Below are 141669 nucleotides of genomic sequence, written 5' to 3'. Positions count from 1 at the left end.
TTGCTTAAAAAAATACTTGAATATGACATAAAATATAAAGAAACGACTTCTTCACAAGTGACTGTAAAGCCACTCTATTGAGCGGTTAAACGTATTCAGTAAATTTTTAAACGTCTATATTCATTTCTTAGATTCTTAAATTCTATTATGACATTATATTATGATATGGATGACTGATCTTTGTAGTCTCAGTTGGTCTGCTGTTTTATTTATCTTAATATGATGGATAAGTATTGTTGGTTTGTAGTTTTCAACTTGTCATTCCCAACTCTCAAAGGTTAAATTCAATCAGGGTGCTTTTTAGATGTAAATGTTAATTTATTTAAATGATTTGCTTTTTATGCCAGGTGCCTTGTGATTTATTTTCTGACATTACAGACTTTCTTTCCACTTTGGCTTGGTAAAGCAAACTGATGTTATTTTAACCAATGGACTTTTTCTGTTCTTGTTGTCGTCAGCTGACTTGACGTCAATAAAAGCTCGTTTATTTAAAGCGAATTATTTTTGAAATAAATATCTCACTGGCATAGAGGACAGACAAAACTGAAGCAGTTCATCATGATGACCCCAATGTGATTGATGCATTCTGGTGCTGTTTTACTCTTCCACTGTAATTTATTATTTTAGTGTCTTACATTGATCATAGTTATGTATAGTGTCTTTAAAATCTCATTAAAACCAAGACCTTGCATAAGTTGTTTTGTGGTGTACTTTACTTTTGGCTGCACTAAAAAAAGGACCTTGCTTTATATTGTGTTTTATTTTATTTATTCTAGTAAAATCATACTATACTAAAGCCATTTAGGTGGACATTATTGAGTGCACTTATTCAATCTCACATTCAATCCCACACTACTGGAACTGTGTTAGAAATAAATTTGATTGTGATATGAGGGTAGGCAGGCATAGATTCAGAGACATAAGGTACTGTAAGTATTACACACAACAATGGAACAATAATAAAACAGTTAATGCATTGACTTTTACTTTTGATACTTAAGTAGCCCTACTTTTAAAAACGAGTAATTCTGTACTTTTACTTAAGTAAAAATCGGTCTTTACAACTTCTCATGGAGTATATTTGACCAGTAGTATCTGTACTTTCACTCAAGTTGTGTACTTTGTCCACCTCTGGTAAAATCATGTTAAATCATGATATATGTTTGGGCAGGAGCATTGCCTTGTTGAAAAATAACATCTCATCATTTCTCTTTAGATAACAACTTTTCATTTGAGCGAGCCGTTCTGCAATATTCTTCTGACCTCCAAAGCATTAAATGACTTTTCACAGTGAAGCATCATCAATACCAGCACCTAAAAAGGCTTCCAACACAATACCCCTTTCACACAGAGATTCCGGAAAATACACGGATAAAGTGACCCAGGATTTGACCCGGGTTCATTTGATTTTGGTTCATTCACACTGCCAGTGGCAATGTTACTAGGTCCCCAACCCAGCATCGCAGCATCAATCCAGTAGCACCTCACTGCAGTACATGAGATCCAGGGGGCGGAGTTGGATCCAGATCTAAGGTGTGGAGATTGGTAGGTTTAGGGATCAGGGGGCGGAGTTGGATCCAGATCGAAGGGGTGGAGATTGGTAGGTTTAGGGGTGGGTTTAGGGATCAGGGGGTGGAGTTGAATCCAGATCTAAGGGGTGGAGATTGGTAGGTTTAGGGGTGGGTTTAGGGATCAGGGGGTGGAGTTGAATCCAGATCTAAGGGGTGGAGATTGGTAGGTTTAGGGGTGGGTTTAGGGATCAGGGGGTGGAGATTGGTAGGTTTAGGGATCAGGGGGTGGAGTTGAATCCAGATCTAAGGTGTGGAGATTGGTAGGTTTAGGGATCAGGGGGCGGAGTTGGATCCAGATCGAAGGGGTGGAGATTGGTAGGTTTAGGGGTGGGTTTAGGGATCAGGGGGTGGAGTTGAATCCAGATCTAAGGGGTGGAGATTGGTAGGTTTAGGGATCAGGGGGTGGAGTTGAATCCAGATCTAAGGGGTGGAGATTGGTAGGTTTAGGGGTGGGTTTAGGGATCAGGGGGTGGAGATTGGTAGGTTTAGGGATCAGGGGGTGGAGTTGAATCCAGATCTAAGGGGTGGAGATTGGTAGGTTTAGGGGTGGGTTTAGGGATCAGGGGGTGGAGTTGAATCCAGATCTAAGGGGTGGAGATTGGTAGGTTTAGGGGTGGGTTTAGGGATCAGGGGGTGGAGATTGGTAGGTTTAGGGATCAGGGGGCGGAGTTGGATCCAGATCGAAGGGGTGGAGATTGGTAGGTTTAGGGGTGGGTTTAGGGATCAGGGGGTGGAGTTGAATCCAGATCTAAGGGGTGGAGATTGGTAGGTTTAGGGGTGGGTTTAGGGATCAGGGGGTGGAGATTGGTAGGTTTAGGGATCAGGGGGCGGAGTTGGATCCAGATCGAAGGGGTGGAGATTGGTAGGTTTAGGGGTGGGTTTAGGGATCAGGGGGTGGAGATTGGTAGGTTTAGGGATCAGGGGGCGGAGTTGGATCAAGATCGAAGGGGTGGAGATTGGTAGGTTTAGGGGTGGGTCTAGGGATCAGGGGGTGGAGTTGGATCCAGATCTAAGGGGTGGAGATTGGTAGGTTTAGGGGTGGGTTTAGGGATCAGGGGGTGGAGATGGGAAGGTTTAGGTATATGCAAGGTGGGAGGAGTCAACTCGTCCCCCTGGATTTCGTGCTCTGCAGTGAGGACCATCCCGGGTCGTGTTTGCGTTCTGGCAATTTCCCGGCAATTTGCCGGGATCATTGCGCTGTGTGAAAGGGGCGACACTCTTCCTCCATACTTCACGGTTGAGATGCATTTATTATTATATTTCTCAGATGCTTTCTTTGGAAGACACCGCTCGAGAGCATCACCAAGCAACTCGTGTTTCATTGTGATTCATCACTCCACATATTCTGCCAAAAACTTCATTCTGTGTTTGATGTTTTTCATGGCTTTTTAAGTAGGCCTAGTAGGCTACATTTGCTTAAATTTAGCTAATTTCCTGACCAATAGTTCGTGGTTAAGAAAATTAAAAAGCTTATGTTTAGCCATTTTAGGTATGGCCCATTTATTTTGTGTAAAATAAATATATAGTGTAATATTACAGTCTCCTGTACGCTGTTGCTTTAGGAGAACACCAGAGGGCGCCGTTCCCAACATTTTACATGTAGACGCCCGACAACAAAAAGCTTAGCGGTGCCAACCAACCGGTCATACCAGTTTATGAAAGACCTTATTCTTCACAGTATGTGTTCTTTGCCGGAGTATATTTAAATAGTTTTAACCGAATAAACTGTATGAGAGCACAACATGTTTCTATTATCCCTCCACTTTACAATCATGCACACAAACAGCTAAAACAAAGATAAAAACACATTTAGACAACCTTAAGTTAGGCGCGTTCTGAATAGCAAAATATGCAAATTAGACTAATATTTTGTTATAAGAGGAATGACCTATTTAGTATGCTTTCAAGGCTTTAAAATAATAATAGTAAAAAAAACTTTCTGGTAATATTGAGGGTTCGAATGTGAAATTTGTGAATAGTATCTGTTTACGGTTTTAGACGCCAGAAATAACTTCTTAGTGAAGTTAGACTGTTAATATTTCCTCTACCTACGAGAAAATAGCTCGAGTTCATAAGTTAGACGGTGAATGTTTTGTTTTAGCTTCAGAACTTAGTAAAAAAGATCCCAGTTTCTACATCTGAATAAGAGGGTTCGTCCACACCCCTGACGCTCATTACAGGTTTTCTATTCAGTGGGCGGTGGAGAATCAAAACACTAACTTACTTCGCCAGCCCGTTTGAAACACTTGTGCCGCCAAAGGTATACGGATTCCACCTGAGGAATGAATGCACGGATCTGACCTCATAAACGGAATAACTACTGATTGTACCTGTAAGAAGAAACGTCTAACAGTAGGCTACTTTGTCTATACGGGTGAGCAACTTTTTTTCTTCTATGACTTCTGGAAAGTGTTGTACGAAGGGGTGAGAGATTTCAGATCAATTTAGAACAAGTTAAAGCAATTTATAACCATTCAGATGAAAAAGTAACACTTAAAAATGTCCATAACTTCCTCTCCCCACTGCCTGATTATCTCCAAATCACAGTGTTTTTTATATCAACATAGACGCATAGGTGTGTGCACATATCTGTTGATCAAGGTTATTATTTTGCTTTTAAAAGTTAAAAGTTTTACAGTCATTTCATGCGCTCAACTATGGTTGGACTGTCAGCAAAACCAGCCCTGGACGCTCTTTGAATCACGTTCATTTTCCCCACAACCTCATCTCTAGTTAGATCACAGACACAGGCACAGCTGTTTGGCTCTTTGGAGACCTTGTGACATGGAAAAGGAAGTCTAGATCTTCCTCTGAGGCCATGGAGATGGATTCTGTCATTTCCAGCTGTTATCTAATGCTATGTTGATAGGCTTGACTTTTTCTCCATCTGTTGCATTTCTTATTAGGTCTCCTACTTAGTTTGATGCACCACCAGTGCTTCCTCCAATTCCCAAAACACAGTAAAATGACATAGGCCATCATGCTCCCATGTTATCAGAGCTTATCAAAACCTTTCCACTGTTCTGCTTACACTCTTTGTGGTGATAATGGACTGTATTGGACTCGGGTCAGAGTAGAGGTACTGCTGTAGACAGTATTTGGATAGCGCTTGCCAGGCCAGAGGCAGTAACTGTGGGGGTTTGTGTTAGATTTTCCATCATCCGCTTAAGCAAACATGAGGGGCAGATGAAAACTTAGCTTGGGGAACAGCTCGGTGGTGTACTACACTACACGACTTTTGAAATCTGAACAGATTGTAAAACACTTGGCGACTGAGGATCACACTCTACCAGACTTTAGATTAATTCCAAACACAACAATATCACTCAGAAACATGCAGCTTGTTGCGAAGAGACTCATGACAAATGAAAACCATGGCTGCTTCCGAAATCGCATATTCTCTTGAGTAGGTAGGCTACTTATTTTAAATAAGTAATTACTTTGCAAACGCTAAAAAAGTATGTTTAATATTATCTGGACGTACTACATTAGCCATATTGTCATTATCATGTGACCTAACAGTGGCAGGTGTGTTTCTTCACTGCAATTCACAAATCCTCTTCCGTGGCCTCATGGGATAGTAAAGTGTCCATATGCACACTTCAGAATCTCTCCAGAAATAGTAGGTCATCAGGGTACTTTATGCCTACTCTTTTATGAGTACTGTGAATTTAGACATACTTATTTTGTCACATACTGTTTTTCACCTTCAATATAGTAGGGAAGTTTCAGACAGTCAATGGCTGCGTCCGAAAATTGATAAATGCTGCCTTCGGAGGACACATTTCAAGGTTGGAAGGCATCAAGACACGTCTTAAACGTCCTCAGACTGCCCTCTCAGAGCAGTTGTGGAGCGTCTCAGACATGCCTGAACAGGACCAGTGGTTGTTCTTGTGGTGATGAGCTCATAGACAATCAGAAAAACAGAAACCTGGAAGCTGACACTGTCTCAGATTGCCAAAATATGAGCTGTGGGCTTGTGTATAAAATATTATAAATTAAAAATCGTCGTCTCTGCCATAGCTCTTAAATCGTATTAATTCTTCTGCATGTTTAAACTTAGCAGTCACACTTGGTCATGGCGTTTAGTCGGCCATTAAACCTGGAACAATGTGTCTTCATGAGTAAAAAATGTATTGCTTGGCCATTTTTAATTTTCTTAAAATTATTTTAAATTATTTTAATAATTTAAAAATATTTTTGACTGATTACCTTTATCTATCAGTATTGCAACACCACCAGGTTTTTTTTTCTTCTTGGTTTAACCACGACGGTTGTCTTTTTGTCATGGTCCACAACAAATGTTGGTGCATGACAGCCCCTTGTTACTTTATACTTTAGTTGAATGGGAAAGAGCAGTTTGAATGTTCTGTAAAATTTCTTCTTTTGTATTCCAAGAAAGCAAGAAACTCAAGTTTTGAAAAACTATGACTAAGAAAACGATGACTGACTTTTGGATAAACTGTTCGTTTAAACAGCACTGGAATTAAATGCAACGTCAGCAACGGTGGTTCTTTGATGAAGTCATCGTTCATTGACTTAATTTGATGCAATAGTAGACTTCCCTCTTGAACTGGGAAGAGAATAGGACAGAGGGAGTGTGAGTCATGCCTGTTCTGGGAAATGAGAGAATCAGTTTAGGACTGAGATGAATCCCACAATAGATTGTGACATGCGGACAAAGGTTTTGGAGTGGGAGTGGAGTGTGTATGTGTGTATGAAAAAAAAAAAAGATGAATAGGGGCATCATTTCCCCCAGCTGTGAGAAAGTGTCTTGGATTAAAACAGTACATGACATCGGCACCAAAATATATCACATTTGTGCCTAAATGTTAATATGAAATGTTAACTACCGTTCAAAAGCAAGTCAGTCAGATTAGTTTTTTTAAAGAAATTAGTACTTTTATTCATCAAGGATACATTAAATTTGTCATGACATTACTGCAAATTCTATTTTAAATAAATGCTGTTGCTTTTCAGCACAATAGTTTTCAACATTGATGATAATAAGAAATGTTTCGTGAGCACCAAATCGACGTCATATTATTTATTTAAAGAGAGAGAGAATATATATATATATACTGTATATATATATATATTTATTTATTTATTAGCATAAAGGGACTTTGTTGCAAGCAGAGAATCAGAACCAAATACATGTTGTGCACAAGTTTTATTAACTAAATCACAAACATAACTAAACTAAACAAACATACATACATTACATACATACATACATGCATAGGTAAAATGGTGAGTGATATGGAACCTGAAGCAGGAAATGGAACTATGGAAAATATCTATTTAACTATGAAAAGAACCATCAGTTTATCATTTATAATTTTTATCACAGTTTATATATATATATATATATATATATATATATATATATATATATATATATATATATATATATAATAGCTGGCATTGGCATCAGTATACAGATGATACAAATTGTCATCATATGATATCAAATTACATCACGTATGTTGATTCAGGTACTGAAGTAGGATAGAGAATAAAAACAAACACAATTCAAAGTACAATGTAAGTTCAAACCAATAAGACCAGACGATCAAACTCCCAGAGGCCAAAGGCACTTCAGAACACATGCAACAAATCTAAAGCAAAATCCCAAACTACAAGAGGGTGGGGCAGAAAACCAAGATGGACAAAACCACAGTAGACAAATGAACTCCCAGAACTGCATGTGGGCTTGCCAAGATTTCATAATGTGTATATGTGCTAACTGAGTATTTATACATAAACAGGAAATATGAGCCAGGTGTAAATGATTGAGTGGTTTCAGAAGCCTTGGGAATATTGTGGGGATGTGGGACAGTAGACAGCAGCAGCATGTTTCTTGTCGAGCTTCAGTTTGACTGTTGTGTTCTGACTTTTTTTTTTTTTAGCTTTGTTTGGGCCCCTGCAGACCCCCTGACACTTTCCAGCTCCCCCTTGGAGTACAGAAGACATTGACATTTGGGAAGTGCACATAGTATACAAGCAATGACTGAAGTAAGTAGCATATGCATTTCTATGTAGTTATGTCTATAGATTCAGAGTATTGAAGCTATTGGACACTTCCAATACCAGTGAGGTATTCTGTAGTACATTCATGTTGTTTTTCTTGTCGAAAGAATGGTATGATTGATATGTCATTGTTAAAGAAACAAAGAATAGAATGTATAAATAAATGGTTTATAAAACAAGTCTGACTTAAAGCTTTATTTAAGCCATCTTTACTCTGCAAAAGTTTCTTCCTAAATTATTTAAGGCTTTCATAAGAAATGCTTTTGATTAACAGCCCAAAGTTACAGCAGAAGTTTGGTAAGAAATCTCAACACAGATGCCAACTCTTGTGTACAAAAACCGTAAGAAAGAAGAAAAAGAAAAAGCTATTTGGAGTGTTTGCAATCAATGTCATGAAAACATCCTTCAGCTAGTTCTTCGCTGCAATTTAAAGGGGCGTCATATACAAAACAAATATATTAAAGTGCCCCTATAATGCTATTTTAAAGGTTCATAATTTTGTTTTGGAGCTCTCCTACAATAGGTTTACATGCATCCAAGGTCAAAAAGTACTTTAATTTTCTCATAATATACATTTCATATCACTCATTTCTCAAAGAATCTGAAACCGTTAATTCAGTCTCTCTAAACCCCTCCTTTCTACAAGCCTACTCTGATCTGATTGGTCAGATGGCCCATTCTTTTGGGATTGGTCTACCACTTACAGCATCCCTGAAACAAAACACCTATTACCATATCTGAATTTCAGCTGCGGAGGCTTCCTCACCACTTGAACACAGAGTGATACGAACAGTAACGATGGTGTCATTTATTCCATCTCAGTTTGTGCCTGAGACGGAGTCCTCATCCTTTTGAAGGGCACACAAAGTGGAAAAGTGAGCAGCCATGACTCAGCTCGAGCGGTTAACCTACCTGGGAGAGATCTCTTCAGAAACAAAAGAAGCACACCTTGTTGAACTAATTAAATAATTACTATCTCTGCTAACATCCCACACTGTTAGGAGAGAGGGAGAGAGGAAGGTAAAGGCTCATAAGGTGTTCTGGTAGTACCTACAGGGTCAAATGATTCCAGGAGCCTTATTTCTGGAATGCATGTTCATATTTCTTGTGCATTCAGGAATAAAATATTTCCTTGATTTCACAGTCCAGTGCAGATTTATTCCAGGAATGTTTTTCTTTCTTTCTTCAATGCATCTCTTCTGCAATGTTTTCAGTATTGGGTTTTGTTCGTGCTGAAGTGGATTTGCCTAAGGTGAACTGAGAGACCTAAGCTGTATCCTATCTCCTTACGTTCAGAGTTTTCTAACACTGGTTATAACCAACATTTAATGGAAGCAGCAATGCCTTTTCCTACCGATGCTGAATAATACAATTTATATGTATTGACAACAAATGATCAAGTTTCAAGTAGGCTATACTAATTGACCTGCAGTTGGTGAAATGAACTTTGACCACTAGTTCACATTCAAGTAATAGTATAATTTTAGATTGTTTCCAAAGCTCAATTATTAAATTATGGCATACTGGTTGAGATAGTTGCCTAACAGCTATTTTAATTATTTTCCATTTAAATGATCAACTTACAGAGGTTCTGATGTAGAGATCATGCACTAGCACACGTTCCAGAGTAATTGCTTTGTCTTGTGTTTAAAGTCCACTCCATTTTTGACTTTACAGCAGGGTTTCTCCGCTTCCACTCTACTAAAGCGCTATCGTCTGGCCATGACCGAGTCAAACTCTGTTTCCTCACCGTCCGGGACTGCTGCTGAGGACTCGTCAGAGGGTAAGGACATTTTGGCGGATGGGGATCCCAACTTCCCTATGTCTTCACTGGCAGAACTACTGGAAAATGATGATGGATCACAGCCAACCCAAGACTCGCCCCAGGATTCAACTCGACCTGGACAACAGAACGACAACAAGCAGAACACGCGGATTAGGTTCCCAGGGGCCTTTAAAAAGGGAGTTCCTAACCCCATGGACCTTCTTGAGTCCACCATGTCTGAATATCCAGGGGCACCGGGGCCTAAGAAAGCACCTATGGACTCCCTGTTTGACTACGGCACATATAGGGAGATCAACAACCACAAAAAACGCAGGAAGAAGCTTCCACGGGGGTGAGAGACAGTAGCTTTTACCATTTTTGCCACTTTTATTGATACAATAATGCAAAGGGTACAGGAAATTATTGGAAGATAGGGGAAAAGAGATGAGAAAGATGTTGGAATCAATCTCTTATTAACCAAGCACATGCACTAACCGAACCACAGCGAAAATGCTTCTTGGATAATATACAATCTCTTGCCCTTTCAGATTTTTATCTTTTTACATTTTAAATCAGTCATTCACATGTGTAAACTTCAGTCGTCTGTCCGATTAAGTTGCAGCTTCTGCAGATCATTTGCATTCTACTCATTAAAAGTTGCTGTTTCCCTTACAATAAATGCATGGTGAGTTCAGTTTAGTGTTTTAAAAAACAAATTAAAACCAAATGACTATATAATATAATGTAATAATACAATAACATTTTACATTTATATAAATAACTAAACTGTGAAGTAAAGTGTTTATTCTTTGTACATGTTCCTTGTGCATGTGCAAGTGAGCAGGAATGCCACTGCCATAAACAGAGTGGACACATTGTTTACTGGGTGACAGAGTGCAGACTGAGGATTGAGTAGTGCTTAATATGAAATAACAACTCTTTGCAATGTGTTAAATCTTAAATTAAGAAAAGCCAGAGAGGGATCATCCTCTTCTTGCTTTGTAATTGAGGTGAGACTATGATCAGATCTGAATGGTTTACGGATTGTGTAGTGTCACTTTTGGACAGTCTACTCATGGTTTTACACTCTTGATCATGCACAGTGGGGCAACTGAATGTCTGTTGGTGTTTCCATCAACGCTTATGGAGTAATGTTTATGTTGAGGTCGGTTAGGCAGTCAATTTTTCCTGAGCACAGAGACTTATTTATGGAAGTTTTTTCTTAGTCCACTGTGACTTAAGAAGTAGTATGAAGTTTAAGCCAGGTAGGGTGGTACTGCAAGTTTTTGTGAATGCACATGTGCAATTTTGTATTTGTAATATACATTGCATGTTTAAAAGTGCACCAAGTAATGTTTCTGCTAACAAATCGTAATAATGCTTTTGACAGATCGCTTCACAGATAAACCTAGTCAGTTGCCTAAAAAAGTCACCCCTTCATAAAGGAAGCCATATTACATCATGATCAGCCATGTCTTGCAATTCAATAAATGTCAGATTGACGGTTTAGGATACAAATAAGAGACTTAACATACTTTTGACTGGAGCACGTTTAACTGGAGTCATAATTTTAAAAGCGCATATTTCCCCCTGCAGGAAGGCCGAGATTGAGATGTCATGTGACGAGGGATCCCCAGAGCCCCCTGTTTTTAAAGTCTTCAACCGCTGGCTGTTGTTTGAAGCTGTATCTCGAGCAGATCCAAGAGCTCTGGATGGTCTCCTGCAGTATCTTCAGTCAAGTGAAAAGAGGCTGACAGATGAGGAGTTCAAAGGTGCATTCTGGGAATGGATTAGTCTATAGCTCCTTTCACACAGAGCGTTGATCACAGAAAGTTGTCATATAATTGCATTAAATAATTATGAATCTTCTTTATTGAATCAAAGACACAGAGAGTGATACTGATCAGGGACCAAGAATGACGCAGACACAGAAGTGTAGTTCACTCAAGACAAATCTTTATTGAAGGCCTTCAGCTTATGTGCATACGAGAAAAGGTGTAAATGAACCGCATCCTTGATTTAGATGAATTGTGACAAAAAGTACAATATTGAGTACAATAAGTTCAAACACTTCTTTTAACAATGGCCACTTTAAGTCATTTATGACTTACCAGGTGTTTGCATCACGTTTGTATTTTAATGCTAAGGCTGTTTTTTTTACAGGTGTAGGACCTGGAAATATAATGCAAGCAAATTCAATGTCAAACATTTCATTCTAATTTACTGCTGTGTATCATCTTGTTGCTCCAACGTTGGTCTTCACAGCCTCTTGGACTTCTGACATGATACATGGCCAAAGGCAAAGCAAAATGAATGCAAACAAAACAATCACTATTACCATGATCACGTAATGTTCTACCTTCGCAAACATTGCGGTCATCCCTTCCCACCAGCCTTCTTCACCTACTTCCCTACTTTCTAATCTCTTCATTATTCTCATGATATTGTTGGTGCAGGTGGTTCCAACTATTGTACAGACTCCACCCTGTGCTGCAGTCAGTTGGTCTAATGCCAGTCTATTCTGCAAAGTAGTCAACTTACAGTGGTGGTCAAAATTGATGGCACCCCTGATAAATATGATAAAAAATGGCTGTAAAAAATAAATCTGCATTGTTTATCCTTTTGATCTTTCCTTCAAAAAAATCGCAAAAATCTAACCTTTCATTGAAGTAAAAGAATTGAAATTGGGGGGTAAATCACATTATGAAATAAATGTTTTTCTCCAAACCACACTGGCCATAATTGTTGGCACCCCTAGAATTTTTTATGAGAAAAATATCTCTGAAGTATATTCCCATTAATATTTACCTTTTTTAGCACACCAGGGTGACTAGGAACATGAAATTGTCCAGCTATGACTTCTTGTTTCACAGGAGTTTAAATATGAGGAAACACAAAGGCCAAATTCCCTTAATCATCCATCACAATGAGTAAAACCAAAGAATATAGTTCTGATGTGCAGCAAAAGATTGTTGAGCTTCACAAAATAGAAAGTGGCTGTAAGAGAATAGCTAAAGAATTGAAAATCCCCATTTTGACCATCAGGGCAATAATTAAGAAGTTATAATCAACTAAAGATGTTACGAATCTGCCTGGAAGAGGACGTGTGTCTATATTGTCTTAATGGACGGTGAGGAGGAAAGTTTGAGTGGCCAAAGACTCTTCAAGATGGAGAATTGCAGAGATTAGTTGAGTCTTGGGGGTCCGAAAGCCTAAAAAAAATTATCAACCCCTACATCCCCACATGTTGTTTGGGAGGGTTTCAAGAAAAATCCTCCTCGCTCCTCCAAAAATAAACTCCAGAATGTTCAGTTGTCAGACACGACTGGATCTTCAAAAGGGACCGGATTCTATGGTCAGATGAAACAAAAAAAGGGCTTTTTGGCAGCAAACCCAGCAGATGTGTTTGGTGCAAACAGGGATGAAGAGTACCCCATGCCTACGGTTAAATATACTGCTGGATCTTATATGTTGTGGGCCTATTTATTTGCTGGAGGTCCTGGACATCTTGTTCAGATACATGGTATTATGGATTCTAGCAAATACAAATAGATAAAAAATCAAAACCTGACGTCCTCTGCTAGAAATCTGATAATGGGCCATGGTTGGATCTTCCATCAGGACAACGATCCAAAACAAACATCAAAATCAACACAAAAATGGGTAACTGAGCACAAAATGAAGCTTCTGCCGTGACCATCCCATTCCCCTGACCTGATGAGTGGAGTGAACTGAAGAGAAGAAGCACCAACATGCATCTGGGAATCTGAAGGATCTGGAGAGATTCTGTATGGAGGAATGGTCTCTGATCTCTTGTCAGGTGTTCTCCAAACTCCAAACGCATTATAGAAGAAAACTCAGATCTGTTATCTTGGCAAAAGGAGGCTTCAAAAAGTATTTAATAACAGGGTGCCAACAATTATGGCCAGCGTGTTTTGGAGAAAAACATTTATTTTATAATGTGATTTACCCCCCACTTTCAATTCTTTTACTTCAATGAAAGGTTAGATTTTTGTGAATTTTTGGAATGAAAGATCAAAAGGATAAACAATGCAGATTTATTTTTTACAGCCATTTTTTATCATATTTATAAAGGGGGGCCATCAATTTTGACCACCACTGTAAGTCCTCAATGTTCTTCCTTGATACCTTCAAAAGTTTGGCTTGTTGAATTCATAAAATGAAGTAGTTCATACCTTGTTACTTCTACTTCCTCCATTACGTCTAATAGACTCAAAGAATCTCTGTGCCCCCATCATTGGATTTGTGAAGCTATTGGGTGTGCACAAATTATATATATTTATTATGGGGACCTAGTAACATTGCCTGGACCAGCCCTGTGTGAACAAAAGGCAGGACCAATGCCATAAGGGTCGTGTCATAGATGACTTGTGTGTTGGCACAATGACGTAGTTATCATGCAACTATTTGACCAGGATTTTTAAATGCAGATCAACATTCACATTGCATGTTAACAAAGATGAATGTTTGTTCATCAAGGAACAAAGGAAGGACAAAAAAAATGTCTGCAAACATGTCACATCTTGATTCACACTGGCAGTGTGAATGAACCAAAATCACACGATCCCGGGTCACATTATCAATTTATTTTCCGAAATCTCTGTGTGAAAGGGGCTTATGAGTGAAGAGCAATGGGTGTATTGTTTAGGTTTGCTGTCTAGAATACAAACTGAAAAATTATTAAACACTTGTACACTGTTCTTGACTGTTTTATGTGAGTAATAATCTATTATTAGGACTTGCTTTAATAATGATCTCACTTTTTTATTAAAAAGACAAAGCCCTGATTTATTATACATAAGAAATCAACAGGGTTGTGTCTCTAGATATCGAATGTTGTCGCAACCCCTTTCCCTCATGGTTCAGTTGTTAGGCTATTATAAAAGTTGAAGTGGTCCTCTGTTTACTTCCTGCCTCAAAGTGGCAAGCAAACTCAACAGAAGAGTAGTGAGAAATCACAGCAAACTGTCACAAATTGAATGAAGGATTCTGTTTGAGGGGATCAAAAAGACAACTCTGGCTAAATTTAAACTGACCCATGAGTGAAGCAAATCAGGTTTTGGAAACTAGAGGAAAATTTGATGCCTTGATGAAAGAAAGGAAAACATTGACATTATTTTCATGTCTTGGATTAGCAATTAGAACAAACCCCTAATGTTAATTATTAAACCCTGACGTGTAAGTTGTCCCCTACTACGTACTTTTCTAAGGGCCAGTCCTAAAATGTGCACTTTCTGGATGATACCTTAGGGACACTGAGCCAGAATATCATACAGACTTGGTGCAAACTTAGATTTTCTAAATAAAATGTAAAACTCTTCTTCTCTCTACTTTCTCTAGAACCTTCTACAGGGAAGACGTGTCTACCAAAAGCACTTCTGAACCTGCACAATGGTCACAATGACACGATTCCTGTGTTGTTGGACATTGCTGAACAGACAGGAAGCCTCCGAGAGTTCATCAACACACCCTTTAGAGATGTGTATTATAGGGGTGAGTCCTCCAACCACTAAAAACTGACCAGATTCAACACTCATACAAATAAAAATCAGCCGTTAGGACCAGTTTCAAGCATAATTTGTCTGTCAAGTTTCCAAAATCTTTAGTGTGGCATGAGCTAACATTTACTCTGAGCAGCTTCCAGCACCACCCTGAGCAGGTTAATGAAATATGAGCACAACGGTGGAGTTTCACATGCGCTTCTGACTGAGCTCAATGTTAGAGAATTTACCCAGAGTTGACGATGGGTTTCCTGCAGTCTCCACCCTGTTCAGTACAAAGAGTCCTCACAAACTACTGAATTTAACGTTGTTCCTCTGTTACCTCTCTAGGTTTAGGGCATTTGAATTTGCCAGTGCCACTCCCGATACAGTACATAAACTTTCCTTTCCCTCTGATACAAAAAAGATTAATGTTTACATTTCCAGCACTGTGGTCTAGCAGCTGAGATGCATTGAACTTGTGTTCATGCGGGTGACTGTCCAGTTCATGTCATTTTTTTTTCCTTCTATATCAATTAAAATGACAAAAGGCCATAATATTAAAAATATTTATATATTATACATTTATAGAAATTAATTATTTTATTCAGCAAGGACACATTCAGTTGATTACAAGTGATTCAGATGGATTTAATGACTTTTGCATTGTTACAAATATATTTCTATTTCAAGTGCTGTTCTTTTAAACTTTCTGTTCATCAGAGAATCCTTTAAAAAATGTATCATGGTTTCCACTAAAAATTAAGGTGCACAACTGTTTTCAACATTGATAATAATACATTTTTCTTGAGCAGCAAATTTGCATATTAGAATGATTTCTGAAGGATCATGTGACACTGAAAATGTAATGATGCTACAAATTCAGCTTTGTCATCACAGGAATAAATTACATTTGAAAATAATATCAAATAGAAAATACTATTTTTAATACTATTTCACAATATTACTGTTTTGGTGTATTTTGATCAAATAAATGCAGTCTTTGTGAGCAGAAGAGACTTCTTTTAAAACATTTTCAACCGTTTGAATGCTAGTGTATTATAAACACTGTGCATATTAAAATCATTTCATTTTTATTTATATGTTCTGGCTGTAGACTTGTATTTAAACCTAATTTCCATTCTTATTTAATTTTAATCCTTCAAATGCTATAAATGGCAGGTTTGTGATGGCGGCATTAGTAGTACCGGGAATTTGCACTTCTCAAAATACACAATAATGTACTTAAAGCAGACATTGTTTAGTCTGCCTCTCATTTCCTCAGGAAACAATCACTCACACATTGGTTCAGTTTGTTTGCTAGATTTAATTCCAGTCCTCGAGGCAGTGTCAGATAGCCTAATTCTGAATGTCAACAGATTTTCTTTTGTAGACCCACTGCCAAAACCCTGAGAGATGCACTGAACTACTAAAATCAGTTATTTAAGGTTATTCCATTCTTAGTTTAGCCAAGTGTATGATAAAATACTTCCTTAAACTTAGACTTTAAGTCAATAATCCTTTATTAGTTGATTAAATCTAAGTACAATAAAAATAAATATAGTTAACTCTAGTCCCCACTGAAAATATAAGAGTTTTTATTATGTCATTTAGAGCTCTCACACAAACACTCAATACAAAACTACAGGCTCTGCACATAACATAGGCTGTATTATCTTATTTTCATATTACAGTACTTCCTCTTGTGTAAAATAAGTTGACAGTATCTAATAATATCATACTGCTTCCTGTTGCTCTGTCTGATAAGATGTATCATAGATATCAGTTTTCCTGTAATGTCACAGAGTGCTTTGGTTTCGACTTTATGGTCAATTCATTATCATATGATGAACTTCTGATTATTTACAATAAAAATGTGGCGTGTCTGTAGGTCAGATGGCGCTGCATATCGCCATAGAGCGACGATGCAAACAGTATGTGGAGCTTCTGGTGGAGAAGGGGGCTGATGTTCATGCCCAGGCCAGGGGCCGATTCTTCCAGCCCAGAGAGGAGGGTGGATACTTCTACTTTGGTGAGTTTGTTGATTCTGATTTTGTTCTGTAGTTTTAAACCGTCTTCAATGGTTAATTCTGTCATTAAAGGGGTCATATAATGCCATTTTTGTTCAAGTTATTATGATTCTTTAGGGTCTAAATGAAAAGTTTGTAATACACTTTAATTAAAAATTTGTATTAGTATTGTAAGAAAACACTAATTTTACCTGGTCAAAAACAGCTCTGTTTTCAGCATGCCGTTTAAGTGCATATGTCTTTAAATGATAATGAGCTTAGCTCACCCCGCCCCTCTGTTCTGTGCGTACACCGTTTGTAATAACACAATAACCATAACGCGTTGTTCATTATAAACTTGGGATTATGAATTATATTGAGAACGTTGTACATAGAAAACATGCTGTAATGTACCCTGAGTGTAAACCTTAGCCGCATTCATCGTGAAGCGTGCAAGCGATTTGCAGAGATTAATATAAAGGTTAATAAAACGTTACACTCACTTCTTCTTCTGGAGGTGCAGCAGGAATACGAATAGTTGGTACCGATCCTTTTTTCAGGAGCAGCTTCTTAACAAAACCAGCTTTATACTGACCCTCCTTTATAAAGCAGTCTGGTGTGAAATGATTCGCGCAAACATGAAAGCATTGACGTTGATCGTGCGGAATATTCCCTTCGAAAACAAAACTCAGCCACTGCGTCTTCAGCGGTTCGGATTTAGGAACATCAATATGACTGCTGTGATCCTTAATGCACCCAAGAACAGAACACCACAATCGCTTAGACGCCATTCTGCTCCAGTGTATCAACAATGGCGGACTATGACAGCTCGCTCACGAGCGAGGGCGGATCTGCGTTGAAATGCTGCTGTCAATTAACAATCGTGGGAGGGGCGTCGGACCGTGTGACGGATTTTTATCATTATATGATGGTTGTGTACAGGCACTGCCAACACACATTTCAGTACAATCAACTTGCAAAAGTGCATGTGCCATTATATGACCCCTTTAATTACTCACCCTCATGTAGTTCCAAACCAGTAAGACTTTCGTTCATATTCAGAACACAAATAAAGATCTTTTTGATGAAATCTGAGAGCTTCCTGTCGCTCTGTTGACATCTACGGCTATGCAACTACCACTTTGATGCTTCAAAAAATTAATAAAGAGATCATAAAACTAATCCATATGAATCGAGCGGTTTAGTCCAAATTTCCTGAAGAGAGACAATCGCTTTATATGATGAACAGATTTAATTTAGGCTTTTATTCACAAATTTTATTTAGGCTTTTATTCACATATAAACATTGATCAGCAAACATAAACAGAAGAAGAATCACAGAATTTTCATTTTTGGGTGAACTAAACTTTTAAAAGTGAGAGGTAAGGAATATAGTTTAATATTGTTAAATATATTTGCAATCTGAGTGTATTTTCAGAGTATTGTGCAGGATATATCAAGAGCATATCCAGACCACTCTGCTCTATCATACTGTATATTACATGCTTTTAATGCTCTGTTCTGAAACATTTGGTCCAATGATAAACTACTAACCTTATTACAACATGCTGGAGCGTTTACTCCCAACGTTATGTGTGGGAAGCTCCATTTCCTGTTTTATCAGTCACTCGCTCATACTGTTCAATACTGTTCAAAAGAACTTATACTTACTCAAATTTAGAATTTAGATTAAAATAGTAATAGTAATTGTTGTAATAATATTTCACAATATTACTGTTTTTACTATATTTTTGATTAAATAAATTCAGCGTTGTTGAGTAAAAGGTACAGTATGTCCACATTTTTAAAGAAATTGAAAGGAGATTAAAGCGATTTCCTAGAGGTCTTGACCTGTAATTCTTCTCTATGAGACAGTTAGCATCAGCAGCCTAGCCTTCATGACTTTGCCGATAAATAAACAATACGTTTATATAGTACCTATATATACAATACATATACAATACATTTATATAGTACTTTTGCTACTGATTTGATGTTTATATTAGTATTATTAGTATTATTTTTTCACTTTTATACTGTATTATTTCTTTCCTTGTATTTTACAGTGTTTTATCTAATCCGTTTGAAATTGTACAGCAGTTTGGTACACACTGCGTTTTTAAGGTGCTTTATAAATACACTTTGATTTGATTTGAACTTTGAATAAATGTTTAGCTGTGAGTAAGACGGTTTCTGGAGCTTAGAAGAAAACCAACAAGACATTATGTCACAAATAAAACAAGTGCTGGATGTACTAAGGATGTAAGAGAGTGAAAGGAGCCTCTGTGTTTGCAATGGAAAATACAGTAAAAAGGTCTTATATTTAGGAGGCCTGATGATGTTCTGAAGTATATATAAAAATAGCCTGAACACATTCTGCCTCCTGTTGACCAGAGTGTGTTACTACAGGTCTGTCAAAATTGACCCTATTTACTTTAATTTATGTTCCTGGTCTTATTGTGCTCGTCTTTGTAAACTTTGTAATGACTTCCTGAGGTATAAAATCCGATGTCCCGCCGTTTCTTTTGTCATGATAAATATTCTGATCTAAACTATTCTAGTTTATCCTCCCAGGACGTCAGTGGTTACAAAACTGGGATTTTGTAATAAAATCAGGCTGAGAATTTGAATTCCCTTTTCATGAACCTCATTTACATCTCACAATTTTCAAACCACAAAACAAGACGTCTGCTTTGGAACTGATTGAAAGGTGCAAAACTATTTTAAAATAATCCAAGGATGACAGAATAGGATTATCTTTTCTGGTGCCCTGCCAGGAGTCTCCATCTCTCTTTTATTCACCTGTAAATTATTTTCATTTGTATTAGACACGGCTGTCAGTGTTTAATCCCCCCTGATCTGAGCACGAAGGGAGTCATTCGCCGCGGAGCTTCCCGGTGACGTGAGCGCCAACCTGAGAGCACTGACAGCTAATGTGATTTAGCAGTCACACTAACCGCTCTCTGAGCGCGTGCAAATCAATGAGAGGGAAGCGTTTCTATAAGAAGTGACATGAAAATAATCTGTCACCCCTGGCAACAGCTCTCTCTCAAGTCTCTCGGTTTGGTTTTCCTATTTGAGATGGGTTCTCATGAGACGAGCACTAATTGAGCACTGGATATCAATGGTGACATTTAGATCAAAGCCCTGCAAATGGCTGATTGACTTTAGAGGCTAATTGTATTTCTTCATCGGGGTGTTTAATAAAGGAAAATGATAAATGGAACATCTGGAAGTTGTAGTCTAATAGCTGGGCAGGCGGGAAATATCCCTGGCTCCATAGGACCTTGGTCGACAGTGTTTTTTATGTTGGGGATGCTGGTATTCTGGTCCCCATCAAGGCTTTTAACTAGCTTAACCAGCAAGACTTCCTTTTGCAACCAGATTTATCAGATCATAACGGTCAACGACCAGGATAACCCATAATTCTAGTCTAAACTGATCTTTTTAGTTTTTCAGGGAAAATACTAAAATTATGCATTCGATAAAAGTGTCTGCTAAATACAGTAGCATTCAAAACTTTAAAAAACGTCAAAGTCTGTAATGCTCACCAAGGCTGCATTTATTTGATAAAGCAATATTGTGAAATATTATTCCAATTAAAGATAACTGTATTTTAAAATGTAATTTATTCTGTGATGGCAAAGCTGAATTAATTAATGTTCAGTGTCACGTGATCCTTCAGAAATCACTCTAATGTGCTGATTTGGTGCTCAAAAAAACATTTCTTATTATTATTATCAATGTTGAAAGCAGTTATGCTGCTTAATATTATTCTGGAAATCTTGAAGCCTTTTTTCAGGATTCTTTGATGAATAGAAAGTTCAAAGGAACAGAATTTATTTAAAATATACAGTAAAAGTCCTTTAATCAATTGAATGTGTCCTTGTTGAAGAAAATGAATTATGATTATAAAACAGCATGTATTTAAAATATAACATTATAAATGTCTTTACTTTCACTGTTGATAAATTTAATGTGTCCTTCCTTGTTGAAAGACAGTATTATATGTATATATATGTACATGTAAAAATGTATTAGGATATAGAAAAATTGACAACTGAAAGTGTTTGTGTTGTCTCTTTCTCATTGTACAGGTGAGCTGCCTCTCTCACTCGCAGCTTGTACCAACCAACCAGACATGGTGCGTTACCTGACCGAGAATAGCCACAAGAAGGCAGATATGCGGAGACAGGACTCGAGGGGAAACACAGTTCTGCACGCCCTGGTCCATATTGCTGACAACACTCGGGACAACACACGCTTTGTCACAAAGATGTACGACCTTTTGCTCATTAATTGTGCCAAACTCTACCCAGACTGCAACCTGGAGAATGTGCTCAACAATGACGGCATGTCGCCTCTCATGATGGCCGCCAAGCTGGGCAAAATTGGGGTAGGAGACTGCTTTATACCAGCAATTCAGCGCTAGGGACTTGCATTGGGAAAGCATGGTAGGAAATGGCAAAGCAAACCAAAAGTGTTTTCTCCACAGGTGTTCCAGCACATCATCCGGAGAGAGATAAAAGATGAGGAGGCTCGGCATTTCTCCCGGAAATTTAAGGACTGGGCTTATGGACCCGTTTACTCCAACCTGTATGATCTGTCTTCCCTGGATACCTGCGGAGAGGAAGTCTCTGTTCTGGAGATACTCGTCTATAACAGCAAGATTGAGGTGAATATGTGGATAGACAAAAGATGTGAAAGATAGACTGTGTGCGCACTGTATGGTGCTCCATATTTTGTGATGTTATCAGGGGTGAGATTTAGAGGCCTTGCAGGTAAACAGCGGAAGTTGGATGATAAACTTGTGCAAGTCATAATGAATGTATAGAATAGCATACATGTATAGCATTTATGGAAATTGTATAAAAATACAGACAAATAACAATCATCAAGAAACTGTCCTCCTCCTCATGATGTTGGTGGCTATTTCTGTGTTTATCTTTCTGACATGCTTTATTGGTTGGACCCTCAGAATCGCCATGAGATGTTGGCGGTGGAACCGATAAATGAGCTGCTGAGGGCCAAGTGGCAGAAGTTTGCTGCTGTGACCTTCTACATCAGTGTGGTTTCCTACCTTGTCACCATGATCATCTTCACTCTTGTGGCCTATTATCGCCCATCAGTGGGAAAAGTGAGTACAGTCTAAGTCCCTTTAAGACAAGTCTGTTCACTCAGTCAGCGGCCATCATGGCCTTTTCCCCCCAGTCTCCCGTCATATTAGTAGTTCTTCCGTTTGCTCAATTCGCCAGTCAAATCACAAAAACAATGGGATTATAAATTCAGCTTCGTTAGCTCAAATCAAGCTAAAAACCAGTGGCTATATTAATCTTTCTTCTATTTATTTTTCTATGAGTAGTCCATCTTCTCCATATATTATCTGTACAGGATGTACACCACTGTTCAAAAGTTGGGTGTTAGTTCGATTTTTTTTTTTTTTTTTTTTTTTTTAAGAATTAATACTTTTATTCAGCAAGGATGCATTAAATTGAACAAAAGCGACAGTAAAGACATTTATAACGTTACAAAATAATTCTATTTCAAATAAATGCTGTTATTTTGTACTTTCTATCGATCAAAGAATCCTGGTTTCCACAAAAATAATTAAGCAGCGCAATAATAATAATAAATGTGTTTGAGTACCAAATCAGCATATTAAAATGATATCTTAAGGGTTAGGCTTATGTAACACTTTTATTGGTTTCACTTTATTTTAAGGTGTCCGTGTTACAGTGTAATTATATATTTAAGTACTGAGAAATAATTAATACCTACATGTACTTATTATAGGGTAAGAATTGGGGTGTGGTTAAGGTTAGTTGCATGAAATTATATTTATAGTAATTGCATGTAATGTGTAACAAGGACACTGTAAAATAAAGTGTTAACATTTTTTTTTTTTTTTTTTGCATTGATGATAGACTATCTTTATTTTTATTGTGATATCGCACAACGCCTAATTGTACCACAGGTCAGTCACCATCTGATTTATTTTATTTTTTTATTAAATTTTTTAATAAAACAACAGTGGTACTGGTATCTCATAACAACAAGTACAGCAATTTTTGTAAGACATTCAAATGCATACAAATGCTTAGAAACAAAGACATAAATAAAAGGAAATTATAAACCAAATTTAGAAAGACAGTCACTGAGTACCCTCAAGAAAGTTCCAGAGGGAGGACCAAATGCGCCAGAACACCTCGGATCTTTGATGTAAATCATAAGTTAGTTTTTCCAGTGGTAAAAGTGTTGCCGCCTGACTCAGCCACATATTGATTGAAGGTATCTGAGCAGTTGACCATAATAATAGTATACATTTTTTGGCTAAATATATACAAAAATTCAATACACATTCTTTATCACGATCAAGACACAGTTCCACTGTACAATTCAGAAGATATACTTTTGGTGTGTTACCATTTTTTGATCAAATAAATGCAGCCTTAGTGACCATAAGAGACTTCTTTCAAAAACAGAGATTTTTTATTTTTTTTGAACGATAGTGTACGTGTGGATGTTCATGTTTTTGTTTGAATAGAGACGAATTGCTTTTTTACCACATGGGTCCTCCTGTGTGAAAGAGAGTCCATGTGGTGGAGATGCATTCTGGGAATGAACAGGTCTGTAGTTGATTCCTAAATCTTATTCCTCCACAGCCCCCTTACCCCTACAACACCACTACAGACAAGGTGCGTTTGGCAGGGGAGATCATAACAGTGGCATCTGGAGTCTTTTTCTTCGTAACAAATGTAAGCTTTACATACGCAATAACATACTATTTGTAATACAGTTTTTTTCATTTTTAAGATCCATCTCAGCTTGCTGAAAGAACACCGGTGTGTATGTTTCTTACAGTGTGTTGTGCTACCCAAATTCACTCTTAACGTTCTTTCTGTTTTCTTTTGGTTGCCGTATCTTTCCTCTTTAGCTAGCACTAAATATCTTGAGCAGCATTTCTTGGTTTTCTCTCCTGATTTAGATTAAGGACCTTTTCCTGAAGAAATGCCCGGGGGTGAATTCTTTATTTATTGATGGATCCTTTCAACTTCTCTAGTAAGACACTCGGTCCCGTTCTTTGTGTCTTCCTTTACTCTCAATGTCTTTCCCTAAGGCGATTTTCTCCCTCTTTTTAATTGAGCTGTCTAATTAATTCCAAAAGCCCTTTCTTGGCATGTTTTAATAGTTAATCTTCTTGCATAAAAACAGCACAATCTCAGCAAAGATGACTGCAGTTCAACGATATGTTTATGTTAATTATAATTAATATGTGGCATTGCTAAACCAGTGAGGCATTTTACATTTGAAAAGCAAATCTTACATAATGAAACTCAGCAACAGAGGCAAATAAGGATTCAAAGACGTTCTGTAACCTTCAAAGTAACAAAATATGAAAGTAGCCAGAGGCCACAACATGTTTAGTTATCAGTTTTGAGCTGCTAATTTGTCGCCAGTAAACTTAAAGCAAATGGTAACCTTATTAGTTGAAGTATGTTGATGACAAGTACTGTACATTCCTTGCTGACCAGTCCTTTGTGTTTCCTTGTGTCAGCTTCATCTACTCCGTGTTGGTGCTGGTGAGCGCAGCGCTGTACCTGTCAGGGATTGAAGCCTACGTGTCTGTGATGGTGTTTGCTCTAGTTCTAGGTTGGATGAACACCCTCTATTTTACCAGAGGTCTTAAACTCACTGGAACGTACAGTATCATGATTCAGAAGGTATGAATTAAGCACAGTATACATTTAATTCAATGATTGTAAATTGTGAAATCAGTGTCTCTTCAAATATCTTTGTGAACTGTCAAGTCTTGAAACAAATCAGTTTATTTAGCCACCACCCCCCCACAAAAAAATATTGTATTTATATTTAATATACTACTGTTCAAAGTTAGTAAAAAAAAATCGTTTTTGAAAGAAATCTCTTGTACTCACCAAGGCTGCATTTATTTAATCAAACATACAGTAAAAACAGTAACATTGTGCAATATTATTACTGTTTAAAATAACTGTTTTCTATTTTAATATACCTTAAAATGTAATTAATCCTGTGATAACAAAGCTGTCCAGTCTCCAGTCACATGATCCTTCAGAAATCATTCTAATATTCTGATTTGGAGCTCAAGAAACATTTCTTATTATTATCAATGTTGAAAACAGTTGTGCTGCTTTATTTTAGAGGAAACTATTATACAGTATTCTTTAATGAGCAGAAAGATGAAAAGAACAGAATTTATTTGAAATGGAATTTTTGTATGATTATAAATGTCTTTACTATCACTTTTGATCAGTTTAATGCATGTTTGCTGAAAAAAAAAAAAAATCTTAATGAAATTAAATCTAAATCTGTCCCCAAGCTTGTATATACCGTGTGTGTGTGTGTATGTGTATATATATATATATATATATATATATATATATATATATATATATATATATATATATATATACAGTTTTTCTCAGTCGCTTTGGTGCATTTCTCACATCACTATTTACATTTGCACAACAGTTAGTTCAACCTCCACAACATTTAGTCATTTGTGCACATCATAGTAGCAGTTTCTCCTTCCTTCCAACAAATTGCAAATGCTTTTGGACATGCATCAATTGCTTTCATACAACTCTCTGCTGTTTTATAACATTATCATTTGCTTATGTCATGTCAGTCAAAATTAACTATACTTGTGAATGCTGAATAGTCATTCCATATAAAACTAATAGTCCTCATTTCATTGCTTGAGTCATTACATACAAAAATGTTGAACTAGTTGTCAAAATCTGTCATTTAAAAAAATAAAAATAAAAAAAAAATCCTGAAAAAGTCTCCTAAATTGAACAATTTGCAATTGAGCAAGAGATGATATTCGCTGGGATGTAGATGAAATTATGTGACCAGACAGAGAGGAACGTCTGGATGTGCATGAATGATTACAGTCCTATGTATGTTGTATGTTCAGTTCCAATACAGTATATAGGCCAACTGCAATATTGTGTACAGTTGTGCACAGCTCTACCCAAAGGGAGTTTATGTTTGTTGAAAATAATGGTGTATTTTTTCTTTTGCACAATGCTGTGAACAAATTAGAATTGCAAAGAGCATATGCAGTAAAAATGTGAAACATACATATTCAGTGTCTTGTACTCAGTTACCTCATACATACAGTAATGTGTAATTTTACTGTATTTTTTCAAATGGCTGTGCAAATAGTATTTAGTGCTGTATTGAGCATTTTCAGGTAGTGTCACCAAGATCTGACTTTTATCATTGGAAAACATTCACAGAGTAAACTGTCATAATGAAAACATGACAAAGCCATTTGACTATCTTGTTCATAAACGATGGTGTCAGGACTTTTCATTTTGATGACACTGACACTTTCATTGACATGAATACTTGCTTTTGAGGAATGAGCTATCCATTTTGAGCAAGTGACACGCTTTTGCAGGTTATCAACTAGGTTTTGCAGTTTGTACTAATTGTTTTGAGAACTGCATTAACTGTTGTGCAAATGTAAATAGTGTTATGAGAAATGCACCAAAGCGACTGAGAAAAACTGTAACACATACACGGTATATACAAGCTTGGGGACAGATTTAGATTTAATTTCATTAAGATTTTTAATTATATATATATATTTTTTTTGTTTTATATATATATATTTTTTATTATATATAAACACACATAATGTGTGTATATATATATAGAGAGAGAGAGAGAGAGAGGGAGAGAGATATGAGAGAGAGAGATTTTTTTTTTGTTAATTCTTAGTAAGGTCCAATGAAAATGTCAAAATAAATATAGTGCAAGTTACCAATAGTGTGGTATGATGATGAAACGTATTCATATGTCTTTATATAGTTAATGTTATATTATCCCCCAACATTCACTTTTTTTAAGGCTAAGATGTTATTTGTAAATCCTGTCCTCTTGAATTAGACAACATTGGCCTGCTTGTTAAGTTCAGCAGCAAGTATCCATAGTATATAAGCATATAAGCTGTTGTTTCCAGTAATGACTACATCACAGCTGGGAACCACATACAACCCTTGGAATAATTAGCATGCTTGCCGGTCTACTGTCCTCTCATATTTTTAGTGTAATTATGCTTACTCATCATGTCTTCAATTTTGATATTTTGTTCAGATTCTCATCAAAGATTTGTTCCGGTTCCTGCTGGTCTATGTGCTTTTCATGATTGGCTATGCATCAGGTATTCTAGTAATAACACTTCAATTATTGGTATTTTATGGTATATTCGCTGAAATTAGGGACTGACATTTTCTTTTTGTATTCCGCACCAGCATTAGTCTCACTTCTGACCATCTGCCCTGATGAGGAGACATGCAAGGATAACTGCCTCAAATACCCAGAATGCCGAGATACAAACACCTTCAGCGACTTCCTATTGGACCTGTTTAAGCTGACCATAGGCATTGGAGACCTGGACAACATGTTGAAAGGCGCACAGTATCCCGTTGTCTTCCTCATTCTCCTGGTCACTTACATTATTCTCACCTTCGTCCTGTTACTCAACATGTTAATCGCTTTGATGGGGGAGACAGTGGGACAGGTGTCCAAAGAGAGCAAGAAGATCTGGAAACTGCAGGTGAGAGGTACACAAAAGGTCGAATGCGGCAGGCTGTTGCATTGTGGTCATTTGACCCAAAATGGAAATCAATTACTCACCTTCACATCATTCCAATCCCATATTATTTTAATGCCTCTTTGGAACACAAGAAATGTAAGACAAAATGTCTGAGATTTTAAATGGCAAAGCACATAAAAGTATCATAAAAGCGTATCAATATGAGTCATCATACACTTTCATTACAAATCTCCTTTTGTTTTTTTCTTGGAAGAAAAAAAAAATCCTAGGTTGGAATGACAGATAGTGTAAATAATGATAGTTTTTGGGTGAACTATTCCTTCAAGTTGCCATGGTTTGTTTTGATGCCCATCAGACAGGAAGTCACTTACATTTTTTGTTATCTTCAGTCTAAGGACTTTTACCTCAGCATTCAGTGGGTATAAATGCCTTTCATCTCCAACATGTAATTTTCCTTCTGTTTGCGTCAGTGGGCCACTACTATCCTAGATATTGAGCGGTCCTTCCCAGTGTGTCTGCGGAGGTCTTTCCGGGTTGGAGAGATGGTTACTGTCGGCAAGGGCTTGGATGGAACGCCGGACAAACGCTGGTGCTTCAGGTACAACTACAAGATATCCACTACTCATTCATTAAATTACAGCATAACCCTTCAAGTCATTAACCAGAGTTATGGGCCTTCATTTTCCATGCTATAGGGTGGACGAGGTTAAGTGGTCCCATTGGAATCAAAATCTAGGGATCATAAATGAGGATCCGGGCCAGAAAGACTATTACGAACAAACGCAGGGTGGACGGGGCCTTCGAAGAGGTCGGTAAATGAGCTGGCAGGATTTTTCACATCCACAATCACATCAACACGTTATGCTTCTTTAGAATTTTATTTTATGACTTCTGGGCACAATTTGTTCCCAAATTAGTAAAAAAACAATACAATTTCTCTCCACTGCACCAACAGATCGCTGGTTCACAGTGACTTCTGGGCACAATTTTTTCCCAATTTGTTAGAGAGAAAAAAAATACAAAGAAAATTGTTTCAAGAATCAACTAACAAACACAATTTCTCTCCACTGCACCAACAGATCGCTGGTCCACGGTCATCCCGAGAGTGGTTGACCTGAACAGGAACTCCAGAGATCACACTGTAGAGATGGAGCCTCTCACTGGCAGACACAGACATTAGTCTGAAAGCTAAAGCTGAACGCTAAAGGACTTCAAAGGGCGACAATCCATTGAAACTTTTTTTACCGGCCAGATAATTATGTATTTTATTAAAGCTGACAATAGTTCTAGAGTTTTTAATCACTATTGGGAGAACAGCTCTATATATTATGAGGTATGAAAATATCCTCTCTCTTTTTTTGGATGATGATGGCATTTTACATGTATATGTGGGACCCATGAGACACTCAGGAACACTTTTGATTTGTTGGTCAATCCATATTGTTGCTAGAGAGATATGTTAGAAAATATAGTTAATAACATTATAGTGTTTTTCATGGTGTGTGCAATAGATTCTCTAAACAGATTTTATCATTTTTATTTTACAAACAAAAAGTTGATATATTGATCCAGAAAAAAACAAAACACTCCACAGGGTCTTGGATGTCTCTGTTGATTTTTGCTGACATATTTTTTTTGTGTGTGTGTGTGGATTACATGGAAAAGGTTATATTTGAATCAATAAGATTACAACAGTGTTATATGTGCCTTGTGATAAAGTATGGTCTTTTTAATGAAAAATCTTATTGTTATTCTTTTGTTATATTGCCCAACAATAATGGAAAGACAAAAAATGCTGCTCTGTTTTGGCCTTTGGCTTTGTTTTGTAATAAAGGTCATGCAGAAAACAGATGTGGCACCCACACCAGGAGTGTGCACAATGCCAGACAGCAGCAGTATGCTATTTTCACCTCAGTATGCTGGCAATAGTGTGACTTCATTGGTGTGATACTGGTAATGACTGGTTCAGTTTCTTATTTCACTGGTAAACCCATGCCAAGAGACAAAATGGCAAATTTTGTAGGGTAACTTCATTTTTCTGTTGGCACGTATTTTTAATATATTGTATATACTGTTTTTTACAGAGAACAAAATGCATTGTCCATATGCTGTAGTTTATTGCACATGACTGATCTTTTTTTTTTTTTTAAGAAACTGACCATTTCAATGCTTTTAGGTCTTTTTGCATTATTTCTGAAGTCCATGAACTGGAATAGGATTCTGTGTGTTGTTTTTGTTTAAAGGCCTGATTTCCACACTCTGGTCATTTTAAATATCCTTTATTCATATAGTAGACACTAAGTATAGATTAGGTATCAGAAGAATGTACAGAAATACATGCTAATATATTCTTGATAGCTGGTATTGTGAGTATGTTAGATGTTTGATGCTGCTGTTCATAAACACATTATTTTATGTCCTAAATTGGATGTGCTAATACTTCCAACAGTCAGAGATTTTTGTTCATCAGCAATAAAGAGATTTTGATTCGCCCGATCTTACTCTGCAAATAAGACAACGCTGCTCCTTCAGATGATTATTTTAATTTCTAGGCTATTTATTGTATATTTAAATCATTTAATTGGTTTCCTTAATATATATATATATATATTTTTTTTCTGTTTAAAGTATATATTTTTTGCCTTTTATTATGATAAAAAAAAAAAAGTATTGTCAGGGTTCTGAGGACTAGGCAATTAAGGCTACTAATTTGCTGCAATTTGATAAATCTCAGAACCTCATTGTGTAAGAAACATAGGGGGAACAGAATCCGACGGCAAATAGTTCAGCTGTCGAAATCCGTTCCCCCACCCCAGTGATGAGAGATATTGATGTATCGGCTTAAAATATGCTTATTCTATTCTGTGTGTGGATGGAGCTTAAACAGAATCAATTTGATAAATATTAGAACCTCAGTGTGTCAGAAATATGGGGGGAACAGAATCCGACGGCAAAAAACAAAGGTGTTGATGTAATGGCTTAAAAAATGACCTCAAATATGTAATGGAAAGAACTGAAATTCATTACTTCACATTACTTTATAAGCAACCAGCCTTGTCTTAATCTGAGGAATCTGTAGCATACTTGGCTTGACATTAGAAAAACAATATGCTCTAGTTCTGCTTTAGTGATGAGAAGTCTGATTCAATTCGCTGAATCGGTTCTTTCGATACAACCTATATTTGTAATGAAGTCTGTTTCAGCAGTTCTTTTGCATCATGTCGTCATAGCTCTAAAACGTTTTCAACAGGCTAAAATATATTGGTCTTTTCTTAATGTGTTTGAAATTTAATGTGTGCCAAGTCAGCTTCAGCTCATAAAAAGTGATATAAAATCTAAATATAAGCATTTACTGTAGACTACTGACATTTACAAGTCTTAAAGTTTTTCTCGAATAAATAGCAATTTTAACAGTTTTGTATATGTGTTCATAAAACTGCACATATAATCAAGTCATAGACATTTCTGGCTTTCAGTTTTTACACTTTTTTTTCACCATTAACAAGTCCAACTGAAACGGTTCTCGGTTCAGTGAATCAGAAATGAGTTGTTGATTCCAAGAACCGTTTGAACCGATTTCATTGAAGGAATTCAAAAAACGATTCGTTCAACAAAAAAATAAAAATAAAAATTAAATCCTACTATTGTATTAAATTATTATTATTATTATTATTATTATTATTATTATTATTATTATTATTATTTTGTTCAATGGTCAAAGTATACAAAAGTCTTCAACTCAAGACTAGCTTCTAGATGTTTGGTAGTGTTTTTCTGTTGACCACTAGATGGCCATAGAGTGCCATATGTTTACTGCTGCTGTGCTAACACATCAAATGAAAATCATTTTTCACCTGTGCACACAAATCTGTTTTTCAGTGTTATCTATAACATTTAAAAAAAGTTGTTAAGACTTATATTATCGGTCATGTTTGGGCTAAGGAAATCAAGCAAAGTTTGTAATATGTATTAACATGATACCCCATTTAATGCTACATACTTTTTTTGTTCACATCTTCAGACCAGACCAATATTATACAACAGAATTTATAACCTTCATGCACAGATATCCACTCATACATGAACAGCCACGACTGCTGAAGATGGTCCAGTGCACAGTCGTCTGCTGCTAATCAAATCACTGCTGGAGTCACGATATGCTAGAACACCTGCTACACTCCCAACTGTCTTTGCCATCATTTTCCACCACCTTTGGTGATAGGCGACATTTTGACCAATATTTTTTTTTGCATGCTCAGTATCAACCAGCGAATTCCCCCCTCTCCCTCTTCATCCTTCTCCTCCTCTGCCTCCACCGCTGAAGGACATGCTGGATCTATTGCCACCTCTCCGAGGAGGCTAATCCTCTTTAGCTCCAACTTTAACTAGGCCATTAATCCCACAGGAGTTTATCTAAGCACTGAGCACCTCGCACTGCTGACACTTTAGCCTACCCACCCTCCTTCTTTCCCTTCTCTCTCTCTCTCTCAGTCTCTGTAAGTAGGGCACGGTCTGGGCCGGCAAGTGTCACCGTCAGCACCTCTGTAACCACAGCAGAACCTAAGCGGCTCAGCACCCGACCGACAGCGAGAATGACAGACCACAGGTGAGAGCTGCAGGAAAGAGAAAATGCGATAGAAAGACGCAGGAAGGAAATGAATAAGAGAGATAAATGAGATGAAGGAGAAAGATGAATGTTTGGCCTCAGAATTATGAGGCAATAGCTGTGCGTTGTTTGCCAGCGCTGGACTAACGTTGATTTAACTCTGCCCCCCAGGCCCGAGCAGATGGCTTATTCGCCAGTGCACTGATACTGTGAATATAAGTGTGAGATTGTGCTCAGAACCTTTTTCAATAAACTGCAAAAAGATAAATCCTCTTTTTAACCAATATCTTTGTCTTGGTTTTCAGCAGGGGTTGACTGGGTCTAAAAAGTGGCCCTGGACTTTCTGGCACAGAGCGGCCCACGGTACCCAGTCTGCAAAACACCAAACATAACACAGCGGCTTATTTACACCACTTACTAACTTAAAAATATAACAATGAAGAAATATAAATGATATTTACCATTTTTAATGGAAATTATGTTTTGTGCTCATTAAAATTAATCAATGAATAATAAATAAATAAATGCAATTAGAATAATAAGACAATATTTACCAATCAAATGAAATCAGACAAAATCCATATTTGCACTGCAGAAGTGGCACAGAAGCTGCATCTGAAGTGGCATTTAGATGTATTTACACAGACTGTTTATAAATGTATAAAAAATGTAAAAAGATTAAACGTACAGTATGTCATTTTTTTTCACCGCTAGGGGTCGTTAACCTTTTACAATAACAAAGGCGTAGTTTGCTGACGCAACACTTGCTAAGAACTATGGATCTTGTCGTCAACGTCAAGCCGACCGATCTAATAATGTTTATGGATGACTGAATACATCGATGCTTTTATCATGACTGTGATATTCGCTGTTCAGGATTGCTAAGAGACAGCTATCAGCTCCATACGCGACGCGAGCTCCCGCGGATATAAGAGGAATATGGACATTTCATTCTACCGAACTACACGCGAGTGCAGAATTACAACTCACAGGTCAGTTTATTCGAGAAATTGAACTTGTGAGGTTACGCAGCGCTGTTTCACCTGGTCTAACATTACACTATCACACTAAACTGCATTTCAATATGTTGAAATTTATGTGTTAGTTTGTCTGTATGAGACTAGCAGTAAGCTAGATCAACATTAGAATAACATACAGATCATATTCTAACATTTTATCATTGTTGAACTATATAACATTGATTAGTTTAATGTAAATGTGCTCACCTGTTTAATAAAGTACATGTAGGAGCGGTCGAATTCTCGGCACGTGGAGCTCTCGTTTATATACTGTCTATGGGAGCTCTCGGCATCTCAAAAAACACCGCGCTGATATTGATTCTCGTTTTAGTTCTCATTTTTTATCCAAAGTCTGCTTGCCATGGTCCATAATGTTTGAACGAAACAACAACAGCGTGGAACTAGCCATTGCGAACTACATTGTCCACATCTGTCGCTTTGGTTACTATCAGAGGGCTCTGCTCATAGCTCTGGTTACTATGGAGCAGTGGCGTAGGCAGAAATTGTATTTTGGGCGGGCCAGTGAAAAAGTGAGTGGGCCAATAGTTTTTCCTAGAAAAAAAATTACTTAAATAATAATTAATAAGTAAATAATAATAATATATCAATAAGCATGGTTTGAAATGAATAACAACACACTCCCCAATTTCTGTTAAATCAACCATATACAATGCAGCCTGGTGGAAATTAAGCTTTTGTGCCAAAAAAATTGCAACTAATTTAAACTAAACAATGTACAGTAGGATAGCCTATAAGGCATTCAGCTATACAGTACACAACACACCAGTAACTTAAGGCGAGACAGGTGAATAGGGTAACATTTTAAAATAATAGATATTACCATAAAACTTCCTCAGTTATTCTGGAGAATGACAAACAACTAATTTTGAGAAAACAGCATTTAAAGATTTGTAATGTAAAAAATCATACTTTTTAGCAGAAACAACTATTTACAGACACAATATCTTATCAAATCATCAGCAACAACAATACAAACCACCTAAAACACATCAAAACTTATAACACAGCATTTATGGCCAACAACTGAACAGAACCCCAGTCAAAAACAGTCAAAAACACACATCAAAATGTCAGAGCACGTCACGTGATGCATCTGAACGAATCACATTGTCAGAAATTGATATCAGCCAATGAGATTTCGCTTTTAGAGTTAAATGCCCCATTGTACTTTCACGATTGGTTGCTGATTAAAGGAATTTACCATATTTGGTTCCGACAGCATTGTGTACAGGAGAAAGTAGAGAGCTTTTCAACGGTGTTTGTGTTATGACAGGTGCAGAAAGCGATCGCGGTGCAGCATATTGATTAACAACGCCAACTTTTGTTGAATTTAGGAGAAATATACAGACGCAAATAGACAAAATGTAGTAAAATAAAGACCTAAATGTGTATTTTGGATTTTTTTTTTTCACCACAAGTCTGAAATAATGCATTGAAGAAGACAAATAGCCCAAAATCTTAAAATTGACCAGTGAAAAAAAAACCCGATGTTTTTGCCGTGTCTCGCCTTAAATCACTTCACGGGCAAAAATTAAGGAAATTAGTTAAACAACTGGCCTACCTTTGTTGTTTTCATTCTACAAAACAAGATGCAAGTGCCTGGGTTTAGTATTAAAAACAGAAATGATCTCATCATAGTCCAAACAGTCACAGAGTTATTTTTCAAAGAACTAAAGGCCGCCAGAGCCCGCCGCCTAGAGAGTCTGCCTGTCGGACTCGGAACCCCTAGCAACCATAGCAACCAATTACGTTCCGGAGGGAGGCTTTCACGCATTTTATTCGGAAACAGAATTAAACACACACACCAGTCAACAATAAATCAGGTTTATATTAATATATTTTCTTAAATACATTTGAATAATAAAAATAAACTAAAAATGTATTTTGATCAAACTTGCCTGGGCGGGCCAGTGAGTTATGTGGGTGGGCCAGTGCCGCCCTGGCCCATTACTGGCTACGCGCCTGCTATGGAGCACGAGCGGAAACCAGGGAGAACGCGGATATGACGCCATTGACTGCGACAAAACGGAAATAAAGAAACGTGCCGTGTCTTCGAATTAAATAAAAATTTCTCCTGGTTTGAAAGTTGTTGGAAACAGTCGGGATAATAAGTACACAACTAAAAAATATATATAACATAGATATAGTGATTTTTGCTATTTTTAAAGCAAAAAAGTTCCATATTGTGCATTTAATGTTTTAAATAAAAATGTATTGAATTCAATTCAATATGAAACTAAAACTGCCAGTAGGTGGCAACAAGTCACTGTCTTAATAAATGAGTCATTGGCTGCATTCGAAATCGCATACTTACTGTAGTAGGCAAAAAACAGTATGTGACAAAAGAAGTATGTCATACTTCAGTATTACACTCATAAAAGAGTAAACAAAAAGTACCCGGATGACCTACTTCTTCTACTGAAGTGTGCATATGATTGACACTTTACTATCCCATGAGGCCACAGGAGAGGATTTGCGAATGGCAGTGAATCGCCGCAACTGATGCTGTTAGGTCACGTGATTCGTGACAGCATGGTGAATGTAGACCATCCAGATTACATTCATACTACACACACTCATACATACTAGCCTATATACAACATACTTTTTAGCAGTTGTGAAGTAATTACTTTAAAATTAGTACCTACTTAAGAGAGTATGTGATTTCGGACGCAGCCATAGATTAATTCAATTGATTCAACCAATAGGTTCAAAACGGCTGATTCATTCAGGAAGAAGCAAGTGACTGGCTGCCCGAAAATGTATGAGGCAATGACTTTGCAGGATGCGCCTATGCACGAAGGTTCCTCGCGTTCCTCGGACAGACTTCTGAGGCACCGTAACAGTTTAATGATCTACAGCAAATAGAGCGAGCTTTGGTGAAAACTAAGTGAATGACTACAATAGTAATTTATCACTAGAAATGACATCATAAGTGGAAAACGTTGATCAGAAATATACATTTACGCACAAACTGACGGAGCCACTATCTTTATGAATGGGCCATTGAATCATTGACTCAGAGACTCAAACATTCTGCTGTGACTCTGTTTGGAACTATTTTAGAGCAAAACAATACACGTCACATACAGTAGGCTACTATTAGCTTAAACTTAGCCAATGTTTTAATTTATTAACTATTTATTAATTATAGCCTACATCATCTTAAACGAGGACAAATGAGCGTCCGGCTCAAAGCTGTGCCGGTAGACCACCCTATTTAGCATTTTTATTTTGAACAGCCTTGTCATGTTCAACTCTTTACATCTTACCTCACATTAGCGTTAAAAAGCGCCACACTGAATTACAGCTTGGACTCGACTTCTGTGAACAGTAAACACTGCCTTCTTTGATCTGATTGAAAAATACATAAATACATACATAAAAAGCATTTATATTCAACAAATTCTCTAAAAATTTCTAAGCCATCATGTCCTGCTGAGTTTGACAGTTTTGGGTCTCTGATAAGGCGCCCCCTAAAGGGACATGGTGATGGTAAAACATTTTTTAAATGGGAAGAAACTTTGTTTGCAAAACTCTTGAGATAGAAATAAGTTAAGGTGGGAGGAAAAACTATATTTCAGTGCTTTTGTGAACAAAAAAAAAAAAAAAAACTCTTGGGGAAACAAATTTTCTTGGGGGAACACAATACTTTTGTAAGTGAATGCTAAAGCATTTAAGTATAATTTTTTCTCTCATATTATCATTTTTCCATCACCATGTCCCCTTAGGGGCCCCATGCTCAGAACCCCCCCAAAAAATATATATTAAAAGTCATTTCAAATTCTTATTCTTATTCAAGTTCCTTTGACTAATTTAAGTCCCAGTATAGACATATTATTGAAGCTTTAACATTTTACCATAAGCTTTTTTTGCACCGTAGAGCACTGTAGAACAATGCAATAAAATAAATCAAAAACTTGCCCCAGTGTGTAATTTTGCAGAGAATGAAAGGATCTGGAAATCCATTGCATTTAATCATGTTTTATAGCTGGAGACACAAAGATACTGATTAAGAACAGAATAATCTTTTGCAGTGAATGTGTGTAATGCATTATAAAACATTGCACAATGAGATATTTTTCCATCAGAATGAACCATCCAGTGTCAGTCCTATTGAAACGTCAGATCTAACTGGGTGTATTATTGGATCCATGACTTATCTGAGCTCTCATTTGCTCCAACATATGGGCGAATGGCAGGGCTAATGCCTAACATCGGCTGGCGTTCGCCCTGCTGACCTAAAGGCAGCAGATAAAGAAGGCTCTGGTATTGACACCGTTTAACCCCTCTCTGTTCTTTATTGGTTCAGACATTCCCCTTCCTCCAAGTAAATGTGTCCTTTCTTTGAAGAAGGAGGACGGCATAGATTTCAGACACAGCAGTGAGATTTGTCGCCAAAGTGAGACATTTCTGAATGAATGAGATTTGCAATATGAGACAACAGAGATGGGGGAGAGGTGGGAGTTTCCTTGTTTGGAAACAGATTTTTGTGTTCTTACATCACCTCACTGAAAACTGTGATGCTTGAAGCCTTAATAAAAAAAAAAAAAAACTTTATATTTATTGATACAAATTTAACACTGAAGTTCACAAATTTATTGCTGTTTTCATCGATTAGTTTAGTGCTGAGGTCCACCGAAATGTAACTATATATAATACATATATTACAATTTTCTACCTTTTTTAACCTTCAGATCCAAGATGACAACTGGGTGCCATGTGGCAATCATAGTGAAGTCATGTGTCAGTATAGTAAAAATTAGTAAATAAATAGCTGGATGACCTACTGCCATCTGATGGACAATTTACTGTAACATGAGGACATGGAGGAGGCATTAATAGCAAGCAACAGCAACATGGCTGACGTCATTGGTAACATCAACATGGAGGATTAGTATGTCCAGATTGTATTTATACTACACGGTTTTGATGTTTACAATTATGCACTTTATTGATGGTCAAGTTCTTCATCAAATGCAACACATACTCTAAAAGTATGCGATTTCAGGGCTGAATTTGGAAACTATTTATACAATGAATATGCAGAAATGAATATTTATATGCAGAAGTATGCTAGTATGCTATTCCAAATTAGCCATTACCTTTTTTTACTGAGGAGGAAGTTTTAGTAATAAGAGTTACAAGTACGCTTTTCTCAGTCGCTTTGGTACATTTCTCAGATCACAACTTTTACAGTCTTGTCTTTTTCTGTATATCACTATGATATAGTACTGTAATTTGTTGACAGACCAACAGTAAAAGTGTTACTGCGAATCCTGTCCGGTCTCTAGCAATCAATATCCCACATAATGTGTACGTTTTTACTGTTGAAATGTATATATGCCATACACATAAAGTGCAGTCTTGTGTATTTTCAATCATTGACATCAAAATCGTAGCCATACAGTAGTTTACATATGAAAATACTGACAGAATACACTGTTATATTGACAACCCGACTAAGCATTTTGTCTATTTTGTTTGTGAACAATGACACAAGGATTTGTCATTATGATGGCACTGATATGTTCATTGACATAATTTTGAGAAGGATTTTGAGCAAGTTACAGGCTTTTGATGGTAATCCATTGTGTGGAGCTGTTTGTATGAATTCTTTTGAGAAATGCTAAGGATGATTTGAGAAATGTACCAAAGAAAAACGACTGAGAAAAACAGTAATAGTACATTGGGAAAAAAAAAAAAAATCCTTGTGATGCCTTTAAAACAACTAATATGCTAACTACTAAATAAATCCCTTCAAGTGGTAAATCTAGTCTAAACTAAGCAAATACAGAAAAATGTATTTAGTATACCAGCCTAGACTTCATCTTGTAAATGTAGTTCAATTATTCATTTTTGACAGCCGTCGGTTTGCTAATTTGCTGCTGGCTAAAAGGCAGGAAGATGTGCAGGTGAGTGAGTCTGGCTGATAAAAGGCTTCCTGCTCACTGAATTTGTTCTTCTGACTGATTAAGTCAGAAATCATTGCAGAGTTAATCAAACACACTCATGTGCAGCTGCACCTTCGCTTGCGAGCCTTAATGAAGTCAGACACCGCTCGGCTTATGGGCGGAGTGCTGATGGCACAATTTTGGGTGCTTGAAGTTTGATTTGTGAGAAATTTCTGCACAGTTGAATTTTCACGCTGTTATTTTTCCACGTTCACGGTTATTTGCATTTCTCCCTCCAAACCACAAACACTCTCCTCCATCCCCCCTTAAAGCTTTCTCGCTCTCTCTCTTTTCTAATAGTCTTCTCGCACATGGAATCATAAACCATTTATTTGTTCACCCACCAGCATCGGGAAAGCCACTTTAAAATTGTAGCTTCTCTTTATTAGAATCGTTTTAAGTACATTGCTATCAGATATTTTTTTCTTTAGCATTTGAACTAGGGTTTACAGAGAATGGTCCAAAAAAGAAAATATCCTGTGAGCGGCAGTTCTGTGGGAGAAAGATCATTTGATGAGGCCAGAGGTCAGAGGAGAATAGCCAAACTAGTTCGAACTGATAGAAAGACAACAGTAACTCAAATAACCGCTCGTTACAACTGAAGCATGCAGAAGAAATTGTTTATCTCTGAATGCAGATGGGTTACAGCAGCAGAAGACACACCAGGTGCCACTCATGTCAGCTAAGAACCGGAAACTGAGGCTGTAATTTGCACGGGCTCAGTAAAATTGGACAATAGAAGATTGGAAAAAGTTGCCTGGTCTGATAAATCTCGATTTCTGCAGCAACATTCAGATGGTAGGGTCAGAATTTGGCATAAAAAACATGAAAGCATGAATCCTTAACGGCTGCTGGTGGTGTGGAGGAAATTTTTTGCCACTTTGGGACCTTAGTACCAACTGAGTATCGTTTAAACGCCGCAGCCTGAGTATTGTTGCTGACCATGTCCATCCCTTTATGACCCGTCTTCTGATGGCTACTTCCAGCAGGATAACACGCCATGTCACAAAGCTCAAATCATCTCAAACTGGTTTCTTGAACATGACATACAGAGAGCTTGATAAAGGTAAAAGTGTGAAGAAAGCCTATTTCACCTTTATTAAAGTGATGTTGAATCAGATCTGATGTTGAACCTCTTCTGTGTGGCTCTTTCCATCCTCGTTTGACTATTACGCAGAGAAAACCAACTAAAAGCTTACAACGAATCATCCATAAGAACAATAAAACACTTGAGACACTCAAATGAAAACAATTAGCCTGAAATATAACAGAAAAACACAGACATTTACAATTTATGCAGTAGTCAGACGCTCTCAGAGAGGAGAGCAAGTTATCAGCATATCGTTCATGTCCGCTTTGTCTACATCTTTCAAAAAGTCAGATTAACAAGGTACATCTCTTTCGAAGTAAATACGGCGTCTTTGTCAAGCATTAAACTGCATGTATGACACGCAAAGCCGATTCTCTGAATGTCTGGATTCATTGTCTAAAGCTTTTGATCGGTTCTCTCTGGTTTTTATCACCCGTTCTTCATTTGTGCGTGCTGAAAACATCGCGGAGCTGCTTCTGCTCGATCACAGATGTATTCTCAGTGTGAGCCTGACAAAACAATACAGCAATTAATGGGAAATAAAACTGCTGAACTAATCTCCAGACTGTCTAGTGCTCTTCTTATATTAGACAGTGAGAGAAACAGTGGCGTTTTGAACATTTTTCAAAGGGTGGGAAATTTGCCAAAAGTGCAGTGAAGTGTAGTTATGGTAACATTAAAAGGAAACTGCTCATCCCATGGAGATTGTGTTCAGCGTGGCTGAATGCACTTTGTTCGGTTTCAGTATTAAAGCTCTTTGAGTGAGAGAGGCTTCTGAGCAGCGTTTAACTCTGCATACATTACTACAAATGATGCCAGCTAAATCTTTAATCCAATTTAGTGACAAATACAAAGCTCTTTCACCCTCCCTCGCGCTCTCTTTTCTGTGTCTCTTTCATCTGTGGCTCAGCTATCTTCAGTTTCACTGCAATTCCTCCGAGGAAAGGCCAGTGAAGTCCACGCTGAAATCTTCTGGCTTGCAACTTAGCAAACAATGCAATTGTTCATTTTGTCTTTTAGTTTTGCTGACTGTCTGATTAAAAAGAGACTGCGACTTTCACTTGCCTTTCGCTAAAGATACCAGTACAAGAAGTGAAAAAAAGAGACTTTCAGAGCATGTACCTAATTCAACGATCTTCCCCAGCAAGCAATAGCCATCATTTTAGCATCTAGGTTAACTATAGACCCGATATAGTCTGGCTGTGAGTAACCCACTTCTAGCCAAAATAACCTTGAATTTGGTTACATGTTGTTTTTGCCAAAATAATGTATGATATTCCATCATGTAAGCAAAGTCAACAGTGACAAGGTGTTTGGTTTCATTTCTTTGACATGTCCTATGCATAGCCCGTGTGTCTATTCTTGAGCTATGGTTAGACATCTATTACATTTTCAGCCCAAATTTGGCCTTGTTTTAGCCTAGATGTCTGGGCTGTGTTTAGACAGCTATTAGGCGTCTTTTAAATGCAAAATTGCTCGCTGTGTCTCGTCCATTTATGAAGCACGTCTGTAGTAGGTGTAAATACATTCCTGCACCTACTATATCTGCCATGTTTGATCCGTGTGTTCAGCAATTTACTTGTTAAATTTACAATTTTACCACGAAGAACATCTTTCTTGATACTTAAAGAACTTAAAAAGAGTTGCTCGGCTCACAGTACACCGCTTTGCATTGGTTCCTCAATCCCTTATGAGTAAAAAAAGTGTTCTCTAGTAGCACACTTCAGAATGTATTTATTCATATGACATTCTACTCATTTCGCATAATTTGTGACAGTGAATGAGGCATATTTGGATGCAGAAAGAGGACACAAATAACTGATATGACTCTCATTAAAGTGTGTCACATGACACTAGCACTGCATCCTAAATAGTACGCAAGATTAACATTAGTGCATCCCAATTTTAAGTATGTTGAAAATACAAAGCCAAACTATAATAGTTATCTGTACACATTCGGCTAATGTTGCTCACAATTTTAGCTGAAAAACTGCTTGTATTGTCGATCTTTTTCTTATCATTAAGTTATGAAAACATTATTTCTGAATTTTCTCTTAACTTTCGAAATGTCCAGTTTTTATATAACGTTTTAAGAAATGTATAAAAGGCCAGATAACTGAGCAAACTTTTTAATAACTTGCTGTTCAAAACTTTGAGAGAACCTTGCTAGAACATTAGCCAAAGCTGAGCTATTAAATCAGTTGGGCTGTACGAGTTTCGTTAGGCTATTGATTTGTCGTGATTTTTTTTTTTTTTTTTTTTTTTCATACAATGAAATTCAGTTGGGTCCAGTATTGTTTTGTTCTTCAAAATATATCCTTTTGTGTTCCACATAAAAAAGAAAGTCATACAGATTTGGAACAACATGAGGGCAGGTAAACAAATACTGGCAAACTCTTTTGCAGTCCGTACTTCCCCCCTCACCAGTGAAGTGCATACTTACAGTGCATACTATTAGTAGGCGTATTGGGATGCAGCCCAGTGAACTCCTGACAGAACATTAAAACATCTAAAAATGTTATACCATCAAAGGAGCGTTACGTTCGGATTGGCCGAGTTACCCAGGATGCATTGAGCCCCCGGCATCGATCGGTTGGATGAACGTCGGGCCTGTATCTCTTGTTTATATGCGTAGTATGTGTGCTGGAGTGCAGCCAGATCACAAGCAAAGCTCTCCATCAGAGTACATACATTCTGCACTTGAGGCAATGCTCTTTTAAAAGCAATGTTTTGGTTTACATGCACCTCACTGAGTTTGAGCCACAATGGGGGCAAGACCTACAGTTTGTGTGTTTATGTGTTTGTTTGTGTGTGTGCCATGCTGGAAACGCAGTGCCAGAGATCTGCGGTGAGAGCAGCTGCCCTTATTTTTATTTCTGTTTTCTGAGCGAGATGGATAAGGAGGAAGGCAGAGGGATGCTTTTATCAGCACGCCTTGTTTTTTGGCCTTGCATGCACACGCACACAGAAGGTTTAGACCCTGCACACTGGGGAAAGAGCGCACTGTGTTTTGAACCAGTGGGATTATGGGCTTTAGCTCTCTATCAAGCTCACTGTGTTGCCATATCTCTCCCCCTGTTACTGGCTCCTGTCTCTCTCCCACAGGGCCTGTGCCCTTCAAATACTTGGCTGTGTAACAATGGCCTGCTGTGCACAACGCCACCAGTGTTGCCTAGACGTAGACATGAATCTAGATCTAGATAACGCTGATATAGACAGGCGGGGCAGAAATGCCACTCAATTCATTCCACTGGGGGGGAAAAAAAGAATTATTTTGATGCATAGTTGTTTGGTGTGCACATATGATTTCAACCGAGTCACATTCACAGATAATATAAAGCAGAGGTATTCAATTAAAGTTCCAAGAGGCTCAATCTCTACATTCTTCTTCCCAGCAGGGACGGTCCAAACGATCACAGCCTACACTGTAAAAGGAGCCAATATATAGTATGGCTATGAAAAAAAAAACAAGCAGTGTAAACCATCATAACTTCCCATTCATCAAAGAATCCTGGAACAAAAAGAAAAATGTATCACGGTTACCTTCGAAAATATTAAGCAGCACAACTGTTTCAACATTGATAATAATACGAAATATTTCTCAAGCACCAGATCAGCATATTAGAATGATTTCTGAAGGATCATGTGACACTGAAGACTGGAGTAATGATGCTGAAAATTCAGCTTTACCATAACAGAAATAAATGACTTATTTACGAACACAAATGAAGATTTTTTTGTCCCTCCATTGACAACTTACACAACTACCACTTTAAAAGATCCAAAAAGGGTTTGAGTGCTTTGTTTGCGTAAAAAAACATTATTTATTATAACTTTATGTACAGAATGTTAATCTCCAACATGCGTTCACGAAAGCACCACGACGCATTCACTGGGTCTCTGAATGTTGTTTGAGGGTTAATAATCTCTTGAATGATGTCAAATCGTCTTAAATCAACTGTCCTCAGAGGGCAAGGCTGTGGAAAAAGATGAGGCTGTCCATGACCAGGATGCAAGGGCACGCCAATCATCATGTTCAGGAAATACTAAGGCAACAAACTTTTTTGTGTTGCCAGTAATTGATTTGAAATATTTTGCAGAGTGTGGAATTAGACGAATGACAGATTTGCTAATAAGGCAAAAATTATAAAATGCAGTTCCCTTAATGAATGTTTTTACGCACAGTTGCTTTACTCTATTAAACATAACCAATTAATAATATTTTCCTATGAGTTTTGGTACCCTAATTGCTCAAAGTAGCCTTGAGGCAGCAAAATAATTCATAAAGATATTGATATGAAATTAGACATGATATAGTTTTTTCCATGGAAAATAAATGTGTGCTTTTAAGGTTAAACCTCAAACAGAGCATTAGAAATGCTGCATCAGCCATCCCGTACACTGTGTAGAGATGCAGCTTCACTTCTGCAGTGTAAAACAAAACAAAACAGTGTTAATAATAGTGGAGTGGCTGTTTATATCAATATGAAAAATGATTCACGGCCTAAGTGGAACCAATACTGGGTTCAGATGTGGAGCATATACACTAATTGGTGACTTCTGGTAAATAGGATGGATACATACAGGCTGTAAGTCCTCTAAAATCATGTTTATCTTATAATGGGAGAGAAGAAATGTTTCATATAGTAAAGTCAGTGAGCTAAACCTCAAGCTTTTGTGGCTGACAGCTGAACAGAACCAAAGATGAACTAATTAATGACTGTAGCACTGAACCAGCAGAGAAGAACAGGAGCGCTGCTTTAGCCATTTAAATTACAATGAGAGGGTGAGAGAGACAGAAAGAGATTGCGACAGACAGAGAGAGAATAGAATAAAGACCCCTCAAGAGAGACCGGGTATTGAATGAAAGCCCACATATGGATCTGTTAATGGGATGCTCTGACCCCCTCAGCTACTTCAATGGTTAAGTGACAACAAAATCCGCTCAAAGTGGCAGAGCATGTCAAGGTATGTGAGCATAAGAAGGAAAGTGAAGCAGTGAGGCTGAAAGACAAAAACTTCTACAGTGAATTCAAATGAAGACAGAATGCAAAATCTGCCTCTCCAGCAAAGCCACCTCAAAGTCAACATGAAACGGCCTTCACAGCCCATTCTACTTTCGTATGCCATGCATTTCATAGTCTATTTCTGAATATTTAGCAAGATAAAAGTAGGCCAGGGCTTGATTTTTTTTAGTGTGGAATTGACTGGATCATGAAAATATGAAGAAGAGACGCGAAGGTTAAAGTTTAAGGTCACCCTCCACCAGAGCAACTCAATATATCCAAATGGTAGTGCCACATTTGCATGTACAGCACATTCGTGCATTTTTTATCCAAAGCACCTTACAATGTTTAATCAGTTTACGCATTCCCTGGGAATGGAACTCATGTTGCATTATGCATGTTGCCTTTTCAAAACATCGTTATTATCTTTATCTTTATTACGTTAAATGACTGTCAACTGCAAGATTTGAAAAAGGCTACATTACAACAGAAGCCTAAAATGCAAAAATGTCCTTTAAAATGGAAAGTTGTTACAGAAGTTATTACATTTAGGAACAATAACACTTTTTTCTTCTGAATAGTGCCCACTTAAGAATTGTGCACAATAAGACTAGAAATAAGCATTACGAATGTGAATAGGGTCTAATTTTGAATAATGTCACAATGGTGAATTTTTTTTAATCTGTTTTACGAACCTCATTAAATGAATCTGATAAGTATGTCTAAAAAGACAGGCCTGAGGTGTCTCTGCAGAAGGGAATTGCAGTGGCCCGGTTCACGGTGCCTGAGGGGCCAATCTGCACACGGGGCCACAGAGGCACACACTCAGAGACTGGAGACTAGAGCACTAGCAACGCTGCAATTATCCTGATTACCAACCAGGACGACTTCACGCTCCGGGGCTGCTCTGAACCCCCCGCCTGTTCGGTCTCTTTCTTTCTCCAAAGTCTACCTTCCTGTAACACCGCAACAGCACATCTGAGCGCTAGTCAGCGGAAAGTATAATCCTTCTGAAAACAAGTGATCGCTCAAAGAGATGGTGCTTCAAAGGACAGGTGCAGCTGGTGATGGTCCATATGTCTTCTTAAAGCCAAAGAAGATGAGAGGAGTCGCCTCTCAGAAATCCTATACTGGCTCTAATGCTATTATTCGTATGGACGCTAAGAGGTATATTGTTCCTGACACCAATCTGTCTCTCTGTTTGCATTAGGGCTTGGGCCAAATCAGCAATATGTCTCTCTGTGGTGCTTTCAAAACATTGTTCTGCTTGACTGGTCCGACAGGTCAACCTATGGCATGAGTTTGAGGCGGGACAAAGTATTTGTCCAAACAATGGAGTGGTAAAAAAAAAAAAAAAAAACTGTTTGGAAAAGATAATCATTTTTGCAATTACATCGAGTGCTGCTAAATGTTTGACAGTAGGTATATTAATCTGTTTCATGATATTTCAAACTATTTAATGTAGACTACATCAACTTTTTTATTAAAATAAATAATAATACAAAACAATAAGTTAAATTATTTTAATGCCTTGATTGAAATTAAATTAACAGTATAAAAAATATATTGAATGAACTGAAAAATTGTTAAATAACAAATTAATAAAATCTCTTTGTTACCTTTATAATATACTTCAGCCTTGAAAACACAGGTGGTAAAGAGAAAGCCACAAAGGTTTGTTACAAGAAGCTTTTTCTGTATATAAAACTCAGCATCTTGAACAATTCCTGAAATATATGTGCAAAACCGGATTCTTCGGACCAGGCGACCTTTTTCCACTGCTCCAGGTCCAGTTCTGACACGCATGTGCCCATTGCAGGTGCTTTCGACAGTGGACAGGGGTCATCATAGGCACTCTGATTGTTCTGCTGCTATGCAGTCCTCATACACAGCAGAGACCTTAATATGCGGCCTTGTTTGGAGATGATCAGCAGTATTTGCTTCACCTGTGACTGGTCATAATGTAATAGGCTGAATCCGAAATCGCCCCCTATACCCTCAAATAGGGCGTTATTTTAATAAATAGGGTTGTTGATGCCAGACGGGCTGATATGAGTATTTCAGAAACTGCTGATCAACTGGGATTTACTGGAAAATACCAAAGTGAAAATATCCAGAGAGCGGCAGTTCTGTGGGAGAAAATGCCTTGTTGATGCCAGAGATCAGAGGAGAATGGCCAGACTGGTTCGAGCTGATAGAAAGGCAACAGTAACTCAAATAACCTCAACCGAGGTCAGCAGTAGATCATCTCTGAACGCAGATGCACTACAGCAGCAGAAGACACACCGAGTGTCACTCCTGTCAGCTAAGAACAGGAAACTGAGGCTATAATTCACATAGCCTCACCAAAAGTGGACAATAGAAGATTGTAAAAATGTTGCCTGGTCTGAGTATTGTTGCTGACCATGTCCATCCCTTTATGACCAGTCTTCTGATGGCTACTTCCAGCAGGATAGCACGCCATGTCATAAAGCTCAAATCATCTCAAACTGGTTTCTTGAACATGAAAATGAGTCAAACATGACATACAGAGAGCTTGATGAAGGTAAAAGTGTGAAGAAAGAAAGGAAGAAAGCCTATTTCACCTTTATAAAAGTGATGTTGAATCAGATCTGATGTTGAAGCTCTTCTGTGTTGCTCTTTCCGTCCTCGTTTGACTATTACGCAGAGAAAACCAACTGCAGTCTGGAGATTCGCATCATGGATGTACAGCCAACAAAACTACAGCAACTGTGAGATGCTATCATGCCAATAGTATGTATATCCGAATATACATAAAACAGTATGAGAAAAGTACCCACTTTTCATGGATAGACACTTTACTATCCTTTGAGGCCATGGGAGACTGATGCTGGTAGATCACATGACAAATGTAGTATGTCCATGTTACTTTCATACTAAACGATTTTTAAGAGGTTGTAAAGTAACTACTTATTTAAAAGAAGTACCTAACTAAGAGAGTATGCAGTTTTGGATGCAACCTGAATGCAGCGAACAACCAACCAGAAGCAATAATTCTAGAGAGCTTTGTGATAAAATAGAATACATTTTTAAAAAACTGCCTTGAGTTTTAAACTGTTTAAAAAGGTTTGTTGAATGGCTACAAAGCTTCTTATCAATATATTAAATTTGACTTTTTTCAGATCAAGTCTGTACGCTATTAAAAGAGAGAATGACTGTTAGAAGTTGAACAATGTACAGTACAACAGCACCATCAGCATCCACATGAATAAAGCAATTGTACGTCTATAAATATTACCGGTAAAGGCTGCACTCTGAATTGTAGAGGGCAGAACACGAGAAAAGAGATTGAAAGAGAGTCCTTTGCTGCAGCGGACTCCTCAAATCCATTAACACAGCAGAGATAGAACATCAAGGATGACAGCAGCAGGGAGGCAGAGAGGAAAACCCCCAGGGATGTCATCAGATGCACATCTTTCAAGCTGACAAAAACTACACACGGAAAAAAGACAGCGTGCACTCTGAGATGTTTATAGACTGTTACAACTCTGGTTTCTCTTAACCAACATGAGCTCACATACTTCAGAGCATATTTATCTAGGATATCACCCCTTATCTAGCACAAACACAGCATTGATTGACTAAAAAAAATAAAAATCTGCTTGAAGACTTCAGTATTTGGGAAACAGAATGTAGGCATGGGCTGACTTCAGGTGTACTGCCTGTATTCCCTGCAGGTCCCCTTGTTTGTCTTCAAAGCAAGCGGTGCGTTATTATGAGCTAATCTACAGCAGATCAATACGGCACACTCCAAGCATGCTCAGCCTGACTAACACAATCACTTCTTACATGGGTTCTCTGCAGAGACACAATGGATCTCCGAGGACATACACAGTAGCGTATTTGCCGATTTCTGAGAAGAAGGATTTCGGCTGCTCTGCGACATCATGTTTTTGCATTAGTCTTTCAAACTGAGAAACATAGGAAGAAACATATTTGACGAAGCAGTAAGAATATTATTGAGGACTATGTTTTGGAATGTGACTAAAGTCAAGATGAGCGACAGACGAGGTGAAAGATTGTATATTTATGCATTTGACAAACACCTAGGTACTCACTCTCCAATACTTTCTTTCTTCTGTGGAACAAAAAAAGTAGATATTTTAAAGAACGTCGGGGTCCAAACAACAAATCAAGTCATACTTTTTTGGAACGACATGCTGACAGTAACCAGTTTGGCTTGAACTCTCTCTTTGCAATGTTTTTCACATGTGGTTAGCACCACTCTTAACCATTTTAAAACTTTTCACTATTTATATGAAGTTTTGCTCCACTGTTTTTAGTGGCAAAAGATTGTGAAATTCAATGGCACTTTAGTGGTTTACTAATCCCAATTATAAATCATATTGCATACCTCTTAAATATTCGTGCATAAAAGTCTCACATGCTGTGCATCTTTTCAGTGTTTGAGGGAAAATGTTGAACAGTGACTTGGAGTAAAATTGGACTGACAAGCAGTGATTACAACAGGTTGCATGCTGTACTTGTCAAATCAATGTTGTTAACCTCATAAATATGCAAATAAGAATCTTAAACCAGGTTTTGCAGTATGAAGTCTCAAAAATGGACTATTCAAGACTAATTACAAACCCGGGGTAAAGGATTAAGTTAATCTAGGGTTAAAAAATTACTTTGGGTTCAATTGTGAGAAACTCATTAGCAGATGCGCATTTAGTAGATGTATTGTATCCATTCAGTTACAAGCAGTGTACAAGCAGCATTGTCCAAGCAGTTACAAGCAAAGTTACTTTTAAAAGTAATGCATTACAATATTGCGTTACTCCCTAAAAAAGTAACTACTGCCGTTACTTTTTATCGAATGTAATGCATTATGTTACTTTTGTTACTTTTTCTCACCTGGGCTGGGCTTGCTTGTTTTTTGCTAACAAAAAAGTTATATTTTTTGGCAAATGTAAAGGCTCTTTCACACAAAAAAAATATAAATTAAAATGAATAAGCCTCAGGCTGAAGGAAATGCAAATCCACACCTGTACAGTGGAGGGCGCAGTTCAAACAAACCTTTCAGCTGTGCTGCCGTTCTGGATTGCAGAAGAATAGGACACAGGAGATCGCAGCAAGAAAAAAAAAGAAACACAAATGTTTTTCAAATTATTTTTGCTTATTGGTATGGTTGAATTGGACCATCGAGGGTCAGCAGAAAAGACATTGGTTAATAAAATGAGATAAAATAAAGTATATTTGTGTAATTTAACATTTCACTACTGCATTACTACATTTTATTACTGAATTTCACTCTTTTTATTCATTTTAGGGAATACTGAATCTGTTTTTGTGCAAGTGAGATGAGTAAATGCCTGCTCACATTTAGTCTAGACTCTAGAACTACAATAACCAGCATATTTACACAGCGCACACAACGCCTCGGCACTTACAGTACTTCTGATTTCTTTAAACGTGGACAGGAGAGGTGTCAGTCGATAAATGGGAAAACAAAGTAACTTGCATTACTTATTTGAAAAAGTAACCCAGATATTTTGTTGGAAATTTAAAAGTAACACATTACTAGTTACCTTTAAAAATGAATCTGATTACGTAACTCCTGTTACTTATAATGCGTTACCCCCCAACACTGATTACAAGGAAATTCCTTTTTCAGCTCACAAACTGCTTCAGTTTGTACATGACAATTTCAATGTTGTCACACAGACAAGGTCGAAGCAAAGACATGGGTTTCTCAATAAATTCTTGAAATCATTTTATTTTGCACCTCAAAACAAGAAGGGAATGAGTATGTGGTACATTGGGAATGTAGACACAGCTGTAGTTTTACATTTTCTTTTTTTTTGGTGTAAGCTCAGAGAAAACAAAATTGTTAATACAGTCATAATAATTGCACTTCATAAATCTAGACTGTAGCCAGTTTTTTTGCCTCCGCCAGAAACACCCCTGCCTCTCTCGAGTTTCTAAATTCAATTTACCAATGAAATTTGACTGACAAAAGAAATGCTAATTTAACGCCAGGGACCGCTGTGCCCATCCAATTTTTCTTTATTTTCCCCCTCTCTGTCCCACAAGGCATTAGTCTTCTCAGTAATCTAAGTGCAGTACATTCACAGGAAAGTCACAGTCGGAATAAATATTTCAGTGTTGAGACAAAGCTTACGAGCGGCCTCAACCTGGCTCGAAACCGCTAGCACAGAGCTGAGAAAAACACTCGTCCCCTCTCCTTCTACCTCTGTTCGAGAGAGGCACCACAATGATTGTTTTTATCGTTTCAAAAAGAGGAATGGTCAAGCGACACCTCTGATAGGTTAACTCCCCTCAGGTCTTCGTTTAATGGAGTCACTTGTACTTCTAAACTTCAAAGCCATGAGGGAAAAGTAATTTGATCCCTAACCAATCAAGAACAACATTACCAACAACAGACAGCTCATTCTCACAATTCCAAATCAGATTCATTTTGGCATGTCAGAATGTGTTTATTTGATGTTTCTTTTCAACAAGACCTGATCGGTCTAAACTTGTTAATGAGGGTGGCCTCATTTCAGAGCTTTCCAACAACCGATTCCTTTTATATCTGCTTATTTGGAGATTTGATTCCAGTGTAGGTAAATAAATGAGCGTTCTGTTGTATAGTTCTCGAGGTGAATGCACCGTGAGAACAGTAGAAACTTAAACTGCAGCCAAAGGAGAATAAAATCAAAAGAAATGACCCTTAACGAAACATTAAAAAACCTAAGCATTTTACACTCTTACTCCCTTAGCAGCCAATGCATATTATATACTACAAATATATATAAAATAAAACAACAAAAATAGGTTCAAGTCTTCAAGTTCTTTAAATACATTATATTCAAATGTCTAATTTCCAACCTGCCAAGACTTTCACACATTTTTACACCCCAAGCAGTGCAATTTCTATGAAAAATTTCCATTTTCTCGATTAACGTCACCTAAAAGCACTCATCTAGTTGCCTTTTTGGTCTTTGAAATGTTGTAATGTGCGAATACCGTTACCTCTTACAGTGTTTTGTCAGCACAGGTTCAACCGTATATTTTATAGACAACCGTGGTGCTTAAAGACCATCATTCTTCATCAAGTTAATCCAATCGGTTACTTGCAGTGTGTGGAGGAGAAGAGGCCATATTTACTTCATTTAAACCATTGACTCTCACCAAAAAAATTATTATTAGTCTGATAAAATAATTCAAAAAGAAAAAAAGATAAGCAATTGGAAAACAACCAAAAAAAATCCCTCTTAGTAAAAAAGAGAGAAAAGAAAAGAATCACAGAATCCACATTTAGGAACATTCCAATTCCCAGCCAGCAATTCTCTCCCAGCTCTGAGCTGAGGCGCACCGATTAGCTTTCCAGCATTCACCCAACCATGTTTGGATCCAGATCTCCCCCAGTCTGCTTTGAGCAGAATCACAAAACTGAAAACTCCACTGCAAATCTAGGCAATGGCAACAACTGCAGTTTGTGATTAAAGATTTTCCAGTCGCTCTTTATATTGGTCAACCCGGCTCTTCTTATCTGTAAACAGGGAGGCGGATATGTGCATGCTGGTGGTCCAATAGTCTCGGCACAGACACAGTCTCATATCCCTTCCCCAACATCTGCTCCTTGATGCAGGGAGGATGGATGTCATTGATCAGGTATTCCAGGGACTGCAGACTGCTGCTCAACACTGATGTATTACATAGACTCTTACTGGGCAAACTGCAACACAGACCACCCGTGCTGTCTATGGGGTGGTGGTGGTGGGGATGATGATGGTGGTGGTGGTGATGATGATGAGGGTGTTGGTGATGGTGGGGGAAACCCAGTTCCCTGTGCCCTGTCACCGGTCCAGCTGTGGTGGTAGCTCCCGGGAGCTCTTGTGGGTTGTAGCAGTCGCTGTCTGGCGTCACCAGAACGCTGTTCCACGGAGGCGCAAAATACTGGCCGACAGAAAAATTCCCATGCATCCCCACACAGTTCAAAGGGGAAGAGCTGACCTTGTCCAGTCCACCACTCGTACTGGCTGTCATCGGATAACCTCTGGAGGAGGATACCTGTGCCCCTCCGAGCATGATGGACCCTCCCAGGGCACAGGTTTCGGGTGACTTGCTAATGGCACCTCCTCCTCCACTCCCCCCGCTGTACATCCTCAAAACAGCCTGCTGCTGCTGCTGTTGTTTCTGCCACAACAGGTAGTCTATACCTTCGGGATACACCCCAGCCTTCATCGCCTCCCCATTCTGCCCTGGTAGCACCGTCCCTGAATAGGCCATGTTTCCCTGCGGAGCCACACTAGTGACGTAAGTCCCCCCTGAGGAGTTAGCGGTGCCCTGTTTGGATGGGCTGGGGTTCAGAGATCCTGTAGATGCCCCATTCTGACACACCTGCTGCAGAGCCTGGGCTTGGCAGTGCTGGTTAATCTGGTAAATGATGCTCTGGATGGAGGGAAGATTTGACTGAGGAGGGAGGTTCAGTCCTCGGCCCCCTGCCACAGGGATCACAGAACTAGCCACAGTGACATTAGGCGGGACAGACAGAGTGGTGGCCTCTGTCGGTTTGGGAGGCCCTGTGTGGTACACAATCTGTCCATGGCAATGACCTAAAGTGCTGCTGTTGGGAGGCGGATAAGGAGCCACTGCTATCTGCGCCGGAGACAACTTAGTCCTCCTGCCTTCTGAGTTTTTGAGGACGCCCTTTGTGGAGGGTAAGAAAGATGATGAGGATGATGAGGATGAGACTTTGACGATCGCTAACAGACCATGGTAGCCCCCAGTGTGGAGTTGGGGATAGGGGCTGTAGCGCTGTCCAGTGGTGTCATATCCATTCACAGTCCGGTTAAGGTGCTTGTGTTGGGGGACCCTGATGTTGGTGGGGAATATCTTGATAGACAGAGGGTTGTTGGCTGTCTTCTGTGCGTAGGCATCCAGCTCTGCTGCGCTGGGGTAGCGCGGGGAAGGCATGGGGACAGTCAGCTCACCTGGAAGACAAAAATAAAAGAATATCTTTAGTCAGACTTTGAAAGACTTGGAACACGAGTGTAGACTATATAGCAACTTTATGTAATGTTTGATAATAATGGAGCTATCAGTCAGAAAGCAGCAGCCTGGACATGCTTTTAAAGGAAGTCTTTGGCACTCTGTAATACTGTACTTCTGTGCAAATCCCAATCCATTTTAGTAGGGACAAGTATGCCAAGCTTCCAGTAAAGACCTCCATCCCTGGTTGAAGGTCACACAGTCGTTGCCTTCAGGTGTGTAACAACTTTTGGCATCAACCTAAATGGCCTGCTCTTTTTGGTGGATCACATTACAACAGCAGTTCTGCCTTTTCCACAACAAAGAAAATAAGGCCCTTCCTCAACTTACATACATGATTTGTATGTTCTCAGCTACCCATCTAGTATTTGCCATTGACATTATATGTGTACTTTCTTAATTATAATCTTCATTGGTAAGAAAATGTCTGCTAAGAACAAAAAATATGTAATTGTACAAGCCACAGATACATAATTCACAAATTATGCGAATACGGAATGTTTTAAGTTCAGCCTCTCTATAGAAACTATATTTTTTTTCCTCACCCAGTTCTCTCTCACTCTATATTCCAGTAGAGGTTTATCCCTGGATAAATAGCTTTTTAACTTGAAATCAGGCACCTAAGGCATTATTAAACCAGTGCTTTGTGAAATTAATTTGGCCTTTCTATTGTTCAAAATTGGGTTACCCTTGGAGACGGAAAGGAGAGCGAGCAGGGAGTAAGGAGGATAAAAGACTTGTTTAATTGCACTGACACATTTGAGATTTATAAGTAGCACCAGTAGGTCTTAGCCTTGGCCAGGCCAATTTCTCAATTATTCAATCAGACCATCTCCAAATGAAGAGACAGACCTACATTACCCCTCCCACGAACCCCAGAAAACTCTACCCACTGGGAACTCGTAACCGGGTTTTTTTCAGCCTGTACAGAAAAACTGTGAGACAAAATGTACTGCCCGAGCTTCGTCATAAAACATGATTGAAATATCCATTAAAAGCTGTGCTGCAAAACTCACTGACTCACTCCTATTAAAACACGAAGACCCACATGTTGGGCAGGGCAGGGCAGGAAATGATAAAAAACCCCAATAAGCCTTAATGTCTAATAGTACTCAGACAGTAAGACAAAGTGTCCTTGTAGTTGGACTCGGTTTTGGCTTGATCAGGGTTTTGAATCAGGCGTTTTCAGAGAAACCTCTGCCTTTTGGGATTCTGAGAAAAACGAGTTGGGGAAACAAGGAAAAAGAGCTGCGAGAGGCAGTGCAGAGGATGAGCGGAGGTGAAGGGCCGTGGTGAGATTGGATTTAAACGACATTATTCAGGCAATTTCATGGCTACTTAGTTCAGTGCTACAAAAAGGCAGAGCAGGAGCAGGCAAAGCACTCAATTTACAAGTGATAAATCAACTGCCACAAATGACTACCAACCCTCTCAAAAATGATATTTTTAAGAAAAGTGTGCACATTTATTGGTTGTTTTTATCATTCTGACTAAAATTAAACTGCCACAAATGACAGCGTCAGCAAATGTCAGAGTGTTTTTTCCAGAACTCTAGGGATCCAGCTGTGAGAAAGTTGTCACATTTCTGATTGTCACACTTTAAACATCCTTTACGCTCTCGCTTCCATTAAGCTGGCACAAGTCAATCACTCAAGAAGCTAAATCTACACCATCCATGTGCTCTAAGCCCTAAAAATCTAATAGCACATGGTAAAAGTAATTCCCAGGAGATAAGTGATGAAGTTGCATATCTAGGCAGAGTCGGTTTATATTTTATAATTACATTATATATTACATATGAAATACTGTTTTAAATTATAATCATATACTGTATAAAAACCTATACTGTATAGAATATTTTGCACTGTAAGATTAAAATATTGTCTCATAAACAATTTCATCTTTACATAACTTTTTGTTTACATCTAAAAAAAACATTAAACAATTAGGCTAATATGATACATGGAAAAAGGATTTCAAAAGAAATGTGAACAATTTTCAAATAAACACTTTCTTTAGCTGCTGCTCAATCTTTTCCAGTGGATAGGACAAATCTGGTCCATTCCTCTACCCAAAACAGTTTTATTTCATGTATATTTATAAGATGTCTTGCTTGAGTGGCCTGCCTCAGACCACAGCATCTCAAATGGAATTGGAACCAAGACTCCAGAGAAGGCCAAAAAATGCAAAATTGCATCTGTTTGTGCTGCTACTGTTGTTGTTGATATACATCACCCTACTTCTTTTGGGTTTTAGATAGACAGACAGACAGACAGACAGACAGACAGACAGAGACACCTCCATAAATATATTCACAATATAGCATGGCCTTTCATACATTATTGATTTTTAAAAAATTACTTTATTGCTGCTTTTATATCAGAGTCACTGTCTGAACTGATCTATACATTTTGTTTTATTTATGACCACCTTTTATGGATATGGATTTAAAAAAAATAAATTGCACACATTGTTTATTAAAACTATCATTATTTATTTTCAGGCTATTTACTTAAGAATGAAAGTTAGGTCATATTTTAGGCCACATCCAAACAAAAAACCTCAAACATTCACCGTCTCAGCCTAGCTCTTTTAGATCTAATAAGTCTTTTTAAAGCATTCCTGAGGCTCCAGAGGTCTGCAGAGTGTTTAAAGCGCGTATGTTAGCTGGAATCTTCTTGGGCAGCGGATGAAAGGATGCTCGTCTCTGCGCTGTCACAGTCTAATTGGAGGTGTTCTAAATGGGTCAGATGAAATGGGGGGCTGTCGAGCATCTGTCCAGCCCATGCAGGGCCAGCACATGGGCCGACACTTTCAACCCCCTCGGTGACAGCAGCGCCACGGTGCTTTGATGTTTCCCCGACAGCCAGCACAGAAGGGTGGGTGGGGAGGGTTTGTGCGTGTGTGTATGTGATACAACTAGACTGACAGTTTCCTCACTTCATTGGATCCAAAGAGAGAGAAAAAAAAAACTATGGATTTCAAAGAGGCGTCGCTGGTCCATATGCAAATAGACGAGCCAATTTTCTGATCTCCTTTACGTAAGGGGGGGTTGGATCGGGTGACTATCTTTGATCATCACATGGTTTAATTAAGGAGCCATGCTTTGCCATGTCACTCTCCCTTAGCCTTCTATCTCTCTCCTCCCTTCGCTTCATCTCACTTCGTGATGGGTCCAAAATGTGCTAATTATCATTAAAGCGCAGCTAATGCTGTTGCTGCAATGTGTTTTTGGGTGACAGGTCCATATTTTCCATTCCTAAACTGCTCCGTTGAATCCTCTAGCACAATGGATAAAGCTGCTGTTGCTGTCTTTCTCTCTGTGGCCTGCTCTTGTTTGTCAACAGGCAAAAGCCTCCAGCACCCGACCTGCCATCAAAGGGTTTCACACTTCACAGGCCACGGGGATTAGATGCCTTTCAGACCCATAGAGAGCTGCTCCAACCCACAAAGGCCTCTGGCCATTACTGCAGCTATGAGCACAACTGAGGAGAGAGAAAGAGGAGTTTGAGGTAGCCATCACTGCTTTTCTCTGCTGATTCTTTACTAAACGATTCTAAATTATAATTAAATCCATGTCAAGGTTATAAACAGGCCCATGCGGCGTGGGTGATTCAAATCAAAAGACATGCATATTGTCTTCTAAAGAAAACATCTGTTGCAATTAGCACATTCTCTAACAACTTTTTCCTCCGTGGAAATCAAGGATGCTAGAACTGCATGTGGTGACACACCAAAATGAAAAGAAGGATCAAAATCACAATATGTTTTCATATTTTTATACAGATGCAGTTTACAAAGATACTGAGACTGGCTCTAAATTACTTGCGCTGTTTGTCACAACTGTGCTTTAAAAAAATAACTGAATAATTTCACTGTCATTGAAAGAAAGCATATCTAAAAGAATATATTAAAAGTTTTATATATATTTTTATCTTTTGCTGTAGTGTGTCAGTAGGAAATATCAGTTTACATTTCCAAACGTTCTTTTTGCCATTAATTGTAATAATCTAGTGAGATTTGTGTATTCACAAGGAGTCTGACAACAGCCGGTATGATCTGATCTCACCATCATCGAGTTCGTCTGTGATTACATGAAGAAACAGAAAAAACTGAGACAGACTAAATCCAGAAGAACTGCGGGAACGTCTCCAAGATGCTTGAAGAAACCTTTCTGCAAAGCTACCTGAAAAACTATGCGCAAGTGTGGACAAAGGACAAAGGACAAAGTAACGCAAAGGGTCGTTACACCATATATTAATTTGAATTAGTTAATAGAAGTTAAATCATAAATAAATTCAATTTGTAATTTTATTTTTGAAAGCATTCTTACTTTACAGCATTTTATCACAAGTGTCAGTACTTTTCACAGTACTGTAGCTTTGCAGAAAGGTTTCTTCAAGCATCTTGGAGACGTTTCCAGTTCTTCTGGATTTAGTTTGTCTCAGTTTTTACTGTTTCTTCATGTAATCACAGACGGACTCAATGATGGTGAGATCAGACACCATCATATATTAACATGCCTAAGACTTTTGCACAGTACTATATATATATATAAAATGTGCCTAGTACCCTTAGTTCCATTTAACACATATTACAAATTAGAATATATACAGTTGCAATCGAAATTATTCAACCCTCATTGCAAATCAGGTTTATTGCCAAAATGCACAGACTTTCAGCTGTTTGCAATGAACAAATCAAACAAAAGTAATTCAAATAGCTCAACACAACAAATGTTTCAAGTGGTTTCCCCAAATTTAACTGAAAATGCAACTTTTAATGACTTCTGCAGTTTCAAAATTATTCAACTGCCTGAACAGAATCCCTCACAACAGCACAAATCTGCAAAAAAAAAAAAAAAAAGCGTTGTCTCAAGCACACCTGATGCAACTAATCAAGGGCTTCATTAGTTGCACTAGGTGTGCTTGAGCTAGAACACACAAAATATCTGAACTGGCTATGTTTTTTGAGTGCCACGTTTGACTGCAAGTTAGAAATATGGCTAAGTCAAAAGAATGGTCCAAAAAGTTAAGAGAAGATTTCATCGCCCTTCACGAACAAGGAACAGGATTCAAAAAGATAGCGAAGGCACTAAGTGTTCCTAGAGACACCATTGGAAGCATAGCTTGCAAGTTGAAAGTTAAAGGAACAGTGGTTACACTGCCTGGACAGGGCAGAAAAAGGAAGCTATCAACAGCTGCAACCAGATTTCTGAGAAGGCAGGTTCAGAAAAACCCCAGAGTGACTGCAAAAGACCTGCAGCAAGACTTGGTGGCAACAGGCAGTGAGGTTTCACTCCACTCCACGTCATAAACCACTACTGACCCACAAGCACAAGAAAAGTTGGCTCCAATTTCCTCAAAATCATACAAATAAGCCACAGAAGTTTTGGGATTCTGTTCTTTGGAGCGATGAAACAAAACTAGAACATTTCGGCCCAAAGAATCTACAGTATGTCTGGAGGAAGAAGAATGAAGCATATGCTGAAAAGAACCTCTGTCTACAGTTAAGCATGGTGGGGCTCGGTGATGCTCTGCGGCTGCTTTGGATCCTCTGGCAATGGAAACCTGTGGAAGGCAAGATGGTTTTATTGAAGTATCAGGGAATCCTAGGAGAAACGTCATGCTGTCAGTGAGGTAGCTGAAGCATGGTCGTCATTGGACCTTAGCATACCTCAAATTCCACCAAGGCTTGGTTTAAGAAAAAGTCCTGGAAGATTCTACAGTGGCCATCACAGTCACCTGACTTGAACCCCAAAGAAAATCTCTGGTGGCATTTGAAGAAGGCGGTTGCAGCAGCAAACCCAAGAATATTACTGAACTGGAGGCCATTGCTCATGAGGACTGGGCTAAGATTTCTCAGAAGCGCTAACAGAAGCTGGTGTCTGGTTATACATCTTGTTTGCAGCAGGTCATAATAGCAAAAGGATGTTCTACTTAGTACTAACGATGCTTGCCATGAAGGGGTTGAATAATTTTGAGACTGCAGAAGTCATTAAAAGGTGCATTTTCTGTTGAATTTGGGGAAACCACTTGAAACATTTGTTGTGTTGAGCTATTTCAAATTCTTTTGTTTGATTTGTTCATTGCAAAGAGTTGAAAGTCTGTAAATTTTGCCAATAGACCTGATTTGCAATGGGGGTTGAATAATTTCGATTGCAACTGTATATACACAGTATATATACAATTTTAAAAAATACATAATTTAAGTTTTAATTTCAAATTTACAAATTTAGATTTTAACCTTAAATATATAAATTATGCAAAATACAGTTTCATGGCTGGCAAAAATTATTTGTGTTTATGTTTATTATTACATTTATCTGAATAAATCTCAATGTACTCACTACTGGCAGGCTAGTCAGTTCTAAGTGATTAACATCATGTTTGTTATCATGATAAAACTTGCTTATAAGAGAGCACCAGATGGGCAAACGTTGAACCTAAAAACATGACTTGTTTGACTTGTTTCCTCACACTTCCACCTGCCCAGATATTACACTAACATTATCCGACACGTAGGCCATCCCCCGAGTGAGTGCGAGTGTGAGATCTTTCATCAGCTCAGACCTGCGTGACTTATTGGTGCTCAATGTCTCTGATCACGCTTGCTAGCACAGCGCAGATGGCGTCCTGTGATAAACACAGACAATCACACCTAAACACACGCACCCACACGATAAACTCAATAACAAATCCACACAAGAGACACGTTCGCAGCGTGAACATGCTACAAATGCAAACAAAACATACTCCAGTAAATAGGTAGTCATGAAACCACACACGCTATCACACACACCGGCTCAGTGGAGTGAAGCGTGTTGTGGTTGCTCCTGTTTGCAGTATGTATGTGTGTGTTGCGTATGCTAATGTGGGGCAGGAGTTCTAACAGGTGTCTGCATGGGCGACAGTCTGCAATGCCTCCTGGGCAAAATGCTTCACACTTGCTTCATCTCGACATGCGACAGCCTTGTACGGATTAATTATTTCCCTTGAGGAAGGAAGCAATCCGTTCTTCGCTAGCTCACTGAACAGGAGCTACCGTGTATGTGTGTGTGTCTGTACTCAATCCCACAAATACAGCAAGAGCAAGAGAGAGCAAACCGAATTACACAAGCCCTGTCCTGTCCATTTAATGCTGATTATTCCTCTTCACTTTACAGAAATGATCCATCGCGTTTGCTGGCTGTTTTGATGCCGCACTTTTACCAGCAATCTAATATCAGTGCTGTCCTCAGCGAGCATATTCGGTCATGCATTGTGCCTTTTCCCTCTTCTGGCATATGGACAAATGATCCCATCCTGCCAGGCACAAAGCGCTCTGGGAGGACGGGAGGGGAAGATTGCGGGAAACGGGAAGGCAGGGGGATAATTAGCGGAATGACCTCTGTCCTTAATCACTCGCGGCTGGCACTGAGTGCCCGTGTGTCAGAGCGCTAGTTCTCTAAATGCCATCTCTCATTACTGCCGACGCACTCCAACCAGAGAAGCCCTGCGCACACACACACAAACACACAAAAAGACAACAGGGCCTGATCTCCGCAATCTCCCTGCCATCCCGCTGCAGTCTCCCATGGCAAACGGACACCTGCAGGCTGAACACTGATGTCCTGTCATGGAGTAGATGGGTCAGGGTGAGCGAGGCTAGGAAAGGCCTGGGTCAGCTTTGGATGTGGGTGGAACGGAAGCCATACGGAGAGCACACGTCCTTCACGGAGCCTGGACCGCCCTTGAGCGAGCAGGCAGTGTGGAGGAGGCATAATCCTAAATACTCAATTAACACTACTCTAATTAGCAGCAAGAGTGTGTGTGTGTGCTGGAGGGGGGCATCAGAGGGATATGAGTGAGCGTGAGGGGGAAGAAACTACAATTGGAGATTCTAAAAAATGGGAATTGTCTATGTAGGCTGTCTATTTGCTCTTTAAAGCAATGCATCAAGTAAACGGAAGAGAGAAAAAGAGAGCTAGAGGGGCCAGATGTGTGCATGCATCCTCAGGGAGGCGTCTGCAGGAAATGATGCAGAGATGAAAGAGAAGTGGTGACACAAAATAACTGAATATTTTCAGAGTCGCATTTACAATTAACTTCACACGAAGAACAGCACTCTACAGGAGCACAGATGACGTTGAACACTTCAGCCCTATGAATATGTGAAGCATCTTTAACAGTCGAGAAGTGAAAGAATAAATAAAAGGTTTGAAATGTCCAACCGCGTCGATCATGTCTTCAGAAGTGGGAGAAAAGGGTTTAACAGCCGCTGGGTTTCAACAGAACAAAGAACACAAAACCACATCAACTTTGGCTCAACATATATGGGTTGTGGCAAGGCACAGATAAACAGGAACTGATTCTGAGAAAAACACACACATACACATACACTGTCAGACGCAATACAACATCCAGCAGGTTTACAGCGTTCCCCCCCTCCTCTCAAAGCCTGACTTGTTACAGCGTAGAAGCGGTCAGACACTTAGACAGGCTTAGACAGGCACAGCCATCATCTTTATGTGCCAGCATGTGAGCGTGTGAGACATCTGACCCTGGAAATTTTGGGCCAAGCCCAGTTTCTCTTCCACTGTAGTGGATTTACAATAAATCACACAATTGAGCCCCAGAGGGGCCGAATCCCAATTCACATAGGCTACTTCTAAGTGTGAAAACTGGTGATAGGACAGTTTTTCGCTTGAGTCTGTAGCAAAAAGGTATATACTTGGACAGACTACAGTAGTAGTATCGAATTTTAATATTAGCCCTTTATTGGGAATCAGCCATAACATCGGTTTATCAGCCAAGATTTTAATATTGGTGCATCTCATGCATTGCTACACTATAGGCATTGGACCTAATTTCCCCTCAAAATTTTGCAGAAGTTTTGCTAATGTGACAGCGACTTTAGCCAGTAAACTGTCGCAAACTAAAACTCTTGCGTACACAAAGGATTGTGGGAAATATTACAGTAAAAAAAACATGTGTGGATAAATAATAGTAAATCAAAGGTTCTATGAATTTTCAGTGTCTTGGAACGTAGTATTCCAAATATTGCATACTATGTAGGATGGATAGTATGCAAACTGGGATTCAGATCTGGCTTGGTTAAACACACAAAACTCCAGCATGCACTTCCCAACACAAGCAGGTCTCTCTCTGTCACCCTCTCAGCAAAAAGGTTTCATAAAAGTGGGACAGTGAGAGAGCGAGCGAGCATGAGGGGCTTCTGGTGTCGTTGTATTCTAAACAATACCTGCCTGTTGTTAATGGACGTGTCATCTGCTCTTCTCTCACACTGATTACTCAGCGATTACTAACCCAGGCCCCCAGTCACCGTAACAACCGTTGCCGGCACAATGGAACCCTGAATGTGGCAGCTGTTTGAAGCTCTACAATTAACCCAGCATGCCTCTGTGTGCCTCTCCGGCTCTAATTGAGTGGAGAGCTGAAAGAACGCGGCTGTCCTCCCCCAGACCTCCTGCACCGCAGGCTCGGGTTCAGATCTCTACCCCTCTCAAACACACACGCTAATGACAATAATAGAGCAGGACTGTGAACCTGTCTGTCCAGACCAAGAGTCCTAGAGAGAGAGACATCTGAATTTGCATACACTGATAAAAATAGGTATGCTAATGATTCACACTAATTGCTAAACGGGTAGCACACGTAAGGGGGGGGGGGGGGCAAACAATACCAAGATAGGCTGAACAGAAATGTGGGCAATACTTACAGAATTATGGATAATAATAACTGATATGATGCAAGCAATGATGTGCTATGCAAGGAAATCTTGGTTTCTTCTGTCACTAAAATCAACAAATACGAGACGGCGGGGTAAGCTGCGCCACTTTCTACTTAAGTTGTCCTCCATGCAATGAGAAATGGTTTAAAGAGGTAAAACTAATACACTTATTAACATTTCAGGATGTCTGTTACGAACTGAAATAGTGATAGAAATATTACTTGTGAAAAAATATGAAGAAAATGTGGTACATTGACATAGGGATATAAAGAATTAAAAACAAGTGTTGAGCAGACTAGGTCGGTTAAAATGGAAAAGCTGTCCAAAATAAAATCTAATATTTACTTAAGGCCACACTTGGCTCTGATTTGAATCTATTAATTTCCTGCTCCGCTCAGGGTGAACTGGCAAAACATATTCGGGTTACTTAGCTAATTCCCCATAGATACAAGCGAGTACCCAATCAAAGGTGAATCTCAGAGCTAATAAGTGCAGGGGCTCCGAATCAAATTAAAATGCACATGAATAATACGCATGATACTTGAGACCTTCTCAGAGGAAATAACATTTTAGGCAATATCCACCCGAAGACAGCGCGTGAAGTTTTAATTTGCATTACTCTTCAGCGTGACACCATTTAAAAGCCAATTCCAACATTTTAATTCAATGAAACGACACACATTGGAGATGCTCTCTCTGTTTGGTTTCGAGCTCACACTCACACACAACCCATGTCGTTTTAAATGTCTGGAAAGCTTTTTTCCTCACTCACCGCGATGTACTTGCACTCTGCCTTTCTTTCCATCCGTCCTTCCTCTCCTCTGCTCTTGCACTCTCATCTATCTCTCCATCTCCCTCTCTCTCTTTTTGAGTAAGCGAGTTTCATTGGGGTGCTTGCCGACTGGAATCACCTCAGGGCGAACACTTTATTATCTGCGGTCAAAGCGTCACTACAAATACCATTCTACACACACAAGTGTCACTTTGCATTTGTCTGCTTTCTGCCTGCATCGGTCCAGCAGGGCCAGGCTGCCTGTACACACACACTCCAGATCACACACACAGCGTGGGAAAATAGACAACACTGATTCCTCTTCCTACTAGTACAAGTCCTGTCCACATTAATATAATCTAATTATATTATATAATTGTAATATTAAAAGAATGAAAATATTTTAAGATAAAACAGGAAGTAAGTTTTTAATGCTTTAAACTGTATTAAATGCAACATCTAAATGTGGACCTTTTTTAATCCTTTGTGGGTTTTGTGGTGAATTTGGGCTTTTTGTGCTGCTGTTGTTGTTATTCAGCACATAACAGCTTTTCTCTGCCCTCCATACCGAGACGTAGAGCACAAGGTACGAGAGATTATAAAGAAAGATGAATAAGAAATTCTCTAAGCTTGTGGCAGCGAGGGGAAGATAACAACCGTTCCTCTCCCAGAGGAGAACCCCACAGACCCCCATCCACTCGCTCTCCTCCTAACGCCTCCGAGAGCCCCTCTTCATCATCCACAACAACGGAGACAGCAGGCAGCGAGCGCTGTCCTCTCCGTGCCTGTGTGGAATGCTAACCGTCAGCAGACATGTCAGGGGCATTGTGGGATGAGAACTGGGCGACTTTGTTTTCTCTCACACTTCATGCCACACGGCTCGCTGGCGAATGAAAACAAAGCACAAACAGAAGAACAGAGCAAACTGCAATGGAAAATCGCATACTGCACTTTTGTGTCTTCTAGTGTTTGTCAAAACCAAAGAAATTCTAATTCAAAGAACTTGTAGAAAGACTCAACAATTCGAAAAGTGTTTCTACTTTTTTTTTATATATAATTATCTCTTTGCCAAATAAACTCACAAGATTTATTGGATGCATTTTCCCATTGGATCATTTAGAGATCAAAAAGGTCCAACAAAGAATCTTCCCAAAAAACAAACAGAGAAGTCGTAGTTACCATGCAAATAGTTCCCATAAAACATTGCCAGTGGCTTTAAAAGCAATGACTCTTAACAAATAGTACATTTTGATATTTTCTACAGTTTCAGATTCAATTGTTATCAGGGGATGAATAGTTCCTTCAATCAGTGCCCATAATTTTGTCTGCAAAGAGCTTTGAAACGGTACCAAATATTTCAGATTTTCAAAATACTTTTTTGCTTTAAATGAAATGTTTAAATATTTTAAATCATTCAGATTCAAATTTCTGAAAGGAAAAAAATACTTTCGAAACCAAGGCCACTGAAAAATGAAAAGTCATTACTGATCAACTAATTCTTGATACCATTTGTTTTGCTGGTATTTGTGTTAACATGCTTCATCTTCATATTTTTTCGTCGACACCTGCCTTAAGACAAATTCCTTGTATATCAAAGTTACTTTTTATCTCATAGTCCTGCTCCTTTCTCTCTAATGTCCTTGGTTCTTATCCTTCCCGCCAACACACATCACGCCCTACTCCTCTCAGTCTCTTCAAATGCTGTTTTGTAGGAGTTTCTCTATGCTGAGGTCTACTGTTAGCCACCCACGAAAAAACAAAACATGAAGCGGTCCATTTCACTTTTAAACATCAGACTCGTCTGACTTGAATAAATCCCTCATGTGCGTTAGAATTTCTGGGGTCACAAAGTCGGCATTGAGGACAGGCTACTGCTCTATCTGAAGATCTTCCTGGGAGAACGAGAGTGAAAGGAGAGTTGTAACGGCAAGTGGCGGATAAAATATTAGGGGGAAAGTAGTAGGGGATTTTTTTTTTTTAAAAGTAATATCCATTTTAAATATAACTTAAGCCATATTCATTGCATTTGTGGTAGGTATAATTTCAGTTTTTTTTTTTTGACATTTTGTTCTTATGTTGACATGTAATACACTTACAGTGGAGGTCTATGGAGCAATTGGTGTAGACACAGATGCTGTTGATAGAGCTTTACTGGTATGTAACCTAGAATATTCCTTTTCTCATCGTGTGGTGATAAAAATGTTCTCCGAGTGATAATTAAAAAGAACTGAAAGAACTGAGGAGCAGGACAGGAGCACACGCTCCTCTGTCAAATACAATCTTGGAGAACATCACAAGCGGCTTGATGGAGCTAAAGATAATGAAGTGATAACTCATAATGCGAGCGAGGAAATGAAGAAAAAAAAAAAAGGTTCATTTTCGCTTGTCTCTGATAAGATGACCTCTTTTCAACTGCAAGATTCGTATCAGGAAAACTTTCAGAAACAATCATTCACACATACACACACACTTTCAAAGATACACGCACAAATGCGCAATGTGTGGTACTCAATAATAGAATATAGAATTCAATTGAGATTAGAAAGAAATAAGATCTCAAAGGAACAGATAAAAAGAACTAAGGGTGTACAGTATGTGTGTGTGTCCTGACAGGCCGAGGGAGATCTCACAGTGCGAGTCTGCAGGTAAATAGAAAAAGAGGGCTGCCTGCAGCTAGCCTGGAGCAAGTCTCAACCCTTCTGCTCTCTCATTTAGGAAACAAGGTCTCCACAGCTTTAAAATGAATATTAAACACCATACACACACGAGTGCTGGTAAAACCATACTAAGCCATTGACCATTAAGCCACAAATCAGTGTACTAGTAAAAATTTCACAAGACGGCCAAATCACAAAAGGGATCTCATTGGCACGCTACAAACAAGATCTATTTTCATCTCTAACACTTGTTTATTTATATCTAAACACGTCTTTGTTTGCTTTTTGACAATGTGTCTGAGAATATTAGACCACAGAGACGTGTAAGGACAGGAAACAAGAAACCCAATCAAGCACACCGAGTCTTTCATATTAATGCTTGTGATACTAATTTGCAAGAGAGACTGTTAGTGCACATACACTCTTTACCCAGAGGAGAGCGAGTGTGTCAGGCAGGCTATTCTAATTGATGTTAAAGGTCCCAAAGGACCAACAATGTTAGTTTAGCACGTCATGTACTGTCTTGACTCTCTCTCTCTCATACACACACACACACACACACAAACCATGTGAATATGATCTGTTCATCTTTCTTCACTAATCTCCTCTTTCAAAACACATTACATGGCTGCTTTTCAACAAGCAAGACAGATAGATGGACAGACAGACAGGGAGACAGAAAGAGAAATGGACAAGATAGAGAAATATCTTCTTCATATTCTCTATTTATAAAAGAAAGAGAAACGGATAAATTGATAGACAGAGAGAAACAGAGATTAGACAGAGAAATATGTATAGAACAGACAGACAGATAGATAGATAGATAGATAGATAGATAGATAGATAGATAGATAGATAGATAGATAGATAGATAGATAGATAGATAGATAGATAGATAGATAGATAGATAGATAGATAGATAGATAGATAGATACACACTTAGTGTGTGTGTGCGCGTTCATGTTCTGCAACAGAGGGTCAGTTTCCGAGTGTGATCTCATTTCCTCAACTGCTCTAGAAGTCTTGGACCCCCTCCACCTCTTCCTCCCCTTCTCCTGCCCTCCCTACCTCTTTACAACCCATACGTACACCTGGGAGGCCCACGCGCCAGCTTAAAGGGCATCTCGCTTACGTCTGCCAAATCCATGGCAACAGCCGCTAGCATTCCAGGCCCCCTTCTCCACCCTGCTCTGCCCTCTGTGCCAATGGCACCCAAAGCCCTAGGATGGGCACCAAATGAGCAGCAAGGCTAGTGGGTCCCCAGCAGTGCCCGGAAATGAGCCTCTGGGTGTGTCTGCAGGTTGCTGGCAGGGCGATCAGCCAATCGTAACCCTGAGAGGCAAAGAAGACTGCAGGATTGAATACAAACAGCACTAAAAATCCTTTGATTGCCACTGCCTAGTCAGTTATAGATGTTAATATGAATGCTAATTGAGCATCATGGGTAATATAAGCTCTAAAAGGGCACCAACTGAAATAAACATCTCTTACACACCTCAGAATCATGAAACAGAGGAAAAGTTCACTCAGGATAAATACAAATCCCGGCAAACAGTGGGATCCTTTACCTGCACCTTGCGGTAAATGTGATTTGTTTCTTGTACGGTGAACCCTGCTGGACTGGAGGAACATTGCACTTCTGGAAGCAAATACATTCTGGCAGAGATCAACATCTCATAACCCTTCCACAAGCCTTTAGCTATTAATGTGAAAACTGAAGGCTCAGTCCAATTCTGATGTCTTATCAGTATGATGCTGACTTCTGCTTCTCACATGGTTCAAATCTTTCCCATCAGGCCTTCGGAGGTGATAATCTCTCTCTACCGGATTGGATGTTGTGACCCTGCAAATGATGTCACAGTGCCATATGTGCATCTGATTGGCTGCCAAAGCCTGCTGTGGCTCAGGGCAGAGGGAGAAGAATGTTGTGATTGGACCTGAATCTCTCACAGACACCTTACACAGGTGAGCGTGTGTAACAGACCACTTGCAGCATAAGCATGCACACATAACACTATGGAGAAAATTAAACTGCAGAGGGAAGAAAGGAAAAAAGAAATGAAAACGCAAGATAGGAAGAGTGCAAAAAATAAAAATGAGTGAAACAGCCCAGTAAGGAATTTTGCGTTTAAAAGACGTCTAATAGCCGTCCAAACACAGCCCTGACGTCTAGGCTAAAACAAGGAAAAATGTGGGCTGAGAGTGAAAATTTAATAGACGTCTAAACCACAGCCCAATAATAGACTAGTCATCAATTAGATAACAAAGAAATGAAATGAGTGAATAAATGAAACCAAACACTTTGTAATCATGATGGAATATCATACAGTACATCTCGCAGGTTATTTTGGCAAAAACGACATGTAACCAAATTCAAGGTTATTTTGTCTAGAAGTGGGTTGCTCATAGCCGGACTATATCGGGTCTATAGTTAACCTAGAAATGATGAAATGATGGCTATTGCTTGCTGGGAGAGTGAAAATGAGCAGGAAAAACAATGAAACGGCAAAGGAAAAAAAGCAAACAAGAGTGAACAAAAGAAAGTGAGCAAAAGGAAAAGAGCAAAAGAGAAAACAAAAGTGCATGACTGAAAGAGAATGAAGGAAAGAGTGAGAGAGAACAATGAAAAACAAAGAAAGGGCAAGGGATAGAAAGAGAAAGCGGGAGAAAAAGAAAGACTGAGATAAAAAGGGAAGGAGAAATATTGGAAGAGAAAAATAGCGTAACAGTAAAAGAAAGAAAGAGAATGAATGAAAAACAAAGGAAAGTAAAAGAGTTGAAAGAAAGAGTGAGGGAAAGAAAGTGTGAAAGAACGAGCTATGAAAGGAAAGTGGGCAGAAAATCCCCCAGAATGCATTGCAGAGGTCAGTGTCGGAGTGTGTGTGATGTGTCCGGCCCCGGTGCTCCAGTCCCCAGGGCGCTCCGTGATGAAGGGGGATCGGCCCTCCGCTCAGACTTTCATGTCTCCATCTAAGCTACTGGCAGACAGACACTGGCGGGGGGCTGGACGACAGCTACAAATGTCACCCAAACAGGGAGATTTAATTAGGAATGACAAGCCCTGACGTGTGAGAGTGCCGCCACATACCCGGAGAATTTAGGCATGCTGAAAGCGAGCGGCTGTGATTTATAATTTAACTAATGCCTGCCGTTTCTTTTTCATTTCTTGGCTAGAAGGGGGGAAACTCAAAAGGCCTCCTCACTGAAGCTAATCTAATACGATATTTTTAAGGGCAGGCGGTCAACGGGCTTCTTAAAAAGCATGTTGCTCGCTCACTCTTTCTCGGTCTCTCGCTACCTCCACTTTGCAACTCGCCCAGCTTTCTCTCTCGTTTTTTTTGCAAGCTTTTTTTTCTGCTCAGACAGGGAAAGAGGTGTGATAATGAAAACAACCTTTCCTATCTCCCACCTCTCTCTCTCTCTCTCTCTCTCTCTCTCTCTCTCTCTCTCTCTCTCTCTCGCCCGCTAAGCTCCATGCACTCTGGGGAAATTGATTGTCTGGCGGGCCGATCTGAGCGCTTGCAGCTGATTCTGGAGCCAGTTAAGTCCTTTTTTTTATTGAGAGTATGAGGTATTTTTAATGGGAGTTGCATCAATGAACTGTGCAGGCGCTCAGCATCTGCATGCAGAGGGGGGCTTTTACTTTATAGTTATTTGAATACCCTTTCAAATCCTTTTTCTCATGCTGGATCTGAGAAGAACCACCTCATCATCTTTCAGACATCAGCCCAGAATGTGCCTCAGTCCAAAGCCTGATGACACCTGTCCGCAGCCCCAGACCAGACGTTGTGGTCCATGTGTACTGAAACCACAGCGCAGACACAGATTCTCCAATCAATGACACACACAAAGGTCTTTTACTTATTGTTATGAGCTTGTGCTTTACTGCAGCAATCTCTCAATCAAAAGCAAACTGATGCCAGGAAGAGTGCCTGTGTGTGTGTGAGACAGAGAGAAAGAAACTGTTCTTTCCCATTGATTTCAGCCTCAGACCCCCACTGACTGCTTCTCAATAAGAAGTCTAGAAAGGAAGTGGCTAAATCCTGCTGAAATTGGAGGGAGGGAATCAATTTAAATCAAGCATGGCGGTCTCCATCTCTTCTGCCCTCTCATTCTTCTTTTCTTTTTCTCTCAAACATGCTTTTTTCCCTTTCTTTTCCATGCAAAATCATTGATCTTTGAAACTTCTTATTCATCAGTTCATCCATTTGTCAGTCTACTCATTCATCCTGCCATCCATCCATTTGCTCATTCATTCATTACCATCTGCTTCTTCATCCATCCATCCATCCTTCTGCTCATTCATTCATCCACCCATCCGTTCATTTATTCGTTCATTATCTTCTCATTCATTCATTCATTCATCCATCCATCATCCGCACATTCTAGAGTTCTCAACGGGCCTGAAAATTACAACCCGACCCGACCCGGCCCGTGGCTTTTAAAGCCCGGACCCGATGTAACCCGACACATAAAAATGAATCATCTGCCCGAACCCGGCCCGCGGCCCGACGCCGCGTCGGATTTTTTATTTTTTTTTCTCATAAAGGTATTATCATGACCAGCAGTTTACTTCTCACCAACTCCATCTTCTTCTCCAGGCTAAAGGCATGCACGCATCGGCATCAGGTCTGCCCCCGCCCCTCTCATGATGAACGTTACAAGCAGCAGCAAGACTTTCTTTATGGTGAACAGCAGCGATGATTAATAAATGTTTTTTTGTTTTTTGAGCGGAAAAGATTAAGCCCGAGGTCCGACCCGACCCGAGTCATTTGATTATATTTTCGACCCGAACCCAGCCCGAACCCGCGGGTCCCGTCGGGTTTGTCGGGCCGACCCGACCCGTTGAGAACTCTAGCACATTCATTCATCCATGACTGGATCCGGAAAGGAACTTGAGACGGGATTCAAACCACAAACCTGAAGCGCAATCACGTTACATGTCAGAGCGCTGCCCACGAGGCCATCAGCTCCGACCACTCATTCATTTCAATTATACCAGTGAAGCTCTTTCACTTCTTGTTCTCAAACTTCGCTCTCTCACAAGACATAGACACTTCTTAAAACACGAAGAAATGCAGCAGGCGCCCATGCTTTCCCAAAAAAGCTTCCCTTTTAACCTTTTCCTGTTTGCCAAGAAGGAGAAAGCAGAACGATGCTACGCTGATCAGTGAGCAGCAGGAGGACAATGCCATCCTATTACCTTTAAGCTGCTCTGAGCTTAGAGCTGAACCTAAGGGATAGTGGTTAGAAGTTGCATGTTCCTCTGCTCATCTCCTGTCCTCACAGTAATCAGCTTGTGCATATGGAATACTGCCACGCCAACAAAACAGAACTGAATGCATATGGACCGTTCTAAAAGAAGGACAACCCCCTCTTCCTCTCTATTCTTTCCTTTCTTCTCTCCTTCACATTACAGCAAGTGCCCCCTCAGTTTAAGTCTAATCTGAAGCTTTAAGCAGAGCCCTGGGATCTTCTGTCGGAAAAAAAAAAACCAGTAGGCTGTGCTTTACTTTCTTTAATCTCGGAGCTTGCCAGAACGAGATTTGTTGGTCTGAACCTTGAACAAACATGGAGATACACATACTAATATACACAATTGTACAGTGTGGCAACCAGAGGACCTGTTCAACATGGGTTACTCGTGCATATGTGTGAAACCGACTTATGGAAAATGAGCAGATTTGTTTCAGCATGTGTATATTTGCATATGGGTAGGTCTGTAAGGACATCCACCACTGCAAATGTTTAGCTAACCTGAAGGCCAGGGTTGAGTAACAAGCCTTGAAGCCATGCCAGGGAATCTCAGCAGTAAAGTCTTTAAATTCTTGTTGATCCAATGGCTATTGAACAACAAAGACAAGACACTACAAATGTTTCATATAGTCCCAGACATTTCTCAGAGAGCAGCACGTAGAGAAGTAGAGGTTATGTAGAGTATAATGGAGTAGGGTAGAGTTAGAGTTGATTAGGTTGATTAGTTTAGTATAGTAGGGGATTTTAAACTAGGGCCTGAGGGTCTGCTATGATACCTGCAAAACATTTGAGAATTTATGTTTTTTTTTAGTTTTTTTTTTTTTTTCACAAAGATTCAACACAAAGTGCGCACATCCAAAGGGCAAAAAGCTCAATGAGGGTGCTCAACCACAAAAAGGAAGAATAGTTTGGAACACCACAGCTCCAAAAATAGAAAAAATATTTATTTATGTTCTTGGCACAGGTTTCTTTTTAGGGCTGTCAAAGTTAATGTATGCAGTTAAGATATTTATTATTTCTTTTACAACACATTTGACAATATTACTATTTAAAATAAAAATATTACTGGTAAAAATAAAATTAATAAAATGAATTGGTAAAAATTGTACATGTATTGCTATTATTTTATTCTACTAAGAGCAATAGTATTTAACAGTTAGAAAAATATCTGCATAGTTAAGTAAATATGTATTTTTTCAGATAATGTTTTAACAATTTGCTTAGCACAATGATAATATAAAAGTCAATTATTCAATCTGTTTGTTTTTATAATAAATGACACATATTTTTCTCACACAGTATACATCAAAATACCACTACAGTAGAATGGAGTGTAAAATACTAAAAGAGAAGAGACTTAAGTACAAGGACCAAAGCCAATAGGACTAGAATCAAGGTTGCGAAAAACAAGATGTTAACTATTCATGTCTACACAATGCCACTGTGAGCAGAGTGAAGCTTCTTGGTGCATGAAATGAATGTGATGTGATTTCAGGGCTCATGAATGTGCTTCATCATACTGACATAAAAAAAGCTCTCTTAATAGAAGAGTGTGAAAGAAAAGTCTATCATCAAAGTTAATTTAACTCATCCTCACTGTCGTCAGTGCCTAAATACACAGTCACATTTAATTATTCAATCTGAGTGTTCGGTCTCATCATAAGGAAGTAAATCTAATATACTGTGTCAGCAACCAGCAAGCCAAACCAGTTTGCTGTCAACCATTTGTATTTGCCATTTATGATAAATGTAATCTAAAAAAAACAAAAAACAGAAATGTAAACTCTGAAACACAGGCTGCTCACATTTGCGGTGGATGTGTTGCGTTGGCTCAAGACTCTTGCTGCTGCTGCAGACGGCCGTGGCGTGCTGGGGTGCAGGGTTCTGCCTCCTCTGCAGACAGGCCAGCATGACTGCGCAAACGCAGGTACGATTCTACAGACACCGGTTTGCCGAGGCCGACCTGTAAAATAAAATTGTTCAAATGCTTAATAATGTAGTCAGAAGATTAAGCAAGGCATAAAGGAATTACACTTGGGAAAATGGGAAAAAACAGCATTATAAAGTGTCACCTGGGAACATGCTTCTAGCCACATGTATTGTAAATAAAAGTCATAATGTTTTTTATGTAAATATTAGTGTAAATATTACAAATGTGAATATTTTTCAAAAGAACAAATCATCTAAAAGTGTAAATATTAAAAGTATGAATAAAATAAATATTTATATTTGTTAAGTATTAAAAAATAGGGTAATATAATATAATACATAAAAATAGGAAAAATATCAGGAAATGCAGCGAGCCAGATTCATACTTGCAAGCACTAGGCCATGGCTCCAACATACCGCGTATGTATTTTTAATTTAGTTCTTTAACTCACAACTGTGATACACAGGAGAAGGACACACAGACGGAAGTGCTGCATCTCATGGGAATCTAGCAGCACCGTCCTTCCTGGCCATCCCAAAGCACCCATCCATCAGCAGCCTATCACTTCCCTCAGCCACAAGAGGAATAAAGCACCCATCACTGCTCACAACACACACGGTAGGAACAAAACCCTGCACTGACCTGCTGCTGACAACACTTTCTAGGTGGGTTTTTTTTTTTTAAATGATGGGGATGTCGAAAAAGAGAGTCTGTCTGCAGATCAGATGGTGACTGAGACGGTATTTTGTCCAAAAAGATCTCGAGGCGATTTCCTGGATTTTCTGCTTGGAGTGTAAATGTCCATATTGTGTGTGGGTGTATGTGTAACATGCTGATGAGTCGGGTGGGGGGCAAATGCCAAGCGCACATCAGGGCCAGTGATGGGCGTAATCAATCTCCCCCCGGGCCATAAATCTCTGGATGCATTCCTGCTCTGCCTCCCTCCATCTTCAGCTCTTTCGCTCCAGAGGAAGAAGAGAAAACAGGGGCGCGCTGCCAGACAGCCGACACAGGAAACAGCAGCTCTGTTGGAGAATGCGTAATAGGACCATCTGACTAAGTTTCAGGCAGCACTGCCGCCCACCAACCGACAACCAGACTAGCAAAGAAAGTGTAATAGTAAGTTACAGGAACAATCCTGCTGGAGTAACTTTAAGTGAAGTGCCTTGCTCAAGGGCACAATGAAGGGTTCAAACCTTCAACCTTTTGGCACAAGCACAGATCTAACCACAAGGCTACCTAGAACAGGACTTTGATTTCAGCACAAATGTGCAAGCATATCGAATATTGAAAATGCTTAACGACTGACAGTCAATAAAGAACAATGACCTCCTGAACTTAATACAGACATTAAGGTTAATTTTCACCTCTGTTTGTAATATGGAATATCACGGCTCATATGATTGTGTTTGTTCCAAAACACCTAACTGTGAGGCACATAAAAAATAAAAAAATATCAAGAATTAATTAATCATGTTGTGTTAATGTCAAGTGAACTATACAAAAACTAAATGAAAACATTTTTTAACTGAAAAAAAAAAAACTTCATAAATGCATAAAATAAAAATGGCCACAAAGTTTTTTGATTTGATATATTATAATTCTTGAAACCTTTACAACCCACCTACATTAAACATGTAAACACTTCTATAGCAATAATAATTGCAGAAATCGAAACAAATTTTTAAATTATACCATTTAGCGCATTAACTTTGGCAGCCCTAAAATACTACAACCAAAATAAAAACTAAAACTAGAAAACTACGAAACAATTAAATAAATTAAAACTTAACATTGATTGATTGATTGAAGACTAACAATGACTAAAGTAAAAAAATATATCTAAAGACCAATAAAATGGAAATAAAAACTTCTTATAAAAATCAAAATATTCAAAGCCATAATAACCCTGGTGAAACGCTTAACATGGTTTGCCTAAGTAGGTACGACATGTTCCTGGCTGGATCAATATCCTTGTTTGGAACAGCATTCCTGTCGACCAATCAGGTTTTAGGATTAGGCTTATGGCTGGGGTTAGGGGCTTGAACTACGTTCTTAATCTATTATCCCTGTGATTGGTTAGGGTCAGGGGTACAACTAGGGCTATAATTTATAGGTATTTTGTTCCAGCACCAACCAAAGATCTAGGAACATGTCCTCCTTGGCTAAATCGAGCCATGCCAGAGGGCAACTGTGTAAATTACAGCTCTTTAGATGGCAACATGATTAAACTGATGCAGAAACATCTTGAAGCTTAGTAAGAACGCCTGACAACCCTTTACCACCCATCTTGTCAGTCAGAATTTCTGAGGGAACAAATCCTCAAACTGTGAACAACAACCGAAAACATGCAATCCAAGAGTGTGCTGAATCGCTCTATTTTATTGACATGTGAAATCTGTGTTATTTAAAGACCCAGGCTCATCGGTAAACATCTCTATCTCTCTCTCGCTTTCTGTCTCCTCAATGGCTTTCTGTCACAGCGGGGAAATGGATTAGCCCTTCCTGAGACTGTTTCCGAAAATCTGCATGTGAATGCGAGCAGATGATGAGGAACTGAGCAGAGAATGAGAGTGAGATCGACAAGCGACTCAGGCCTGCCTGTATGTCTGTCAATATTTATTTATACGCATGCACTTTGAAATTGTGTAGCTATGTCAGATAACATATGCTTATCGATGTATTTGAGCAAATCAGCTGCAACACCAATAAAATCCCCACCACCATAGACTCATCATTGTCTCCCTTCAGTCAAAAGCAGTCCCAGCTCAACACGACGAACAGCAAACGCTGGAAGATTTCTGCAATTGCACTTGTGTGTCTGCTTCCTGAGATACGAGCCACATTACAAATTTGCAAATTCTCTTATCACTGTTTTTTCATAAAACTAGAGGGTTTATAAGCTGTCATTGGGAACAAACTTCACGCATTCCTGAAAATAGTGAGACATTTTCTAGGAGATATGATTGAACTCTTGCACCACTTTAAGATTAAGAAACAAGTCATGCTTGTATAGCTAAAACCAAGACAGCATGGATTTGGTTTGTTGTTATTTAGCATGAGATTTTCATCTTAAGCCCTACAGCCACACCGAATTCATAGATGTCCCTCTAACATCCATCATCTAACCTCCTAACAAAGAGCAGAAGGTTTCAGTGCAATAAGATTTTAAAACTAATGCACTTTACAATGAAAGAGAAATTTCACACAATTTTAAAAGTTTATATTTAACATATTAGACATATATTTAAATTCTGACAGATACAGATAATTATTTTAATGCAAAAGCAATATCAGATAAATGTTAAACGCATGGAACACACTTTTGTGTGTGAAGTTAAAATTCAAACCCTAAAAACTAAACTCACTTGTTTAATTTTGAGATTTACTAAACTATGGCAAGTGTTATTAACTCTTTCCCAGCCAGCGTTTATGAGAAAAGTTGCCAGCTACCGCCAAGCATTTTTGATCACAAAGATGTCATGGCCCCCAGAATATTTTGTTGTATGAATATCTGGACATGCAATATACCAAAGAACGAACAGACCCTCTGCTTAAAAAAAAAAAAAAAAAAAAAAACTTTTATTCTAGCTTCATGCATCCCTTTTTATCAATACCTGAATGTGGGTAAGTTTCATAAAAAAGCAACATTTTGAGCAAAAAGTTGAGAAGATACGTCTGGATTCAGAACGAGATCCTGGGTCGACATTTCAGACGGTAACCTTAGGCAGTTTTGATTTATATGCTGTTTAATGTTGATGAACTATGACATCGCTTGTTTCTGCTTCTTCATCTCCTGTGTTTTGATTAGGAGATTCAGTAATCTTTCAGAATATGAGTTAAGCCTGGTTCACACGGGACGATTTTAAAATTGTCGGCCGATTTTCCAAACCTGAGAGACCCCACACACGGCGATAAAAAAATCACGGGTCTAACAGTTTTGGTCGTACAGTGTGTGGTGCGCAGCCACACGGCAAAATCAACACATCACACACGAACCGATTTGACTCCCGAGCATTCCCATGTCAGACGGGAAATCTCGCAAAATCCCTCGAGATCAAACGTAATTTAATACTGTGCTTACGAGGATACTTGACAAAGAGAAATTTTTTTACGATATCGGAGCATCCTTAAGATTGTCGGAAGGGGTGAATCGGGACTAAAATCGGCCTAATTATCCTGCCGTGTGAACCAGGCTTAATTCTGCCCCCTACTGTATAAAAGTGAAAAAACAGAAAGCCAGAAATTTCCGTCAATAGCGGGGAAGAGTTGTCTCATAAAAGACGAAAAATTCCATCAATGGTGTTAATTAAATTATCACTGTTTTTTTTTTTTTTACTGGAAAATTAGGTTCAAAACTTTGTGCGTTAGATGATGGCAAAAGTCATCTGAATCTATTAATAAAAGAACATATAAAAAAAATCCTATAAAGACAAATAAGCTGGTAACTAGCGCAGTGTGAATCGTATTTTTTTTTTTATATGTGTATTACATGTATATAAAAAAATCGATGATTCACACTGCGCTAGTTGCCAGTTTATGTCCTGGCTGCGACTGGGTGATGCTACGCAGCATTTTTTGCTTTTAATGTGGATAGACAAATTACACTTACAAATTTTTAGAATGAAAACACTCCAACTGAGACATGTAGCTTAAGTCAAAGTAGTCTGTGCAAAAAATCAGTCACTGTAATTAAAGTGGTTTTGTATCTGTAACAATATACAGTTTCAGGTAGACACGCACTTAGTTTGTCTGATGCATGCCGAGATCTCTGGCGGGCGAATTAACCTCACGCTGGCCTGAGCCCCCTGAATTCTCTGAAGTGCACTTCTGTGGGGGAGCCGAAAAGATCGATAGGACCGAAAGTGAGGGGAAGGTGAAACGAAAAGGTGTTAGTGAGGATAAAAGAACCTAAGACAAAAACATGTTGGGTAAAAGTTGATTTACCGTCTATAAAATCCTCCATTATGACCAATATAGACTCGGCCTGTAGGGATTCTATGTTTATTGATGTTAAGGAGGGAGAGAGGAAGGAGCGTTTGCGTTTGTCTGCGATATCTGAAGGCTGAGGGGACGGATAGGAGGGGGGATTCTTTTCCTAATTGAATGGTGACCTGCCAGCTCGGTGTGAGTGTGTGTGTGAATGTCTGTGTGTATGAGACAGAGAGCCCCATGCAGTGCTTTTAAAAGGCCTGTGCGTCTCCCCTCTTAATAAGCCCAAACAAGTTAATCCAATCGACACACCCAGACCCTTTTCTTCAGCTTTAACAAGCAGCCACTACAGTCCCCCATAATCCCTCACACACACCGCACCGCTGAATGGAAAGCAATGAAAGAGCCCATTAGAGGGACAGACAGAGTCCCCGACCCCTTAACTTCACTACAGAGCACACACACACACACACACACAATCTTAGACACTCAAACACTACTATATAACAACCCCACAGACATGCTGCTGAACACGCTGAGCAGGCGACATTAGAAACAATCAGAATAACTCAGTCACACACACACACACAAATAATGCAACAGGACAAGGACAAACGAGAAAGCAAAACACTCACAAACAAACAAACAATCCTTCAGAGGGGACATCTGCAGACGGGCACACACAAAGGGACATAAATCCGATGAATGTTAACAAGACACGCACGCATAGGAGACCCGGCGCTTCCTAACAACACATGAATGCAGGAGAGGATGTAAAAGCCATAGAGCGAAAACAGTCCTGCTGACAGCAAACAAACAAGCAATATATGCACGTTTTTCCACTATACATACAGTCTCACTCAATAGCTAACAATATTCGCACACAATATCCACATCTGCTAAAGAGTCCGCCTCCATTCCAGGGTTAAACACAGGTCAGCCATTGTTGCAAGCATAAGCAGATGGAAGATGGTTTATTTTGCAGCTCGAAGAATGAACATAAACATATTGCAGCGGTAAATTCTTGCTTTTTTTTTTAGCTCTCCGCACGGCCTGTAAATGTGAGCTGGATGATAATACGATGAAGTCTATCTCTGTCACAGCACGTGAAACCACACGCCTGTTATCTTGAATCACGCTACAATAGCTCACATTAACGCCGTCACGTCGGTGGCTGAAGCACCAGCTAATTGACCGCTGAGACGAGACGCTGACGTGTGTGCATGTGAGGTCACATGGAAGAACTTCCTGTCTAAAGCAGTGCTGATGCATTCACAAAATACATGCATTCACAATAACACAATAAAATGACATTTGGACGTCATTTTCAGAGTAGCTTATCCATCAATAGTGCAATAGGGTGACAATCAATAAACCTGTCGTCGCATCATACTTAGGAAACAATGTTAGACTTTTTTTGTAGTTTGATGCCAAACAAAAATGTCGAGCATTCAAAGTTGCCAATGACAAACCAATATCTTTGCGGTTTAAATAAATGGCATCCTTCTGTCTGAAAACGACAGATAATATACAGATGTAGATTGATAATTATTTCCACATAACTGATAAATGACCGATATTAAATTTCCACTTTGTCTAAATCAATTAACGATAAAGAAAAACTGAAATCGCGCATTTTAAATGCTAGGCTACACGGGAATTTAGGCATCACATGAATATAACGTACAGTATGAAAAATGAATATTCAGCCTTATGATTTCATAAAACTTTTACATCTACATGCCTAAATGCAAAAATAGTAGCAATATAACAGTGAGCATGGACAATTAAATATTTAAAACTGGAATAAATAAATAAATAAATAAATATTATAAAAAAGTGCAAGCTACAGCAATGTGCAGGACTTATTCTCTCTTTACAAAGCATTTAAATACAATGAATTGTAAAAGAAAGATTGCACAGCTCAAGTGTAAAGGTCCCACATCTAAATAAAGCCGCATCGGAGCAGTTGGTTGAACGTAAAACTGCAACAATCAATAGAAAAGAACAACTAAACTAAAAAAAAAAAAAAAGCACAGTGCTGGCCATCACACTGTTTGTCACACATCTGAACTCATTCACATAACACAAGAACACTGTTTAGGATTAACACAAAATGAAAACAATGGCCTATTCTATGCACAACACCCCCACCTCCTGAAGGCATTCATTTGTTAGTGTGAATATTCAAGTGTCTTCTCTTGCTGTATTTTGTTCATTGTTTGTGCTGTTTAAACAACAGCCTGAGGGGCTGAAGTCTGAAAGATGAGCCGTTGTCATTTGAGGGAGGGCGAAAAAGATAAATAATTAAATCATACACGCTGATGTAAAAATGTAATGTACCATCAATAGTTCAAATCGATAGAAAATAATTGAAGTCAAAAAGTTTACACATCCATGTACGGTATCAGTGTTCTCTGAGGACACACTCCAATATCCCAGAATGCACCTGCAGGCCTGCTGACCTCAATTTCCATTACCACTGAGTGAGGAACAATCAATTACTGGGAAAAATACATTTTGCAAGCACAAATAAGTATGCAGTTGGGACTTTTTATTCTCACCATAACAAAACTATAAATGATAAACCAGACTGATGTGAGCGATAAAGATAAAAACGTATATAAAATATAAAACACAATGTCATTCAGTCATGTGGCCCAGCCACCATAAAATCCACTGCCACTTAACCTTCAAAACATAGGCTAAACATATATGTATGTGCAGGGATGTACACACACACACACACACACATTCATGCTTTATCAGACATCTTTTCCTCTAAGATTATCAGTTTTCTGTCCAATAATCAGAGAGAGAGTGAGAGAGAGAGCGTGAATAACGGCCCTGCCTGGCCCTTGTGGCAGGAAATATCCGGCACCTTCCATATCACACAGCTGTCCTGATAAAGACCCGCTTTATCATTCCCCTTCCGAGGGACATGAGGTAGTGAAGGTGAGGTGTGTGTAATTCACATGCGCACGTGTATCTATGTGAAGGTGGCCACTAAAGAAGGAAATGTGTGTGGAATGGTAATCTTTTGATAAGTCTCAGATATGTGTATACGCTCACAGGAGCCGTCAAAGAAAGGCATCCAAGTTCATCGCTGCGGAGACATTTGGGCGGCTGTAGTCGGCTGACAAAGCTGCTTTGCAAAATGATATACAAAGCAGATCGCATCCAAACACACGCCAACTCTACCTGACACGCTCGTGTAATCGCCAGCACTTTTTAAACTGAGTCACTGGTGGATGCTTGGGAGTTCACTTAGGTTATTATAAAAAAATATAATTTAAAAATACACTAAAATAAAAACATTGTATTAAAATAAAAAAATATTTCGGTGTAGTAAAATAAAAAATAAAAAATGGCATAATGGGTTCATTAAAAAAAATTTACTGTATACATTTATACTGTCAAATTATAACACATTTATTGACAATATAAATAAAAAAATAAGTGATTCAGAATTTTTTTTTGAAAAAGTACAAATTGACAGCATAAATGAAAAATAAACACAGTTAAAAAATAAAATGTTAAAAACAAGTTTAGAATTTTTTTTATAAAAAATGATTTTTTTGTGTGTGCAAAATGTCACAAAGCAGATCACTTCCAAACACACGCCAACTCTACGCTTGTGTAAATCGCACGACCAGTGACTTCCACATGTGTCTGTCATTTTCTCAAAGAGGGTTTCGTTAAGTCTCCTCTGCTAGTTTGAAAAACGCTCTAGACAGCATGACAATCATAAGGTCAAGTGAGGCTTGGGAGATTCATCCGAGACTGAGTTTATGATCCGATGAGGCCAAGAACACTGTTTATCCTGAGGACCATGTCATAAAATCCTAGCACAAAACAAACACCAGGCCTGAAACCCCTCATGCAGGCATTCGAGAATAGGTGCAGTCATGCAAAACCCTGCTTATGATGAGACGTGCCCTCTGACCTCTCTCTCTCTCTCTCTGGCGTGGCACACACACACACACACACACACACACACACACACACACACACACACACACACACACACACACACACACACACACACACACACACACACACACACACACACACACACACACACACACACACACACACACACACACACACACACACACACACACGTCCCTAAGCAGAGTTCAGCATCTTAAATTACTGCCTGCCCTTTCCCTCTGTGTGTTGCCCTCCTCTCCTGACCCCTCCGCTTCACTGACGGGGAACTGTTCATAATTAAATGTTAATCTAAAAAATAAAAAAAACCTTCCTTCTTCCTATCTCTCGCTTTCTCTCCTCCACATTTTTGAGAAGAGATCTAGTTAGAGATTGCATTAGCATGAAAAAGCAGGCTGGTAATTGTCTTCACCCAGCGGAGTGATCTGTAGCTCGGTGAGCAGAGAAATCTGAGGATTAGTTTAAAAAAAAAAAAAAAGCCAGCAGCAGCAGCAGCAGCTCTATCTCTGCTCAGAGCGCAGATGCTGCCCACAGCCACAGAGTCTCCGATTAAATTACACTGCGAAGAGGATGTGACCATTGACTTAAAAAATTAAATAAAATAGACCAGTGGGAGACTAAAGCTCGACCTCCGTTTTAACTGCCAAGCTTATCCACAAACCCCTCGTCTCGCTAATCTATTAATATGCATTTCTGCTGAAAACGAGGGAAGAGATTGGGTCGGTGGTTAAATGTGGTTTCGAGATATGGCATGGTGTATTAAAGGGGTAAGATATCCTAAAATCACGCCTGTAGGCCCTACTGCCCTCCTTTAATCCCGGGTGTCACATTTTAGCTTCTCTGCTTGCCAGATCCACACTTCAAACACACAGATACCTAAAGGGAAAAAAATATTGCTCAGAGGTTGCTCTTTCAAAGCTCAGGAGACTTAATGTTCTCAGTTGTTTTATTCAAAGAAATAGTTCATCCAAAAATGAAAATCATGCCCTCCAGAAGCTCACAAATCTCATTTGCGTATGCGCATATTTCAAACTTGGAAGGACTGTTGCGGCATGTTTGATGTGAATGATAGCAAATGACGCTGGTTGTCACGTGTATTGAGCATGTATGCGGAACCGCAAATTAGATTTGATCACACTTGACTTTTATGCTTTTATTAAAATGTGTTAAAATATTTTAGTATAAGCCTTGTAATTGAAAATAAACAAATGGGTTCAAAAAATAGAATAAAAAAATATTTCACAGTATAAATGTGTCTTTCTAAATGAAAATATATAGCTGGAGGAACCTTCCAACTGGATAATGTTTAGTGGTCCGTGGCATCAAAAAGTTTGAAAACACCTGATCTAGATAATAGACCTAATTATTGGAAGAATTTGGTATGAAATACTTGCGTACATATTTAAATCACTGACTTCTGACTGCAGACAGGTTTCTTGGCGAATCTAAGCAAAGTGTATGATACCGTTAACTACAGTTCTTTTAATGGCATTGCTGTTTCCGGAGAAACAGCTGAGCTGTTAAAAAGATGTTTCAGTCTTCGGAACCATCCATTCATTTTGGCCTTGCGCCACATGCACATCAGGGATGAGAAAAAGCACTTCCACCTCCAAGGCAAAACTTCAGCCGCCCAATAATCTAATATTTCATAAACTCCTTTATTCCTCCTCACAGACTTCCTTGAGATGAAACATTTGCCCTGCGAGCAGTGCAGAGAGGAGTCTGACTCGCTGCGGGATTAATGGCGTTCTCAGGGTGGAAGTTAAGGACCGACAACTGACCTTCTCCTCTGCCCAGAACTCAACGCGCAATTAGCTACATTCACTGCACCGTGCAAGCCCACAACAGAGCGTCTCGGTTTACAGTTTACATAGGAAATAACAGGGCAAAAGGGCGGTTCACACGTGTCTCGAGCACTTCTGAAGACCTTGAAAAGCGTTTTTCCTTGGCTGCTCCTTTGAATTTACCGTAAATAGACCAAAAGAAAGGATCTGTTTGTATGGCAAGCACAGCGTGTGTCCCGTCGGTGGGGTAAGCGGAGCTGACGAGAGATTGACAGATAGAGTGTACAGGATACGGGTGAGGAGACTTTGTGTGGAGATATACGACTCCCTCTCTGATCGGCAGTCCCTGACCTTCCGATGCACGCTCCTTAACTTCCTCATTAAGCTGTCACACAGCATGCCAAAAACAAACCAGAGCTCAATACATATCTTCCTCCCATTCAACCACACAACCTTCCTCCTAAAAAAAGAAGAAGAGACAATCGAACCAGTGGACGACTGGATCGCCTTTCAGCATCTCAGCTTGCCCGGCCTGAGTAAATGTGCTCAATACTTGCAACGATTAAACTGGCCGTCCCGTCTAGCCGTAGACAGTCTGCCTCTGTCCACGGCAATCATACCCTATTAGAATAATGATAAGATATCCCGTCTCCATCTCCTTTCCCTTCCTCTATGCTTTCCTGGTCGGGTCTCTGATAGACATTAATTCTAGTTTCATCTATAAAGCCAAGCTCATGCATATTTAACAGAATCTATTACTTTAGGATTCAATTATAAAAGACTGTCCCTCTTAAATTTTTTATAGTCCGCATAATTGGTTGCAGGGCCCAAACAGGACTTGAAAAACCAGAGTTTATTCATAAAAATAAAACCGGGCAGGACATAAAAAACAACAACAAACCTTCAGAAGTCTGTATAAGGGTACACACAGTGCAAGTATGTGCTTGGTATCTCTCACAGATACAAACTGACAAACAAACAATTAAACCGCCCAGACCCGACAGAAAGAGATTTTCCTTTTAATTGGTCCCCAGGGCTGGAGGGACCTCTCGTCAAGAAAGGACACCTCCACAGAGTCTGGACTTTGGATTTCTGACAGCCTTCAGTCTGAATGGAGATTTAGATGACAAGTGAGAAATTTAGCCTAAGAAATTATAAAAGCCTGGGAGCATGACGTTTCGTCATGTCCTTAACAGCATGAAGGGGCTTTCATTTCACACTGACAGAGATTTGCAGTGACAAAGCCACCGGAAGTCATTTGTTTTCAATAAAAGTTGGTGTTTTGCGCTGACTTGAGCGACAGCAAACGTTGCCAATGTGACAAAGTTGAACAAAGTTCTACTCTATGCAAATCATCAATGGTGGGATGTGTGACTTCTAATGGCAGTAGGGAAGGGTAGGGTTATCTATCTATTGTGTGTATGTGTATGTGTGTGTGTGTGGGTGTGTGTGTGCACTGTGCAGTGACGGAAATTAGGGCTGTCACTTTTTATTCGATATTCGAATATGCATTCGAACATGACGTGAAATATCCGAAACCGAACTATAAATAAACTATCCGGTTTTTAAAGTGCCATGTTTTGCGCATTTTTTACAGTCTATGATTAGACCGTTTGCTTTTTATTTTATTGTTTGCCATCTCATCCAGTAGCGGCTGCTCTAAACGTATTGTAGCGTAGGCCCATGACCAAATCAAGCGAATAATAGCCAATAGCCAGCTTGTTTTGAAAATGGAAGATAACGACAAGACAAATGAGTCCGCGCTGTAATTCCTGCCTATTACACACACACACACACGACCCACAGAAAAGACACGTGTCAGTATCGAGTTCTCTTTCGGGCTTGAACAAACCATAACACACAAATTATGCCAAATGTCCGTTTTGTCGAGTGTCCTCATAAGAGCAGTCTTAAATTATTTAAATAAAGTCTTAAATGAACGTAGAGATTTGTGAGAAAATGCGACGCATGTCAGATCGCGTCTCTGTCCGCAGCGGCTGGTCTTAAAGTGTCATTAATGTTAATAACAAAGGTAAGAGAGTACATTACTCACTCAGACCCGGCGCCAGAAGGATTATTATACCGGTAGCCTAATCATGAATGCACTCCGCTATCTTTTAACACATCTCCGGCGAACGGCTTTTTCACGCAAAAGAAAAACTCTTCATGAAGCACAGTGAAATTCAGCGACCATGTGGCGTTTCCTGATGGATCGAGGTTGTTCGTTAACTTCATTTTACTCGTAGATATTCGAATATATTCGAATACATTTCTTGATATTCGATATCCGTTCGAATTTGATTTTTCTCAAAAGTGACAGCCCTAACGGAAATGGCTGAGATTCACTAGGCGAAAAGTAGTTGGGGACTTTTTTTTTTTTTTTTTTTTTAACCACAGAAGCAGAAAATCCCACTATATTTTTATGTATGAAATTTGCATAGCATTTGGAGGCTATTACATGTATAAAAGATGGAAATCCTCTTCATTTTAAAATGGATGCCCATCAAAAATGATATAATTGCATCATATTTAATATTTCAAACACTTCATTTCCAAGAATGCATTACCTGCGTTGAATTTCATTTCAGCAAATTCCTCATTCCAATTCCTAAATTGCAATTTTGGAATTGGAACGAGGCACAGTCTATCAAGGGCATTTCCCAACAAAAAGAGGAAAAAAGAGGGAGAAAGCTCTAGATGTCATCGTCCCCCAAATTAGCACTGAAGGGACATTCCCAGAGCTTGTCCCCACCGCCTGCCAACACTCGGGCGTATCTGCGCAGGGGGAAATATTTCACAGCATATAAATTAAGCGTGTGAGCGAGGCCGGTGTGCTAAGCAGCACGCAGATAGGCCAGTTATTCACAGCTCTGCTGGGACGGCGGCGTCTGCAGCCTCCGCACGCTCCTATCAGATCGTTTGTCACCAGCGATAGACAATTTACTACACAAGCCTTTTTCAATTTATTCATTGTGCTGTCACTGCAGTTTTCTCCCCCGCGCTGAAAGACGCCATACTCTCAAACGAACCCCGTCTGATGGAGACAGCCTCTGAGCCGTGTCTATTTGGACACGCAGATGCATACACCTGCTGAGCCTCCCTCTTTACTGTGGACAAAAACAAACACTGTCTGTTTAAATCTTCTTAATTGAGAGTAAAGGAGAAGAACCCAGGAGACACAAAAGGTAGATGTCCCTTTCCACTCTCTTCCTCTCCCTCCCTGCCAAACCTCGGCTTCTAAAACAGTGTGATAAAAGCATGCGAGGTGGGAAGAGCACATAGAGACAGCAAACATCCATCCGCCTTGTCTCAAATTAGCTCCAGGCTGGCTTGAGGAGATAGCCAGTGAGTGCTTCCATTAAGGGCAAACGAACCCCTCTGTGACCACCACAACCTTCTCTCCACCAATCTCTCTGAGGCTCAGAGGTACCCACAGCTCTTCTGGGAACACCAGAAAGATAGCAGGGCTGTGCTGGAAAAAGCAGAATTGTAGTATTTTTGCAGGTAAAACCTTGTCATCTGTAAGACTGAAATCCTCAAAAAAAAAAAAAAAAACACTATTACAGAATTTTTTTAACTGTATTACAGTACAAAATTACTGTATAAAGAATCAATGTTGAGAATAATGGACAAAAAACTGACACATGTAATATGTAAAAATGTCATTAATCAGCATAAAAAATTTAAAAAATCAGAAAAAGCCCCCAAAACTAAAACTAACAACTAATATATAAAAAGTCCTACAAACTTAAATTGTCATTATGCAAAACATGCTATTTTTAATAATAGTATAGCAGTAGTAGTAGTAGTAGTAGTAATGACAACAACAATACTATTATTATAAATAAAAAGCCTGTACTACTATTATTCACATAGGAACAGTAAAAAGCACATTTACTAAAAGACTTCAAAATAATAATAATAATAATAAGATCTGGGTATATTTTTGTGAGATTCCCCAGGGATTGTGAACCTGGTTGGGCATAGGGCCAGAGATAGGTTAAAGTCCCTCTGGAACATTTTTCTTCAAGACACTACTAGGACAAAAAAGTTTGGAGAGCTACAGAGTTGCTGTCAAGCTATTCATTTGAAAGATTTCAGCATCTCCGAGTTCAGCACCACATAACCTTGCTGCTGGATATGTGAGTCTCTTTGATTAGCGGCTTTAATGAGCCACACAATTAGATATGAGGCAATAAAGGGCTCGTTTAGAAGCGGTGTGGTCTCTGACGGCTGAACCGGAGTTAATTGAGATTTACGTGACAAGATGCTGCTGCAGCAAACAGCCTTGGAGAACGGTCAGCCTAAACTGTGAGCTATTCGGGATCAAAGAAATGACCAAGCAGATAAGAGAGCAAAAGATAAGCCTGCTGACATGCGCTTGGCATCGTATTTTGTATTTTGATACTAACTTGATGAAAAAAAAAAGGCTGAGCACTTTGTTTTCATGGGTCTTTTAGCATTGAAAAAAAAAAGGCATCAGTGGCCATGAGAGTCTGAGCAAGAGAGGTTAGGGCCGCTGTATTCATCCTTCATGTGAAGCCAATGCCATTAAATAACAGCAGAGAGGGCCTCCCCAAGGACCACAGTCCTCGTCATAGTACACTGATCAAGGCAAAGCAGCTGTCACAACAGCCGAAGTTTTAGAACATATAATCACACAGAAATAGGCAGGTCTTTAAAAAAAAAAAAAAAAACTATTCAAACGTATTTGAAAGAAGTCTCTCATACTCAGCAAGGCTGCATTTATTTGATCAAAAATACAGTAAAAACAGTAATATTGTGAAATATTATTACAACTTAACTGTTTTAATATATTTTTAAAATGTATTATATGTAATATTCCTGTGATGACAAAGCTGAATTTTCAGCATCATTACTCCAGTCTACAGTGTCACATGGTCCTTCAGAAATCATTCTAATTTGCTGATTTGGTGCTCAAGAAATATATCTTATGATCAATGCTGAAAACAATTGTGCTCCTTAATATTTATATGGAAACCGCAATATATTTCTTTTCAGGATTCCTTGATTAACAGAATTTCAAAAGAACAGCATTCATATGAAACAGATATCTTTTGGAACATTATAAATGTCTTTACAGTCACTTTTGATCAATTTAATGTATCCTTGCTGAATAAACTTGTTCATTTCTTCAAATAAATAAATAAATAAAATCTTGACCTCAAACTTTTGAGGATCATGATGTACATGAAATGGCATTCAAAATACATTACTGAATTGAATGGAATAAACAGCAGGAATAAAATGATAATACGGTGGGACTTATATTTATTTTTGACTGGATTGTGAAAAGTGACACCTACACTATGATATTACTTGTGGCTTTATATGACCAGAAAAGTTGTTTCAAAGGAGAAAGTTGAAAAGATTATGAAAGCAAACATAGAATAATGTGCAGTTAAACAACTAAATAGGGCCCATTTTGATTTCATGTAAACAGAAGTATTATGTCTTAAATGGGCAGCACAGTTTTTCCGCAATCCAAACACAAATACAGACCTCAGTGTCCTAAAAGGCCAGTTTATGGAGATTTCAGCTGCGCAGACAGATCCAGAGCTTCTCCAGTGTCTCGCAGGAAGAATGATGTCAACTGTGCAACTATCTCAGATGTCCCCTTTGAAAGCCCTGTTCCAGACTTTCTCTCTCTCAATAGGGGGAATCTGAAAAGGGCTGAGATGAGAGATAGATGTGCTCAGAGCCTGGGTGTCTGGCCCTCGTATAAAACACACAGCCAAAATATCCAGAGAGGGCACCGTTTGTACGAGGGACAAGGTGACCCTGTCTCCCGGGAGCCTGTGAAATGACACAATAGACGCCTCTCATCTCTACACACACACACAGACACACATATCCACAAACGCCAGCCACTATCACTCTGCCGAGGAGGGAGTCGGCACAAAAATGAAGAATGGATGGGGGACACCGCCCCACTCCACTCCACCCCACCCCACCCCAGCGCCACAGCCCTTGAGCCCCTATTCAGGCAGAATCCGGTGACAAGCCCCCTGCATACACCCCACAGACGGTGCCGAATTCCACCCTCCGCCCTGAGCCTCTGCCACAGGCCCGACAGATGGAGCGGCTATTGATCGAACAGCTCGCACCCTCCCCGCTCGCTGCATCCATCCCCTGAGGAAACAAAGGGCTGGAGAAGTCAAGAGAGACGCCTGAATACGGGGAGCAGGGCCGGGGCAGCCGCAAGAGTGGGCGGGGGGAGAGGGGCGGGGGTGGGCAAAATGCTTCCACACAGCTGAGTTATGCAGCAAGTGTCTGGGGCTTGGGAGAGCGGAGGCATTTCAAAGCTTTGAATGCACTTTTATGATCCAGACTCGGAGGAGACAGGTTGTGTGGAGAGCACACAAGATCAGCGGCGGCTGTGTTTGCACGGACATAATGGACAGTAAACACTGCCGGCGGAGATGATACGGTTGCTGACGGACAGAGCATCATCAAAACAAACAGCTCTTTTTATCAGCAAGCTGGGAAACTTCACAAATATTTAGACGGATAAATTGTTTGGCTTAACGAAACGGAAGAACATGATATCATGACAAAAAGAAAACTCTTTTAAGCACTTTTAAAGGGATAGTTCACCCAAAAATGAAAATTCTGTCATCATTTCTTTCGAAAACTTTTTCTTCTGCGAAACATAAAAGAAGATATTTGATGTTTGATGTACAAGATGTTTTTTGTCCATACAATGTCAATTGTCATCAAAACAATTTTTTTTTTACATAATTTTTGTACTTAAAAAAATAAGTACACGTGGAACGTAAAAATAAATGAATAAAATAAATAAATAATACTATCATATCCTTTATGCTGGTCCTTTTCACAATTCAAATCCTGTCTACAACATCCAGCTGAATATGTTTTGACTAGGAAATACATCATATTAAGAAAGCGAAATGAGTTTTGGAATGTTGTTATGCTGTCTTTAAACATTTTATAAGCCATATAAAAAGCTCACTCTGTCTAGACTATCTGATTTAAGTTCCTTTTTCACTTTTTCCACTTCTGAATTAAATAAAGATATACATATTAACTGGTCTGAATCTGTGGTAACCAATGGAGTCTCCACATGAGAAGTTCTGCACCCCCTTTTCTGCCTTGGTTGGGAGTCCTGCATGGCGAAAACATGTTTTTCTGGAGAAGGAAATTCAATGGAGCTTCATCCCTGAGCGGTCCTTGGGAGAAACCCCTATCGAGTAGCACCGCTCTGTGCATCACTGCGCCCAGCCAACCCTGTCTGGAGCTCTCAGCCCGCTGGATCGAGTTTCCTCAGGTGGGGACCCGAACACCTCATCCTAATTGGGAGAAGGGGGCCAAGGGGAGGCGAGGGCATCAGCACAAAACAGAGCGATTCAATATGGGGTGAAACCATAAAGTTCCTGAGAACCGATTACCATTTTGTCTTTGAGTAAGACGCCTGACCTCGTTTTGCTCCAGGGGGATTGTTCTTGCAATTAGTGTACCGTGAGTCACTTTGAATTAAAAATGTCTGCTTAATGCCAAATAAGCAATTAAAAGAAGCATGTTTGAACTAATATTAAGTACCTCGCTTCATCGTAAAAATGTTTAGAGGCTCTGCACTTTTTTCCTCAACTCACTAGTTTTATACTTCTTAATGCCTCCAACAAGGCAGCACTTCATTAACAGCGAGAGTCTTTTCGGCAGAAATGCCTGCTGGTTTTGTGATAAAATGAATCCGTGGCCTTGTTTTAAAAGCTCACATGAAAGGTTTGCATTGGTTTCTGAACTGTCTGCTGTTTGACATGAAAAAATAATCTCTCCACATAATTAGCGGTGTTTACTACAGCAAGTTTCACTATTACTATCTTTCATACTTGTGGTTAGAAGTTTGTTCAAACCACTACTAAACCAAAGTGTCATAGAAATGAATGATACCTCAAATCATGTGATGTGTTGTTACTTTTCTAAACGATTAGACTTACAATTTTCACCTGGTGGACAATTAGGCAGTCAAAACACCATAGAAACCACGCAAAACACCTTAGCAACTGTGTAAGACACCCTAGAAACCTCATGGCAATGTCTCAAGCCCTATAATAGAGCTTGCTTAGTGGAGAAATTCTGATTCCTATGCCTCACAGGACACATATGATGTTAACTTTTGTAAGCGGCATGTTTGTTCTAATGTCCCTGTTTTTTTCCACTGCTGTTTTGCCCTTGAGCGAGGCAATGAACTCACATGATTTGCTCCAAGGGCGCCTGAACACAGCGATTCTGCATCTCCTGGTCTAAACCCATGACCTCAGTTCAATGACCTTTCCGAAAGAACGGAGACCACCCAGTGACCTCCCTCTATTAAAATAAAGGTTAAAGCGAGTCATGTGGACTTTTTTCCGTCTAGCAAAACACATCGAATGGGCCAACGAGTTAGATGAGAGCGAACGAGCAGAGGGCCGGAGGGATATCAGGTAAAACCAGCAGCCTGATTTTACAATCACCTCACCATCTGCATGTTGCTCATCTATCACTCGCTCTCTGACAGATTAGATTTCTAATATTGTGCGCATTCAGAAAGCTTCGGTTTCTCCTTAACAAAGAGAACGAGCCCGTTATGTTCCCCCCGTTCGCTCTTTTTCAGAGTGGTCTCCACAGTGCGCTCTCAGATTCCAGAACACAATGCTGCTCAGGTCTGGCTCGGATTTAAAAGATTAATAGCCCTCTGTCGTGACAGAAATGCAATCGTCTGAGTTTTCTGTGACAGCAGGGAGGGGGACGTGCAAAAAAAAAACGGCGAGTGTGAAAACCGAAAGAGAGAAACTATTGTCCACAGTCACAAATGCAGCTGATGAGGACTGATTGCTATCGCTACTCTCTCAAGTTTGCCTGTCAATCAAAGCCGGCAACATCAATGGGACGAATTTGAATGATAAAACGAAAAGTCACAAGCGGCAGCATTTCGCTTGTCACCGGGGTTAGCGAACGTGTCGACGTGAAGGAGAGGGGAGGGGAGAAGTTTGCACAGAAATCGGGTTTTGCCGAGAAGATGGCATCTCTGCCCTTCAATCATAACACAAAGCGTTACCACCGAGCGTCTGCTTAACAATCCCAGATTCAATACCCAGCACAAGTCTGTCACTCGCACGCGCAAGAGAGAACAGAATGGGCCTGGCGCTGCAAGACACGTCGTAAGTGACACTCAATGGGAGAGTTTCATGGCTTGTCTCTGCTCCATCAGTGCGGATCAATCAAGCGTTCCCCAATAACCAGCAGCTGTCACCTCGCAGGAAACATCAATCAGATGTCGTTCAAAAATAAAGACGGTAATTAATCTTAGAAAAGAACGTATAAGAGTTAGTCGATCCACACGGGACCAATCAAAAATATACTTTAAGCATACGATCACAACCATATGTCACAAGAAATTCAATTCACTCCGTCAAGAACTTGGAGCTCCGAAGATCAAAAGCCCTTCAAAAACATCACTGGTCCAACATCTAGAGGAATTGATGTAAAAGTGTATGATAAATGTTTGATGCGCAGTGGATTTGAACCTAGAGATGGGGCCAAAGAAAGCGAGAAAGTACATTTTGAACAGCTGTTCTCACTACACTCCATCCCCAGGAGAAATTCTTCTCCGGTCTTCTTGGTCTTTCTCCCTCTCGCTCCCTTTCAGGCCGAAGGACCTAAAAGCCTTTCTCCTCACATCAGAAAACTGACTGCTTCAACGTGGTTCTTTTCAGCCTGATTCTCCCATCTACTTCCACAATGACTAGAAGGACGAGGAGGAAAGAGGGTGACAAGATGAGCGAGGCAGAGGGAGGGAGAAATAGAGTGAGATATCCCTGCAGGCTCTCGTCAGTTCCAGGCCATTAGCTCTCCCTCACTGGGACTTTGTTTACAGGCGGACATAAATAGAATTCTCCTCCTTTATCTGAAGCGCCATCCTGTGCCACTGATGAGGGATGGGGCTTCAGACCGGAGCCTCTCAGACAAGCGGTCAAGAAAAAGGCGCTATGATCTAACAGCCAAGAGATAGTGCGCATTAAGAACTGGTCACACAGGGCTCGTCTTACCGTGAGGGGGAAGAACTTCACGTATTCACAAAAGAGCGCAATGCGCCACACTAACTAATGGTAGAGGATGTCACCTACACCGAAACTTGCAGACTGTTACTAACTTTAGGTGGAAACTAGGAGTCACGACTGAAAACTGTTAGAAAAAACAATTCCACTATCTTGGGAACTTGAAATGAGAGTATGATCTGAGTATTTAAGACTTTTCACGTAGTGGTTTATTTGAATGGTCCTTTAAAGGGAATTGGTTAAAAGTAGCGAGTAGTGAACAATATTTAGTCGAATAAAAGAAAAACTAGCATTGAAAATGTATTTTAGCAGTCGCTTCAATGAACAGGTTAAAAAATGATTAACTGATTAGTTACACTGGAATCATTTTATTTAATTTTTTTGTATTAAAAAACAAATATTCAATACTGTTGTTTTTAAATCAGTTACAGACTGCGAAATGTTGCTTTTTTTATGGTCGCAAAATACTGTTCACATAATTTGTTCAATATGAAAAGGTTGATTTAGAAAAAAACATTTTCACAACATGTTCGTTTTAGTTAAAAATTTTTTTTTTCTTATGCCTTCAAATACGTTTTATAGAAAGTGTCCATAAAATATTGCGTCATTTATAGCCCTAACAAGTACAGTTCGACAAAATCATTAAAAAGAACAGTTTCAAAAGTTTCAGACATCACTACGGGAAAAAGAACCGCTCCACACTTTAGTGCCGAGTACAAACCACTTCTATTAAAAACGTTCTGAAAATGATATAAGTTGACAGCATTACTTGGAAATCGGGATTAAACATGAAAAATCATACAGAGGAAAAAAAGAAAAATTAGGAACCATCTGCTGCTCACATCTCTGCACATTATTGGTAAACAGGCACAGAGGGAGTGTGTGTGCGCATGTTTGGTGTAAAAGCACATAGCGATGCTCCGGCACACTCTCATATTCCTCCGAGAGAGACAGACACACGCGCAGACACACTACTCCAGCTCCACTTCCACAGTTACTGCCCACAGCAGAATCTGATTGGCTGAGACAAGATGACAGCTGGACAGATGTTCCAGAGGAGGCACACATGGGAGGTTAGAACGTGTGCGCTGTGTTTTCAGCATGTCTGCATTCTGACTCCATGAACAGGAGAGTTGTCACAGCCGGTCTCACAGACGGATCCCATGGAATCGGCGCGGAGCCGCTTGAGCGAGGGACAGGATGAGGAGAAAGAACTGTAGAACACATCCAAACCTTCCAAAACCACATCTGTCGCCTGCAATTTCGTACGCCAGTCATGCGGGTTTTAATGCGAAATGCAAATCAAATGATAATGGCTTACTTTAAAACTAGCCCTGCATTTACGCCAGCATCTCATTTGTTTCAGATCTATGAACCGTCAAAGAGTTCAGACTGATATTTATCAATAATTAAGCCATATCCTCTAACCATTACCTCTGAATATAAATAACTTGTGTACATTCAAACACAAGACAGATAAAAGATCAGCAAATGTGCCCAGCGAAGCATAGTAAACCATCACCAGTTCAAAGTTCTGTGTTTCTAAGACTACTAGACAACTGCTAGGCCAAGCTACACTCAGAATAAGCCTAAACAAATATAATTCTGAAACAGTGTTACAATTCACAAATTAACATTTCCAGCCATACACCACTGAAGAATCTGCTTATTTGAGATGGTTCAAACTGCAATTAAGGTGTTTCCAAGCCCAAAAAGAAATCAAAACTGAAATGTCAAATTAAAAGCAAGAGATCCTTGATTTTTAACCAGAGTCTAATTTAGGCTTTGAGGCTCTCGGGAAGCTCCAAATTAATTTCATCCCAACCTGGAGAAGCAAGAGGAAAGTCTTCAAAGCTGGAGAGATAATTGGCCGCACACAAATTATGCCTGAAACTCGGCACAAGCTAAAAGAACATCAATGCCTTTCGTTAGGAAAAGGCAGTGTGTAAATTGGGGTCAGGCTCAAGAAGCACACATGCACGCGCAATCAAGCATTCAGCGGAGGTTGCATATGTGGGGTTTTATAAACAATAAAAACTCTTTCGAAAGCCTCTCCTTCTCGGCAAGACAGGTCTGGAGATAAAACACTCGGCTTTGGGCCAACCATATCTGCCAGACCTCTCATCTCAGAATTATACAGATAATAATACAGAATTATGGTAATTATAGCTAAAAACCTACCCCCAACCCTAAACCTAGCCCTTCCATAAAATGAAAATTTACTGTAAATTTCACAATTTAAATACTTTAAAGACTGAGAAAAACCAACAAGATGACTTACGGCATCTGGCGATCTATGTAATACAATCTGTATGCCTTATCACTAGGTAAAAAGCGAGGAAAGTGAAGTAGAAGAAGAGCGGTACTATTGATGACATCAGCGAATCCAGAGGGAGGGGATCTGATGACATCATAAGTTACTGTTTCACTGTAGACTTGTAGTAGGGGGTGGTTTACAGTACTGCGGGATGCAGTCGCATACACTTGGCAGTTCCACCAACCTAATCAAAATGTTGATTTATAATAAACACTACAATATTACATATAAAAAGAAGATTTGTCAAATTTGATTTTAAGTCCACAAAAAGAGCAAAACAAATGAGCCAATAAGGGTGCCATGTCCTCATCACTCTGCAGCAGTTGTCATATAAAGGACCAAAGTTCTCTGGGAAGAAGTCATCTACAGTTTTTCGAGTAAGCAGTAGGCTAACTGATCAACAAGGCCGATAATGCAAAAGTACTTTGAAAAGGTAGCCATTTGTGCATTTTAAATACACAAACCAATTATTTTTTAACCTGTTTGTAATTAAACAAACCAATGAACTGACATGCTAATCGAAAGTTTCCCCAGTGCTTTTCTTCAAATAAATATGGATTTCACTAAGGGAATCTTTTCATTGAAACAAACAGCTCAAATGAACCAATACACAAAAATGCTTAATTAAAATTTGATTTGCCTTTTAATTATTTAGGGGTTTGAATGAGTAAAAAAAAAATGCAGGAGCCCAAAAAAGCGAAAGTGAATGGACAATAGAAGGAACCGGGACATGATGCCAGCTGAAATCTAATCCACACAAGAACTACAGCATCTACCATCTCAGGCTGACAGTTCCAAATTGATGCAATTCTAGAAATATTTCTATTAGTCTCACAGCAAACGGGCAGTACACGAACGCCCAGCTACTCATACACCTGCCCGCCATTAGGCAGGTTTCAGAGGATTACTGAGGACACATAATTGTACATGACATCTTTGAGAGATAAAAGTGATTACGATGGATAAAAGGTTGGTGGAGGGCGACTAACAATTGCTTAGCAACCAGTCATTATCCCTCCCCCTGAGGAGAGCGAGGTGACGTCCATCCGTATAACCCACCCCAACAAACAATTACAAACAGTGATAAAAAGTGGCACAATAGCTCTTGACACACAAATAGGTTAACACAATAAAGCTACCTATGCCCAGCTCACTCGAGGGAGGAAAGCAATTCCAGCAGCAGGCAGGAGGTAATAAAGCAGGAGGTTTGTGTGTGTGTGTGTGTGTGTGTGTCCATCCAGTCTTAGTCCTGAGCTCCTGTGCTCGAGCAGAGTAAGGCATGCAGAAAAGTAGACGCCCGAGGGCCTAATATCACTGTTGGTTTAGAACCTTTTGACAAGAGCAATAACACTGGCCAAGAATGGCAGAAACCCCAGCCTACAGCGGCGGAGCGCTGTACAGAAATAATGGCGTTACATTAGAGGCTTGTGTGCGCTTTGCTGTTCGCCACTGTCTCTGAACAATAACATTAACATGGGGGAAAAGCCCTATGCAATGGCTTTTTCAATCACAAACCTATCGAAGGAGTGAGACATTGTATTCCGACCCATTAACGTCATCAACAATTAAACATCTACGCCTGGCAATGTGTGATACAAATCTCTAGAGTTTTTATTATAACGCGTTGCATTCCCAGCACACAGCGTGAAGTCGCCAGCAGGGGTGTGGGATTGCTAATCGCAAACGGCCGAGGCCGAAGGCATTGTTTCCTGCAGTCGGTGGAAATTTCATTACCTCTCGAATACACTACAAGCTGACTAACTGCCTTCATGAAACGCATGGCATGAACAATATAGATTGCATAGTATTTGAAGAGATACATGACAATCTAAGTCGCTGCCAATGACACTTTCATTATCGTAACCCGCTTTGAATGCGAACAGAATCAACTTTTGTGTCTTTGTGGCCACGGTTAAGAGTATAATTAAAAGTGTTAAACTTTCAACCACACCACATGACAAAACCCATTTTCCCTGGCAGTAAACTAAACAGGATTTGTAAACAGGTCACAGTCTAAGGCTCTCACTACATTTTAATAGCCTTAATATGTTGGAAAAATAACGCAAGCACACATTTTTTCCCCCCACTTTAAAGGCTGCCCACCACAATGTTAATAAATAAAACTCAGAAGCGCAGTGGGAGTATGATATTAGTCACACCCTCCGTCAGACAACTTTGCTAGTAAATAGAGGCGAATAAATACGTCTATGCTATTCATTGTACCTCCACAAAATAATTTTGTACGCAGCGATAACAGATAACGTTTCACATATCATTTGCTGTGTATATGTCTCTTTCAATAGCACTAAATACAGAAGATAGGCATTCTATTGGAAAGGATAATTGGAATGGAGAGGAACCTTGGAAAGGATAATTGAGCTTTGACTTCCAGGGCAGTCTGTCTTACCCTCATGGGGGATTAGGAGAACTTTCCACTTCGTGAGAACACCAGGTACTCTGTTTTGTGATGCAGTAAGCCCATGTCTCATGCATGTGTCATGTCCTATCAGTGAGCTCCATATGTTTAAACAATAACACCATTCTTAATAATAACAGGGTTGACATAGTTTAAGGGTCAACAGGAGCATGGTAATGATCCAAGATAAGCTATGGATTTCAAGTCGAGAGAGATGTGTTGTGAGACGACAACACTTGTGTTGTGAGAGATTGTGAGAGATGTAACACTTGTGGTGAGCGTAGGCTGCAAATATTACAAATCAGCACAGGAAACACAAACAGGCCTTAAAGAAATGATTAAAGCAAAAGTTACAATTCCATTGTCATTTATTTACCTTCATGTTATTCCAAACTGTATGTATTGTATAACTGTATCGCAGTTCACATTAAGTTATCGCAGATCACATTTTTCTTCAATATCGTGCACCCCTAATACTTAAAAAATATTTTCAAGAATGTGAAGAAAAAAAGGGCTGTTCAACTCCAAAAGGGGCAAAAACATTTTTTAAATGAGTCTGAATTGAGATAGCAAACAGGGTGCAAAATTGTAGCTCAGATTTTAATGTAACAAAATTATAAATGTTTTATTCAGATAGGAAAATAAAAACAGTATTTTTTTTAATAGACACGCAAAGTTTGTCAAGACAAAACTTGAATGTGGACAAAACACTGTGAGAAAGTTTTTAAAAGAAAGAAAAAAAGTCTCATTTAGAAGTTCATAGGCCTTATGGGTGGAGAGAACAGCACATAGATGTATGCTTTTATTGTATGTAAAAGTGCAATACAAATGTCGCTTTTTGTGTTTGGAGAAACATTGTTTTTATGGGTGAACCATTCTTTTAAGTAATGGAGAAAAATATAGTCTAAACACCGCAGCTTTGGATTGCAACGATGGTTTCATTACAGCATGTCACAATGATGAAATGAACCATGGGATGGTATGAGAATCAGGATATTACCCAAATCTTTCGCAAAAATGGGGTAAAGAACAAAGATATCTGCAACGGCATATAACAGAGCTACACTGAAAGCATTTCGCTGAATTATGCTGGCAGAGAAACAACAGTGAAGGGAGTACAAAGAAACTAACTGAAAACACTAAGCCGTAACTCATGGAAATTGAACTGCTCCCTTTACAAGGAGAAACAGGATGCACTATGAATTCTCCAGAAAAGTTCTTTAAAAAAAAAACACACTCCCGTAATTCTCAATGACTGATGCCCAAGCAAACTTTTCAGTCCTTTAGGAGCAGCGAGCAGGGCCACTTTCCCAGCATCCCCCACTGTCCACCAGCAGGAAATCAATTTACCCAGGAGGCCGATTACACAGCCGCTTGTTTTTAGGGAGAACAATTTGCCCTTCAAAGGGGCGCTCTTTGAATATGATTCCTGTTCGCTAGTGTGATTAGCTATGAAGCAGAGAGGATGTGAAGCTGTACACCATTTAATCTGCTGTTCTTCCACTGCACTCAGAGCCATTAAATAACAAACATGCCACAGGTAACTCTCTAAGCCTGAAAGGGGAAAAACAGCTCCTTCAAATGCTCAAAGAGAGTTTGATGGGACTTACAAGCGTTCAAGAATATAGCTGTGATCCGCACTCAAAATTCACTTTATTTCACATTTTTCACAGGGGAATAATACAACAGACGTTTCGGCTCGCAGGCCTTCTTCAGTGTGCTAAATTCTCTAATCCCTCCACCGACTATATAACCAATTCATTAATTACATTGACGTCATCAAAATTGGCCAGTGTTAAAAATCACTCACTTAATTAAATGTGTTCAACAGCAATTATCCACACACAATATGATCTTGTTAAACGCATCCACCAATAATTTTCATGAATCACAAGACATGATTTTATACTAAGCACAATCAAAAAAACTTTCAAGTGTTTCACTGTTGCTCCATCCTCAACAGAATGTAAAAAGAGGAGATTCTGGCCTTTCCAAAAAAAATCTGCTGATTCCAGTGTTTTGAGAACTACGGAGAAGGCAAAACCTTCAATAAGATTTGTGAAATCATCATCTCCTTGAAGTTGCAGAGATGCCAGAGAAGGAAGGGCCTCGGAACGGCTAAATCAACAAGCTGCAGCCCAGCAGCGTCTCATTTGGATGAGGATAAAGCTGGTGAAATTGAAACTGCAGCAAAGCAAAGGTCAAGTAAACAACAACCACACAAGTTATCCTGAAATTCCATTTAGAGTGGAGCATCTTGACACCATTTCCATGCTTGGATTTTCTTCCCGACACTTTTAATCAATATCACCTACGAAAGCAACACGGGCTGAGCCTTTTATGTAGCGACAGGGGAGAAAGGAATGCCATAAAGAAGGAGGAATCAAACAGCCTCCACCGCAGGTGTTGCGCGTTAACAGATGTTGGGAACATTAGCATTGTACGAACGGCTAGGGGAATGGAGTGGGGGAGAGAGGATAGGAATTGTGGATTACCAGGGGCACAGAAATAATAGCTCTTCCGGAACAATGGCACCTCCTTAACACTCAATACTCGCAGGAGGAGCTCTGTAGGAGAGCAGTGAGACAGGAGCATTCACAATCCATTCACCGCACTTTCACAACTAACAAAGACATTTTCTTTTGACACTCTTTTCTATTCTGTATTTCTCAGCACCCACGGTAAATTGGTCTATTCATTTTTCAAAGTACCAGTGATTTAAAAAAATGCACAAGATGGAGACCCATTCTTTTGGTGAAGGTAAAAGGGACCAGTAAGTTTAGACACTTTTTGTGTGTGCTATCTGGGTACCAGGGCTTCCATTTTGAACAATACCATGGGCGACAGCTGAATATGGGACAAGGTCGATATCAGGTCCCGCCTCACCCCACACCCTCCCCTAACCTGGGTTAAAATTCAACTGAACCTCAAAAGAAGGCAAACATATGGTTTAGATGGCAATGACCTCTTGAACATTACCAGAAAACAACAAAAAGGGAATTAAACAACACACAAATCCCATAAACAAAACCAATCACCTACACGTGCATGTTTCCTTCATACGTGAACTTACTATACTTCAATCGTCCCGTCAAAACTAGCATATAAGAATGAGGCCGTGCCCCAAGCCTTGAGAGATAGAGAGATGTTTGCACCTAATGACCCACTGTTTGGACGCTCCACAGACATAAGTTCATGGACCATCCATCCAACTAACTGCTCTACCAACCCGCCTGAAAAAAAGGAATGGGGGTTAAACGCAAGAGTGCTTGTATTAGGCCACAGAAAGATGTGTTACTGTAAAAGCCTATGGTTAAAGAACAGAATGTGTATGCAGGCTACTCACTGTTATCAATTTCTAGACAAAAAGGTTTCATTATACTACTAGGACTATACTAGCTGAGACAGTACCTAAAAACAGATTCATATATAAGGCAGGAAATTAAAGTTTTGCTAATATAACGATATTCATGAGCGAAGCCCTCGCTCTCCCTGGTTTTAATAAGAAAACGGTCGAGTGATTTCACCCCATGGCCATCAATCAATCAATCTACATACTTATCTCTATATTCAAATGAACAGCGCACACTTCTTTAATAATATCCTTCTGAAATTAAACTATCCATCAACATCTGCGGCAGAGGCAGAAACGGAGAAACGGGTACGAGTTTAACTTCATACCTCTGGAAATTCGCTCTTGATTTAATCTCATTAAGATCTTTCCTGCTCAATAAGGTAAGCAGAGGTTGAATTGAGCCCAAACAGCGTTTCTCCATCAAGAGAAACCTTTCTGCTGACGGTGGAACAATAAACTTTTTCTTTTTTTTCTTTTTTTTTTGATGGCTTTCAGGGCATGAAATCCTTCCAAAACATCTTGCGATCAGTTTTCTATCGTCAAACTGTTCGGAATGACTTTGTGTGGAAAGTACCTACAGCACACAAGGAAAAATGCAAGTTTGACTCAAATCTAATAACGTGTGCAAATGTGCCAATGTGATTGAATCAGATGTGGAAAAAGTCAACAAAAACAAGAAACTGACAAAACGGAAAAATTAAATAAGCTATGAAAAATGAGAAACAATGCTAAGACAATTCAGTGACCTAAATATTAGACCATACCATCTCGCCACCAGCTATCTCCCCCTCTCCCCCACGCACGCTCGGCTCAGTTGAGATTAGCATTATGCTGGAAGCTCTATTTGTTTAGGTGAGATCGAGCCACAGAGCTAATACCGGGCCAATTTGCTCAGCGGGTCACGGATGTGCAGCAGGAGTAGGAAATGAGGCAACTCTGGCCCCCGGAGGTGAACTTTTCCACTCGTACATCACTGAATGTTTTATTCAATAGAGTGGTGAGCATACTCCTTGACAGGTGCTGTCTCCACGGGTGGAGGGAGTCGCAGCCCTCAGAGTGGGGGACTCTGCTGGGGTAATGAGGCTGCCAGGCCCCGAGGAAGACCACATGCTGGAGCCGAGCTAAGAGCCAGAGCCCTAAGCCTCCAGAGTGATGACTTGCAGAGTGGAACGTCCACCATGGAGCAGGGGGCCAATCGCATTAGTCAGAGCAGCGGAGAAATGACGGGGGGCCTCGTGAGATTTAAATTGTGATGTATGGGGGAGAAAAAAAACTCTCTTTTCTGACAGACAATCAATATACATACTCACACCGGTCTAAATATAACGGGTTTTTTTTTAATCGGCTACTTATTTTGCAATGTTAAACTACTTGGACTGCCTTTAAGAATAAATTAATATTTAAAAAATGCCTCAGTTCAGGCTGTTTTGCATTAGATATTGATTGTCCAAGGACTAACATATCTTAAGCATAAAATGCAGCACGGCGCCAGCTCTTAAGATTTAAGGTGTCAAACACTCTTAAAAAATAAAGGTTGCAAAATGTGTTTTTTTGCAGCAATACCATAGAATAACCATTTGGGGTTCTCCAAAGAACCATTCGGTGAACAGAGAACCATTTTTTTTCAGTGTGAAGATTGAAAATCTTTGAAAAATTACTAAATCTAAAGAACTATTTTTCATTAAAAAAGAAACTTTTGTGTAATGCAAATATTCTCTGAATGCTATAGGTTCTTCATGGAAACATTGATACTGATAAAGAACCTTAGTTTAGGAAATTCAGGGTGGGCCAAACCCACCCAAGGGACCTAAAAAAAAAAAAACTTTTTTGCCAACTATTGTTGTTAATCTCAGAAAGACAGCAAATAGTGGGTTAAAGTCTCTGATAATAAAAACACAACATTTGTTTAGGCCAACTGATCTGATCTGCCTTCGTGGACAAATAAAACCCAGGCTGCAGTTTAGCCAGTATCAGAGGGTTCACCGATTAGATTTCATAGAGATAGGATATGCAAAACGTCAGTTCTTGGAAACTGCAAACGATGCATGGAGAAGGAACAGCTGACATCCGAGTGCTAGGATAATAGCTTAACATGAAAAGCCTGTTGACGCCCAAGCCCGCCATCCAAATGGGCCCTAAACAAAGCATTTTAATCAATCTAACTTTCCACATCTTGCCATGAGCCCCTCCTGAAAGTCAAGCTTTTACCCAAAACATTTCAGGGGGCCAGTGCTCATGAGGCAACCTGAGGTTAAGTGCCTTGCTCAACCTAGGCTAACCCTTCACTTACCAGCCCAGAACTTTAACCACTAACGCTACCGCACTGCTGTTTAAATTCAGTAGTTAGAGATTAAGTCATAAAGGAAATCATTGACACACTCTGTGCTGCAACTAAGACGAGGAGGTGCTGGAAAAGACTTTCACACCTTTTCTTCAGATCCTCTCGCCTGCCATCGTGTTGTAACCAGATTTTATGCTTTGAGCGCATTCATCCTGTCAGCGTAGGCTACTCTTTAAAAACAACCTAGTGCACATCAAAGCGCGTCCTGGAGCCATTCAGTGCCCGACACCTCCATTTTTACTGCACTTCCTTTATTTATTGCAGGTAAAACCTTGAAACAAAGGTTGTATGTTCTGCCAGGGGCCTAAAAGACGCCACCCGATGTCACTTCACACGATTAAATGACGACGAACGTGGAGCGTTATTCAAATGAAGCTAATCATTGCTGAAAATCACCATCCAGTCAAAGGCGATTCTGTTGCTTATAGTCAAAGTTGCCATCACACATTTTGCATTATAGAGATTTCACTATTTGCACTGTAACTATACACTTATTTGATAATTTAACGCTCAAAGGGAGTTTAACTGTGTATTAAACTGTTTTTTTTTATCAACAACTACAAAATCACTAGGCTATAGTCGCTAAAGTTATTGTTATCATAATAAAACTGTAGGTATGAACCACGACTGCTATTTAAAAATATATATTTTTAACAATACTTTTTTAAAAGATATAACATTTTTGAAAGGGCACTACATTAATCTACTGTATAGACTACTGCGACTTGATTGAAGTGTAGGCTGCGTCTCGAAGAGCGTTAAATTGTGACAGCTGCGTACTTAAAAAACAGTAGGCTAAAAGCCTAATTATGGGTAAAACAATAGGTCTTTAACATGCATATTTTCATTGAAAGATCAATTAAAGTTGAAATGATGAGTTGGGGAGAGCATATTTACCATAAATCGCTCTGTGGTGCTGACTAGATTTCCATGCAGGTTTGTGATGACAGGACTGTGGGAACGTAAAGCGGCCGAAAGAACAGAAGAGGGCAAACGAGTGGGGGAAAAAAATCAATAATATCTCATTCTGTTCTTAGATGAAGTGGAAAAATGTATAATCCCTGGTATATTCAGTTGACTTATTATGAGTTCCTTTTATATGCGTTTTTCACGCGCGTAAAAAAAAAGAAGGAAAAGTCATCCAAAAACAGCTTCTTCTGCAGGATCGTTGGGCAGTTTTCGCTTGCCGTTAAAATGTCTTCTTATTTTTTTAACGAATCCGATCTGCGTTTTTGTTAAATAGGCGACAGCGGGTCAAGTGAGGAGCTGTTCCGTCCTCACAAAAAACACCGTCTGTCAACTGCGCTCCGTTAACTGCGTTTTGAACTATCGTAAATGATTCCGTCGGTCAGGATTTTTCTTTACCCGTTTACTTACTGGAATAATCTCCGAGTAAGGCTTAGTAGGAAATTGCAAACTCCAGCAATAACGACAGATTTTCTGCTGACACGAATCCGATAAATAAATAAGTGCTTTGCCAATTAAATAAACTGCGATTCGCAAACGTCCTTAAATCCAAAACAGCGAACAGACTTTGGCGTATACAATCAAGAGGAATGTTTTATCCACGGAATATACTAGAAAGCCCTCGTTGTGTTTAAGGCGATATTCCTTGAAAAGAACAGCAGGTGCGGGAATTTAGAATACGCCGTTTAATCCTGGGGAAAAGAGAAATCACCGTTCACTTCCAGCGGTTTTCTTCATCCCCTTGCTCGGAAACCTTCCGTCGCGATTTCAACTCCGACGTCCGTCTAATTATTCCTCTGAAGGAGTCCAAAGGTTGCAGCTCTTGTTCATATTAATATCAAGCAAGAATTAATTAACTTAAATCAATAATTTGTCAATATTCCGCGTCTATGTGACTCTCTCATAGGCACTGCGCCTCACCCCCTGCGCCGGGCTGCCAAGACTGACAATAACCCGGAACGGTGCAGACTCTCACGGCTCCACCGACCGCCCACCAGCCAATCAGCGCTTAGGGGGAATTTAAATATTCCCACGGGTCGGCCAATCATGGGTAATTGAGGGCTGTTACCACGGTGACGCTGTCAGCGTCCAAACGTCAAGTTTATCATTTGAGAAATTATAAACGCTCAGGGACTGGACAGTGATCTTGTGAAACTGGGGACGGCTTTAACAACGGTTATAGGCACCCGCGGCAACCAATAACAAAAAAGGTGAACTATTTATTGACATACACAACAGGGTAAGTTAGAAATATTCTTATAGGATAGTATAGTCGTATACCTTGACCCCATAAAGGCTGTATTCTCATACATTTGTAGGCTTGTAGCCTAATGTGGTAAAGTAGGCTGTGTGCCATATGACCTGTCTACTCGTTAATATCGAAGTAGGCTACTAGTAAATAAACTATTTAAAAAAATAATCAAAGTAGGCTACTAGAATATGACTTTTATGCAGTTGCCGTTTCCGTCCACCGTTTCTTGCATAAGGCCTTATCTCGTTTTAAAATGCTGCTTTTCAGCCAGTGGGAAATTATCCAGTGTAATATGACATTTGACACATTTGTTTTGTCTCGCGCATACATAATTCATTAGCTTTATGCGCGCTCATGCAGCCAGACTGCTCGCGTTCAATCTTTATTGCAAATTGCGTCCACTCCAATCAAACTTGAGCAAACACGTGCGGAATGTTAGTCGAGTCATCTGCCTATGGAATCAACAGATAAAATGCTCTCCCATACATACGCATGTCATAGCTGGAGCTCAATTGATTATTACCGATGGATTGTTCTCAGAGAGATGAGGTTGCATGTTACCAGGTGAAGGAAAGAGTGGAAATGAAAGAAAACAATGATTGGGCTACAGCTATTATAATAATAATTGCTAAAAATAGCTGTATCACAATAATAATAAAAATAGCTATTCTAATAATAATAATAATAATAGCTATTTTATTCTATTCTGTAAAAATATAGTTTCGTCTTTTTCAAAGTATTGCAACCTCTCCCTTAAGCTTCAGTGAATCTGACTGTCTGACATTGAAAACATCAGAATTATTTTAAGAAGGCCTGATCCTATAGGATGTTCTTATAGGAAGAAGCTGAAGGCCTAAGGAAGAATTCTGACAGGAGACTGCAGCTCTGACTAATGCCTTTCCATGCCTTTCACATCTGAAATCAGCCCAGCAGTCATCCCTGTTGGGTCAGTATGAAACTAGTTTAGTTTTTAATCAGTATACAGTAATATGATATGGAGTCTTGTTGAGAACCTGAAAGATAAAAGGATTTTTTTCCAATGATACTTCACACACACACAAAATATCTTTAGTTTCTATGAAAAACTGGTTGTTTTGTCAAAGTACACTCAAAGCTCATTGTTTTAGACAAATTATTTTGAGTATTAAAGTGGATGTGTGCTTGTCACAAAGGTAAGTTCATAAATGGGGCAAGTTGTGATGTTTCATATGTTGTAATTTAATATTGATAACAATTATTGTTTATCAAAACAATGGTTTGATATTTTTTTGTACTGTAAAGTTGCTCTTTGTGGTCTCAAGAGTTGTTTTGTTTTATAAACACAAAAAAGCCTTTTCCACTGAGACAACATGCCCCACTACAGGTCAATATGTGTTTATTATTATAAATTTTTTATTTTTTTATTTTACATTGTAAACCCAGACAGCAAAATAGTGTCGGCCCAGATCAGGGCCACATCTGGTGCATGTGGATTCCACGCGCACCAAATGTGGGTCTTATCTGGGCCGTCGCTGTCTGGGAAGACTTAACGGTACAGAAATAAACTCAATTCAGAGTAAACGTATGACAACTGGCCCTGGTCTCTCCAATGTTATTTGTGGCTGTGGACAAAATCAGTGCATGTGGGTGAAATAGACTTACATCTTTCTGCTCTCTGATGGTTGAGATTTTACTATACAGAAAGATTGTCTCAGTAAATAGCATTTATACTGTATGACTCACCAGCTTGCACAATGGCAAAATGTCCCATCTGTGCTTTGGATAAACTGCTCATTCTAACAAAACTGTCACTTGACATTTCTGCTGCATTGAGGAATTGAATCTGAACAGAGGCAACCCTCCTTTACCCTCTTCCTTGATCTTTCTCTCCTCATCTTGTCCTCAGCCTTATGTTTCGGTTTGTTCCTTTGGCGAAGTAAGGCAGTTTAATTGAGCAAGGTTCGAGTCTTCACAAACTGCAAGGTAACAGAAAGAAATCGATGGAAACAGAGGCATGGGGAAAAGAGATAACATTGATTTATCTGCCATCGATAGGGCTGGATCACTGAATTCCACTGCCAGGTGAAACGTGTGCTGTCTGCCAACAGGATCTGAAAAGGTGTCAGGTGGTCAGAGGACACAGAAAGAGAATGAGGGAGCGAGAAAGAGAGAGATTGAGAGCGAGAAGGCAATGTGATGATGGAGAGCATGGAGGAGGGCAAGGGCAAATAGATATCAAGCTGAAAAAAAGAGCTGCTGATGTGATCTGATGAGATTGAGAAATAGGGAGTCGGGTTTAGGGTCATAGGTATCACACACACACACATACACACACACTGCAGGTGGCTGATGCCGCTGTGTGGCCTCAGGCTCAGCAGTAAAGGTCAAAGAGAGATGTATGTTTTCCATGGAAGTCAGCAGCACAAGTGCACTTAATTGTGGTGTTTGTTAATTTGAGCACATTTAAAAGGCAGAACCTCTAGAAATTATATTAATATAAGTAAATTATATAATTATATTATATATTTAATTATATAATTCACTGTACAGCACTTTGGTCAGTTTTATGCTATGTGTAAATGTGCTTTATAAATTAAATGTACTTACTATATTGACGGAGTTGTTGTCAATAGAAACTACCCATTTAAAAATGATCCAAACTATCATTTTTCATTTCAGTCCATCTCAGTGGTACTACTCTACTAATCTTTCCAGACATGCCTTCTTCCAGGGTTGTGCACCATTCAGAACTGAATTGATAATATTATTTAAATTCAGTTCCTGAATTTGAATTACGATACCAAACATGATGCAGAATTACAATAGATGTTATCTAGATAAAGTTAACTAAAGATAGATCACTTTTAATTACAGTTCAGTCAATATGTAATTTCAATTTAAATTCCACTTCAACTTCTTGTGGGGTGTGTCCAATTCATTTTAAACTTTCACTAATAGATTGGTGCAGCTATGACATCACTTTGTACCGGCAGTTGGCATCACACTGATTCCCTAAAACCCAATAGGATTTTTCCATAGGCTTTTTGGATTATCGCAAAAAAAAAAAAAAAAAAAAAGCTCTGTGATCAAGTCAAGTCACCTTTATTTATATAGCGCTTTTTACAATACAATTGTTTTAAAGCGGCTTTACAGTGATAACAGGAAAATAATGCAACAAAGTTTGTTTCTATATAGAAGAAAATAGCGATATAGTCCAGCCTAAGTAAGTTCAGTGATGGTTAATTTTTGTTGTAAAAAAGTTATTAATTTAGTTTATTTATATATCTAGCCACTCTGGAGAAAACCGTGATGTCATCGTCCAGCTCAGTTCACTTCTCATATAATGGTGTCAGTGCATGCATATCAATAATATTGTTGAATATTAAATGTCCCCAACTAAGCAAGCCAAAAGCGAAAAATCAACAAAAGTTTGTGATACTTGCACATTTAGACCATCAAGATAATTTTCACAGATGAACACAACTTTAATGAATTTTGAAGCCTAAATAAAATCACAACTGCCTCTGTAGTCCCATTTTGCCACTTGTTAGAAACAAATCTTTATTTTTGGAAATTGGTAGGCTATGATAACAGTATTGAACTGGGGAGAGTTATTTAAGAGTAGTGGATAACTGAAAGTATCACATCTATGCACGATATTGCATGTGGGCCGATATGCCGATATTTTCAAACTAATTTTGTCCGATGCCGATACCGATGTATATACACACATTTTCCCCCTGATATATTTACACTTTAATTTTACTGAAGAGAAATCCAAGTCTCTCTCCATACCTTTACCGTATTACACTCATGTGTTGTAGATAAGGCAATACGCAAGACAAACAAAACAACATTTGATTCTACCATAAATGTATAATTTTACAAATGTAGACAGACATTCACCTCTGAAAAATAGGTAAATTATTTCACTTGGAGAATAAATGATATGCCAGTGCCACATTTTATTTTTAGTTCAGACTTCAAACTTCAGTCCTTAGGAGTAAAATAAATAAAAATACATTTTCAACAAAAAAATGTACATCTCCTACTTGAACAGGTCTACCAAATGCTGCCCTGTTTTCGGTGCTGATGCAGTGGTGACCCGTTCATGTAACATGTAAGGGTGGCGCTGCCAATAAAGCAACTAAAATCTGTCACAAAGAACCGCAAAAGTAATGATTATGAATATGTCAAATATAGCAAGGAGACATTTTAATTGTTTATTAATAAACAAGTGTTTTCTGTATGAAGTTGACGATGCTGACTCGCGATCTTCACAGTAGTGAACGCGCCGGAGAGAAATGCACATTTCGGATTATATAGGTTGCTTTCGTTTTGAATTGTTCTGTTTAAAAATATGATTTCAAGCGTTCTGTAGATAATAGATATATTTCTCAGGTATATGAGGCAAGTAGGCTATGCTGAGTTTCATTTCATTTATGAGCGCCGGCGCCTCCGTGTCGTGATATCTATTATCTGCTTTACTTATTATTTATTAAATCCAGGCAATTGTTTGATGAAACACAAAACGAAATTCACTTAGAAAGGCTTTGTGCTTTCTGTTTGAGGTCTCTGTGAAAGTTTTAAAGCAGTCTTTTAGTGCCGCTTTCAGAGCGGTCACGTCCGTAACCGAGAACTGTCACTGTTTTTCCTCATAAATGCGAACATGAAAAATAAAATAAAATTAATATTTTATGCTCTGTGGAGAGCATAGTAGCTTGAAGAGCTTACATTAAGCTACAGGATATCGTCTTTCAAAACATGACCTGCACGAAAGAGAAAAAAAATGACTGCGTCATTGTACCCAGCACTTCTGAAAATGCACTTGCGAATGCATCTCTGTCCCCAGCACATTTCAAACCAAACTGACGCCCATGCTCTAAATGCCTCCACATGTTGGAAGTTTAAGTTGCTACGTTCACGGTCGTCACGTGCACACAGGAAACACGCCACCCTATCGGCAAGGCTCATCGTCAGAAATATTCATATCTGCCGATGCCGATGATGGTCATTAAAAGCTTTTATCGGCCGATACCGATGTTGTGCCGATATCATTTTGAATCCCTAATCACATCCACATATAATACTTAGAAGAATTAAGAACTCCTCTTCTTTATTTGTGAATTATTATTGATTATTTCATGACTGATCAGATGGTGAGCTTCTGTCATCATCTGCAGATCCAAGTATTGAGTGTACTCCATCTGAGTGGCGCTAGTATTCCACTTTGCTGATGGAAGTAAGAATAGGCATATTTCAAGTCCTCAAAAGTTTAACTCTGTGCCCTAACCAGATGCGAATTGTATATAAAATATCTAATATGTTTTAATGGGCTATTATGTGCCACGTAGCATTTTCAATTGTGTCTCTTTTGACAGACAAATTACGTGTCTCTGCAAACTTTGCACCTGGATAGGACACGGTGTAAGGCACCATTGTGCTCCTAATCTCTCACTATTTAAATAGTTGCCAGTGTCACTTTATAATCTTTTAACGTATTATTTTATCTTAATAACACCCTTTCACAAGAAAGGGAGACTGTGTTATATGGGGCTCTCGTTAAGTATGAGTGAAATTTTACAATAGGTAAAGTTTGCATTTAAGATGGAAAATGGAGATAGGGCGTTTTATTGGGACAATGACATTGTGTGCCCTGATAGTCTAACCGAAGAGCTGTACTGTGGTGGATTTTGGCTTTGTGTGTGTTAAACCTTTGGGTGTGAAAGCCCACACTGGCTCCGACGGGTCTGCTTACCTGAAGAATCTGTTGGAAGTCATTTACTCCCCCGGCTTTCCAATGCAGAACAAAGGGACAGGTGTGATCCAGGTAAGATAACAAAAGGGATATTGATGAGATAAGGCCATCCTGTGAGGAAAGGTGAATTCAGCCTGGATTACCTTTATCTGTGAATTTGAAGGGAAATTATGCCACCTGGGCTGAAAATAAAGCAGCTAAAATGTTTCTAAAGCTCAATCTCCTTTTAAAATGCAAAACAACTCCAAGTCACAGGCACCACATGGCCAGAAAACTGAACAAAAGATCACGACACCGAGCGCTGTGTCCTCCCACAGAAAAGACTCTTGCAGACACCAAGTGTCTCCGTTGTGACAGAAGCCACCAGTGAATTGCCAGTTTTCTCTGTAATCAGCAGCTGATTTGGACAGAGCTGCCAGAAACAGGCCTTTTAGGCTTTTTTCATCATGCCGTGTGTCAGCATCATGCTTGGCTCTTTTAAAAGGACTTTTAAAGGAGGACGGAGCATTAGTGTGCCTGACAACATGAGAGATCTCTGTGTCTGACAGCAAGTGAAAGGTAGTTAGGGTGGAATGGTTAACATTAATGAAGATTATGATAAAAGTCTACATGCATTTTTTGTACATGCAATGTATGGAAGATGCAGTACATTCAGTCACTGGCTCTAAAAAGCTTTTGGACTCTTAAACCCAAAAATAAATATTCTGTCATCATTTGCTCACCCTCATGTCATTTCAAACCTGTAAGACTGACTTTCTTCTGTGGAACATAAAATAAGAGATTTGCAATATCCCTAAAAGTTTATCAGCTTCAAGAACAGTGCAAGTGTGTCCGTACATGTGTGTGAGTTTGGTGAGAAAGAGAGCGGGAGAAAGAGAGTATGTGCTTTCCATACTTAATAAAACGTAATTTTGTGGCATAGAAATAATTTGTCATTTTTATCATGTTGTTTACTATATTTATCCGCTTGGTCAGTGTCGTTGTGGGTTTTGGTTCTTTTGCTGTTGTAGGCTGTAAGGACCTTTGAAATCATTTGGAGAAGTGATATGGACATGTAATGCGGTCAAGACCTGCCTGGATTAGTTTTCACTGTTATGCTGATGATACTCAGCTCTATATTTCTTCACGCACTGACAAAATTTACTAATTCACAAAATTAACGGAATGCATAGCTGATATAAAAAACTGGATGACTAGTAATTTCCTACTACTTCATTCTGAAAAAACAGAGATTTGAATTATTGGCTTCTCTGTCAAGTCTTCGTCGTCGGTTAGAAACCTGGGTGTGCTCTTTGATACCAATCTTTCATTTGAAAGTCACGTTTCTAGTATCTGTAAAACCGCATTCTTCTATCTTAAAAATATATCTAAATTACGTCATATGCTCTCAATGACAAATGCGGAACAATTAGTTCAAGCGTTCATGACATCAAGGCTAGATTATTGTACTGCTCTACTGGGTGGTTGCCCTGCACGCACAATAAACAAACTACAGCTGGTCCAAAATGCAGCAGCTAGAGTTCTTACCAGAACCAGGAAGTATGACTATATTAGCCCCGTTCTGTCAACACTGCTTTGGCTCCCTATTAAACATTGTATACATTTTAAAATATTGCTGATCACGTACAAAGCACTAAATGGTTTAGCTCCGCAGTACTTGAGCGAGCTCTTAACGCATTATAGTCCTTCACGTCTATTGCAATCTCAAAATTCCGGCTAGTTGATAATACCTAGAATATCAAAATGGACAGCTGGCGGTAGATCCTTTTCCTATATAGCACCAAAATTTTGGAACAGTCTTCCTAACATTGTCCGGAAATCTAGTTTAAATCTAGACTAAAAACACATCTCTTTGAGCTAGCATACACATAACACATTATCAACTTCTATAATTCAATGTTAGGCTGCATTGATTAGGTCAGTCGGAACTGGGAACACTTCCCATAAATCCTGATGTACTCGTTACATCATCTCTGTTTATCCCGAGGTTTACCACAGTCCGCCGTTTCCAAGCCGTATCCAGAACTGATGAAGGACATGCGCCTGGACACGATGACAACGCAGTCCTGAAGTGTCATCTAGTCTCTCCCCTGTGTAGGCCCCTTCTCCTTCCCTTTACCTCTGTACAGATAAAACGTTGTCAGGATAATTCCGGTTCACGTGGCTACACGGAAGCGATAAAAAAAATTCCGTATTATAATTTAAGGCCAGACAAGTAATTTAATTAGGGCAATTTGTAAAGAAAGACTACACGCCTGCGCACATATATATATTCAAATGCGCATTCCTATAGACTAAACACATAATACGCATGTGCACGTCATCAGCATTTTCACAGATTCACGTTTTTGAAGTTTACGCGGAGATGATAACTTTTTTCAAAAAATTTCAATGCTTGCACCTTGGAACCTCTTTGCATTCTCGAATCACCAGGCACTGTTGTTGTGCGAATGAGCGGGCCAGAGCGACTTAAGGGTTTTCTGTTAGAACGGTGTCGTTAATAACTAATGATCTTTGCAACAGAAGTGAATCAATCAAAACTAACTTTAGCTGGACAATAACTTTATTCTAGAGCTGCTGTAAAGCCAAAACAATCTATGTTACTTTAATTTCCTATTATCACTGTTAAGCTACTTTGAAACAATCTATATTGTTAAAAGTGCTATATAAATGAAGGTGACTTGTTGAAGGTGAAGGTGAAGGTGAACGTTCGTCAACTAATCAGATTCGAGCATTCAACAGCCCTGTCATATAAGAAAAAATGGTAACAGATTAGTTTAGGGTCCAATTCTCACTATAGCTGTGTCACGTTATAACTAAAGAAAACTAAGTGAGGACTCAAATGCAAAAGAATAATGATTTATTTAATAAAAGAAACATAAAGTAAAACAAAAACCCACAAGGGGGAAAAACATAATATAAAACAAAACAACAACTTCAAAAACGAACATACCAAAGGGTCATGGGAGAACAGGAGACGTATACAAGACAACGATCCGACACAGACTGCAAACACAAAGGGACTTATAAAAGGGACAAATCAGGCAGGTGATGAGGGAACAACAGGTGGGGCAAATGAAACCAATAATGAGATAACAAGGAGGGTTGGGATAAAGACAGAGACAGGAACACAAAACACCACATGTGCTACACGAGACAGGACAGGCATGTGACATTACCCCCTCCTTAAGGAGCGGCTACCAGACGCTCCACTAGGGACGGGAGGGACAGACCAGGGAGGAACAGACCAGGGAGGGGTGGGAGGGACAGACCAGGGAGGGACGGGAGGGACAGACCAGGGAAGGATGGGAGGAACGGGAGGGACAGACCAGGGAGGGACGGGAGGGACAGACCAGGGAGGGACAGACCAGGGAAGGATGGGAGGAACGGGAGGGACAGACCAGGGAGGGACGGGAGGGAAAAACCAGGGTGGAACAAGGGAAATGGACAGTTCGGGAGGCCAGGGCGAAGCAGACGACCCATCGGGCGGCCAGGGCGGAGACGACAGTCCATTGGGCGGCCTGGGCGGAGATGACAGTCCATCGGGCGGCCAGGGCGGAGACGACAGTCCATCGAGTGGCCAGGGCGAAGCAGGCTGTGCAGATGGCCAGGGCAGAAACGTTAGTCCCTCGGGCGGCCAGGGCGGAGACTTCTCCTCGGGCGGCCACGGCGGAGACGACCCCTCGGGCGGCCATAGCACAGGAACAGACACCGACTCAGGAACAGGAACAGACACCGGCTCAGGAACAGGAACAGGCTTGGCGGCGGCCATCTTGTCCGGAGACACAGGCTCGGCGGTGGCCATCTTGTCCGGAGACACTGGCTCGGCAGACGTGACGTGAACAGTCTCTGGATCGACAGACGTGACGTGAACAGTCTCTGGCTCGACAGACGTGACGTGAACAGTCTCTGGCTCGACAGACGTGACGTGAACAGTCTCTGGATCGGCAGATGTGACGTGAACAGTCTCTGGATCGGCAGACGTGACGTGAACGCAGACGTGACGTGAACAGTCTCTGGATCGGCAGACATGCCAGGTTGCTGGGGTGGCGCTGGCAGGGCGAGCAGCTTGAGCGGGGCTGGCAGGGCTGGGTGCCTGGGCGGCGCGGGCAGAGCTGGGCGCCTGGGTGGCACGAGCAGAGCTGGGCGCCTGGATGGCGCAGGCAGAACGACAGCAACCTCCGAGATGGTCTCTGGGTTAGGAACCACCAGACAAGTCGTTGCGGAGGCCTTTCTCTTCCTCCTCCGTCTCCGGACCACCGGATTCGAGACCACCGGACTCGGGACCACCAGAACAGGGACCACCAGAACTGGGACCACCGGACTCGGGACCACCAGAACAGGGACCACCAGAACTGGGACCACCGGACTCGGGACCACCTGAACAGGGACCACCGGAACTGGGACCACAGGAACAGAGACCATCTTCCTGGCCTCTCGCTCCTGCAAGCGAGCGAGACCCTCCACCATTGCCTCAAAGGTACTCCTATCATACACCCTCCTGAGCAACCAGTCCATGAGCTCGTCGAGTGCATAAAAGAAAATGTCCTTAAGAGGCCCTTCATTCAGTTTTAATCCCTCCGTCGCTCTAAGGAATTCAGCCGCAAACTTCCTCAAATCAGCCCCTTGTTAGCGGAGGGAACTTAGTGACTGAAAACGAAGAATACGTTCGTATTGGGGGCACGAGACAGAGGGGGCTGGTGGATGACGTGAAATCCTTTGCGGAGCCCTCGACATGGTCAGATCGTTATGTCACGTTATAACTAAAGAAAACTAAGTGAGGACTCAAATGCAAAAGAATAATGGTTTATTTAATAAAAGAAACATAAAGTAAAACAAAAACCCACAAGGAGGGAAAAATATAATATAAAACAAAACAACAACTTCAAAAACGAACATACCAAAGGGTCACAGGAGAACAGGAGACGTATACAAGACAACGATCCGACAGACTGCAAACACAAAGGAACTTATAAAAGGGACAAATCAGGCAGGTGATGAGGGAACAACAGGTGGGGCAAATGAAACCAATAATGAGATAACAAGGAGGGTTGGGATAAAGACAGAGACAGGAACACAAAACACCACATGTGCTACACGAGACAGGACAGGCATGTGACAAGCTGCTTATTAGCATGCATATTACTAAGATACTAAGATATTGTCTGTTTATTAGTAAAGCACAATGCAACAATTAATATGTTATATTAATGCCTTAGTCTGCATAAGCATCTTCTACATCCCTTAATCCTACTGAATTCCAACCCAATACCTAAACTTAACAACTAACTAACTATCAATAAGCAGTAATTTGTTTATTGAGACAAAAGTCGTATAGTTAATAATTAGTTAATAGTTAGAATTGGACCCTAATCTAAAGCATGACCGAAAAAAACAATACATGTTGTTTTAAATTAAGATAGGCCTATATTAATTATGATCACATGTTCATATTAAAACTAAACCAGTGATTACTTTGTTAGGGCACCTTTCTGAACTTGTTGGTTTGCAGATGCCACTTAATCTAATGCAATGAAATACTGACATTTTCATGGCTTAAATGTACCAGTAATTTTTGTAGAAACTGTATATGGGTTCACGTATGGCTATTTTAAGCAATATTGAGCATTGAATTGCACTTTCCATTATGATCCATGATCGGGTGATTTTAGGAGTGCAGTTCATCATTATTGTCCCTCGCTGAGGTCAGATAAAGGAAGACTGATCATGTGTGATTTTGGAGAACATTCTGCTCTGACCAATTTCACACCTCCTTTCTCACCTGATACAGCACCATTAATTCTGACAGGTCCTCTTTGCCATCTGGGATTTTAAGTGCCCTCTTCTGCTCTCTCTCACAGAGCGTCATCATCTCTTTCCATCTCTCAGTCTTTTAAAGATGATAGGTGCAGGCTGAGACGGATACAATAGCAAAGGTTCAAAGTCCAAACTAGGAACGTTCTGCCCTGCTTTGCCTTTGGTATCTACTTCTGCTCTGTTTGAAACGGGCATCTGATCACTTTCAAGAAGAAACTTTGGTAACACTTTAGATTAGGGAACACATATTCACTATTAACTAGTTGCATATTAGCATATTGGCTGTTTGTTAGTACTTATAAAGTACATAGTAATGCCTTATTCTGCATGACCATATTCTACATCCCTTAAAGGGATAGTTCACCCAAAAATGAACATTAGCTCATGATTTACTCACTCTTAAGTCATCCTAGGTGTATTTGACATTTTGACACTTTCAGACGAATACAATCGGAGTTATATATAAAAAAATGTCCTGGCTCTTCCAAGCTTTATGATGGCAGTGAATGGCCATTAAAGTCCATAAAAGTGCATCTATCCATCATAAAAGTGTTCCACATGGCTAACACTGTGTCCTAACTACACGCGACGCAATAAAATTCCAGCGACAGGCAGTGTGTCTGTCCACACTAGACGCGATGCGACTGTGAGACGCCACAACGTCAATCAAAAATCACAGCCAATCAGAACAGCGTGTGGGCGGAGTCTCGCGGCAAGTGCACAGCACTAGAGAGTAATCTTGACGGCACTCGCAAGAAAATGGATAAGTAGCAACATAATCAAATTCACAAATATTACACCATTTAAAAAATACATAGGCTACTGAGTTACTAAAACAATCTTTCTCAAATAATACACTTGTTTGTTCACAGTTTTAACGTTCTTAATGTTCTGCCTGTCGCTGGAATTTTATCACGTCGCGTGTAGTTAGGACACGGTGTAAAGGGGGTTAATAAATGCCTTCTGAAGCGAAGCGATGAGTTTGTGTAAAAAAAAAATCATATTCAACACGTTACAAAGTAAAATTCTAGCTTCCGGACAAATGGCCATACGCAAACGTACGTCTAAAGCGCAACTTGTGACGTCGGAAGTAGCGTAGTGCGTCATAGCGTAGCGTAAATATCAGCAGTACAAGTTGCGCTTTGACTTAAAGGGCACCTATTATGCAAAATTCACTTTTCACTTTTTTTTTCTCTTTTTTACATAAATCTGTGTTGGCAGTGTGTGTACACAACCAGCCTATAATGATAAAATCCCCATAAATCATAAGCAGTGTCTCAGAACAACCCGTTCTCAGATTCGGGGCAATGTGACGTACTTTTGTACTTTTGCCTGTAATGTTTAAGGTATACAACATTAGTATAATATTTACGATAGTGACGTATGGTGGTACGACTGCCGTAATACGTTATATGGATAAAAAACATTGGCACTAAGCTTGCGAATGGGAAGTTAGTCTGTTATCAGTATTCTACGGCTGTACGTGTGAGACCTGCCTGAACATGTTATCACAGTAAAATATATTACATATTCAGTCAAAGTCTGGTCATTTCAAACACCAAACGGGGACACGTTGGGGACGAGGATAAACAACGAGAAAGGCTATAGCACTCGACAAAATCTGAGGAGGACAACGAGTTGTTAAAACAGAAAAAAAAAAATGTCACTTGGAAATACTGTCGCTCTGCCAGCTTTTGATAACGAAACGGATCCGAGCTCAGTAGGACCAAGCTGGACAAAATGGATACAAAGGTTTGAGAACTATATTACAACAGTGGATATTAACGGAGATACTAGGCAGAAAGCATTACTACTGCATTTGGCAGGAGAGCGTGTGCACGATATCTATGACACGTTAGCAGAGGAGCAAGATAAGTTTGCAGACGTTAAGCAGAAGCTAGGCACGTATTTTGCGCCTAAAAAGAACGTCCAGTATCAAGGATATATGTTCCGAAAGGCAGTGCAACAGCCGGGGCGAAAATCTAGACACATACTGTACCAGACTACGCATGCTAGCAAAGAACTGTGAATTTACAGACGCAAGCCACGAAATTAAAGCACAGCTGATCCAAAGCTGCAGTTCAACCAGGCTGCGTAGAAGAGCGCTCAGAGAGCCCGATGACTTTCTCGAATACGGGAGAACGTTAGAACTGTCAGAGCAACAAGCAGCCGGCATGGAAATGGGTGTAGCTGCATCATTGAATGCGGTGCATCAGAACGGGCGAACAGCTGCCAGCCGACGCGCCAGGGGAGCCAAGCCCAACGTCCAGTGCAGGAATTGCGGAGGAAAGTATCCACACGATGGAGACTGCCCAGCAAAAGGAAAAGACTGTAAAGCATGCGGGAAGCTAAACCACTTCGCCAGGCAGTGCAGGTCAAAGCAAAGAACACCGGGAAAGGACTATGAAGTGAAAAACAGAGACAACAGTCAGCAACACAGAATCCACAAGAAAGTGTATAACATCACCAGCACAACACATAGCACCACACAGGACTCGTCTAGTAGTGATGAGGCTTATGTATTTGCTGCCAGTAGCAACAAGCATACTACTCAACCACGCACACACATTAGGCTCAATTCCCCTTATTCACCACGCCTCCATCTTGAAAACCAAAACGATTGTCCTGCCACTGAGCGCGAGCTCGTGATGCTCCGCCCTCTGTGCCGGCAGCAGCAGCTCATTTGCATTTAAAGGCATACACACTAAAGCGGCGCGTTTTTCTCAGCCCCAAAAAGTGACAATTTAAACATGCTGTAAAAAATGATCTGTTGGGTATTTTGAGTTAAAACTTCACATACACACTCTGGGGACATCAGAGACTTATTTTACATCTTGTGAAAAGGGGCATTATAGGTGCCCTTTAAAGGTTGTATCAGCGATTTCAGGCCCAAACATAAATGATCACATTCATCTAATCTTTCCTAACGATCCGCTAGCTGCCCGCCCCATAAGCGGGTCGTTTGGATGATTGCCTTGGAACACTATTTATTTTGGTTTTGAGTGGTGGTGAAACCAACTGTTTTTGTGTGCAGATCTCAGAGCCTAGGCTGCCTACAGAGACGTGTTTTTTTGACGACCTGCTTATGGGGTGGGCAGCTAGCGGATCGTTAGGAAAGATTAGATGAATGTGATCATTTATGTTTGGGCCTGAAATCGCTGATACAACCTTTAAGTGGAATCCGTATGTTCAGTTGGCTGGAAGCTAGTTATTTTACTATATTTTTCTTACACAAACGCATCGCTTTGCTTTAGAAGGCCTTTATTAACCCCCTGGAGCCGTGTGGAGCACTTTTATGATGGATAGATGCACTTTTATGGACTTCAAAACAAAAACAGCCATTCACTACCATTACAAAGCTTGGAAGAGCCAGGGCATTTTTTTAATATAACTCCGATTGTATTCGTCTGAAAGAAGAATGTCATATACACCTAGGATGACTTGAGGGTGAGTAAATCATGGGCTAATTTTCATTTTTGGGTGAACTATCCATTTAACTCTACCCCATACCTAAACATATAACCACTACAACAACTACCTTACCAATAAGCAGTAATTGGGAGTTTATTGATGGAAAACTAGTTAATAGTGAATATGTGTTCCCTAATGTAAACTGTTACCAAATTTTTTATCCGGGTTCCCATAATTTAACCCGTGTCGTCACTCGTCATTGCAGTGTTTCTGAACTTTTGTGCAGATTTAAGTTCAACTAATTCACAGTTTTCCTTTGAGACTAAAGATATTCTTATGGTCATTGTGTGCCTGATTACGGTCATGCGGGCACTTTTATTAAGTCATTCATGAAACATCTTTCAGCAAAGAGAAGGCAGTACATGCTTCAAGGGAACCTGGGAACTTGTGACCTCAAAAATTATGCCTTATTAGAAGGCTTTTCTCAGAATAGGTTCGCAGCTGAATAAAACAAGAAATGTCACAGTCTCTTCACTTTTAGCATGAAACACTTGGTCTGAAATATGTGCATTATTAACTACCTGCCCCATATTGCCTCTGGGAATGGGGTTTATGGAGAAGAACAAGATTAGACGAAGACGACTAGAAACACAACAGAAAGAAAGAAGTAACATGCAATCAGTACTCGAGGGGGAGCCCAGCTGAAGGAAGTGCTGTGCAATTAGTAAAGTTACAGGATAGAGAGCTGTACAATTAAATAGTCCATATACCATTCCAGGGACATAATTGATTCACAAAGTGGTTTTTATTGCTAGTCAGCTCCTGCTATGCCATAAAAAGTGCGAGCTGAAAGAAGCTTTTAGATAAATAAGCTCCAGGTGCTCATTTCCATGCTTGCTCTTCCGCTGGCCCCCCTTCCATGCAGTTCACTGTGTCACTTGGCTGTTGGAGGGGTGTCTCTGCATACCGTTTATGCCCGTTATTAAGCTTGCTTCTCTCTTTCGCTCTCTATCGCATGCGCTTCATTCCTCTCAATGCAATTTTGATGTCTGGCACTCCACTTGCCCTCATACCTCCCGCTTTCCTTTTCCTCCCAGTGTACACGTTTTACTCATTTTACCACTCTTCTTTCTTCTGTCTCAGCAGTTCTATATTCAATATTCACATCAGTGGAATAAGTAGAATGCCAACCTGGGCCAATTACATTGTGTGTGTGTGTGGGGGGGGGGGGGAACGGACATTATAGAATAATAACATATTATTATAGAATAATAACACATTGTTCTTCAATAGAAGAAATAAAATGTAAATTTGCCAGGACAAATGTACAAAACACTATCAACATAATGCAAAATACTTTACTTACATAACCTGACTTTGTTTTGAAAATGGCAATTAAATTAAATCATGACTTGCTAATTTGGAATTAAGCATTAAGTTTAAAAGAGTTTTTTAATAAAGCAAAATGGCAAGAAAAAAGTAGTAATAAAAACAATCACACCAATATTAGCACAAAAAATAAAACTGAATAAAAATGCTAAAAATAATTATAAAAAATTGTAATAATAATAATAAATAAATAAAAATCCTAAAGATTTAGAATTTAAGCAACTGCACGGACTACTTGCACTTGATTGAATGAAAAAGTTTCAGATCACAAAAAAAATATTATATACATTTTTATAAAATTATATATAAAATTTGAGTGTGGTCAATTTTTTTATTGTTTTTTATTAATTGAATATAAATATATATATATAAGCTAAACTATACATTATATATATTATACAATATATACATACATATATATATATATATATTGTATAATATATATATATATATATATATATATATATATATATATATATACATACACAGTATATGTATATATATGTGTGTGTGTGTGTGTATAATTAATACAATAATTAAAAAAAAATTACCCCTCTTAACTATGCCCATTCACAATTTCCCAGAAGTGGCACCTGCTCATTTCTGACCCTAAAAAACTTTTTGTATAATGCCCACTGAAAGATCCTCTGTGCCTGAACCATGGCCCTGTCTATCTATGAATCTAACTCGTCTTTCATTCCACTCTGCTTTCTTAAAGTTTGGCTGCCTCTCCTCCCTCTCCATCTGTCAGTCAGTCTTTATGTGCAAATCCCCATCTTTTGCTCCAGCCTTACTGTATTACTGCGTTTAAACACCATTTGTTTCACAGCTGGCACGATAAGCGGCCAGCTCCCCTCCTTGCAAAGCACCGCTGCTGCTTATCGTCCCTCCACCCACATCCCAGCACTTCCTCTGCCTCTCTCAATATCTCAGACCTCCCCCCCCCTTTTCTTGAAGAGGCGTTTAGGTGTTGCAGGCTGTTTAGCACCTGGAAATCAGTTTGTCAGGAGACGCGTCACTCTTAATGCAGCTATTGTCATCCACTAATGCTGGGCTGGGTTAAGGAAGCCTTCCCCCAACATGCTTTAATTGGGGTCTTGCTGAGAGCTCTCTCACACACACACCTCTGAAGGAAGGTGAGGAATGTAATTGTTATCACGTAACTGCGATTTGACGGGAGCTGCACTTCCTGTCTGGCTGCCTCTAAACCAATGGGTGTGGGGAATCATCGCGCAGCCGAGCTATAATGTCAGACACTTTGAAATTCTCGCAATCTACAATCATGCATCATTTTAATCTGCAGTGGCTCTCATCAGTGACTGTTCCCCGGCGTGAACAGGCCCGGCTGATTAGCGGAGAATCTCTTGCAGTCCGAGACTCGGCTCGCTCGCGATTTCAGGTCTTTTCTGTTTCCATCACTGATCCTATGAGACTTCCTACTGAGAAAAGAGCCAGAGCTCTGCAGTCACATCAGATAAAATGAGATTACCTTTGGGTGACTTTATGCAGCGTTTTAATCTCTCCATTTTTTTAAGGCCATGTAATCAACTGCCAAAGCAATTCCACCACTCTATTTCCATTCTCTCTGGAGGCTCTGACAGGCGTAAGACCGTCTGGGCCTGCCTTTTTCCCGATGCTAAAGGTTTTACCCTTCGCAGTTTGCAACTCTGATCCCACTGCAAACGGTGGCAATTCGTTGCCCAGGCAACACACTTCCCTCCTGGCTAGTGTTATGTTAATTCAACAGAGGGTGAAAAGTTAAGAGAACCAATCCATTCACATCACTCATGTCTCGGAGTGAAATCTTTAATAACACAAAAGCTCTGTTCCAAAACCCACCGAAGATCTTACTGCTTCCAAGGCAGCATCCTGACTAATGTAACCTCAGAAGTGACCGATCTGGAACGTCCTACTTTGTGCATCATACCAATAGCGTTCCTCATATAAAACAAATTGGAAATTTTTAACTGACAGTTATTATCAATAGTGATTTCTATGTGGCTAAGCTATTAAGCACAAAAATAAATAGCACACTAAAATACTGCGTAAAACAGACCACTTTACTATTTTTATAGATACTTTTTATTATATACTTATATGTAGGCTATGGTGTTATTGGAAAAAAAAATATTTTCAATCTGGATAATCAAAATCTGATTCTTAAAAAGTATTTTTTTTTTTTCCAGTTAACATTTCTATAAATCATTGAAACATGCTAAAGTGCTTAAGAAGTAACACTGCATAATATATTTTACTTGTTAAATATGAGTATATTTTGTTTTAATTTATGATCAGATTTTTCAGGATAAACAGGTTTAGTATTAATAAGTGGGGGGGGGGGGGATCAGCAGTGCAGTGAGACAAAGTGCACTTATACTATAGAAAGTTGCTTCTTACATTCAAAATTCAAACCATGAAAACAGGTCTTGATATTAAATCAAGTGGGGTTTTTTTAGATATTTGACTGAAAACAAGACAAAAAAATGATTAAAAGTACTTTTTTTTGCATTCAAACATGGGATCTTAGATCAATTCTCTATCATAAGTGTAGGTTTCTGATAGACAGAAACAACAAAGCATTTGGGATTGCACATGATGCTGCCTTAGAATTTGGCCTAGGTATCTTAAAGGTATAGCATAATTGTGCAGCCTATCATTTGGAACACTGGGAACTTGTCTAATGCCTGCTACAGATGTGCGATTTCGGAAATCCTGTAAGATCATTATAAATCACACTGTACGACATGGATTTAATAAACTTGGGTACGACATGTACAGTACCAGACAAAAGTTTGGAAACATTACTATTTTTAATGTTTTTGAAAGAAGTCTCTTATGCTCATCAAGCCTGCAGTTAAAAAAAAACAAAAACAAAAAAAAACAGTAATATTATGAAATATTATTACAATTTAAAATAATGGTTCTCTTTTTTAATATATTTTAAAATGTAATTTATTTTAGTGATGCAAAGCTGAATTTTCATCAGCAAGTACTCCAGTCTTTGGTGTCTTATGATCCTTCAGAAATCATTCTAATATGATGATTTGATACTCAGTTATTATCAATGATGGAAACAGTTGTGCTGTTTAATATATTTTTTTGGAATGCTTTTTTCAGGATTCATTGATGAGTAAAACGTTAACAGCATTTATTCATAAAAACAGCATTTATTCAAAATAAAAACATTTCTAACAATATAAATCGTTACCATCACCTTTTATCAATTTAATGCATCCTTGTTGAATTAAAGTACTAATTTCTTAAAAAAAAAATAGTTATTGTTCCCAAACTTTTGAACGGTAGTGTATATTGTTACAAAAGATTTCTATTCTAAATAAATACAGTTCTTTTTAACTTTTTATTCATCAAATAATCCTGAAAAAAGTATCTCAGGTTATAAAAAAAATATTAAGCAGCACAACTGTTTCCAACATTGATCATAAATCAGCATATTAGAATGATTTCTGAAGGATCATAAGACACCAAAGACTGGAGTACTTGCTGATGAAAATTCAGCTTTGCATCACAAAAATAAACTACATTTTAAAGTATATTAAAAAAGAGAACCATTATTTTAAATTGTAATAATATTTCATAATATTACTTTTTTTTTTTTTTTTAACTGCAGGCTTGATGAGCATAAGAGACTTCTTTCAAAAACATTAAAAATAGTAACGTTTCCAAACTTTTGACTGGTACTGTATGTAGACTGTTCGATGATTACACCTATTGATTGTTTAGGCTACGACGCAAGATAGCATAGAAAAACATCATCAGCATGCACTAGTGGTAAACAAAACAAAAACAAGATGAATCGTGCTTTGGCAATTGTGGTTTTTATGTGTGCTGAAAAACAGTAGGAAGCGAAAGAGGAGAATATGGATGCGATCATGGCTAGGGAAAAGAGGCCAACTTGGCATGGCAGTCTTGCAAATGGAGCTTGAGTTTTAAGTTTTAGCATATGATCAATGATCAATACGTCATTTCATGTTGCATTTTTATTGGCTAGTCAGTGGAAGTAGATCGTAGCAGCAAACACACTGTGAGATGATCATGTTAAAGGTGCATTGCGCAAGTCTCTGAGTTTTTGCAGAACTATGCCCCCTTCTGGCGGCACACGAAACTGCAACCAGAGTTGTGCACGCGGTTACATGGAGTTTGCGTTGGGGTTTGGGATGAACTAGAAGCCGGTCTCTTTGAATCCATCTTCTACTTTTGCCAAAGTCGCTTGAGTTGTCTTCGCTGATGCGGATAATGGCGGCGAATACACAAACCTGCCAGACATAGCCAGGTGATCGTGAACGCGCATGACGTCACGCCCAGTCGATTCCGTCCCGAATCCCTCTTATTTATTTTACTGTACAGGATTATAGAGGCAATCGCAGAGATCATAGAAGGGCTCATTCAGCCCATCAGGCAATTGTTTAAGCATGTATGGGTTAGAAAAACGGGTATTTTTAACATGAAAAGTTGCTTAATGCACCTTTAAAGTTCTGACACTGTCAGAAAATTATCGCAGGCTATCTTCGGTCGCAAGACTCTTTGAACCTCTCTCACTGTATGACGTAGGACCACCATTTAGGAGCAACGACCACAGAAATATGAACCAGGCATAAAATGCTGTCTAGAAAGGCAGCACACTAGGTTTTGGAACAGAGCAAAAGACTGTCTGTCTCTCTCTCAAGTTCCATGTGTTGCAAACACCAAGAGAGCAGGCCGTTTATTCTTGACCTATACCTTACAGCCTGTGCACTTTAATCCTGAGTGTCAGAGGATTTCCTGTCTAGAGCATGACAGAGGCTTGGTTTTTAAGAAAAAAAAAAACAATGACATCAAAACAAAATATAGACATTCCGTCCCTCAAAAGGAAAAGCGTGGTACTATACTAAAATAATTGGATTTGGAGTCTCTCTCTCTCTCAGGCATGGAGTGCCCATGTCCTTAATAGGTAGTACCCGAACAGATGGAACACAAATTGCTCTTTCCCTGCACCTCTGGGTTCAAGGCAATTTTATCCTGTGTGCCTGTGAAGTTCTCAGATTGCCTTCCTGGCCTTTGAGCTGTGTGCGCTTCAAAGGGCTCTCTCTCTCTCTCTCTCTCTCTCTCTCTCTCTCTCTCTCTCTCTCTCTCTCTCTCTCTCTCTCTCTCTCTCTCTCTCTCACACACACACACACACACACACACACACACAATGTCATCTGGACATAAGTCTTTGTGCGTTGACTGAACGTACAAACAGAAAGAGAGCTCGGGTTGTCAGGTCACTGTCACTGTGTGGCTAAAGGTGGAAGGGGTGTGGCCTAACTGAGACATCAGTTCCCATGTGTCTGTTTTTGTAGCTGCACTAAAACCCCTCTATAGTATGTGAACACAGATGTTTCTAGCTACTATGGGTGATACTGCTTATTTTCCTTTTGATCCGATAAGTACTATCAATGTAAAAATCATCAATATCAGTACAAATACCTCTATACAAATACCTCTATACACCTTTTATTACAGTTAGTTGACAGGAAGCAAATTTAGAGAGAGCGAGGGGGACAGGATCGGGAAAGGTCTACAAGCCGGGACTCGAACTCAGGACTCGCAACTGTGCTAGTTTTTAGATTTTTTAAATGGTTAAAATGAGTTACAGCCATTCAACTTTTTCAAGACTTGTTAACATTTTAACATTTCATTGGCCTAAACTGCAAATTATCAGATCCCTCAGCTTACATGCATTAATTTTCATGCTAAAATAATGAATTAAATAATTTGTTAAAATAATTAAATTCAGTAGCCTCAAATGCCCCAATATTTTTTTTTATCAATATTAATTATTTAAACTATACTTTCAGTGTAAGAGCCATGGCCTACTGGTAAAATCATGTGATGTGACCTCACCTGTGGTGCTTATGCAGATTATGCTAAAATATGTAAATATTCCCATCTTGTTCCTCCTCTTCTTCACATAATTTCCTGTCATCTCTTAAATGCCTGTATACATACAAGATGTAGAAACAAATAAAAAATTCAATATTTTCAGTTAAGAAAATGTAGGGGAAATGTACATGGAAAAAAATTAGTAGAATTTACTTAGAAACAATTTTCACTCAATAATTACATAGAAATGGCAAGTAACATTGAATTAAAACGTGACATTTTAAGACTGAAAATAGAAAAAAGCAAAAGAATGACATTATTTCTTGTAAAACATACTCAAATAATATTTTATTTGCATTGGATGTTTGTCAAAAATGACTGTTGTGTCCACATTGTCTAGGTCACTTATTCAGTAAAACAAATTTGTCCATCACCCTCTTTGCTCAAATAAGGATTTAGACTCAGCGTTGGAGCCTTTTGCGGGAAAATCCAGACAGGCGATTAAAAAAAAATTCTCCAACCCCATTGTTTACCGGCCCATTAACAAACAAACATCAAGCCCCATCTCTCTAAAAACTGCTGACAGAAAAGGCGACGATTAATCACCATGGCAACCAGCCTCTTGATTACAAACTGCTTGATGGGGCTTTGGGATGCAAGGGGACCAGCGGAGAACGGGAGGGGCGAATTTAAAGAGCATTGTGCTAAATTAGAGGCCTTTATGAGCAGTAGCGACTAACGGGCCGCCTGATCTGCATACCAAGTGAAGGGTTAACCACGTCTCTGAGGTAATTTTGAACAATCAGAGCTCCAGTTAGCAATTAGTGAATTAACTGTAATGAGTCTGTGGTTGCCATAACAACAACGGTTTTTAAATGACACTTGTCAAAGTGAAGAACACTTGAACGTTGTGGAGATGAGCCCTTTTTATTAGAAAGGGAGGGGGTGTTCGTTTAGTTGAGGTCCATTTAATTATCTGAGAGATGATGAGCATTATTTGTTTGTCTGAATAAACATAAAACATACCAACAAAACAATGTAATTAACCTGTGAGATCAGATCGAGAAGAGTGCATCCTATAAAACTTTCAGCTTTGTTGGATGTGTGTGTGTGTTTCAGTGCATTTCATTCACAGGCAGGTGAGGGGAGCGTAATAAATGCAGGCAAACAGGGTTCAGTGATGTTTTTGTGTGGGCTGGAACTATTATTTTATAGAGTAGAGACCCAGACTGAAAATTCGGAGAGGTGTAAAATGGATAAATAGCTCTCTCTCTCTCTCTACTAAATGGAGGCTAAAACCAGATTTGTGAAAAATATGGATAAATGTATGGATAGAGTGTGGAAAAAGAGGGAAAAAATAAACGACTGAAGGATGGAGACGATGTGTGTGCAATAGCACAGCCGTCATGCTTTCTCAGGCTGTGTCAAACTGAAATGTTCCAGGTTTCTGACAGACAGCACACACAGTGTGGAGGAAGAGCACCTTAAACTGCCTTTAAACAACACTCAAGAGTTTAGCGCTTTGTCTTCCTTCAGCCCTTTCGCGCACATTCAGCCTTTTTAATGAGAAAACTGTCTGAAATATGGGACGCAGACAGTCTACTGACGCAAGCGAGAGTGTCACACAGACGACCGTGATGGAAAAGCTCCAACAGCAGCAAACACCCAGAGTAAGTCATAGAAAGTTAGTAAACAACCAAATTGGCAATTCTAAAAAAAAATTTGGCAATTGACAATTCTAAAAAGATTGTCTTATGCTTTTAAAAGTCTTAAAACAAACAATAAAAAAAATAAAAAATACTGCCGAGGTTAATGAGGAATGTGCATCTTTGCATAATGATTGCAAATGTTCAAACTGCATTTCCTTATTGTGTCTGTATCCCTGTAAATACGCTGCTTCAGAGATACAAAAATATTTGCATGCTTACATTGTTTTTTCACATGCAGTAAATCCAGGCTGTCTATAGGGAATTGATGTATTTCACCCATATTATTAAACCCAGCATGTAGACGGTGGTGGTATTGTGTGCCACTCTGTGGGGTTAGTGTAAGATAAATCACCACTGTTGCTACATTTCTGCTGAGAAGCTTTCCGTACACCACGGGCCGAGCTTGTTACGTACTCTCATATGTGCACACATACACACATTGCCGAAGGGTTTTCAGATGGCTATATGTCATGCGGTTATTTGTGTTTATGCCATTAGTGTTGAAACATCACCGCTGTGCCCTGCAGAAACCACAACAACAGTAAAAACACACTGCACATATACAGAATCTGGTATATTATTCTGTGTAAAATCATCAAAACTACCACTGATTAAGAGAGAAGTACAGTGTGCCTTTAAAGAAATGGCTGTACCATGGGACAATGAAGGTATCAGATGGTAAAACCATGGAACTTTGACATAGTACTGAATAGGGCTTTTTACAGAGCACTTAACACCGGGTTGTCGTTGTTCTAAACCCTGCTTTTAACCCAGGGTATAAAGGAACGTTTCACACTTTTAATTTAGAAGCAGGGTTAGCACCGTACAGTACACCGTAGAATGGTCCAGCTCAGCTGGACAGCTGCTTTTGACAGTCACAGAAACTCTGTGCATTGTACACAGACAGCAACAATACACTATAGTGTCGGTCCAGATCCGGGCCACATCTGGTACATGTGGATTCAACACATACCAGATGTGGGCCGGATCTGGGCCAACACTATGTTGCTGTATGGGTATACAGTGCTATGCATAAGTTTAGACACCCATGCTAAAGTTGACTAAAAAGAGGAATAAAAAATCATCTTTTGGAAATTGAACTTAATGCCTTAATTTAAAAAAATAGGAAAAATCCAACCTTTAAGGACACCAATTTTCTTTGTGAATGAATAATGTATCGTAAATAAATAAATGTTCTTTCTTAAAATACAGGGTGCATAAGTCTGGACACCCCTATGTTAAATTCCCATAGAGGCAGGCATATTTTTATTTTTAAAGGCCAGTTACTTCATGGATCCAGGATACTATGCATCCTGATAAAGTTCCCTTGGCCTTTGGAATTAAAATAGCCCCACATCATCACATAGCCTTCACCATACCTAGAGATTGGCATGGGGTACTTTCCATAAGATCATCTCTCAATGCAAATCAAACTATCACTAGCTATTAGGCTAACTGAAATAAAACCATGCCAATCTCTAGGTATGGTGAAGGCTATGTGATGATGTCATGAATATCATGGCACTGTTACTGTACATGTCCAAAACCATGGCATTACATGGTCAATTTTCTTCAGGTTCCTTTGTTGATATGTCACAGTGTGTTTTTTCAAATGTATGTTCATTTAATCTCAGTGACCTATAATGTTCAGATAGACTGGGCCTTGTATCCGCAAGTGGGGTGCTTGAGCTTGGGACAAATTATGAAATTAAAGGTTGAGATGGGATGGAAGAGGAATGTTGGAAGAATTGGCAGGTTTATATGGACATGCTCCTACCATTTGGAACTCCATTCATTTCTTTCATAAATCTGACCTCATGGTCATCTCAAGCAAAGAGGGGTCATGGGCAGATTGGTGGGGATGGATAGCATTGTTCCAGAAAATAGCAGATATATTGTCATTCTCCTTTTTTATGCTTCATGTCAAGACGGATTTTGTCAGTGCCTGTCTATTTGTTATGTTTTCACTTAGTTGCCTAAAGAAAGACGCCAGAATGAAACAAACTGGTGTTTGAAACAGTCTTCTTCCTTAAGGGAGTGCATAGTCTTTTCTGGTGGGTAACTGAGGTACTTGTACAGTGGTTTATAAAACAACCATCACAACATCAAAGACTTAACCGTGGTGCCCGCCCTTTTTTCATATCAGATAAAATGCTCTCATTAGGAACAGTTCAGTGAGCTCTGGGTGGTGAGACCAAATCACTATACATCAAAAAAGAGCCCACACAAGTCAGTACCCGATAGGAGATTTAATGATTCCTAGAAATATAACAAATTTTGCAACGGACAGCTTGTTGTCTCTGACAAAAATAATGTAAATGAACACAGTTCTAAATTCCAGTTATGCACATTGTTCAAACAGTGTAGCTTATATTGGATTTAGTTATGTATTCAGCGGTTCTGAAGTATTAGAGCTACCATTCATGTTGTGCCTTTCATATTTGGCCCACTTTGCAGATTATTCAGGCTACAAACTGCCTATTTAGGCAGGTGAGAGTCTGAAGATAAAAACACAGATAGATTGGTGTGGGGGGAATTTTTTTCAAATAAAATAAAGTAAAATAAATAAAATAAAAAAGTTATCTTTCAGACATGATCTATTATCCATAACATGAAAGACAAGAGACAAGAAAAATCCATTTAAAATAGATTCTCATGCCTTTAAAAGTCTCAAAATAAAAAATTATATGTTAGACATAATATATTATCCATAACATGACAGACAAGAGACAAGAAAAATCCATTCTAAAAAGATTGTCTTATGCTTTTAAAAGTCTTAAAACAAACAATAAAACAAAACAAAATAAAAATAAAAGTCATCTACAAGTGCAATATGCATTAGATGTTTTTTAACGGACTGTGGGTGGTCAACGGGTGTGCCCAGGAAGCACTAAAAAACTAAGTATTCTTTTGTTTGTATTCACTAGCATTGGCATTTTTATGCCAACAAAACCAGTCTTTTTTACGTCTAAAGCAGAATGCAGAATAGCATCCAGAGAGTCTCATACAGTACAAGCTGCAACAGGAAACAAACAGATGACCCAGATAGTGTTATGTTTATCACCAAAACATTCACAGTGCGAGGCCAAGGCATTTTTGACAACTAATGTCAATATAATTCTCCAATCTCATTATAACCCTTTGCAAAAGCTGTTTGAGAGAAACTGCCCTCTGAACAGGGGTGAGAACTAGACATTCAGAACTCGCAAGAAGTCAAGGCCTGGAGTGGGTCAATAAAGGATTCTGAAATGATAAGAAGTGCAAGTATGTGTTGCTCCCAGTGTTGTTGAAGTTACTTCAAAGCTGAAGCTTGCCAAACTAAAAGCTACTCAAAATTTAAACTAGAAATATATCCATCGGTTGATGGATACTCTTGTTAATGCTGATGGTGAGGAATTACAGTTGCAACATCTCATATTGTACCTCAAATTGAGTAGCGGGTCACTAAGAAACGTCCTGCTAAAGTCGTTCTTGAGATGGAGGTTCGGGTTGAATAGTTCTTCTTCCAATGTTTCATCTTCGGACTCGCGCTCGGACTGATATGGTAAAATCGACGTCATCATTACTTTCTTAACAGTGTGTGTGTGTGTGTGTGTGAACAATCGCTGAGCTTTAGGAAGCCTCGGGATGGAGCTGTAGTTCAGTTATGGTAATGAATGTTTTTGTTTCCGACAGTCTGGCCAATCAGAGCAGAGTAGCTCGTAGAAATTAAGGATTTTCATCAATTCAGTCGTTTGAGTTACACTATTTTGAAATATACAGTTGTACTACTGTCACGCTTAAGTTAGTAGTAGAGCTTCTTTTGGTTAGATACCAGGGCTGGACTGGGACAAAAAATCGGCCCGGGCATTTTGGCCCAGACCGGCCCACTATATGATCATAAACACCACCCATCTTTGCACGCCCTTAATTATATGCATACCAACTCCTATTCATTAAAACCACTAATGCCATGTAATGAGTGAGTATAGGAACGAGAGAGAGTTAACAGATGAAATAAGTAAAAATGTGACATTTGAACTACAGTTATACAGTTGAACTACACTCAAAACAGTGATGAATCCTGAAACAAGCTATAAGCTGCATTGGCATAGCAATACAAGTGTTTCTTACAGGATTTTTGTAAAAACTATGGTGGTGGGACCTCGGTCCTTCCAGGGGGGTTCGGGGGCATGCCCCCCGTGAGAAAATTTTGTGCATTTTAATGTTAAATTCATCAATCTGGTGCACTTTGAGAGTTCAAAATTAAAAGCTCCAACCCATATTCAGTGTGCAAATTAAACAAAGAAAAATTCAAACCTCTTTTAGTTACAGTGTCTATTTACATTACACCTACTACATAATAATAGTTAACTGCATCAAGCTTTTATTTTGGCGGAAAACATGGTTTACAAACGCCTCTCATTAAATTTCTAGTGAATTGCGGTAATCGTCAACTATGCAGATGTGGAAATAATCTGTAACTGGGTTATGGGTTCCTACACTCATGACATAGCTTAAGTGTTTTGAAAGTAGTTCTGCTTACTGCAGGCTCTACACTTTCTCATCTCTCTCCTGATCCTCCTCACTATCATCATCTGCCGCTGGAGCTGATGAAGGTCAGAAAACATATATTTTGACACAGTTTACAGCGTCTGCTTTAAGGGCCTGGTTCTATTTTTTCACGCTATTTCTCTGCACATTCCTTGCGTTTCTTCTCCACCTCGCTGACTATTTTGACAGATACACACTGACACTGCTGCACGCTTGCTCACTCGTTTAAAGTTGTGATTGGGACAGCCCAGTGTCAATCAAGAAAAGAGCCAATGGGACGCTGATCTACGTGTTCCATGGGCTGGTCTGTCAGAAAAAAAAACTAACACTGACTTTTTTTGACCAATGCATTACACTGGCACAAACCCAGCGCCGCCAATTAAGCAAAACAAAACAAAACGAATCGGCCGCCGATGTACACATTGTATGGGCCGTAAAAAAAAAAAAAAAATAATAATAATAATAAAAAGTAGGCCTATGTATGAGTATGAGATGTATCGGCCCAAAAAGCACGTCGGCCCACCGGGAAAATGCCCGGTATGCCCAATAGCCAGTCCAGCCATGTTAGATACTCTCCTACACTGGTTGCTTCTCATCGTCTGTCTTCATAATCATTTAATAAGAGAAATGGACATTTCAAAATTAAATATGCCACTCTACGAGAGATTTTATACAAGCACACAGCTGGAAGCACACAGACACCAGCTGTTAGCCACAGAAACAGAGAGGGAGGGAGAGAGTATGGGATTGTGGGAGATTTCAGAATTACCTGAGGGTAGGGTAAAGCTAGATCAAGAGAAAGACAGTAGATTAAAACCTTAGTTTGAGGGACAGACTTATTTACACATAGATCCAATTCACTCCCGAGCTTCATACAATCTGACAGAACCATCCGTGAGGCCTGACCAAAAACAACAGCGTGTGTATGTGCCCGTTTGCACGCTCACAGGTTGACCAGCAGTGTGTCCAGAGCTCTGAATGCGGCAGTAATTAAAGTGTATTAGATATGTGCTGAACCTATTTTCACAGAGACTGGCCGGCAATACATTTATTATTGGGACGGACCAGACTGGCTTATACGGTTGGGGATTTGAGCCAATGGAGGAGAAAGGGGTGAAGATTTATTCAAAAAAAAAAAAAAAAAAAAAAACTTGAAATCTCAAAGCTCTCAAATGCAGGTGGTGGTGTGGAGAAAATCACTTTCTCTCTTTTTTCCTTTCCTTTATTCCAGAGGGACGGAGATGACAGCAGCAGGAAGAAGTGGAAGTACCAAGGTTCAGTGGAGGAGGAGAACGGGCATGCACATCAAAGACTCTCGGCTGGAATGTGTCCACACCTTTCTTTCTTTCTTTCTCTCTCTCTCTCATTTACTCTCACGCAGACGTGCACACACCTCTCACAGACTCTTATCCGCCAGGCAAACGGCCGTTTTTAATTTGTGTGACAATACATGCGGATGGCCCCTTATTTGCAAGGGGAAGCCTGGAGCTGCTCCCATTTGAATAAGCACACATCTGGGTTATCAGGGATCAGGAGCCTGTGCACATAGACAAGCAGAGCATGACGAGCCAGGCTTGGCCCCTCGCCACTGGGGCATGAACCACACTGCACTGCACAGCAACACAACACAACAAAGCACAACACCAGGGTTGTGTGCCATTCAGAACTGAATTAAGAATTCCTTTCAAGTTCAAACTCTATTCCTAAATTTTAAAAGGCAAACTGCAATCTGATTTGGAATGTAAGGAGGTAGAATTAAAACGAACTGAAATTCAATTTTTAACAAGAAAAGCAGACTGAATGCTGGCTTAACAAAGCCTTGAAATTGTTTTGAAAAAAGTTTGATGGTTACCAGGTATTACAGATAGAATGACAATTAGAATGTCAGAAGGAAAGATAGAACGATAGACAGATAATGATATGGTAGAAGGACAGACAGACACACAGATAGACCGACAGACATAGATAGATAGATAGATAGATAGATAGATAGATAGATAGATAGATAGATAGATAGATAGATAGATAGATAGATAGATAGATAGATAGATAGATAGATAGATAGATAGATAGATATTAAGAGAAATAAAGATTCAAATTCAAATTTCAATTCAACTTCCGAGGGGATGTGGCCAATTAAATTCAAATTCCAACTTATGAATATGAATTCTGAACTCAATACATTACAGCACTCCACAACACGTGTGTAAATGTTAAAACATTTTACAGTTCAACCTAAGAAGAGGTCAGTAAATAAAAACAACAGAAATAACACAAAGCAACAATAAGAAAAAATAAATAAACACACACACACACACACACACACACACACACACACACACACACACACACACACACAGACAAAACATGTCTCCAGACTCCAGAAGTCTGTAGGATTCCACTTCCAGGCTTCCCAGTAAACCTCAAATTAAAGACTACACTAAGATGCAGCAGCACTTTCATGAAAAAAAAAAAAAAAAAAATAATACACATTGGGCTTTTCCTCCGTGTCGTCCTCATGTCTTATTCCCTCATGAGGCGGGAAGAAAAACCTGAGAGAACAAGTGAGCATTCTCCCAGAAAATATCATTTCCTCCCTCTGTCAGAACAGCTGAAGACACGTCTTGTTTGTGCTTTTTTCCCCGTGTCAGCTGCAAGGCCCTCTTGGCGACAGCAGCCCGGGGAGAGAGAGAGAGAAAGCGGCTCCCCTGGGGGGAGGAGTTGCCTCAGGCCTCAGAAAGCCTATTTACGACAAGCTGTGCTTGTTACTTTCATCAAAATAGAGCACAGAGCTTTTCTTCTCCCCTTGTTTTCTTGTGCTTTTGGCAGGAGGTTGTTATTGTAAAGCACCAGGTTCCATTGTGCTTGACCGAACAGTGAAATTAAAGGAAGCAGGACAGTCATTCTCAAAAACTGTTGACTTTTATGACTTACAAAATGTTGAAATTTTGAATACAGTTCTCTCTAAGAATCCAACTGTAAGTATGTATTCATTTCTTAACATTATTACTAATCATACAGGACAATTTGACTTTTGTTCTTTATTTTTACAAGCTGTGAAAAGTGTTAAAGGCAAATAGATTTGTCTTGTTAGCTCTGTTCTCACCTCTTTGGATTTAGGAAAATATATTTTAACTTATAATTATGTAAGGGTTAATGCCCGACGAGGTGTCCATTGTCAGGTAATGGACGACGGCGAGTCCATTAAGTCCATTAATACCTGACAATGGACACCTCGAAGGGCATTAACCCGCTTATACCATGATCACTTGCCAAATAACACATTTTTAAAACATTAGTTTATATTTTAGTTAGTTTTACAATCGAAATCTAAAGTTTTTACATACAATAACTTGGTTTCCCTGGTTACGCCTGACGGTTTATTTACTAGGTGTCCTCTATCACTTTTTAATGGACACCCTGCAGCCAATCAGAATCGAGTATTCACCCAGACCATGGTATAAAATATTTTATTTTCCGAATGCAGCATAGGTTGTAACCAAAGACACTAATACCACAGACAAATTCCCATAAAAGATTACTGAAATCAATACATTATACTAATCAAAGACATCGTTCACGCAAACATTAAACAGTAAAACACCAATAACATGTGTATATTAACCAAGTACAACAAAATATATAATTTCAAGTTAAATTAATAGCTTCTTAAATGTCAAAACTTAAATATTGCTCTTGGACATTTTTTTTTTTCAAAATGCTGTTTTTTCACATGAATTAAAGGGTAAAAAGTTATTTTACATATACATTACATATAATGAATTACTTGCTTTTTTGAACACTTGCTAGACCTTGCACTAATGCTTAACATAGGGAAAGAAATACTTATAATAAATAATTAATAGAAAGATGGGGACAAGACATTTTTCAGTCACCTTGCAAATTCATTTAATAAACAATTCTAGCATTAAAGGTTTGATATCTGTTCTTTTTTAATATTTAAAATCTTTTTCATGACTGTAAAAGTCATATTTTGAAAATGACCTGGAACATGAGGGAGGGAAGGGCTGGAATAAAGGATCACACCTTTTTCTTCCCTGCCAGCCTTTCCTCTCCACGCGCACGGTCTCTCTATTTCCGCAAGAGGAGAACCTGTAATGTCACAGAGTGTGCGCAACCTTTGATCCTCAGCTGTACTCCATCAAGTTCAATTAGAGCCGCTGCCGTCCCTGGTGGCCCCGTTTGTCATCATCTATTGGCCTGCGCACATTCCACATATTGAAGGAGTGGACAGAAAATCAATAAATAGGATTGAGCTGCCGAGGCCTGCAGGGAGCCCCCTCTCTCTCTCTCTCTCTCTCTCTCTCTCTCTCTCGCTTTGTCTATGATCTCTAGCTCTCTCTTTGTCTCTCTCTCTGTGTGTTTCTTCTTATGGATTCTCCGCTAAAGCAATTTTCAGATCTGCTCCATCATGCCCCTCCGATTTTAAAGTGCTCCTATTACGCTTTTTCGAATACCTTTCATTCAGTGTGTAATAAAGCTGTCCATGAATGTAAATGGTCTGCAAAGTTGTAAAGTCGAAAGCACACAATAAATAAAGTTATAGTCTCCCAAAAGAAAGAATCGACTCTGAACCGCCTAAGCAAATCATCAGGAATTCCAGTCTCACTTCCGTGACCTGCATATGTAACGCTGTAACACATTTGCATGGTCTTCATTGGCTGCCCGTGAACAACATCTACTTTGACCCTCCCTCAAACACTGTAGCTGTAGCTTGGACAATTTTTTTTTTTTTCAAAATGCTATTTTGAAGCATTTTGAAATTTGCATAAACACATTTGCATAATGCCCACCTATGGTCTTCATTGGCTGCCCGCGAACAACATACTTTGACCCTCCCTCAAACACTGTAGCTGGTTCGTGTTGTGTACATGCCGAGAAGACGCTTGTTCTCTGCTCTGAGGATGAGGATGTGAAGAGTCAGTGGTTAAAATTACCACAGCGAAACAACAGCAATACAACCTTCTGACGATTGCTTCTCAAATCTCTGTCAGAGGTCAGAATGTGATTTGCAAAATGCTTATCCATTAAACATGGGATAGTACTCACTTTATTTGGACCAACTTGCTCCTCAGAATCTCAAACTGTAAGTAGCCTATGATTAATTATTTATGTCTATATATAGTTATAAATATTTAAAAGTATAGTTATAAAGTAATAAATATTATTTATTTTCTACCTGGTGTTCAAAATACATAGTTAAGTGTTTTGAATTGTGTAGGTCTCCAGCTAACCGGCAAACTAAGAA

At 39.4% G+C, this 141669-nt stretch overlaps 3 protein-coding genes across 3 annotated transcripts in view; 2 read left to right on the top strand and 1 right to left on the bottom strand.

The window, feature by feature from the left end:
• The window catches only part of gltpa (glycolipid transfer protein a), a 9190-nt gene extending 8498 nt beyond the window's left edge, over positions 1–692 (top strand). The window contains exon 5 of the mRNA XM_081365957.1: positions 1–692. This exon is cut by the window's left edge and continues 617 nt beyond it. The gene's annotated coding sequence lies outside the window, so the exon portion shown is untranslated.
• Positions 693–3762: 3070 nt separating this feature from the next.
• Positions 3763–29992, top strand: trpv4 (transient receptor potential cation channel, subfamily V, member 4). Its single transcript, XM_081365381.1, has 17 exons — positions 3763–3945; positions 7484–7589; positions 9282–9721; positions 10966–11141; positions 14731–14883; positions 16762–16902; positions 20977–21275; positions 21375–21554; positions 21858–22016; positions 23542–23634; positions 23865–23938; positions 24435–24600; positions 27023–27089; positions 27181–27485; positions 27956–28083; positions 28181–28293; positions 28565–29992. Exons 2-17 carry the CDS (start codon positions 7581–7583, stop codon positions 28663–28665), a joined length of 2604 nt encoding a protein of 867 aa, XP_081221507.1. The 5' UTR covers positions 3763–3945; positions 7484–7580; the 3' UTR covers positions 28666–29992.
• A 20897-nt stretch (positions 29993–50889) lies between these two features.
• On the bottom strand, positions 50890–107444 carry fam222aa (family with sequence similarity 222 member Aa). The gene is made up of 3 exons (XM_081365473.1): positions 106622–107444; positions 74425–74582; positions 50890–54144 (listed from the first exon to the last, which is right to left on the bottom strand). The coding sequence occupies exons 2-3, from the start codon at positions 74528–74530 to the stop codon at positions 52697–52699; spliced, it is 1554 nt and encodes a 517-aa protein (XP_081221599.1). The 5' UTR covers positions 74531–74582; positions 106622–107444; the 3' UTR covers positions 50890–52696.
• Positions 107445–141669: the final 34225 nt, after the last annotated feature.

The sequence above is a fragment of the Scardinius erythrophthalmus genome (genome assembly GCF_964197995.2).
Source record: "Scardinius erythrophthalmus genome assembly, chromosome: 5".
Taxonomy (NCBI): Eukaryota; Metazoa; Chordata; class Actinopteri; order Cypriniformes; family Leuciscidae; genus Scardinius; species Scardinius erythrophthalmus.
Note: the sequence above shows the minus strand (reverse complement) of the source record. Positions and strands in the feature narration are given on the sequence as shown.

Excerpts from the sequence above, each read along its gene's own strand:
- trpv4 (XM_081365381.1), top strand. Across the intron at positions 23,635-23,864 it reads TCTTTTTCTTCGTAACAAAT|ATTAAGGACCTTTTCCTGAA; the intron begins GTAAGCTTTACA and ends CTCCTGATTTAG. Across the intron at positions 27,090-27,180 it reads CATGATTGGCTATGCATCAG|CATTAGTCTCACTTCTGACC; the intron begins GTATTCTAGTAA and ends ATTCCGCACCAG.
- fam222aa (XM_081365473.1), bottom strand. The coding sequence starts at position 74,530 with ATGCTGGCCTGTCTGCAGAGGAGGCAGAACCCTGCACCCCAGCACGCC. Across the intron at positions 54,145-74,424 it reads GCAACACATCCACCGCAAAT|GTGAGCTGACTGTCCCCATG; the intron begins GTGAGCAGCCTG and ends TTTGTCTTCCAG.